This window comes from Sciurus carolinensis, chromosome 5 (genome assembly GCF_902686445.1).
Source record: "Sciurus carolinensis chromosome 5, mSciCar1.2, whole genome shotgun sequence".
NCBI classification, from domain to species: Eukaryota; Metazoa; Chordata; class Mammalia; order Rodentia; family Sciuridae; genus Sciurus; species Sciurus carolinensis.
In genome coordinates, this window is record NC_062217.1 from 74,744,535 (window position 1) to 74,888,713 (window position 144,179).

General features: G+C 34.6%; 1 pseudogene; it reads left to right on the top strand.

The window, feature by feature from the left end:
• Nucleotides 1-7,245: 7,245 nt before the first annotated feature.
• LOC124985615 (dehydrogenase/reductase SDR family member 1-like) lies at nt 7,246-71,046 on the top strand (annotated as a pseudogene).
• Nucleotides 71,047-144,179: the final 73,133 nt, after the last annotated feature.

A 144,179-nucleotide genomic window follows, 5' to 3' on the forward strand; every position in this document is an offset into this window, starting at 1 on the left:
AGGAACCCAGGAAGCCAGATTGAGGGAGTACAGGGATACCCAGGAAAACTATAGAAATAACTATCATCCAGTCATTGTGCTGTTATACATAAATTCAAGAAAAGAATTGTTGTGTGAGCTCCAAAAATAACTTTTGAACCGTGAATTGACTCACATAGTAGTAAAGTTCAGTTCACTTGTTCCTGATATCTCTTCCCATCAGGTTACAGAAAATTCTGTATTTTACTTTTCTCTGTAGTCAACATGAGCACCTTACACCGTTTCTTTCAGTGTTTTAAATGGCAATTGACCACAACAGTAAGACGTATCCCATGTCTCATATCTAGCACCTACCTTTGTTGTCTTTGTATTAGATGATGATAGTTGTGTTTAAAGTTTCCTTTTCTTTCAATTGAACTGCCAGAACCTATACCCTAGATTTACAATGAAGGGGGAAAAAAGTATCCAAGCTTTATGCAAACTGCAATGCACTGTTTAGAACTCATGGTTCATGATGACAATACTGATGAAGTTGATGATGATGATGATGATGAAGTTATTGATGAAGATGATGACACTGATTATAGCAATGATAGTGATGTTAATGATTATGATATCTATGATGATGATAGCAATGATGATAATGATGATGATGATGATGATGATTTAGAGTGATATCCTCTTTAATTGAGTAAAATCTCCCATGAATAGTATCCTTGGGACCAAATGTATAGCACCTCTATAGACCTCTGTTTTCCTTATGAGGTTGTCTGAACACATAATTACATGTAATGCAAAATTTTTCATGAACATTTGACAAGCAACATTTCTAATTCTCAAGTGACAAAGGAGTCATTCCCTCTAATATAATTCTGCTCTATCAGAGAAATTTTTCAAGCATGGCATCTGCCATGCTCTTGCAGCAGCATTAGTTAGAATACTCTAAAGATACATTTAGTTTATGTGTGTATTAATTGTGATTGATTTTAAAAGTTAATCATTATGCTATATTTAGGATAATTTTACATATGTTCAAATATATCCATTGAAATAATTTATCAGTAAAGTCAATGTAACTATTCCTACATTTCTCCATGAATAATATCAGTGACTTTGTTTATACCTTAGAATGTACACTAAAGATTTTCATGGTAACTGTGGTTTTCTTTTTAATTAGCAAGTTTATGAGGATATAATGGTTCATTTTTCTTTACTGATTTGTTTGACATTTTCTCTGACTTTAAAAAATATAACTTTGAAAATTGATGAATATAATAGGCAGGGATTCCAAACAGAATATGGAAGAGAACTGTTAGTTAACAAACTGAATATTTATTCCTGGGTTTAAAAATCAGTGAATATATGTATCTGACTTTAATGTTATTTCTTTAATGTAAATAAGCAAAAAACAATCTCCTCCTCCTACAACATGTTAACTTTTAGGACATCCTTTCTAAAGAAGTATACCCATTCCTTCAGTAAAAAAATACTAGCTACTTACAATTAAGTACATATTTACAGAAAGAACATTCTTATTTTAATAGACTTGTGTAACTGTCCTGTGATATTTCTGAGTATTTTCCAAAATAAGGCAAGTGACTTTGTTCTTTTCTAATGCATTATCTTTATTGAATATTTGATGTTAAAACATCATCTCACTTTACTGCTAAAAATATAAAATTATCTACTTTATTCTCTAATGGAGGTTCCCAATTCTAAATCATATCAGGAAAATTTATCATCATCTGTCTGGAAAGATCGGTAATATAATGCATATAATAACAGATATTACCATGCACTTTAATTTCTAAATGCATCAGATAATTTATTTAGTTGCATAGTAGTTGAATTGATTTGGAGGTAGTCTAATGTATTTTTCACTTATTTTCATACTGTTACCTTTGTTCTTTTGAGCCATATAATGTTTTAAATTAGTAACTTGAGGTCATTTCATTAAATGATTTTGCATATGTAGAATATTCAGCAAGGCATGGTTACTGCCTCCAAATTCATTCTTATTGCACTAATGGAAATTTTAATCTAAAGAAAATCACCTTCATGTAATTGCATCTAATTTTAAAGTACCTTTTCAAAAGCTCCTATCTATAAATTTGTGTACAGCTAACTCTCATTAAAATGCCCAAGGGATGAAATTTTGAATAAAGGCAGCAAAATAATTGAGCAATACTTCAGGTTAATCTTTCTTTTTCTGAGATATTCTTAATAGACCTTACATTTATACCTATTCAGACTGTCCACAATAATAATTGTGAACCTTGTTAAGAGGATATAAACAAAAGTGTATTAAGTTTGGCTTCTATTTTATATTCTATAAATTAGAAAGTGTTTTCTAAGAATAAAGCTGTCCCCAAATTAACTTTCTATTTACAAAACAACTCTAGGGATGTCAAATTCAATTACTAATGTTAGAAATAATGTTCTAAATTACCTTGAAAAGAACAAGTGGGAAATACACAAAATTACTGATTCAGAGAATCACAACAAAAATACACTATTTAAAAATGCATAGAAGTATAAAGTCCCAACTATTTTGTACCAATTTCTACTCAATATAAAATGTTTGCTGCCAACAACAACAAAAAAAAATGTAAAATGCTTTTCTGAAAGAAATAGAATATAATCCAAGTTGTGGTTATTCCCTTTCTGTAGTTTGAACACCAAAATAATTATCCATATCAATATAAAGTCAATAAAATATTGATTATCTACTATGTATGTGGTCCATATAAAATATCAAAGCTGAAAGAAAATTGATGGCAAGTTTCGACTAAGGATATATAACAAATAATTCAGTAGAATAAGCACATGGAAAAATCTTTAAGTCTCCAGTGTTAAGGTAAATGATTATTCAGCACTATTCTATAATTAAACCTAGATTGATCAACTAGAAATTCCTATTTTGAAAATAAAATATGTTTTATTTTACAATAATGTTAAATGTTAAAAATGTACAAAATGTTAAAAATTATCAGGTAAGATATTGTAAAACTGTGGAATACCTTAAAAATTCTTGTCTATAAAAGTAATAAGTGCTATTGGTGCTAAAATTAGGACAGGATAGAAGTAGCAAATATCATACTTACTACTCCACTTGACAACTTTTCAGACTTTTCATCTACTTAGATTATTCAAATTTACCCTTGCCTAATATCTGGGAGACTTGTTTCTATGTCTGAAATAAGAGTTAACATCTGTTAAGTTACAAGATCATAGGTATGTAGATTAGATTATACCCATCAACGTTTGGTGCAACTGTATATAAGTATAATTTAGAGGGGAAGCTTAACACTGAAATTTTTATTTACTTATTTTTCCTTTTTTTTGCCTCATCCAGATAAGTGTTAAATTTATTAAATCTACATACAGCTTTCTTAAATATTCACCTCACTTTTACCTTGGTAACTTATTCAAGGTTAATGATAAAAGAAACGAATTATTCATTACCGTACAATTTCTGGAAATGACCTTGAGAAATGTCAAAGAGGATCTATCCAGAAGTGTAGAAGTAAAGAAATTACCAAATTCCATAATTTCAGTAACTATATATTTCAGATTTACCTTCAATGAAAGTGACAACATGTAAAGCTACTATCCATGCCACTTTAGAAAATATGTCCTTCAGAGTAATTTTTAGAATAGTTTTGATTGTTGGTATCAAGTTGCAATTGATCCTAGATTTTAGAAGTAGTGGATTATTTCATCCAAAAGGGAATAGCAATTTTAAGTTCATGTATCATGTTTTGAAAAATACTGTCTAGTACTAGTTCCTCTTCAGATTACTCTGCTGTAAAACAGTTCAATGAGCTCTTTATTTCCCATAGGATCCTGCTCTATACAGATGCAAACTATTCTTTCATTATAGGCTTTGTCAAAGGGAAGGAAAATTTTATTCAGCAGATCATTTTACCAAAAAACAAGTGCTCTAAAGTTCAATGTGACTGTGTTAAGGAAGTTGTCATATGATTCACATTGAGCCAGACTGAGAAATATTTTTATTGCTATGCCAAAATATTGAAATATAATGGAAATATAATACAGTTTTTACCAGTCAGGAAAGTCAAGTCCAGAGAGAGAAAAGGGTGCATTTCTAGATTAAATTCAGGAGACATAGTTTGCTCTTCTGTTTTTCACTGTAACAACCAGATGAATTGCTAGATTTAATATGGAATATTCCTTATTATTTTCACAGAAGAATGCAGCTTACTGCATATAAAAAGTTACAACAGAACTTCCCAACTGAGTTTATATCCCTCCTTCTAGTTTTCCTTTAAGTTCTAAAAGATGGAAACTGAAAAGCATGTATGACCATCTTTTTTTTGACATAAATTAATAGAAAGGACAGCATAATAAATTTGAAGTAACCCCCACCCAGTAGAAAATGACTTTGTTCTCATGATCATCAGCAGCAGCAGCAATAACATCATAGCATGTTTTGCATCATACCTCAAGTCCTTCAATTAAGTAGTTCAATCTTAATTACCAAAGGAGAGAGTGCTGTGGTTGCTCACTTATCCACAGCCTCTCATATTATGTATGTTTTGTAAAATTTGTAACATTAAGTGGGCTGGGGATATAGCTCAGTTGGTAGAGTGCTTGCCTTGCAAGCACAAGGCCCTGGGTTCAATCCCCAGCACTACAAAAAAAAAAAAAAAAAAAAAAAAAAAAAAAATTTGTAACATTAAATGTTCATTCTTAAAAGTAGATAAGAGAATTACAAAAGAAATGTAATTATATTTTAACATTTTGAACTTTATGAGAATTTGCTATTATTTTTCTGCTGGTATGTGAGAAGCTGAGGTTGAGAACTTGTCAATTATCATACAAGAAGTAAGTTGGGGAACCAGAGTTCAAACTCCAGGAAGTTTGGCCTCCAACTCAATATGAATTGAGAAAAAATAACCTGTGATTGGTGAACAGTAAAAGATTATTACCCATTGGGTACCTATTTTTATCTAGATGAAGTTAATGTGTTACAAATTTTATTTGATATGTTCTTTATCCACACCGTTTCATGTGCAGTAACTAGTATTGTACAAGGTACAGAGATTCAGAGTAGGTGTTTCTGCTCCACAAATCTTCATGGGTCCTCAGACTAAATCTGTGGGGAAGTAATAGGAAGATATATATACAGCTGAAGTTAGTCATGTAGCAAAACTGCTGAAAAATTTTTGTTCCTTACTCCATTTCATGCTTAATTCAGTGATACAGCTCCTCCCTCCTTATTTGAAGGAATGCATACTTATTAACTTTATTTCTCTCTGCTTCCTATATCAACAACTTAGCATATTGAGAACTAGAAGGGATAAGGAGAAATGTAATTAATTACATGCTTGGTCCTGGTACTCACACTTCTTCATATCCAGGAACTTGTCTTCAGTGTGAGAAATGAGCTGGCAAAAGTATTCAATTTTGGAAATCACACATACAAACAAATAATAAGTCAGAAAAAAATAACGTGACTGGAGAAGTAGATATCATTATAAATAAGATATAAGAAGCTTATGTCTGAGTCTAAGTTTAGGATTGATATCTAGGGTTTGGGGCCTGAAATTGATGGAGCTGCATTTGAAAAATGCCATTCCATTAAAACTAAGCCAAAAGTGTAGGTTCACTATAGCAATCGAACTGTACAGGGACTAGAAGTCAACTGAGCCCAAGTCATGGCAGCTTTGGACTGCCTCTGCAACATTAAAAGATCATTAAAGGATCATTTATCAGAATATGTGGTGCAGGCTGAATGATTTTCACACAAAGAAACATTTTTGTTTTTTTGGGGAGAGGTTGTTTTGTTCTTTTATTAACATTTTTTATTTGTTCTTTTTAATTATACATGACAGCAGAGACATTTTAAAAGAGTATTTTAAGGTATCCTATTACCTCATCAGAAGATTTCTTAATATGGCAAGTCAAAAATTCTCGTCACACGTCCAGTGTGGGTGAAGGAAAGGGTTTCAGTTGGAGGGATGGGCTGGCCATAAATTAATTAAGAAACTTATTTAATAGAAAAAAACACAGGAGACAATTATCTCTTTAGAATCAGGGGACATGAAGGATTGAGCCATGCTAAGAAATGGCTCTAACAAAAATGGAAGAGCCCACCTTTGCTTTATTTATAGCTGTACAGGTGAAAGGGGTGCCAGGACCAGATTCTTCTGTGAGAAACAGGAAGGACTGAAGGAAGTCATTTTGCTCTAGCAGGTCATGTGACACATATAGAACATGCAAATTCCTGTGGTGAACCACTCTACATGGAAACCATACTTCAGGCCTTCTTAGACTGCCAGTTCCTGAAAGTCAGATTTCTGTGTCTAATGGTTTGCCAAACTTGGTTTTAATTACTGCTCATGGATGGTTTCCTGCAAGAAATTGTCATTAACTTTTATAAATTAATTATTTTGTTGTTCTTTCTTTCCTCTTCTTCTTTCTTTCTTTTTTCTTTTTTTTCCTAATTGGTTCTTTTTCATTATACATGGTCTATGGATATGATTCTTCCTTCAGGTACAAGAGATCCTGAGTTCAAATTCCAAATGAATGCAACACAAATGCTCTACTATTAACCCTTTCTATGAGTATTTTCTTTCTCAGAAAATAAGAAAATATGTTGTTACATACCATCTTCCCAGCACATGAGTGCATTCACTAACCTGGAAGTGCTATGGAATCCATCATGTAGGATTTTTTTATATAGGTTTCATCATATATGGATGACAAATGAAGCCAATTTTCAGCCCATCTCCTCTCCACATCCTGAAGCTCTCTCAGTTGCCAGTTACCACATTGGAACAAAAGATATTCCTATCACCTTTAACATGCAGGAAATTGCAAGAGTTTTAGTACTTTTGTATTAGAAATTTTGTAGAGGGGAGATGGGCTAGAAATTGGTTTAATTTGTCATCCATGTTTGATGAAACCTATATAAAAACCCCTACATAATGGATTCCAGAACAACTCCACAAAGACAGAAACTCTTGTGCTGAAGACCCAATGTGTGCTTATTCTGGCTATTTATTTCTATCTTTATAATATCCTTTATAATAAACTAATAGGATACATAAAGGTTGTTTCTGAGATCCAGGAGGCATTATAAAAAGTCACTGGACAGGGACTGCCCACCTGCCACGTGGTGGAACCACCGAGTTGCAACTCCTCATCTACCAATGTGTGGCTCCCCTGGCCTGTCTCCATCTTGGGAGACTGCAGCCACTGCCATAGCCCCCTCCACATAGTAGCCTCCACCTTGTGACAATGGATCGGGCCTGGAGGCAACTGCCTCCCACACCACCACCCACCAGCGCTGCATCTCTGAACAGGTCACCCAACTCCAACCCACAGCCTGCCCTCACAGCCCCATCTCTGAAAGGTCACCTCCATCTTGAGACACCTCTGCCACTGTCTTGGGTTACCCCACTGCCACTGAAGCCAGTATTGGGGACAGGCAGTTAGTGTAGGAATAGGGGATCAGGTCAGATGGAGGAAATGGGGGCCATGAAAGCCATCTGCCTCTGGAAATTGGAGACCACCCTGGGAGAATGGAATGTCAAGGACCTGCAGAGCCCATTGATAACCAAATTTACTTGCCCTTGTCAGGACAACAGGCAAGGAGATGCTAATTAATGCCCCCTGGGCCCTTACCTGGGGAATCACCTTAGCCCTCCCCCTGCCTATTGCTTCTCACTTTATGCAAAACTGGGCCTAATCACATAGGCAGGAAGGAAAAGAGATAAGGGTGAAAGAATGGGAGAATAAAACCTATGAAAAGGACAAGATTTGCTCAATCTGATGGAGTCCACCTTTGGGGCACCTTTTTCCACCAGGGAGAAGTCTGCCTTTACTTTTCTTTAATAAAGCTTACTTTCTACTCTACGATTGCCTCTGCGTGCTTCTCTGGCATTATACTTCAACACCTGAGGAAGCAGGACTCATCACCGGTAAACGGCGATATTGATACCGCCGTTTACCGGTGATGAGTTCTGCTTCTTCTAATGTTGAAGATTAAGCACTAGAGAAGCACACCAAGGCAAGCATATTAAGCAGGTTTATTTAAAGGGAATAATACAGACTTCTCCCGGCAGGGAGAAGGGGGCCATGGCTGATGTTCTAAAGTCCCCAGAAGTGAGCGCACCCTACATCTTTTATAGGTTAAAGTCTCTTTTGTTCTCCAGTTCCCCCCTTATCTCTCTCCTTCCTGCCTACGTGACTAGGCCTGGTTTTGCATTACTGAGAAACCATGGGCAGGGGGAGGGCCAAGGTGATTCAGGCAGATAAGGGCCCAGGGGGCATTAATTAGCAGCTCCTTGCTTGCAGTCCTTGATAAAGGCAGGTAAATTTGGTCATCAATGGGCTCCGGAGATCTTTGACATTCCATTCTTCCAGGGGCAGTCTCCAACTTCCAAAGGCAGATGGCTTCATGGCTTCATTTCCTCGAATTGACCCGATTCCCTATTTCTACACTAACTACCTGTCCTTAATTCTGGCTTCAATATCACCACCACTGCCATCGTTAGTTGGGGCAGCTTTTATCTTGGGACATCTGCTGGGACCTGGAAGTCCAACATCAAGGTACCTACAGGATTGATGCTGCCATCACCAACAGCTAGGGACATGACCACTTCCATCTAGGGACAACGGCCAGGACCTGGAAGAATATCACCAAGGTTGCTGCAGGCTTGGTGACATGTGAGGTATCCTTGCTAGGTGTGCTAATAGCCACCATATTGTTGTAGAAACAGAAGAGAGCCTGCACAGGATCAGTAGGTAGGAAGAGATTTTGAGGGCATCTTGATCCTGGCTCCACCAGAGAACCAGCCCAGCACCCTCAGGAATCCTAGGACTAACTCAGGTGGCACTAGTGGGACCTGACACCAACCTGGTCCCGGACTCCCTCCCAAATATAACATCTACCATCCACCTGGTCCCACTGGTTTGACAATCAACAGGATCCTCTGGCTTCTCAATCCCCAGTCTTCCAACCCACCCCGCTAGCCACCACCTAGACAAACACTTGCAGCTCTGTGGCTGACCCGCAGGTCTCAACACCTGGTCCTGATCAGCCCCTTATAGAATAGCATTTCATGACAGGGGCACAGATCCTGGCACTCAGTCCCCAGGACCTCCAGAGAGAGGTTCCTGATGGGTAAGTTGAAAAGGTGGGGGCAGGAGAGATACAATTTAGAGGTTAAATTAAAGTTCGGGAATTATGGTGTTCACAGCATTATGAGGGACTAAGACCAGGTTTTTGCATCACACAAGTGAACCCCAAAGGTGATTCCTGGGGTGTAGTATTCCAGGGGGACTGGTAATTGCTATACTCCACATCCAGGTGTCCCGCCTCCAAATCTAACCCACCCACCCTAGTAATCTTCACCATCCTGAGCTTGGAGTTACCAGCAAACTCCAGACAACCCCACTGTAATGGTTAATTAGAACTGTTATCTTGATTGGATTAAGAGGCTTCTAGGTGTGTCAATGAGGGTATGTCTAGGAATGATTGGAATGTGGGATAGGAACTGAAGTGGAGATCCTCCCTAAGTAGGGGCAGCACCCCCCAGTAGGATGGAATAAAGCTGGAAGAACAAGAAAGAAGATATAGGATACAATCTCAGCTCTTCATGAACAGGCAATTGATTGCTGCTTCTATCTCTTAGGAAATCAGACTCTCATCTTCACTCTTCCAAAGCAGACTCTTCCAGTGATTCTCTAGGTAGCTTCCAGAGCCTTGATCTTGGACTAGGGTAGCACTGTTAATCTTTCTTGTTCTGGGGCATTTGTCTCGTGGACTGTACAGTTGCTGATTCTTCTAGCTCTCCAGCTGAAGACAGCCATTTTGGACTATTCAACCTCTGGTCGTGTAAGCCAATCTAATAAATCCCCTTTTTATGATCATACTTTCTGTTGGTTCTGTTCTTCTAGAGAACCTTGACTAAAACACCCACCTATTGAATGAGAAGGAGAGAAGATATTGAACTCCAAGAGAAACAATTGTCCAATTTTTCTCTGAGATTTTTTTTCCTTTTTCTTTTCCCTGTCACATACCCAACATTATTGAAATCATGTACTTCTGATGCATCAGGCTATGAGGAATGGGATTTTTGAATAGTATATTACAGTTCTGTTGTATATTATTTTATTTTTACACTTTTCTTTTTTTGACTCTCTCTATTATCCCCTCACTTATCTGTTTCCCCAGAGTCTCTTTCTCTCTTGTCTCCTGCTCACAGTCAACTTCTTTTGAATCTTCTTCACTCATCCTATGAACTAATACCTCTATATTCTCACCTCCTATCTCATAAACATCACATCTCACACACCCCCAATCTTTCCCTGTCCACCATTAAAAACTGTAGACTATTGCAAACATATTTTTTATATTGTAGAAAATAATTGAACACATCATTTCTGTTTATTGTGACAAAACTGTAATAGGGGCTATTTGGTTTAAAGTTGCATATTATTTACATTGGGTTTTGTTATTATCGATCTACCCCTTAAAGGCAAGGTATTGGAAACCAGCAGGGATACTATAAACCTATAGGGTAGAAACTGTAATACATCAAATACACACTGATAGAAGGGAAGACACACAAACATGAAAAAAAAAAGGGGGGGGGAGAAAGAGCCCCAAACAAATGAAGATATTACAATAATAGAATCCATTGATAGCACAGTAGACGTAATGTCAGAGAAGGAGTTCAGAATGTACATAGTTAAAATGATCTGTGAAGTAAAGGATGATATAAGAAAATAAATCCAGGCAACAAAAGATCACCTCAATAAAGAGATAAGAGAGCAAATGCAGATAGCAAAAGATTATTTCAATGAAGAGATAGAGATTCTGAAAAAGAAACAAACAGAAATTCTTGAAATGAAGGAAACAAACCAAATTAAAAACTCAATAGAAAATATCACCAACAGACTAGATCACTTGGATGACAGAACCCCAGGCAATGTAGACAAAATATATAATCTTGAAAACAAAGATGACCACACAGTGAAGATGGTAAGAAACTATGAACAGAAGCCCCAATAATTGTGGGATAACTTGAAAAGACCAAATTTAAGAATTATCAGGATAGAGGAAGGCACAGAAATACAAACCAAAGAAATGCACAATCTTTTAAATGACATAACATCATAAAATTTCCCAAACCTGAAGAATGAAACAGAAAATCAAATATGAGAGGCTTAAATGACACCAAATGTACACAATTAAAACAGATACACACCAAGGCACATTTTAATGAAAATACCTGGCATAAAAAATAAGAGAATTTTAAAGCGCACAAGAGAAAGTATCAGATTACATATAGGGGAAAGTCAATTCATATCTCAGTAGATTTCTCAACCTGGACCCTCAAAGATAGGAGTTGCTAGAACAACATATAATAAGCTCTGAAAGAAAATGGATGCCAACCAAGAATCTTATATCCAGGAAAAATAAGCTTCAGATTTGATGATGAAAAAAATTGACTAAACAGCCTGCACTATAGAATATTCTCAGCAAAATATTTCATGAGGAGTAAATGAAAAATAATAAAAATCAACAAAGGGAGCAACTACACTAAAGAAAAAGTCAATTAAAGGATAAATCAAGTCAAGTGAAAAACCAAAAATAAACCAAAATTACCAGGAATACAAATCATACCTGAATAATAACCATGAATGCTAATGCCCTAAATTCATTAATCAAAAGACATAGACTGGCATATTGGATAAAAAAAAAGACCCAACAATATGCTGCCTTCAAGAGATCCATCTCATAGGAATACATCCACAGACTGAAAGTGAAATGATGGTAAAAAACATGTTACTCCCATGAACTACTAAAAAAAAATCCTGGGTTTCCATCCTCATATTAGATAAAGTGGACTTCAAGCCAAAGTTATTCAGAAGGGATAAAGAAGGATATTTCATACTGCTTAAGGGAATCATACATCAACAAGACCATCGTAAATATTTATCCCCCAAACAATGGAGCATCTGCATACATCAAACAAACCCTTCTCAACTTCAGGATCAAATAGACCATAACACAATAATACTGGGTGACTTTAAAACACCTTTCTTACCACTGGTTAGATCTTTTGGAAAAAGAAAAAAAAATAAATAAATAAATAAACAAAAGAACTATAGAACTCAATAATACAATCGATATATTCCATTCATCAATGAGTGAATACACTTTTTGTCTCAGCAGCACATGGATTCTTCTCTAAGATAGACCATACATAATGCCACAAAGTCACTCTTAGCAAATACAAAAAAAATGGAGATACTACCCTGCCTTCTATCAGATAGTACTGGAAAGAAATTAAAAATCAATGATAAAATAAAAAATAGAAGCTATTCCAACATCTGGACACTAAATAATATGCTATCGAATGATATATTAATAGCAGAAAACATCAGGGAGGAAATAAAAATTCTTAGAGGTAAATGAGAATACTGATACAACATACCAATTCTGGAATACTATGGAGGCAGTGCTAAGAGAAAAGTTCATTTCATTGAGCTCATTCACTAAAAGAATAAAAAGTAAACAAATAAATGACCTAACATTAAATATCAAAGCCCTAGAAAAAGAAGAATAAATCAACAACAAAATTAGTACAAGACAAGAAATAATTAAAATCAGAGCTGAAATCAATTCAATTGAAACAAAAGAAACAAATGAAAAAAAAAATGACCAAAAACCAGTAAATAAAAATAGATAAAATAGATAAAATTGATAAACCCTTAGCCACGCTAATGAAGAGTAGGAGAGAGAAAACTCAAATTACTAAAATTTATGATGAAAAGGAAATATCACAATTGAAACTATTGAAATGCAGAAGATAATTAGAAACTACTTTGCAAATTTATACTCCAATAAAATAGAAAATCTCAAAAACATCAACAAATTTCTATAGACACATGGTCTACCCAAACTGAATCAGGAGAACATACAAAACTTAAACAGATCAATATCAAGCAATGAAATGTAAGATGCTTTCAAAAGTCTACCAACCAAGAAAAATCTAGGACCAGACAGATTCTCAACAGAATTCTACCAGACCTTAAAAGAAGAACTAATACCAATACTCCTCAAAGTATTACATGAAATAGAAAAGGAGGGAACACTTCTAAACTCATTCTATGAAGCTAATATCACTGTAATGCCAAAACCAGCCAAAGACACATCAAGGGATAAAAAAACTTCAGACCAATATCCCTGATGAACATAAATGCAAAACTTCTTAATAAAATCCTGGCAAAACCAATACAAAAACATATTAAAAGACAGTGCATGATGATCAACTGGGCTTCATCCCAGGGGTGTAAGGTTGGTTCAACATCCAGAAATCAATAAATGTAATTCATCACATCAGTAGACTTAAAGATACGAATTATAAGATCATCTTAATAGATGCAGAAAAAGCATTTGACAAAATACAGGACCCTTCATGTTCAAAACACTAAAAAAATTGGGATAGTAGAAACATACCTCAACATTGTAAAAGTTATCTCTTATAAGGCAAGGCCAACATCATTCTAAATGGAGAAAAACTGAAAGCCATTCACTCTAAAAACTGGAACATGACAGGGATGCCCACTCTCGATACTTCTAATCGACATAGTCCTTGAAACTTTAGTCAGAGTAATTAGACAGACAAAAGAAATTAGAGGGATATGAATAGGTAAAGGAAAACTCAAACTATCACTATTTGCTGATGACATTATTCTATATTTAGAGGATCCAAAAAAATTCCACCAGAAAATTTCTAGAACTAATGAATGAGTCCACCAAAGTAGCAGGATATAAAATTAATACCAATAAATCTAATGCATCTCTGAACATCAGTAATGATTCCTCTGAAAGAGAAATTAGGAAAACTACCCCATTCACAATAGCCTCAAAAAAATAAAATACTTGGGAATCAATCTCACAAAAGAGGTGAAAGACCTCTGTAATGAAAACTACAGAACACTAGAGAAAGAAATTAAAGAAAACCTTAGAAGATGGAAAGATCTCCCATGTTCTGGATAAGCAGAATTAATATTGTCAAAATGGCCATACTACCATAAGCGTTATAAAGATTCAATGCAATTTTAATTAAAATTCCAATGATGTACCTCATAGAAATAGAGAAAGCAATTATGAAATTCATTTGGAAGAATAAGAGATCCAGAATAGCCAAAGCAATCCTTAGCAAGAAGAGTGAAGTAGGAGGTATCACAATACCAGAACTTAAACTATGCTACAGAACTATAGTAATAAAATTGGCATGGTATTGGCAACAAAATGGACAGGAAGACCAATGGTACAGAATTGAAGACACAGAAACAAACACACATAAAAACAGTTATCTCATATTAGACAAAGGTGCCAAAAACATACATTGGAGAAAAGATAACCTATTCAACAAATGGTGCTGGGGAAACTGGAAATCCATATGCAGTAAAAGGAAATTAATCCCCTATCTATCACCTTGCACAAAACTCAATTCAAAGTGGATACCCTGCCCCTAACAGAAGATAAAGTAGACCTAAATCTTCATCATTTTGGCTTAGGACCTGACTTCCTTTTACAAGACTTCTAAAGCACAAGAAACAAAATAAAGAATCAATAAATGCAATGGATTCAAACTAAAGTTTCTTCTCAGCAAAGAAAACAATCAATAACATGAAGAGAGAGCCTACAGAATGGGAAAAAATATTTATCACACACACATCAGATGGAGCACTAATCTCCAGGATATATAAAGAACTCAAAAAATTTAAAACCAAAAAAAACAAATAACCCAATCAATAAATGGGCTAAGGAACTGACTAGACACTTCACAGAAGATATATGATGAATTAAAAAAATATGATCAATTAAAAATATATGAAAATATGTTCAACATGTCTAGTTACATGCAAACCAAACTACTCTAAGATTTCATCTCACTCCAATCAGAATTAACAAGAATACAAGCAATAATAAACAGTGAGGATGCGGGGGAAAAGGTACACTCCTGTACTGCTGGTGGGACTGTAAATTGGTGCAAGCATTATGGAAAGCAGTATGCAGATTCCTCAGAAAACGTGTAACGGAATTGACATTTCACCCAGCTATCCCACTCCTCAGTCATAGTAATCATATCTCTCTCTGCAAATATTTATCATTTCTTTGTGTAAAGACATTAAAAATCATATTGTTAGACTTTATCAAAATAAATAGTACATTATCTATCTGTAAATTAGCACAACAGAACTTATTTCTCCTACCTCACTTTAACTTAATCCCCATTGACCAACATTTACCTATTGCTTTCTCCTCTCTACACTCCCCATTCTCTGGTAAGCACTATTCTCAACCTCCATGAGATCAACATCTTTGTGTTTCCAATATGAGTAAGAACTTGTGGTGTTGACCTATCTGTGCCTGGCTCATTTTACTTAACATAATGATCTCTTTGTTGTTGCAAAGGACAGGATTTCATCTTTGTATGACTAAACAGTATTTCATTTTGTAGATATTCCACAAATGCAGAAGTGATTTTTGATTTTGATTATTAATTTTTAAATACTTTGGGGGTGTGCTTTAAAGCATATTTTGCATTATGTGGATTAATATTAATTATTTTTCATGTTCTGATTGAGGTTACAATTTTCCTCAAAAATTCTGATTTGTGTCTTATGAGAGATTAGAATTTAGGAAATCTTTTCAACAAAGGAAAGTGGAAAATTCAATCAAACATAAAAAAAAATAGTAACATGGATACTTACAGCATAGAAGTTTGAACATGTGTAAGACTCCAATGTTTATCATAGCCATTAGTTCAGTGTGGTTTGGGTACTTAAAAGGAGATCAGAGCAGGGCCCTTGGTTCAAGTTGGCTTGTGTCCTTATAAGGCAAGGAAGGCATGGTCCTTGTTTTAGTGTGTATTGTGTCCTTGTAAGGACACAAGGACACAAGAGGGTAGATCCTAGCTCAGAGTGCCTTTTGTCCTTATAAAAAGAAAAGTGCAATCTTTGATTCAATATGACTTACCTTGTTATATGATTATCTTCCCTCCTATTTAGTTGGTGATTGTAGTGAAACATTTCAATTCCCTTACCTCTCATTTTGGGTATGTTCTGCAAGTATTTCTTTGTGGTTCCCAGGGTGGTTCCATCTAACATGAGAGTTAGACGCTACTCTGATGTTAATCTATAGTAACATGACATCAGTTGCATACAGATGTGGCTGTTGAACCTCTCCAGTCCCTCCCCAACCCTTCCCCTCAGTTACTAATGTTACAGTGTTACACATGGTATTTATCCAATACCACAGAATAAAACACTGGTGGATTGATACATTATTCTCTTATATCTTGTAGGGAAAAAAAGTAGCACTAGTTTTTATAATTGTCATGAATTTGCTTTACCAGGGATCTTCCTGTCCTCATCAAGATATGAGTTCCTATCTACTGACCTCTGGGGCAACCTGAAGGACTCCCTTCACACAGGGCACATCTAGTGGGGACCAACTCCCGGGGCTCTTGTTTATGACATGCTATGGTTTGAAGGTCTGTCTCCTTCCCAAATCCCATTGACAGTTCATCCTCAAGGTAACAGTATTGAGAGCTGGTCAGACCAGGAATCTCCAATCCTTCAGATGGGAGGTGCATATTAAGAGAGCTTTTCCAGCATGTGCAAGGACCTGGTTCAGTTCCCAATACCACGTGCACACACTCACACACACAAATACATATGTATACTTGTCATGATGGACACAATGATGTGTGACTGTGTTTTAATTAGCTTTTTGTCTCTGTGACCAAAACACCCAACAGGAACAACTTGGAGGAGGAAAAGCTTCTCTGGGACTAGCAGTTCCAGAGGTCTCAGTTCCTAGATGGTTGACTCCATTGTTCTGTCCATGACATGAGACAGTCAGTCCATCAAGGGGCATTGGCCCAGCGGAGGAAAGCTGCTCAGTTCAGGGCAGCAAATAGCGGATGACTTGATTGTAGATATAACGAGGTCTTTCAGAGCCACAAAGTTGAACTCACCCAGGAAATGGGATACGAGGGCCCCTGGCAGACGTCTGGAGCCTGGGCATCATTCTCTACTTCATGCTCACAAGGAGATGTCCATTCAGGGTAGCCAGCTGGAAGCAGTTGAAGAAGCTTATCACAGAGGGAATATATAACATTCCCTGCCATGTGTCTGAGGGAGCACAGAGCCTCATCCATGAGATCCTGCGAGGGTGGACCCCATGCTGAGGCCCACCATAGAGTAGGTAATGGGGCACCTATGGCTGAACCGGGACAAGGAAGTTGCTTTGCCCAGTCCTCCTAGTGAGGCACTCTCCAAACTCCTGGATCCCACAATCATGAAAATCATGATCAAAATGGGATACCACCCCTTTAATACCTGGATGTCTGTGGTCAGTAGAAGATTTTTTTTTTTTTATTGTATACAAATGGGATACGTTGTTTCTCTATTTGTACATGGAGTCAAGGCATACCATTTGTGTAATCATAAATTTACATAGGGCAATGATGTTTGATTCATTATTTTTTCCCTTCTGTCCCAACCCTCCCACCCCTTTTACCGCTGTACAGTCCTTCTTTCCTCCATTCTTACCACCCTCCTTATCCCTAACCCTAAACCTAACCCTAACCCTAACACTAACCCCTCCCACCCCCCATTATATGTCCTCATCCGCTTATCAGCGAGATCATTCGACCTTTAGTTTTTTGAGATTGGCTTATCTCACTTAGCATGATATTCTCCAATTTCGACCATTTACCTACAAATGCCATAATTTTAATATTCTTCATTGCGGAGTAATATTCCATTCTATATATATGCCAGAGTTCCTTTATCCATTCATCAACTGAAGGGCATCTAGGTTGGTTCCACAATCTGGCTATGGTGAATTGAGCAGCAATGAACATTGATGTGGCTGTATCTCTGTAGTATGCTGATTTTAAGTCCTTTGGGTATAGGCCAAGGAGTGGGATAGCTGGGTCAAATGGTGGTTCCATTCCAAGCTTTCTGAGGAATCTTCACACTGCTTTCCAGAGTGGCTGCACTAATTTGCAGCCCCACCAGCCATGTATGAGTGTACCTTTTTCCCCACATCCTCGCCAACACCTATTGTTGCTTGTGTTCTTGATAATCGCCATTCTAATTGGGGTGAGATGGAATCTTAGGGTGGTTTTGATTTGCATTTCTCTTATTACTAGAGATGTTGAACATTTTTTCATATATCTGTTGATTGCTTGTACATCTTCTTCTGTGAAGTGTCTGTTCATTTCCTTAGCCCATTTGTTGATTGGATTATTTATATTCTTGGTGTAGACTTTTTTGAGTTCTTTATAGATTCTGGAAATTAGCGCTCTATCTGAGGTATGGTTGGCAAAGATATTCTCCCACTCTTAGGCTCTCTCTTCACAATACTGAGAGTTTCCTTTGCTGAGAGAAAGCTTTTTAGTTTGAATCTATCCCAGTTGTTGATTCTTGCTTTTATTTCTTGTGCTATGGGAGTCCTCTTAAGGAAGTCTGATCCTAAGCCAACAAGTTGAAGATTTGGACCTACTTTTTCTTCTATAAGATGCAGGGTCTCTGTTCTGATTCCAAGGTCCTTGATCCATTTTGAGTTGAGTTTTGTGCAGGGTGAGAGATAGGGGTTTAATTTCATTCGGTTGCATATGGTTTTCCAGTTTTCCCAGCACCATTTGTTGAAGAGGCTATCTTTTCTCCATTGCATATTTTTGGAACCTTTGTCTAGTATGAGAAAATTGTATTTATTTGTGTTTGTGTCCATGTCCTCTATGCTGCACCATTGATCTACCTATTTTGGTACCAATACCATGCCGTTTTTGTTACTATTGCTTTGTAGAAGAGTTGAAGATCTGGTATTGCGATATCCCCGGTTTCGCTCTTTCTACTGAGGATTGCTTTAGCTATTCTGGGTTTTTTATTCTTCCAGATGAATTTCATAATTGCTTGCTCTATTTCTGCAAGGTACATCATTGGGATTTTAATTGGAATTGCATTGAATCTGTACAGCACTTTAGGTATTATGGCCATTTTGACAATATTAATTCTTCCTATCCAAGAACATGGGAGATCTTTCCATCTTCTAAGGTTTTCTTGAATTTCTTTCTTTAGTGTTCTGTAGTTCTCATTGTACAGGACTTTCACCTCTTTTGTGAGATTGATTCCCAAGTATTTTATTTTTTTCGAGGCTATTGTGAATGGGGTAGTTTTCCTAGTTTCTCTTTCTGAAGATTAATCACTTATGTATAAAAATGCATTGGATTTATGAGCATTGATCTTGTAACCTGCTACTTTACTGAATTCACTTGTGAGTTCTAAAAGTTTTCTAGTGGAATTTCCAGGTTCCTCTAAATATATAACCATGTCATCAGCGAACAGGGATAGTTTGAGTTCTTCTTTTCCTATTCGTATCCCTTTAATTTCTTTGGTTTGTCTGATTGCTCTGGCTAGAGTCTCAAGGACGATGTTGAATAGAAGTGGGGAAAGAGGGCATCCCTGCCTTGTTCCAGTTTTTAGGGGGAACGCTTTCAGTTTTTCACCATTTAGAATGATATTGGCCATGGGCATAGTGTAGATGGCCTTTATAATGTTAAGGAATGTTCCCACTACCCCAATTTTTTCTAGTGTTTTGATCATGAAGGGATGCTGTATTTTATCAAATGCTCTTTCTGCATCTATTGAAATAATCATGTGATTCTCAACTTTAAGTCTGTTGATATGGTGAATGACATTTATTGATTTCCGGATGTTGAACCAACCTTGCATCCCTGGGAAAAAACCCACTTGATCGTGGTGCACTATCTTTTTAATATATTTTTGTAGGCGATTTGCTAAAATTTTGTTGAGAATTTTTGCATTGATGTTCATTAAGGATATTGGTCTGAAATTTTCTTTCCTCGATGTGTCTCTGTCTGGTTTAGATATCAGGGTGATATTGGCTTCATAGAATGAGGTTGGGAGGGTTCCCTCCTCTTCTATTTCATGGAATACTTTGAGGAGTATTGGAATGAGCTCTTCTTTAAAGGTTTCGTAGAACTCGGCTGAGAACACATTTGGTCCTGGACTTTTCTTTGTTGGTAGGCTTTTGATGACCTCTTCTATTTCATTGCTTGAAATTGATTTATTTAACTTGTGTATGTCCTCCTCGTTCAGTTTAGGTAATTCATATGTCTCTAGAAACTTGTTGATGTCTTCGAGGTTTTCTGTTTTGTTGGAGTATAGATTTTCAAACTAGTTTCTAATTATGTTTTGTATTTCATTCGTGTCTGTTGTGATATTTCCTTGTTCATTCTGAATTTTAGTAATTTGAGTTTCTCCCTATTTCTGTTTGTTTGTGTGGCTAAGGGTTTATCAATTTTGTTTATTTTTTCAAAGAACCAACTATTTATTTTGTTAATTTTTCCGATTGTTTCTTTTGTTTCAGTTTTTTGATTTCGGCTCTGATATAACTATTTTCTGTCTTCTACTACTTTTGGTAGTTTGTCTGCTCTTCTTTTTCTAGGGCTCTGAGCTGTAGTGTTAAGTCGTTCATTTGTTGACTGCTACTTCTTTTGTTGAATGCGCCCCATGAAATAAATCTTCCTCTAAGTAATGCTCATAGTGTCCCAGAGATTTTGATATGACGTGTCTTTGTTCTCGTTTATTTCTAAGAATTTTTTTATTTCCCTCCTGATGTCTTCTGTTATCCATTCATCTTATAATAGTGTATTATTTAATCTCCAGGTATTGGAGAAGTTTCTGTTTTTTATTCTGTCATTTATTTCTAATTTCAATCCATTATGATCTGATAGAGTACAAGGTAGTATCTCTATCTTCTTGTATTTGCTAACATTAGCTTTGTGGCATAAAATATGATCTATTTTAGAGAAGGATCCATGTGCTGCTGAGAAGAAAGTGTATTTGTTCTTTGTTAGATGGTATATTCTATATATGTCTGTTAAGTCTAAATTGTTGATTGTGTTATTGAGATCTATGTTTTCTTTATTCAATTTTTGTTTGGAAGATCTATCCAGTGGTGAGAGAGGTGTGTTAAAATCGTCTAGTATTATTGTGTTGTGGTCTATTTGATTTCTGGAATTGAGAAGGATTTGTTTGACGTACGTGGATGAGCCAATGTTCGGGGCATAGATATTTATGATTGTTATGTCTTGCTGATTTATGCTTCCCTTAAGCAGTATGTAATGTCCTTCTTTATCCCTTCTGACTAGTTTTGGCTTGAAGTCCACATTATCTGAAATGAGGATGGATACTCCAGCTTTTTTGCTGTGTCCGTGTGCATGGTATGTTTTTCCCATCCTTTCACCTTTAGTCTATGGGTATCTCTTTCTATGAGATGAGTCTCTTGCAGGCAGGATATTGTTGGATTTCTCTTTTTAATCCAATCTGCCAGTCTATGTCTTTTGATTGATGAGTTCAGGCCATTAACATTCAGGGTTATTATTGTGATATGATTTGTATTTCCAGTCATTTGACTCATTTTTGTTTTTTAACATGATTTGGTTTCTCCTTTATTTGGCTATTCCTTTAGGCTAGTTCCTCCCGTTGCTGATTTGCATCGTTGTTTTTCATCTCTTCCTCATGGAATATTTTGCTGAGAATGTTCTGTAATGCTGGCTTTCTTTTTGTAAATTCCTTTAGCTTTTGTTTATCATGGAAGGATCTTATTTCGTCGTCAAATCTGAAAGTAAGTTTTGCTGGGTATAAGATTCTTGGTTGGCATCTGTTTTCTTTCAGGGCTTGGTAAATGTTGTTCCAGGCCCTTCTAGCTTTTAGGGTCTGGATTAAAAAATCTGCTGATATTCTTATTGGTTTCCCCCTGAATGTAATTTGATTCTTTTCTCTCGCAGCCTTTAAATTTTGTCTTTATTTTGTATTTTAGGTATTTTCATCATAATGTGCCTTGGTGTGGGTCTGTTGTAATTTTGTATATTTGGAGTCCTATAAGCCTCTTGTACTTGGTTTTCCATTTCTTTCTTCAGATTTGGGAAATTTTCTGATATTATTTCATTGAATATATTGTTCATTCCTTTGGTTTGTTTCTCTAAGCCTTCCTCAATCCCAATAATGCTTAAATTTGGCCTTTTCATGATATCCCATAGTGTTTGTAGATTCTGTTCATGATTTCTTACCATCTTCTCTGTTTGGCCAACTTTGTTTTCAAGATTAAATATTTTGTCTTCAATGTCTGGGGTTCTGTCTTCCACGTGTTCTATCCTATTGGTTATGCTTTCTATGGAGTTTTTAACTTGGTTTATTGTTTCCTTCATTTCAAGGATTTCTGTTTTTTTTTTTTTTTTTTTTTCAGTATCTCTACCTCTTTATTTTAATGATCTCTTATTTCCCGTATTTGGTCTTTTAACTGTTGATTGGTGTGATCATTTAATGCCTGCATTTGCTCTTTCATCTCCTCCTTCAATGCTTGCATTTGCTCTTTCATCTCCTCGTTTGCTTCCCTGATTGTTTTAATTATGTACATTCTGAACTCCCTTTCTGACATTTCTTCTGCTGTGCTGTCATTGGCTTTTATTGATATAGTATCTAGGTTTGTTTGGGACATTTTCTTCCCTTGTTTTCTCATAGTGGTCAGATGTCAGTGGGACTCTGAGATATTGCAGATTTCCTCTATTAGCTTATAGTGTCCCGGTAGACTTCCAGTGTATCACCTCCCAGCCTTCAGTAGCCTGAAGTCTTGGAGGGACTTGATAATGCAGTGCTTCCGAAGAAAGCTGCCCCTACCCCCCTCCTGGTTCCAGGGCTTGGAGCTGGCTCTGTGCGGAAAGGCTCTCATTGGGGGGCCTGCATTGCACAGCTGGCCGTGTGGGAGGAGCCCACCGCCGGAGCGTGCAAGGCTACCTGGGGAAGACTCTAGCTGCCCTGCCCTGCTCTGATAAGCCGCCCTTATCCGTGCCTGCCACCCAGGCCAAGCTTCACCCGGTGGGGGCGACTCACCCTGTGGCTCTATTTTAGTCCGAGTCTCTCAAAGCCTCCCCTTCTTGAGTCCTGGGTTCTGGAGTGACTGGAGATGCAGTCACCCTCTAGTCCACCATATGGATCACCCCGTGGAAAGAGCCTGCAGTCCCAAGTGGCTGGGCCGCCTGGAGAAGTCTCTGGCTGCCCTGCCCTGATCCCAGAGGCTGCCTGGGGGTCGGAGCTCTCCATTGGCTTGGGGACTTGTGGCTGGCTCTGTGTAGAAAAGCTCTCACTGGACGGTCTTCTCCGAGAAGCTAGCCTTGAAAGGCGCCTCCCACCGCAGGGGGCCGGGCTGCTTGGGGAAGTCTCTGGCTGTCCTGTCCTGGTCTCTGAAGCTGCTTGCGGGCCAGAGCACGCCGCCCTGGCTCTGGGACTTGGAGCTGGTTCTGATCAGAAAGGCTCTCACTGGGGGGCCTGCTCCAAGAACCTGGAGAAGATGACGTTGTGGGAGGGGCCCACCGCCAGAGTGCGCAGGGCTTCCTGGGGAAGACTCTAGCTGCCCTGTCCTGCTCCGATAAGCCACCTCTATCCGGGCCTGTCGCCCAGGCCGAGCTTTACCCGGTGGGTGAAACTCACCTGTGGCTCTATTTTAGTCCGAGTCTCTCAATGCGTCCCCTTCTTGAATCCTGGGTGCTGGAGCGACTGGAGATGCAGTCACCCTCTAGTCTGCCATCTTGGATCGCCCTGTGGAAAAAGCCTGTGGTCGGAGGGGCCAGTAGAAGATTTGATGACTCGATGGCCACCTACCGCATCCTGAAGCACCAATGAACCCAGGGGGCGGGCCCTGTGAATGCTCCCAGGGTTTGCCCCAAGAGGGGCCTTAGTGAACCTGCTGTTCCCTTGCCCTGTGAGCAATAGCAGCCTGGAGAGGCCAAGCAGTCCCAGCAGAAGGGTGTTGGAAGTGCCAGCATGCCTGCCATCCCTCTCCTTTCCTCCACGTGGACACCCCCTTGCAGCCTAGCCTCCCAGCCTGACCATCAGCCCAGCAGCTCATCCTCCCCAGATACCTCCGCAGAGCAATCCCACCACAGCAGCAGGGGTTGGAAGAGGGTGAGGAGGAGGATCGCCAAATGCATGCGACAGCTCTTCTGAATACCCTGGCGTCCACAAGCAGAGTGGTTCCAGGGGAAATGCCGAACCCAGAGAGAACAGACAGGCAGCCAGTAGACCCTGAGCTCTGGGGATGCTGACATCTTGGTGTGGGAGTCGGGTGTGCCACTGGCTCAGGCTTCTCTCCATGAATTCCAGGCAGCAGTGCATCTGCATCCATCAGGAGTCTCCTCTGCCCCCACCTGCGAAGAATCACATCATTCAGACTTTTCCCTGGAACAGTTTCCCCTGACCTGCTCTTTGTCCTTTCTCCCATGCTTTGGGAGAAATTTATTTATTTATTTATTTATTTATTTATTTATTTCACACATTGTATAATAAAATTGATGTTGCAAAGCTTTTGAAAAAATAGGGATTTTAAAAATTTTATTTTATTTTTTGTTTTGTATGTTTTATGTTTCTTGAGAGAGGCCTCAGGGCGAGTGCCAGAGCACAGCAGCCACCCTCTCCAAGGCCTTGACCACTGTGCCTCCCTCTCCTGCTTACTATATATATTTGCTCCCCTTGAGCCAGTGTAGATGGGGACTCACTGGGTTTAAGCCAATGTAGATGGGGACTTATTCCCCTTGACCTTGATGTAGTATAGTTGGAAAGTCTTCCTTTGAGTCAGGGTAGAGTGGATTCACTTTGAGCTGGTTGTTTTGGCCAGAAGGAATCCTTTTCCTGGTCTTCAGACCCCTCCCTGAAGTGTGTGGGGAGGGAGGGCTGCAGGTGTTGGAGAAGACAATTTGGCAAGGCATTGGAGGGTTCTACGGCTTCATCTCAATCATCCCATGTGCAGGGAAGCAAGATCTGGGTGAGTGGGCAGGGCCAGACTTCCCTACAGCAGTGGCTGGGAGCTTCTCCATGTGCCATGCAGCCTCCCCACACTACAGCTCCTCCTGGTCACAGCTAAAGGTCATGGAGGGTGAACCCATGCGATTTGGGGAGCAGAGATATGAAATATCATAGATATTATTTACATAAATGTATAGTTCACCTGTGTGGAGTTGCTGCTATCTTTGTGTTCTGTTGACAATGAATTTTGTAAAGACAAGTGCACACAAAAATTAAGAGACACTCAGGTTAGGACAGGAGGCTTTGTGTACCCTCTAGCCCCTGCATGTCAGAAGATCTGGGTCTTCCACACTGCTCTGGGCAGCTTCTTTCTGCCCTTCTTTTTAGAGGCCAGATATTACTACCTTTAAAAACAAATGATGTGCCATATATCATTTTAAAAGTTTGCCCATTTTCACCTTGAGGCAAGAAAAAAGTTTTAAATTAAAAATGCTCTATCGTGCTGTTTTCACCATGTGTATTATCTGTATTTTTTGCAATTAAATTTATCCAGAAAATTGCTCTCAGTGTGTAAATTATAGTTACAAGAATTTTAGTTTTTTTAGCATTTTGTTAATTATTTGGGATAGAAGCATCTTAAATAACTCCAAGTTATTTAGTTCAATTTTTTAAAACTTTAGTTTTATAATACCATGGCTCCATTAACAAATTTTTGTCCATAACAAATGTTTCCAGGGCTCTCCTAAAGAGTTGGTAAGAAGACAGCCCTGTCATGGGCCATGTGCTATTTCAGCTGAAAATACTGTGTGCTTATCAAGTCCATCGTCATAGAAGTGGCAATTACACTCTGAAAATGGCAAAATGGTTTGTTTGTTGAGAATTCCTTCTCAACACTGAAGACTCTGTAAACTAGACTATTGGAGATTCCTCAGAAAATTTGAATTGAAATAACCATTTGACCCAGCTATCCCACTCCTTGGTTTATACCCAAAGGACTTAAAATCAGCATACTATAGTGAAGCAGTCACATCAATGTTTATAGCAGCTGAATTCACAATGACTAAATTATTAGAAGCAAACTAAATACCCTACAACAGATGAATAGATATAGGAAATGTGGAATATACACAGAATGGAAACTTATTCAGCCTTAAAGAAGAATGAAATCATGATATTTGCAGGCAAATGGATGGAACTGGAGAATATCATTCTAAGTGAAGTAAGTCAATCCCCAAAAACCAAAAGCCAAATGTTTTCTCTGATAAGTGCATGTTGATCCATAATGCAGTGGGGACACAAGAGAAGAATGGAGGAAATTTGGCAGAGGGGAGTGAAGGCAGAGAAGGGAGTCTGGGGTGTGAAAGATGGAATGAGATGGACATCAGTACTCCAAGTACATGTAAGATTTCAGGAATGGTATGACTCTACATCATGTACAATCAGAGAAATGAAAATTATGCTCAGTTTGTGTACAATGAATTGAAACCCATTATGATGTCATGTATAACTAATTAGAACAAATAAAAATTTTAAAAAAAGAAAGAAAAAGTCATTCTACCTGAAGAGAAGTTCTTGGGTATTCCTGATTTACAGCTATTCAGTGAGCATTTTGCATCTGAAGTGAGATGTGGAACAGGGCAGTTTTGTAGGACTAAACTCTTAACCTTTGGGTTTGCACTCACTCAAGGTATTAGCATCAGAATTTAACTGCATATTAGAATACCCAGTCAGTATCTGGAGAATCAGAGAATTAGATTTTGGTGTTAGAAAACACAACAGACCTTTCAATAAACAGATAAAAATGAATGTCAAATAAGACTGTACTATGCTGTTTGAGTGGACATGGTAGGGCAAGGTATGCAGTATCTTTGGAATTATTGGAAAAGCTATCACCAAGAGGATAATTCAGAGATCATCTTTTCTCAGAGCCATCTTTGAGAAAGAACTGTGAACTGTACTTAGATCATCTCACTGAAATGATCCAGTGTGACCGCCAATCAAAAATCCAGATAAAGAAATGACATATTATTAAGCAGTTTCGAGGAACCAAATAGAAGATTGATATGCATTAATCTCCTAGGATTAGAATTCTGGAAAGAAAGATCTAAGTTTGGGAAATATTTACCCCCAACTCCACCCTGCACTTTAGTAAAAGCCTGCCACCTACTGTGTTAAGACATGTCACAGTTTTGCTATGCCAACTTATAGGTAGCAAGTTTTCAAGAATTATTCAACAAAATGCATCCATTTTTTTTTTTCTTTAATTATGGCATATGTTAGCTTCTGTCTGTGGACAAAACAATAGTACCTGTGTGAATCAGGATAGTGAAGCCAGAATTGGGGACAGGCAGTTAGTGTAGAAATAGGAAATCGGGTCAGATCGAGAAAATAGAGGCCATCAAGCCATCCGCCTCTGGAAGTTGGAGACTGCCATGGGAGAATGGAATATCAAGGACATGCAGAACCCATTGATAACCAGATTTACCTGCCCTTGCCAGAGACTGCAGGCAAGAAGGTGCTAATCAATGCCCCCTGGGCCCTTGCCTGTCTGAGACACCTTGACCCTCCCTCTGCCCCATCCGCTTTTCGCTTTTTACATTTCAAAACCAGGCCTAATCCGGTGGGCAGGAAGGGAGGAGATAAGGGGGAAAAGAGATGGGAGAATGAAACCCATAAAAAGGACAAGATTTGCTCATCCCATGGATTCCGCCTTTGGGTCCCCTTCTTCCACCCGGGAGAAGTCTGCTTTTCCTTTTCTTTAATAAAGCTGCATTTTCCACTCTACATTTGCCTCGGCGTGCTTCTCCGGCGTTATACTTCAACACCTGAGGAAGCAGGACTCGTCACCGGTAAACAGCGGTATCAATAGGATTAGTTTATGCCACAGTAACAACACTGATCACCACAAACACAAAAGTTTGTGTTCAGTGCCTTGAGAAGTTTGGAGGTGTATTTCATGCTTCTCTTACATATCCACAGGGGTTGATTGGCCACTCTGTTCCAGCTAGTTATCTTCATTGTGAGACCTGAGAGGAAGGAAAAGGATGCTATTGTGGCAAAGGAAAAAGATAACTCTATAGGTATGTTCATTAACAATTAAATGCTCAAATCTAGAAATGATGTATGTGATTGGACTTATGGTTAATTGAACAATATTGGTTCATAGCTCCCATAAACCATAAAGGATCAATAAGTGGAATTTCATTATATGTCAGAAGGAAGAATTCAACTTTTGTCAAATAACACAAATGACTTTAAGGTAATATTTTCTGCCTTCTGCTTATTCCTGTTTTTTAGTCACCCCTCCTAGCAGTCTTGCAATTTCTCCTCAACTGCAATATAAAGTATGTGGTTAGAAGCCTGTGGGAAAGAAAACATAATTTTTCTTAACCATTGGAAGTTTCATTGGGCGAGATTTCCCAAACAAAAGAAAATAGCAAGAAAAAAGTCATATAAACTTATTTAATGGGTTTTATGTAGCATGGGAGACTTCAAAAAAGACCCCAAAACACTGAGAAAGATGTAGTTTAGATTTTAGTTTAGGTTTGATGAAGAGTTGACAGTCATGTGGACATTTGATTGGATGAAGTGGGTATGCTTAAATGATAACAAACAGGAGAACTTAGTAAGACCTATTTGTTCAGATTCTTGGTGTCTCCATCTTCCTTTCTCTTTTCTGAGTACAGGGAAGATTGATCTGGAATAAGGATATTTAGATGTAGACAAAAAAGTTCAGGTCCTGCTTTATAAGACAAATCAGGGTAAATACAAGAGTAACTCTCCTTCTCCTAAAGTTTTCTCAGTTTCCTTTAGTTTAAAATATGCACAATGACAAGGTGCAATATTTTGGGATAACACATCCTGAACCATATCAAGGCCCTTCCTGAGCTAGAACACATATACCGTCTTGTATCTGGTTGGTTCATAACACACTATGCTACAGCCATACTGATTGGCCACAATTCTTATATTGCTTAGTGGAATTTTATATACAATTCATCTATGTTATTTATAACTTCTTATAATATTTTATTTGCAATTTCTCCTTTCTTCTCATCATCTACTTGTCAAGGGTCTGTTCATCCCCTTAGACCCTGGGTAGGCATCAATTTTCTTCACTTGAGACATTTTCCGATTTCTGGTCTGCAACATGTTGCATATCTCCATCAAAGCACTGAACACCTTATGCTATAATTAATATTCATAAAGCCATCTTCCTTACTCAACTTTAAATTTGTATATGAAACTTTTTTGTGTATACACATAGTCCAGAAGCTGATATGGAAAATATTCCATATCTGCTTACTACATTAATAAAGTAATAATTAAATTAAATAATATAACAAATTATTTTTAACATCAGCTTCCTTCTTTACAAGTGAATTAAAGCCAATATTAGGCTTCACTTCTTTCTTTCCCTTCAGGATTTGAAATTGGACTTGACAATTGTATTCTCAAGAATTGTTTTCAAATGAGTGAATGAATCAATAAAAGTTCTTAGTTAATGATAAGCATCTTTATGATTACTTATTTGGATTTAAAATTAGTATAAATATAAACCTTTAATTATAACCAATACAGAATGGAAAGAGCTCTTAGGTCAAATCTGGTAAAGTTGTGGGTTTTTTTTTTAGGAAGGAAAAGTTGAATCACTAACAACAAAAGCCTTAGAAAGTAAAATCCATTTGTGAGAACAATCTTAGCAATTGACTGGCTGTCAAGCACCCTAACCAAGGTTGATTAGGTTTTCCATTAATGCTCCAATTTTTGTCTATAGTTTTTGAAAAAATGATGACAAAGCAATGATTCATTTATACTCCTAGCTGACACTAGCTGACACAGGTAACACTGAAATTTGTCAGGGTTTGAACTACCTAGGGGAGGTTGAAAGGCTCTATATTTACAAATGTGTTTCCTAAGAGGAATTAAGAAATACATTATTTTCATTGTTGAGTTTTTTTTTTTTTTAACCATTTGTGTATTCTGTATATTAATCCTTTTTCAGGAAAATAACTGACAAAACTCCATTTCTGTAGGGACTCTCTTTACAGTGTTGTGTAGAAGCTTCTTATTTTGATAGCATCCCACTTTTTGATTCTCTATATTTTCTTCCAGAAGTTGCAAATTTCCTGATCTTATTCTTAGGACTTTAATCCATCTTGAGTAGACTTTCATGCAGGGTGAGAGAAAGGGATCTAGTTTGATTCTTCTACCTAAAACATATGACCCCTACAGTAAATGGGCAAATGAACTGAACAAGCATTTCTCAAAAGAAGAATAGATGACCAATAACAACATGAAAAAATGTTCAACAACTTTACACATCAGGGAAATGCAAATTAAACTACACTGAGATTCCACCTATCCACACACAGACAATAAATGCTGGTGAAGATGTGGAGGGAAAGGAACACTAATACACTGTTGGTGGGAATGTAAATTAGTGTAACTACTATGGAAATCAGTGTGAATTTTCCTCAAAAATCCTAAAAATGAAGCTACCATAGGATCCAACTAAACCATTCATCAGTTTTTATCCAAAAGAATTAAAGACAGAATTCTCCCATGTTTATAGCAGCATAGTTTACAATGGGCAAGGTATGGAATTAGACTAGATGTCTGTCAACAGATAAATGGATAAAGAAAATGTGGTATATATGCACAGTGGAGTTTTATTCAGTCAAAGAAGAACAAAATTATGTAATTTTCAGGAAAATAGTTGGAATAGGAGAACATCATCCTAAAGGAGATTAGCCAGACTCAGAATGTCAAGGGTCATATATTTTATCACTTATGTGGAAAATAGAGGGGAATAATTGAAAAAAAGTGTCCTCATGAAAATAGAAGGGAGACCATTAGGGTACAGGAAGGAGATCAGGGGATGGAGGTGGGAGAAGCGGGGCACTGGGGAGTAAAGTTGATCATACTATGCTATATGCATATACAAATATGCCACAGTATGTATAATTAGTAAGGATCAATAAAAAGTTTTAAAATTTTTTACTCGACTTTTAAAATTAAATACACACACACACACACACACTTAATTGTTCCCTAGAGCTTTAAAGATTGTCATCATCAAGTGTTACTGGCTTATAACACTGTTCAGCCTTCACTATTCACTCCAAGTCATGAGATATATGGATATGGAAATATTTCTTATAATAAAATATTCAGTCTCCATAAGATGTCAAATCTCAGATATACTCTCAGATTTTATTGTGATTTAAATATAATATTACAAATAAATCCATGATATATGAGAGTCAATTCACTGCATTTTAAATTATTTTAATAAATATGCAAATTTCCAAAGGTGAAACAAAACTTGTACCAAAAAAATGGGAAAATGAGCAATGATAGAATTCTATAGTATACTTGAATTTCACAAGAAACTAAAATTCTTGTCATTTCCTGTTTCCTAGCATTGGTGCCAAATGATGTTTTTAGACTTCCATGCTCTATTTTAAATCTCATTTCTTTGCCATGTATTTTTTGTTGTTTTTGTCACTGGAAAATAATATAGAATTCTTTCTTTTTTCTACAAGGAAATAACAACTGTTTGAGACTGAGGACCTTGTTTTAAATTTCAGTTGCAAAGATCTAAAGCCTTCAAAAAGCATGTCTGTAATGGAAATTCCTGTCAAAATGTTAAAAATGGGAGGACACTGAAAGTCTAAATATTACATTATTGAAGCCTCTGTTTTCTTCTTTGATTACTAGTCTTTAAAGGCAAAAATTGTTCAAAAAGTAAGGATTTATTTTACTCTAGAGGTGCACACAATCTATCTTGGGCACTAAACCCTTTTGGAAAGCAAGCTATGTCCCTCTCATTCACAGGACTTTAATGTAGATCTGGTAATTTAAAAAGTGGTATTATCTAATGATACCTCTACCAGCATTTTTCTCTATCATAAAAATTACTATATTGCCAGAATACTTGCATGTGTATTACATCAGTCTGGTAGTTTACTTAGTTTTATGCTACATTTGATCTTGTTGTAACTTGGAGCTTTGAATGAGGTATCCACCCAAGAAATTATTAAATTATAAGGTGAAATGGATTAAGCATGTTATCAACTAAATGTTTAATTGTTGTGCTATAATTCAATGAAGACAACAATGAAATACATTTGTACTTGATTATTTATCATAAAAATCCTAATATTAGTTTTAAAATAGAATCATAATAAAAATCTAAATTTACTCATAAGCAAAGGTCAATTATCTGAGTCAAGAATTAGATTAAATGTGGTACAATTAATGTTGTATTAACCTTATATTAATTTAATATAAGGTATGCCTGATTTAGGATGTTGAATTATGGCAGAGGAGAAATGTTAAATATAAGGAAGTCTTTAATAAAATGTAAACTGGAATTCAGAGCTAAAATGTGAATGACAAGAGCTTTGATTTTTAGATATAAAAGTGAATAAAGTTGGTGTATATGTGCAATGGAAACTAAAGGAAGGATAAATACTGAGCCACATCAAAGTTTTTGACAATGAACTAACCCAATTTTTTTATCTCACTTATAAAAGATTATTGAGAAAAATATATGAGATTGTGAAACCATTTACAAATCAACTTAAGTCCTAAAGAAAAGAAATTATGACATGTTTTGTTGATGTTATTAGCATTTTTAATAACATAAATTTCAGATACTGAAATTTAATAAGGCATATATGTCAGATACTAGTCCAGTTCTGAGTATATGGTTAAGAAACCATACTTCTGAAATGAGATAGTGTTAATATGCTCCTTCCTTATTGCTCACTGCTATTAATTCATTCTTCTTTTGACTTGTTTGCTATTTATTTATGTGTCAATGCATAGAAACATATAATTGTACATATTTATGTGGTTATAAATGATATTTCAGTATTTGTAGATATTGTATAATGTTTAAAATAGGTTAAACATATCTATCTCCTCAATGTTTGCAGTGAAACCATTCAAAGTCTTTCTTCTAACATTCTGAGATGTATAGTCCACAACATTTACTTTTACTCTCCCTGATGTACAATAGTACACAAGAACTTGGGGTTCATCATCTAATTGTAATTTCATAATGATTGATCAACCCTCTCCCATCTCTCCCTGCCCTTATTCTCCTGGTCTCTGGAAATCAACCTACTGCAACTTTTGTAGATTGCACACATGAATGAGATCAAGCGCTATTTTTCTTTCTGCACCTGGCTTATGTCAATTCACATAATGACCTACAGTTCCATCATTTGACCATGTGGTGTCAACTGACAGGATTTTGCTCTTTTAAATTGTAGAGTTGTATTCCATTGTGTGTCCACATAGCGTTTGCTTCTCTTACTTTTTAACTGGTAAATAAAAACATAAAAATTGTACATATTAATAGGATATCATGTAAATTTTTGATACATGTATATGTTTTATAATGTTTAAACCAGTTTAAACATATCTCTTCAAACACTTATTATTTTCCTCCAGTGAAAACCTTCAAAATCCTTTCTTCTCAATTTTTGAAGTATACATTGTATTTTTTTTTTTTGGATATCAAATTTATTATTTAAGTAAATAATTAAGCACTTAATGGAATAGTGTACTTTTCCACAACTATACATAAGAGCATACAAAATAGAATTTTTGCCTTTTAACTTTATAGATCTCAAAGTTTTCACAAGAATTGGAACAGTTAAATCACTTTACTGTAGGGGGAAACTGCAACTGCTAATTTAATTATAAGTGATAATGCCTATAAAAATCTGGTGTTGAAAGTACCAATTTTGGAAGTAGAGATGAAAAGCCCAGAGGAAGAGAAAAAGGAACTCTGGTAAATTAAGAAAATCCCATATCACATTAATTATTGGAGATGGGTATTTGGTTTGATCATTATAAGAATTTGACATTCATTTTCAAGTGATCTGATAGGAAAAACTGGTTTTAAGCATTCTCCAGAAAGTTGGTCTTTGACATATGTTTACATTTTAAAGCTTTTCCTCTTGCTTTTTAAGATTAAGTAAATGGTTTTTAGTGAAAATTTAGAAAACATGGAGAAGTATAAAGATATTTTAGAAACCCATAATTCTCACCATTGATAGAGTCTCATTTTCTTTCTTTTTTCTTGTTATCTAAAGTCACTGTACTGTGCTATAAAACACCAGAACCATTTGCTCCTATCTAACTATAGACTCATCAATCAACCTTTCCCAAAACCTGCCCACCCCCCATTATTCTCCCTGTTCTCTGGTTCCCACCACCCTACTCTCAACCTTTATGAGATCAACATTTTTAGATTCCACATATAACTGAGATTGTGTAGTATTTATCTTTCTGTTCCTGACTAATTTCACATAATGTTCTCCAGTTCCATCCATGTTGTTGCAATTGAAAGTATTTTATTTTTTTATGACCAAATATTATTCCATTGTGTATATGTATCACATTTTCTTTATCCATTCATCACTTGATGGACACTTAGGTTGCTTCTCTTTCATGGCTGCTATAAATAGTGCTACAATAAACATGGGAGTGTAGTTACCTCTTCAATATGATGACTTCATTTCCTTTGGACATAGACAAGGAGTAGGAATACTACATCACATGTTAGTTCTATTTTTTTATGTTTTGAGGATATTCTACAGTATTTTCCACAGTACTTGTACTAGTTTGCATTCTCATCAATAACATGCAAGAATTCCATTTTCCTACATCCTTGCCATCACTTGTTATCTTTTGTCTTTGGGATAAGAGCCATCCCAATTGGAGTGAAGTTATATTTCATCATGGTCTTGATTTGTATTCCCTCATATTTGTGATCTTGAGCATTTTTTTCATGTATGTATTGGCCATTTGTACATCTTCTTTTGAGTGTGTCTATAGCCCATTTTTTAAATTATTTTTTTACTTGTTCTAATTAGCTATACATGACAGAATGCATTTATGCATTTTGATAAATCATACATAAATGGAGTAGAATTTCTCATTTTTCTGATTGTACATGTGGTAGGATCGCATTGGTCATGTAGTCATATATTTACATGAGGTAATAATGTCTGTTTCACTCTACTATGTAGACCATTTTTTAAACTGGTTTCTTGTGTTTTTACTGTTGAGTATTTTAGTTTCTTGTATACATAATATTAATATTAAACCATTGTTAGACATGTAGATTGCAACTATTTTCTCCCATTATGTAAGTTTTCTTATCACTCTGATGATTATTTTCCTTTACTGTCCAGCTCTTTTGTTTGATCTCATCCCATTTGTCTATTTCTGCTTTTGTTTCCTCTGCTTTGTGGATTCTGTTAAAAAAAAAATGTTTGCCTTTTTCATTGTCCTGAAGGATTTCTCCTATATTTTTTATAGTATTTTCATAGTTTCAGGTCTTACATTTAATTATTTAGTGCATCTTGAGTTAAATTTTACAACTGGTGAAAGAAGGCCCATTTTTTAATTGAGTATTTTTCTTATTGTTGAGTTTTAAAAATTCTTTGTATCTTTTATACAACAGCTTTTTTATCAGATATGTTCTTTGCAAACTTTAACTTTTAAATATATTTTGTTTCTGTAAAGTAAAATTTTAATAATCTCTACATCTTTAAATACACCTTACAGTGTCATTAAACTCTTGATGTGTCATTCAAGATTTATGCAGATTTCTTAAGTTTCTTATTTCTCAATCATTGCATTTGTATTCTCCTAGCTCCTGTCAAATTAACATATTAATAATTGATTCTCCATATCTTTATTGAAGATAGTTATCATTTAAGTCATAAATCATTATTCATTTTTTAATTTTATGATTTAATTTTGCCAAAATTTTAGAGATCGTCTTCTAAAATCAGTTATCATGCTATACCTAAGTATTTCATAGCAGCTTTTCTAAATGAAGATACATATGTTGAACCATATGAAATTGTTCACCTTGAGTATATATATTCTAGCTGTTAATGAGCCTTAATGAAGTTATTAAAAATTAATGACCAGTATATTTAAAACAGGTGAATATTACTACGATTAAATTATAACTCAATAAAGTTTAATAAAGATGTTGAGAAAAATAAGTTCCCTAGTTTTTTTCTATAATTGATTCCACATCATTTCAGGTTTATGTCATGACGATCAAGTATGCTAAAAATGTGTGGTTTCAAATTTGAAGAGTGATAGTCTGTTCTGTGCAGATATTAAGTATAATTATGAATTCACATTTATCTGTTCAATTCAAGTGCTGTGTGTATGTGTTAAAAAAAGTCTAACGTGAATGACACCACATGTCATGATCAGGTCAACATAAATTAGAGTTTTTAATAATTACAAGATTGTATCTAAATTTCTATGTTATGAATTTTTTATTTCAAATATCAACTTAACTTCTATTAAGTTTAAAGACTCTTTCCTTTAAGGTAAATTGTTTCCACTAGAAGTAAACCATTGGTAAAAACAATTGTTTTCTAATGTTTTCTTCTTAAACAATTTTTATATATGTGCCCTTATACACACTTTTACATATAAGTAAATTTATATGTATAAATATATATGCATATATATGATTGTCTTTATCTATATCCATATATGTTTACAGTTGCACCTACACATGTATATCAGACAAATACTCTGTGTGTGTGTGTGTGTGTGTGTGTGTGCTCATACAAGTGCAAATTATTTTAATTTAGACATGTTGTCTTAAGGTAGGTAGTGTATGTGTCTACTTTCCTGATCCATTTAAAAAATATTTTCCAATTTTGGTAGCAATACATTGAATAAAATGTATGAAGTTTCAGTATTCAAAACTAAATATATGTACTTCAAATAAATTTTGTGTAGAAATCAGTGGTGAAATCTTAATAAATATCTATAGTCATAACACTAATCTAATAGTATTAGGAAAAAAACAGTAGTGACATAAGTGAAAGGAGTGTTAATTACTCATTTGTATTGGTGATGAGACATACGGTGATCACGTACGTTCGTAGTAATGTAATGTCCACAATTTCTACAAGTTTCCTTATTGGAAATTAGCTGAATCTCACTGCAAATTGTTTCAGGGCAAAGTGAGTTTCCAGTCTCATGATAACAGTGAAATGTTTTTCCCCAGTTTTTCCCCCAGTAGTCTTCATTCCATAGTCTTAGGCATAGAATGGCTAGTCAATGAATGAGATTAGAAACATAATTAACACTGCAGGGGTACTGCTTTAGCAAGGAAACTGATGGTCATGGAAGAACTGCACTTAATCTTATGCACAATTAAGCACAGCACCCAGCCACTAAGTACCCAGGGTTGGTCTTCATGTTTCACAATTTATTTAGAGTCTGAGAAATTAGTCATGGTAGTCAACTCCTATGAAATATGTATATTTTCTGTCTTTGTCATAGATAATAAAGCACACCTTTAAAAATTGGGGGCCAGTGCTTTTGTATAACTTCTGTTTCATTCTTTTCAATTGCTCAGAAAATCAAAGTAGGTATTTAAAAGCACTTGAGTGTTTTATGAAGTAAATTGCTATACTCCAGAAAAGAATATTGATAAAATTAATAATGTATTCATTTGAAAATATTTTAATCATTCAATTCTCATTTTATTGCTATATTGATTTTCATAATACAAAAACTGATATCAAAACAAGTCATTAAATAAAATTTATATTTATAAACTGTACTCACTTACTTTTGAGAAAACATATAAAGAACATGATTAATTGAACCATCTTTATCAAACAGTGTGCATAAGTAGTTGGGAGTGAAATTCAGGTAGGTAACATAAGATCGAAAATTTTCCATGAAAGTTCTTTATGTAATTTTGCAATCAAAATTTCTTACAGAAATATTGCACTTGATAAAATCATTGAAAAAAATTGGGGAAGTCTCTAAATTTTCTTACCAAGTTTCCAGGAAAATAATTCTGAGAATGCTAGAAAGAAAATTTTTAACACAGGAAAAAAAAATCCTACATACCATGTTCCTTATGTATTTTACCTCTCTGGTCATCTTGAAAATTGAGCATACAATTAAAAATATGTCACTGAAATTAATACTTAAATTATTAGAACTTGTGGTGTATTGCCTTAAGTTTTACAATCCTATGATTAATCTCATAGTCACTTCACTCTGACCTTCTGTTTTAGTCAGCCTTTTATTTTTGTGACCCAACTACCCCAATAAGAACAACTGAGAGGAGGAAAAGTTTATCTGGGCTCACAGCATCAGAGTTTCAGTCCGTGGCAGGCCAAGTCCATTGCTTTGGGCCCAAAGTGAGGCAGGAAATCATGGCAGAAGGGCCCAGTGGAGGAAAACTCTCAGCTCATTGTGGGGTCAGGAGGTAGAGAGGAGGGCAAAAGGGTCACAGGAAAGATGCACTCCTAGTGACCCACCTCCTCCAGCCATGCTCCGCCTGCCTACACTTCCTAGTCCATCCACTCAAACTAGGATGGGCTGAATACACAGCTCTCAAAATTTAAGCTTATCACCTCTGAATATTCCTGCAGAAACACAGAAGCTTTGCTTCTGAAAGAGGACACTTCATATCAAAATCATAACACCTTCTAAAATCTCTCAGAAATATATAGCAAGCATTAAGTTTTACTTAATCTAAAACTCATGCTTGAGTAATCTTTCCTCACATCAGTCTCACAATAATCTTATCTTCTACACATACTCTCTGGCGTGATATCACGTGACTTAAAAATATCCGTACACCTATGACCCAGAGATATTTATCACCTGTCCCTAACCTTTTCTATGAACTCTAAATTAAAATAATCTACTGATGACATAACATTATCACAAAGGTACTTAGTATTTACAACTCCACATATTCCAAGCCAAACTTTTGATTTACCCTCCCAAACTTGCTCCTTAACTTGACTTCTCTGTATCAATTCACAAATCTCTCAGCCCCTTTGATTTATCTTCACACACCAAGAATCTATCCCATCAGCAAGTCTTCTGGTTCTATCTTGAATTTGTATTCACTCTTCAACCCCTTAGCTCCACCTCCTTAGTTTTAGCCACTATTATCTCTCTTTTAAGACTTGCAATGGTTTATTACCTTGCCTCTAATTAGTGTCTCTTACATTCTATTTTCCAAATAGCTATCAGAATAATCTTCTTAAAATATAAGTTGGAAGATAATCTTGCATAATGATTAAAATTTCCCTCTACTTTCCATTCAACTCAGAACATTATACTTCATACCTACAAAACACTAAATGATTTGACCTATTAAGATTTTAATATCATCTTCCAAATCCTCTCCCACAATCATTTCTGTCAAGCAAATGGCATCTGTTTTCATCTCTCTTGAAGGTGTCTTATTGTGTGGTCCCAGTATGTCAATCCACTGCATGAATTGCAGGTAACAGAGGTGCTAACAAAGGCTCTAATTACCCAGGCATAGGATGGACTTTCTCTCACATGAAAGACAAAACAAAATCAGTTTTAATGGTGAGCCTTGTTCTTCTGCTGGCCAGTGGGTGTTTCCCATAATCCTCTTGTGTTGTAGGTCAAGGACTCCTTTTCTTTCCCATCAGAAACCGATAAAACAGTAGAGTTGGCCAGGTGCCAAATAATGCACAAACTTCGGCTAAGCAAATGTATGCATCAATTCTAGAAGAGGAAAAGATAGTCCCAAAAAAGTAATGTACCCAGCAGGGGCAGTGGGAGCTCTTTGCCTCTATGTAGAAAAGCCTTTCTCCGACTGAGGCACACTGTTAGGCAACTATGCAAGAACCAACTGCTGTGCATGACTTTCCTTTCCAGCAGTTCAATTATGACCCTTGCTTAACTGCTGAATAGCAGATAAAGCAGATCAAATCTGATAGGGTCAATCCTGCTCCCAAATTTGAAGAAAGAATTGTGTCTGATAGGGTCCCTGAACAAACTTTCCAAAGATGAAGTTTGCTCACAGACCCTTTGTAAATTTGAAAGAGCACTTTATCAGGGTCATTAGGAGAACCAGACAAAAGAGGGCCATGAGTCCTCCCTTGAAGATGGTTCTTAACCAGAACTCTCAGTGCCTGGATTAAGCCAATTTAAAAAGTCAAAAAATGAGTCTAGCAGGCACTAGGGGTATACAGCTCATGACTGTTCAGCCTGACATGGATCTTCTCTGGCTCAGTTTCTACTTTCCATAACTAAGGGCACTGGTAACAACTATGGAAAGAAAAATTAGGTGAGGACCTTTCGAGCCTGAAGTGCCATGGGAGTCCTTTCCTGTGATTTCATAACTAATATTAAATAGGAAAGTTGAGAAAATGTCTGCTTACAGTTTAGTAGCAAAATATTTACCCAATATTATGAACCAGTGATATCATGTAGGTCTGAATTCTTTCCCTGACAGGGTATGAAAAGGGAGGGACCTTAGTCTGGGGTGAGAAATCTGGCAATGTTTGAGTTTATTTCCTCTAATCATAGCTATGCTGATTTTTAGCAAGGAAGGACATAGGCTTCTGTAGGAATAAGAAGGAAGACTGATATTCCCAACCCTTTCCTGAACACAGAGATGCTTCAGTACAATGACTGGGATAATGATTGCCTGGGTATAGTTATTCAGACTGTTTGTCCCAATCCTGACACTACAACTGCTGTGGAGACCTACTGTCCCTGTTGTTTGACCCAGATTATGTCCCAGTCTTTCACCCCAGGAGGGAAGATTATAATCTCAACAAATTGGACATATCCTAGAATATTGCCCACCCATATAGAAGGGCTGGGAATCCTGGACACTATCAGAATTCTAGTACCTCAGCATTTGGTCACCTCCTCCCTCTTTTCTATGGGTGTCATGCAGTCAGTGTCCAAGGTAGTACTGTCACCAGATTTGAATATGGATACCCTAATTACATGGGTGGTCACTGTAGCTGCATTAGTCAGTTTTTTATCACTGTGATCAAAATACCAGAAAAGAAGAAAAGTTTATTCTGGTTCTTGGTTTTTATGGTCGAATAGTTCTGGGCCCCAAGGTGCGGCAGACCATCATGGTAGAAGGGCATGGTGGAGGAAAATTGTTCTGCTCATGTGCTCATGGTAGCTGGGAAGGAGAAAGAGAGAGAGAGAGAGAGAGAGAGAGAGAGAGAGAGAGAGAGAGAGAGAGAGAGAGAGAAAGGGAGAGAGAGCACGCGCACAGGGATGCAAGGACACAGAGACAAAATACAGTCCGAAGGCATGCCATGCCTCCAGTGACCTACTTCCTTCCTCCAGCCACACCATACTTGCCTACATGTACTACCCAGGATAGCAGTCCTTTCAAATTCTTAATCCATCAAATAGATTAATCCACTGATGAGGTTATAACTCTCATAGTCTAATCATTTCACCTCTACATAAACATTCCTTCATTTTCTGATATGAAGTTTGGGGGAATACTTCATATCCAACCATGACAGTGACCTAGACCAAAATCCACATGGGACAGAGTATCACAATGAGTGGAAAAAGAAAAGAATACAAATGTTTTAGCCTGCTAAGATTGGGATTTTTGCAGGTGCAGCTTAATCAGGCAAGTGTCTGGTCCTCTGCCTTCCCAATTCAGCACCTTTGAACATGAGTTATAAAGTCATGTGGTTTTATTTGGTTTCGGTTTATTTTTGTTTGGAATATGTATTCATGGCAATGACATATTATCAGAATCCATAAATGACAACAAAGAGTCTGATATAATTTTCTGTACTCATGTGGGGCAGTATCTTGGTTCATGTGACCCTCTTTTCCATGTCACATGTCTTACTCTCACCAGCAGGAATCACACAGCTCTGCTGTGTTTTTGACTTTGGTTTTTCTTTAGGGTGAGTGCTTGCCTTCTTGTCCATTCTTGGGCAGCTCAGGTTTTAATGCTGCCTATAGACTGTGATAGTTAGGTGCTCTGTTTTCATTAGGTGTCAACAGTGGTCTGGAAGTTCCTGCTTGAAGGGAGATGTATGTGGTGGATGCCTTGGGTAACTTACATATGCAAAATTTGAGGGATCATTGTACTCCAGTAACAGCCTCTTGTCACAGGGCCCACTCTGCCCAGGTATTTATCACCTGTTGTTCCCTAAGAGCTGTTAGGCTCTATTGATGGGAGTAGGACTTAGGTATCTGCATATTACAAACATCTAAAACCTATTGTTGTGGTTCCTATGTAAAGGTAGTCCCTTTGCATACAATTCTGACTAAAGAGGCTATCAGAGAATCCAGATGTGGTGCATGTTGTCTCCAATAGCCAAACAAACCTGCAAGGTATTGAGCTTATTTCTTATTCATGGTGGCAGCCAAGAACACAACTTTTTGTCTGAGTTATTAAAAATACATTATCCTAATATTTTTCTCTATCTCTGATTATTGTCTAAGGTGATTTCCAAGAACTGCATTGGTTGAGTACGACCCTAGATTTTATTAGAGTTGATGGCCCAGTCCATGTATGTCATAGTGTCTATGACCACATAGATGGTCCGCTTGATGCAGATCTAGCCCTATCCACTGGTGGCATATTGTAAAGAAAGTGGGGTAGCCCTGGGGAGGTAATTGAAAGTATGCTGCTGGCTGTTGCACATGGTCTTGATTTTGCAAGGGGATAAAGAAGATAAGATGTCAGCCAAATCTATTAGCAGTGCACCAGTTTCCTATGTGGGCCACAACTGCTTTGGTGATGACAATCATAGCAGGTACTAGAGGGACCAGTGTTGGCATCCTGCTTTTTAATATCTTGTAATTGATTTACAGGCTCCTTAAGCATTTTCTACAGGACATACTATTTAACTGCAGCAGGGTGATACGTAATGTTCCTATATGCAGCAAGTTCTTTATCAACAGAACAATATCCTTTCTTCTGCTTGGTACTGCTTTTGTTGAATAACCCTTCAGGTGTGGGGTTACCTAAATAGTCAGAGTAGACATTGCATTCTATTACAACTTGAAAACTTTGTGTTGATGGGACATATTCCCTGATACAGCAGTGATTTTGGGGGGACACAAGTAGTCAAAATGTCAATATTTGTGATGCATTCAGTAGTGGGAACCTCTACCCATAAATGCATGTGAACCTTTGTGTGAGCCATATGAACCATGGATCACCACATCTGTCCCTAGTCTTGCTAATTTGTTTTAGTTTAGTCCTACCACTGAAGGAAGCCTGGAAGCCTGGGATTATTATAACTTGATCACCAGTGTCCAGGAGTTCCATAAAAGTTTGAATCCACCTTTTTTTTTTTTTTTTTTTTTCCTGTTACCTTGTTAAAGGCATTGGTCCACTGGGATCCTATAGGAATCTGGAACTGTTGGCCATATGCCTAATCAATGTTTTTGAAGGGATTAAGTAAATACACAAGGAACCATCCTCTTTGTCTTACTCATTGTGCTAAGATATGGAAGCACATTTTTTTTTTTTTTTTTTTTTTTTTTTTTGTGGATTGGTTGGGGTGCAGGGAAACCTTAGCAACCCATGAGAGCTCTGTCCTTCAAATGTGTGCAGGGCCTCAGAAGGCAGCTATATGGGATTCTAAGTTTTCCATTCTTAGAATCCCTCTTTTTTTTTCTTTATTGCTTTCATGATGAACTCAGGCTTCAATTTAGAGATGCTTCTATCCCACAGCACTAATAGAGGTTCTTTGAAGAAGTCCCATTAATTTTTATTTTGTCTATTTGGTGACCAGAGAGTGGACGAACCACTTTGTTATGACTTGAATCCTTTATCATGAGATGACATATCCTTTGAAGCAGCAGTGATATTTGGTGCCACAAACAGAATGTATCTCTCAATTCTGTGGGCCAGCCCTGTTTTTCCTCAAAAACTCTTGGACATTTTTCTTCCTGATTTTTGGAATAGAGTCACACTATTGGGTTTCCTCCACCCAAGCTTGAGTCATTAGAAATCACTGAAACCATTTTGTGATTTTCATGGCAAAATGGAATATTTCATTGGAGTTTCTCCCTCAGTTTTCCCATGGGCATCCTTGGGGCCACAGTAGGGACAATGGAATCTTCCAAAGACAAAGTCCTGCCACATGAAGCCTAGCAGTATGGTCCAGGCAGGACCATGCTGTTCACATCTGTCGGTTCAGGGTGATATAGTCAAGTATTCATAGAGTTTAACCCAGGAGTCGTTATAGAGTTATGGATACTATTTTAAAAAGGGTCTTATTAATGTGGAATTTCCCTGTAGTTGGGAATATTGCTTTTCTGTTTCTCTTGTCACAGAGAAAGAGTGGCATAAGTTTTTATGGCAACTGTGTTGCAAATTACTCTGTTTGATGCTGACAAAAATATGCTGAGAGTGAGTGTTGGCTTTCTTACACTGGGTCACTGGGTTAAGACAACTGGATTGGCAGTCCCCCTGAACAACCAGGGTCATGAATTCATGAGCTCCCTTGGCTTTTGTCCATATATGTTCTTTAATACTTATACTGTACTTTAATGAATATACTTCATCAGAAGTCTTTGGCAATTTCCTTTTCCTGTCTTGTGGGACAAAATTGGTAACATATCTATAATGCTTTTTAGTTAGAATTTGGGACCCTGGAACACTGTCTTGCTAGGGGAATGTACTCACATTCAGAAAAACAAGTCTATCCCTAGAGATGGAGTAGGTTTAAGCTCTTGGGTGCTGAGAGGTTACATGTGAGATAGGTGATTAGCAAAGTACACTTGAGTTACTTTTAGAATAATAAAAAAAAACAAGTTCTTTTTTGTGGGGGAACTACTGTTATATACCCATTAGAAAAAAAATTTAAATAATGAATGAACCCAAGTCTTGTAAACCTAGAATTAAGAAGAGATCATTTCCCTTGAAATATTATACTTTTATTAAAGTCAATTAAAACTTTCACATTCATTTTACATTTTACTTTTAGAAAATTGTCTCTCTACATATGATAAATTAGGTTGGGGGAGAAGTAACATTGCAAATACAAATTTTTTATTATAGCTACAACTCTTCGTGTTGCACTGAATAAATATCAAGTGAGTAATTGAATGAACTTTGTACTTCATGAATTCTCATTTTACCTTCCAATTTACTGGGTAATTCTTTCAGTTCTGTGACCTACAAAGAGTTGAAGGGCTTACCCCTTTGTCATCATTCAGAGTTCTTATATAACAATAAAATTATAGAAAGACAATACAGAGCATTGCACCCCGATGCTTTGTCTCAATCTATCATGGCATCTATTCATTAATCAACATTTTTTAGGGATAATTGTTCAACTAGCCAAAATAATTATGGTGCATTATTATAAGGGGCAAAGTCACCTTTTCTTGTAATAAATATTTACTAAGATCTCTGTGTTCAGATCAACTGTACTAGAACTCTGAGATACAAAAATGAGAGTACTTCAGCTTTATTGGGAAACCCAAAACTGAATGTCAAATGCATTTAATAATAAATAAATAAATGCTAAAATTCAATAGGATTAATATTTTAGAAATTATATTAATAGATTGACTAGTATAGACTAATAATACAAATCTGGAGATCAGAGAAACAAAAGGATGTTAAAGACAAACATTCATCTGACATCACAGAAGAGAAGAATGCAAGAAAAAGTCTATAAAACACAGTTATCAAAGAGATGGAATATTGATGAAAATTCTAAAATATCACTTTGACCTCAGCATAAATAACCTAGCAGGAATGGAAGAAAGATGTAAAGGAAGATTTTGAGCATAGGAAAGTATTCAACTATGAATTAGAAAGTTCAGGAGAAAAGAAAGTTTAACACTTCAGAGCTACATAATAGGAAGAAAAAATTGCCAAAGCCTTCCAGTAAAGAATATTCATTAAAATTAAATGAGCTCCTCAAGAAGATTGTTTTATCAGATATTGTTCTGCAAATAAGTAAGGCATGTACTAGCTAATGAACACTGTTATTAGCTTGAGAATAAAGCTGACACACAGATAATGTCAGAGTTGAGAATTTCAAGCTTATTCAAATAAATAAATCTGGGGTTCTTACAGGGCCATTCATGATCTTACAAGAAATAGGTAGCTATACAGACCAACAAAGTCCATGAATTTAAGCTAGAGATGGACCTAATAGACTCAAAACTATTTGACTTGTTTCAATGTTAATATAGAAAAAAAAATGTTAATATAGCAGCTTTAAACATTTACAAAACTATATAAAATTAAACAGCTTTAACTTTAGAAAAAATATTTAAAAACTATGAAACAAATCTGTTGCATAGAAATATAACAAATAAGTAGAAACCATGCTGCAAAACAAACATACTCAATGATTCCATTATTATGAACAAAATAACCATTAAATATAGAAAGATTTAAATATGTTTTAGGGGCTGGGGTTGTGGTTCAGTGGTAGAGTGCTTGCTTAGCACATATGAAGCACTGGGTTTGATCCTCAGCACTACATATAAATAAATAAATAAATAAATATTATTAAAAATTATGTTTTAAAGTTTCCAAATTACAAAATAAAATGGGTAAGAATGCTTACTACAGAAGGAGGAACTACACCAGGTTTTGATATGTTTAAAAAATGATTCAATACTTGTATTTATAAAGTACACATGCAGTTAAAATATTTTCAGAGGGACAAATACAAATAATCAGGTATTTTGATGACCTCTAGTAAGACAGAACTTGATAATAGAGGTTGTGATTATAGTACTTCCAGTTGGTATTACAAAGAGAAATTAGCTAAAGAGCCTAATATACTGACTAAATTTAAAAAAAAAATCAATGCAGAGAAAGATAGCCCAAGTTCAAAAAGCACAAATATTTAAAAAAGTAATCCTAACATAACAACACAAATTCATAATATTCTGCTACTCAGATTTGCTTGTGGAGGAATTATGAAGTCAGAATGAATATAGACAAAACTAAGTATTTTACCCAGTTGGAGATACTGTTTCAATGAATGAAAAATTGTGAATGACTCAAGAAGTGATATAGTTGAATTCTATTAGGTAACTAATATTGTAGAATAGTCAATTATTATGAATACCTCACATTATCTTAAACTTAATTTCATACTGTATATATATATATATATATATATATATATTTTACCTAAGCAGATATAAAAATTTGAATTATTTTAAGTAACCTATTTCTATATTATACAACAGATTTTAGTAGACAATTTAGAGTAGAAACCTGATTTGCCTAATATGAAGAATTGAACATTTCTCAAATGCTTATGATTTTTCATAAACAATCTTAAATGTTCTATATGTAGTAGCCCATTTTATTTCATGCACTTCCACTATCCCTCTGTGCACATGTTTGTTTGTTTGTTTTTGTTTGGATGAGCAAGCAAAGGCACAGGCTACACTTCACAGCTAGTTACAAAGAAAAAAGATCAAGAGGGAAAATCACCTATTAGCTTCTCCAGCATCTACAGACTGAATGGGAGAAAAGAGCCCAGGTGGGAAAGTTGATAGGGATACCCAGGGAATGAACAGTAAAGGACTTTTCAGCATGAGGAATAATGGAATTAATTCCACTGGCATACAGGAATAGCTGGAGACTATCAATAAACTTGAAGGAATTGGTTTTGCTGATGTGCAAGTAGTGTTGAGAGATAAAAATCTGATAGCATTAGGTGGAGATAGTGAGCAAGTGTCTTCTGAGCTAAAATTTGAAGGGCAGCAAATACAAAGTGGGAAAATAATTGCAGAGACTATGCTGTTATTGCATAGACTTTATCACTATTGTTATCATCACCTCCACCATCACCATCATTTCCTACTCTGAAGGTCTGAACGTTCTTTTGTTTGTTCATTGATATATAACCATTTGTTAGATTTGTTCTCCTATAATGAAGGTTCTTAATGAATATTTCTTTGGAGTGGTAGCCCCAGAGCAGACACCTACCTCACCTAGTGCAGGTGGGAATACTCCTTTGCATCAAGCTTTTCCCAGTCTGCTTGTGAGTTCAATGACAGTTCTTTGGAACTTACTCTGACCATTCTCTTCTCCCTGATGAGAGATCTAGAAATAAGCTGATCACATATAGGCTATTACTTAATGGAAAGAGGTTTTTTTCAGGAAGTAATCATATTTTGGGTCCAGCAAAAAAAATTCATATAGCAGCAGCAGCAGTTCTACTTTATTTTTAAGAGGAGGGAGAGCTGAGTAGATTAGGGTGAAAAATGGATCCCTGATACTAAAAATTGGTGAGAGAGAACACATAAAGAACAAATTATTTTTTACAAGAAACCCTTGAATGGAAAATTGTCCTAACAAATGGGTATTCAGTATGCACTTTATCACTGCAGAAGATCAACACGTAGGACATAGGCTATTTAAAAACAGGTTTGTTCAAAGTACAATCATGTGTTGTCAAGTACTTTTTAATGCAAGATAAAAGGTGAAACTGTGAGCAGCACATTAATTTCAATAGGAAAAAAAAACTTTGTCTTACCAAGGTCAAATGAAACCTAAAATATATTATAACAAGTGATAATTTTCCAGTGACACCTCAGCTATAATGCATGTAATACAAGTTGATAGCATGGGATTGTTGGCTATGTTCTTTGATTAAATAGCCAGGGCTTCATTTCTTTTTGAAAAATGCAGAACAATGTGGTTCTTGTCAGCCACAGAACATGATGTTCTGGGACATTTTGTGTGATTTATGCAATTTATATGAGGCAGAACTCTTATAGCATCAAGCCCCTGCCACCAGAGTGTAAAACTAAAGTATTATTTCAGTGGGGCTAGGAGAGAACACTTTAAAGGATTCATTAATGTGACAATCCAAATAACATTCATGGCTTGCCATATTCCATATTAATCTAATTCAGAATGTTGCTGTTAAATTAACAGTGAATTTTTATGACATTGAGACCACTTGTAATAGACAACTAAACACTAAACTAATCCTTAATGTGCAAAGCACACATGCTATTTCCTCAAAATAGACATTGTTATGCTTTTGCTGACAAGAGCACATATTGCAAGTCACAAATAAGAATATTGCTCTCAGTGGTATAATATAATCTTTAGTTTTCATCAATTTATTTTGAAAATAGCATTACTGAATTATTTCACATTATCATGTCACAGCAAGTTGGAAAATATGAGCAAAAAATGTTTAAATTTATGTTGGTGATTAAATGTAGAGAAACAATCCACCATACGGATATACCAAAATTTCATTTGTGTATTATGGAGAGGAATCTAGCAAACAGGAATAATGTATGATTATAAATATTTGGATAATAAATCACTGGACTGTGGTTGGTGACTCCCTAAGTTGTTTTTTCATTGGAATCATAGCGATTATCTGAACTAAACAATGAATATGATAACCACTTGCCTGTTGCTAATAATTAACTCAGTCTTCTGCTTTTATAGGAATCTAATCTTTGACAAGAGGGGGGATATGAAAAATGGAGTAATGAGACAGACATCATTACCCTTTGTACATGTATGATTAAATGAATGGTATGAACCTATATCGTGTACAACCATAGAAACGAAATGATGTACCCCCTTTATGTACAATGAATCAAAATGCAGTCTGTAAAAAATAAAATAATTAAAAAAAAGAATACCTAACATATAATGACTGGAATTATTCTCAGTTATCTATTTCTATTATGTTAGTCAACTTTTGGTCTTTGTCTCAAAATACCTGAAAAAAATTCAACTTGAAATAAGAAAGATTTATTTTGACTCAAGTTTGCAGAGTTCTCAGTTCTTGGCCACTTGGCCTCAATACCTTTGGACCCTTGGGGAGGCAGAATCAGGGTTAGGGAGCACATAGTAGAACAGAGCTGGTCAATTCATAGTGCCTAGGAGGCAGAGAGAGAGAGAGTGAGGACGGAGCTGGGGACAAGATACACCCTTCTAAGGCATGCCTTCAGTGACTCACTTCCGCATACTATGCCCCACTTCCTACAGTTTTCACTCCCCTAATAATTCATTCAATTATGAATCCATGTATGGATTCATTGATGAAATCAGCCCTCATCATCCAATCACTTCCCCAAATCCCTAGCTCTATAAACACTGCTACATTGAGGACCAAAGCTTTCAAAACAGGAACCTTTGGAGGACGTTCAGCTTACAAATTTTGACAGCTATTGTAACATATTTTCACAAATTCAGTTATTTAAAACTATTCTATCATCTTAAGGTTCTAGAGGTCAGAAGTCCAAAATGGACCTTACAGGGCCAAAATTAAGGTCTCAGTAGACTTGCATTTATTTTGTGTTTCTTCTAGGGGAAACAGAATTCATTTTGATTTTCTTCTATCTATTTTCATAGAGACCATATTTCTTGAGTAGTAACTCTCTCCTGGAAATTATGTCACTCAAAAATGTTATGCAATATATAATATATGTATTATAAAGTTTGTGTAATATTTCAATAAAAGAACATCACTACATGCAGGAACTGTTGTAAGAATCATATTTTCCAGTACATTGCTAATTTCCACTTACATTTTAAATCTGAACATTTAGGAGGATGTAGTATCATCTAAGCACAAGTTAATATGCAAGAGACCTACAGAATATATTTTTTCTCTGAGAAATCATGCTACATGGAATTATAAGAACATGGTCTACATTAATTGAACACCTTGGCTAGCTCCAAAAAATTATTTCCAATGTGAAAAATATCTGTTAAATAATAATACAAATATATATGATCAGAGATACAGGTCTTTCTAAAATTATAAAATTTTAAAACTGATAATACTACTATTTAAAAAGTATTGAGTCCATTTTTACAATTACTACTTTGCTAATAATTTCAATGGGATGTTTTTAACTTAGCACTTAAGGTTTTACTAGCTTTTATTTAATAGAAAATATACCAAACATACTGGTAAAAAATAACATATTCAATACACAAATGAATTGTTAAATTTATCATTATTGGTATACTCAAATATAACTAAATTCAGATAATTTAATAAAAATAGATAAAAATATTTACCAACATGCCCATAAAATTTAATTAAATATTTCCTTTTCTCTTCATATCTCAGATATCTTCCCCAATCACATTTTGATGCTCAATAAAGGTGACCCTTCTTACCACACTCTTTCAACTTCCTTCTAGGTTTTAAGAAACAAAATTGGTGCTACTTCCTATATTCATTGATATACTTTATTAGACACCTTGGTTCATAAATTATCTATGTATGTATATTTATATTAGCAGCTTAGGAGTTCTCCATAGAGAGATTTTTACTTGTTCATTTTGCTTCATCGGTGCCTATTCTGAAGTTTGGAAGACATGTAATGGATATTCTGTTGTAACTGATGAGAAATTGATGGTATTGATAATAAAGGAGTGAATGAGGCTAAAATTTGGCATTCAATGATGATTTAAATTCATTGTTTTTCACCATAAACCATGTTAGTGTTTTAGATTGTGAATTCCAATAAAATAGGTGCATGCCCAAATCCCTGGCACCTGTGACCTTCCTTGAAAAAACTTATTTGGAAAAACAGTGTTTGCAAGTATAATTAGTTCTCTCAAGATGAGAATATCCTAGATTATCTGTTGAGCCCTAAATCTAAGGACAAATATCCCTATGAAACACAGAAGAGGAAAAGAAATGCACACATTGTGCACATACATGCACAGAAGAAAATGTGATATGAAGATAGAGACAGAGATTGGAGTCCTGTGGCTACAAGCTGAGGAAGCCAACACATATTCTCTGCCCAAGGAAGCTAGAAGAGGAAGGAATGAATGCTCTACTGATCCTCCAGAGGAAATGTTTCCCTGCTAAAACCTTGATTTTGAGTTTGATATCCAGAACTCCAGTAGAATACATTTCTGTCATTTGATATCATCAAGTTTGCAGTAATGTGTTACAGCAAAACTGGGAGATATACACAAGAATCATGGAGAAATATCAAATAGAAACTTCATTTTTACTAGACAAGCCTATATAAGGTGACTCATTTCCAAATATACACAAAAGTGCACAAACACAAACTAAGAATCTACCTTATCAAAAGTTGAAAATTAATATACTTGTACATAGTTTGTGTTTAATTAGTTCAGTGAATTTCAAACTTTTACATTTATACCAAATTATTCAACTTAGTTTGAATATAGATGAAACTTCCATGGTAACAATATTTGATTCAAATATTTCATTATCACTTCTATTGGTGAAAGTGGGTATGTTTTTTGTGGGGTACTTAACCAGGGATTGAACTCAGGGGCACTCAACCACTGAGCCACATCCCAGCCCTATTTTGTATTTTATTTAGAGACAGAATTTCACTGAGTTGCTTAGCACTGTGCTTTTGCTGAGTCTGGCCTTGAACTCCTGGTTCTCCTGCCTCCATCTCCCGAGCTGGGATTACAGGCATGCACCACCACGCCTGGCTGCCAGTGAATATTTTTAATAGTTTATCAGTAGTGTTACTTCACAATTTTGAATAGACAGTTAAGTGATTTTCCCTAGGCCTTCTGGCTATTTGGAATTTTTTGATTACACATTTTTTAAGTTGGGTGTTTGTCATATTGGGCGTAGCTTACCAAGAAAGAAGTCATGAACTCATTGTTCCAAATATTAGTATGTACACCTTCACTGAGGAGTCAAGCATGAAGGATGGAGATAGTTGAAAATTCTGGTATGAGTCAAGGGGGTTTTTGTTTCTGAGAACTTTGTGAAAAAGGTTCACACTGCAGACTATAGCATTTATGCCAACTTCTTGAGAAAACAGGGGCCTTGATTGGCCGTTTCCGACTTGTATTCAGCATTGCTCTTTGCAGTGACTTTCCTTTTAAACCACTAACATCGCTTATCTTTTTTACAGAATTGACTAGCTCAAATTAGAGATTTGGAAAGGATGAATGAAGAAAAGACATGGACATGAAATATGTTAGATTTGACAGGAGTTGAGTGCAAAAGAGTAAGTGCTGGTTTAGCCTTTTATATAATATTTGAAATATAAAAACAATTTCTTCCCACACCCTATCCCCTATGTTCAATTGGATTATCCAATCACATTATCACTCCTTTTTAATTGTGTGTCCCTCATTCCTATTCATCTTCCTCTAACTTATTGTTTGCAAGTTTCCCCATTGGTTTCTTAGCACCCAAGCTCATCTTTATTCTTTATATAGAAAAAAATAAATCTTTCTAAATAACCATTTCAGGGTATTGTTTGTATTATTGAGTACATTTCTCTAGTGCAAACAAATAAGTAAATGAACAAGAGAGTGAATGTGTCATATTGTCATGTGCCGTGGATCTTAATTGGTTCAATATGTATTTTAGCAAAATAATGATTTTTTCCATTTTCAACGTATTTCCACTTTATTTTTTTCTTTTTTAAAATTTTGATTCATTGTACACAAATGGGGTACAACTATTGTTTCTCTGGTTGTACACAAAGCAGAGTCATACCATTTGTGTAATCATACATGTACACAGGATAATGATGTTTGTCTCATTCTATTATTTTTCCTTCTCCCACCTCTTCCTCACCCCTCACCTATACAATCCATTCTTCCTCCATTATTGCCTTTCTCCCACCCCCCATTATGTATCATCATCTACTTATTAGAGAAATCATTTGGTCTTTGGTTTTTTGGAATTGGCTTATTTCACTTAGCATGATATTCTCCAACTTCAAACATTTGCCTGCAAATGCCATAATTTCATTCTTCTTTATGGCTGAACAATATTCCATTGTGTATATATTCCACAGTTTATTTATCCATTCATCTATTTAAGGGCATCTAAGTTGGTTCCACAATCTAGGTACTATGAATTGAGCTGCTATAAACATTGATGTAGCTCCGTCACTGTAGTATGCTGATTTTAAGTCCTTTGGGTATAGGCCAAGGAGTGGGATAGCTGGATCAAATGGTGGTTCCATTTCAAGTTTTCTAAGGAAAACTTGCTTTCACCAGCAATGTATGAGTGTACCTTTTTCCCCACATTCTCACCAACACCTATTGTTGCTTGTATTCTTGATAATAGACATACTAATTGGAGTGAGATGAAAGCTTAGAGTAGTTTTGATTTGCTTTTCTCTTATTACTACAGATGAACATTTTTTCATATATCTGTTGATTACTTGTAGATCTTCTTCTGAGAAGTGTCTGCTCATTTCCTTAGCCCATTTATTGATTGGGTTATTTGTTTTCTTGGTATAAAGTTTTTTGAGTTCTTTATAGATTCTGGAGATTAATGCTCTATGTGAAGTGTGTTTGGGAAAGATTTTATCTCACTCTGTAGGCTCTCTCTTCACATTGTTGATTGTTTCCTTTGCTGAGAAAAAGCTTTTTAGTTTGAATTTATCCCAATTATTCATTCCTGCTTTTATTTCTTGTGCTTTTGGAGTCATATTAAGGAAGACTGGTCCTAAGTCAACATGATGAAGATTTAGACATGATGAAGCCAACATGATGAAGATTTTTTTATTAGGTGATGGGTCTCTGGTGTAATTCTTAGGTCCTTGATCCATTTTAAGTTCAGTTTTGTGCAAGGGTGAGAGATAGGGGTTTAGTTCCATTTTGCTGCACAAGGATTTCCAGTTTTCCCAGTACCATTTTTTAAAGAAGCTATCTTTTCTCCATTGCATATTTTTGGCACCTTTGTCTAATATAAGATAACTGTATTTATGTGGGTTTGTCTCTGTGTCCTCTATTCTGTACCATTGGTCTACCTGTTCATTTTGGTTCCAATATCATGCTGTTTTTGTTACTATAGCTCTGTAGTATAGTTGAAGTTCTGGGATTGTGATACTGCCTACTTCGCTCTTCCTGCTAAGGATTGCTTTAGTCATTCTGGGTCTCTTATTCTTCCAAATGAATTTTATGATTGCTTTCTCTGTTTCTATGAGGTACATCACTGGGATTTTAATTGGAATTGTATTCAATTTGTATAGCACTTTTGGTAATATGGCCATTTTGACAATATTAATTCTGTCTATCCAAGAACATATGAGATCTTTCCATCTTCTAAGATTTTCCTTAATTTCTGTCTTTAGTGTTTTGTAGTTCTCATTGTAGAGGTCTTTCACCTCTTTTGTTAGATTGATTCCCAAGTATTTTAATTTTTTGAAGCTATTGTGAATGGGGTAGTTTTCCTAATTTCTCTTTCAGAGGATTCATCACTTATCAATAAAAATGCATTAGATTTATGCATATTGATTTTATATCCTGCTACTTTACTGAATTCATTTATGAGTTCTAGAAATTTTCTGGTGGAAGTTTTTGACTCCTCTAAATATAGAATCATGTCATCAGCAAATAGTGATAGTTTGAGTTCTTCTTTTCCTATTCATATCCCTTTAATTTCTTTGGTCTGTCTAAATGCTCTGGCTGGAGTTTCAAGGACGATATTGAAAAGAAGTGGTGAAAGAGGGCATCCGTGCCTTGTTCCAGTTTTTAGGGGGAATGCTTTCAGTTTTTCACCATTTAGAATGATATTAGCCATGGACTTAGCGTAGATGGCCTTTACAATGTTAAGGAATGTTCCCACTATCTCTATTTTTTTCTAGTGTTTTGAGCTTGAAGGGATGCTGTATATTATCAAATGCTTTTTCTGCATCTATTGAAATAATCTTATGATTCTTAACTTTAAACCTGTTGATGTGGTTAATTACATTTAATGATTTCTGAATGTTGAACCAACCTTGCATCCCTGGGATGAAAGCCACTTGATCATGGTGCACTATCTTTTTAATATGTTTTTGTATGAGACTTGCTAAAAATTTTTAAAGAATTTTTGCATCTATGTTCATTAGGGATATTTGTCTGAAGTTTTCTTTCCTTGATGTGTCTTTGTCTGGTTTTGGTATCAGGGTGATATTAGCTTCATAGAATGAGTTTGGGAGGGTTCCCTCCTCTTCTATTTCATGGAACACTTTGAGAAGTATTGAAATGAGTTCTTCTTTGAAGGTCTTGTAGAACTCGGCTGAGAATCCATCTGTTCCTGGACTTTTCTTGGTTAATAGGCTTTTGATGACTTCTTCTATTTCATTGCTTAAAACTTATCTATTTAAATTGTGTATGTCCTTTGGAGTCAGTTTTGGTGGATCATATGTCTCTAGAAATCTGTTGATGTCTTTGAGATTTTCTATTTTGTTGGAGTATAGATTTTCAAAATAGCTTCTAATTATCTTTTGTGTTCAATAGTGTCTGTCATGGTATTTCCTTTTTCATCACAAATTTTAGTAATTTGAGTTTTCTCTCTCTCCTCTTCATTAGTGTGGCTAAGAGTTTATCAATTTTATTTTTTCAAAGAACCAACTTTTTGTTTTGCCAATTTTTTAAATTGTTTCTTTTGTTTCAATTTCATTGATTTTGGCCCTGATTTTAATTATTTCCTATCTTCTACTGCCTTTGGTGCTGATCTGTTCTTTTTCTAGGACTTTGAGCAGTAATGTTAGTTTATTTATTTGTTGCATTTTTCTTATTTTATTGAATGTGTTCCATGAAATGAATTTTCCTCTTAGTATTGTTCTCATAGTGTCCAGAGATTTGGATATATTGTATAATTATTCTTATTTGTCTCTAAGAATTTTTTTAATCTCCCCTGGATGTCTTCTGTTATCCATACACCATTCAATAGCCTATTATTTAATCTCCAGGTGTTAGAATAGTTTGTTTTTTATTGTATCATTGGTTTCTAATTTCATTCCATTATGGTCTGATAGAACACAAGATAGTATCTCTATTTTTTTTCTATTTACTAAGAGTAGCTTTGTGACATAACATATGGTCTGTTTTAGAGAAAGATCCATGTGCGGCTGAGCAGAAAGTGTATTTGCTTGTTGATGGGTGGAATATTCTATATATGTCTGTTAAGTCTAAATTATTGATTGTGTTATTGAGTTCTATGGTTTCTTTGTTCAATTTTTGTTTAGAAGATCTGTCCAATGGTGAGAGAGGTATGTTAAAGTCACCTAGTATTTTTGTGTTGTGGTATATTTGGTTCCTGGAATTGAGAAGGATTTGTTTAACATATATGCCTTTATTTTACTTTTATGGGGCACTGAGGATTGAACCTAGGACCTTACACATGCTAGGTGAGCACTCTACCACTGATCCACAAACCCAGACCTGTTTAACATATATAGATGTGCCATTGTTTGGGGCATACATATTTATTATTGTTATGTCTTGCTGATTTGTGCTTCCTTTGAGCAGTATGAAATGTCCTTCTTTATCCCTTCTGACTAACTTTGGCTTGAAGTCTACTCTATCTAATATGAGGATGGAAACCCCTGCTTTTTCACTGAGTCCATGTGTCTGGTAGGATTTTTCCCATCCTTTCACCTTTAGTCTGTGGGTATCTCTTTCTATGAGATGAGTCTCTTGAAGGCAGCATATTGGTGGCTCTTTCCTTTTAATCCAAACTGCCAGTTTATGTCTTTTGATTGATGAGTTTAGGCCCTTAACATTCAGGGTTATTAATGAGATATGACTTTTGTTCTTAGTCATTTTGACTTACTTCCAGTTTTAAACTTGACTTGGTTTCTCCTTTAATTGGCTATTCCTTTAGGGTAGTTCCTCCCTTTACTGACTGACATTGTTGTTTCTCATTTCTTCCTCACAGAATATTTTCCTGAGAATGTTCTGTAGTGCAGACTTCTATTTGTAAATTCTTTTAGCTTTTCTTCATCATAGAAGGATTTTATTTCATCTTCAAATCTGAAGGTTAGTTTTTCTGGGTGTAAGATTCTTGGTTGGCATCCATTTTCTTTTATAGCTTGAAATATGTTGTTTCAGGCCCTTCTAGCTTTTAGGGTCTGGGCTGAGAAATCTGCTGATATCCATATTGGTTTCCCCCATATGTAATCTGATGCTTTTCTCTCACAGTCTTTAAAATTCTATCTTCATTTTATATGTTAGGTATTTTCATTATAATGTGCATTGGTGTGGATCTGTTGTTATTTTGTACATTTTGTGTCCTGTAAGTCTCTTGTATTTGATTTTCCATTTCATTCTTCAGATTTGGGAAATTTTCTGATATTATTTCATTGAATAGATTATTCATTCCTTTGGTTTGTATCTCTGTGCTTTCTTCAATCTCAATAATTCTTAAATTTGGTCTTTTCATGATATTCCATAGTTCTTGGAGGTTCTGTTAGTGATTTCTTACCATCTTCTCTGTTTGGTCAACTTTGTTTACAAGATTAAATATTTTGTCTTCATTGTCTGAGGTTCTGTCTTCCAAGTGATCTAGCCTGTTGGTTATGCTTTCTATGAAGTTTTTAATTTGGTTCATTTCCTTCATTTTAAGGATTTCTGGTTTTTTTTTTTTTCTTTTTTTCAGAATCTCTAATCTCTTTATTAAAATTATCTTTGCTTTTGGCATCTGCTCTTTTTACTGTTTATTGGAGCAATCTTTCACTGCCTGCATTTGCTCTCTTATCTCGTCATTTAAATTATGTACATTCTGCATTTTTGCTTCTTGGATCATTTTAATTATGTACTTTCTGAACTCCCTTTCTGACATTTCTTCTGCCATGCTGTCTTTGGATTTTATTGATGCAGCACCTAGGTTTGTCTGGGACACTTTCTTCCCTTGTTTTCTCATATTGTTTGTGTATCTTCCCCTCTAGCAGGGGGAATCCAAGGTATTGCAGTTTCCCCCTATAGACTTATAGTGTCCCTGTAGGTGTTCCAATATCTCATCTTGAAGTGAGAGATAATATTAGGAGCACACAATACAAACAATATGCATCCTTAATCCAAATAGACTCTATTAAGATATTAACCATATTGTCTTAAAAAGAGAAATGATGAGTTCGATTATTATCTACAGCACAGAAATTGTGGACCATTTCTAACAGTGGACAAAGAGGATGGGACGGGTGTAGGATATAACATTAATGAGAAAAGAAGTGAGTCTATAGAGGTTCTATTTTGTAGTGAAAGTGGAATTAAATGAAATTGGTTGTTAGCATGAGAAAAAGGAGAAAGAGTCTCCAAGGAAACAGATAGATAAGAGGAAACTAAAGAGTGAGAAAAATATTAATAAAAGAAAAGTAGGAATAATAGTAGGTATAATAGTAATAATCGTAATAATGCTAATAAAAAATTCTACAATAAAACTATACTGTACTATTAAAACTTCCTAGTCTTCAGTAGCCTAATGCCTCAAAAGAGTGCTGTCCCACTAGGGATGGTGGCCTCCAGGTCAGGAATAATCCATGCTAGCAGGCAAAGGTGACCCCACATGTTGATTGATGTTCAGCTGCCTCACTAGAGCGCATGAGGCACTGGCTGGGCAGGGTCTCAGCACTGGAGACAGTAGGTGCTGACTGGACTGAGTCTCTGAATTGATTATGTTTGATATAAAATATCAATTTTCTATCAGTCACAATGTTCATTCCCAGGAATGACATATCATCTCATTATATTTTTGAATGATCACCATGTTTTATCTTTTTTTTTTTTTGGGTGCTGGGGATTGAACCCAGGGCCTTGTGCTTACAAGGCAAGCACTCTACCGACTGAGCTATCTCCCCAGCCCCACCATGTTTTATCTTTGTATTTTATATATACAGCAAAAAATAATAATGTTTTCTACTAACAAAACCTGGTTTTGTTGTTTTAGTATAAATAATTTTATCCTTAAAACATTTGTATTCCATTATCTTTGTATATACAGTTAATTTTGTAGTAAAATGTATATTCAAAAATATTATCTGCTAAAAGAACTATAATTTTTATCTAATGTATTTGAATGAGAAAGCAATAAACTGTACTTTTGATGTTACTAATATAAATTGTTTGACTTTAAAATGAATCTAAATGAGAAATAAAATTACAAAATGCTTAAAAGTATAACTATTTTTGATGAAAGAAAGGTTTTTTGTTTCAGTAATAATGATATTCCCCACGTTAGTGTAATAGGTAAAGCAGGCTTATATAAAAGCTCAGAAAGAACTGCCCAAGATAAAAAGTTTAAATTCCTGAACAAAGCATTTCTAAAGGTTCTATATTACGCAGTTATCTTACTATGTTTAGGTTTTCTTCTCTGTGTCATGATCCCTGTGCACCTACTGAAAACAGCATTTCATGAACCTTTTTGAAAGTAACTTTTATGTTAACTTAGGCACTAATTTTCTTTGTATTACAACAAGAGCAAATAAAATAACCTATATTAAGTGGTCTTTGAATATTGGCACCGCATAAAAATGCTTTTAATTTTTACTAATTCTTTCATTCACTTTATATACATCACATACAATGTTTAACTTTCATCAATAGGTATAAAGAAACATGTTTTTCAAAGAACTGTATATGATGAACTTCAGGAAAGCCAATACTAGATATAAAACTTACTTGATTTCAATGAAAAGAAATTTATCAATGGTTAAAAGTAAAGAAAACTTTATTAAATCAATTCTATAGCAAGTTTTTATATTTATTTTCTTATTTAACTTAAAAAACTTTATGGAATCAATATCAATATCCCTACAGCGATAAAAACTAATAACTATCATTTTAAAGATACCGCTTTAAAATAACACCAAGAGGAAAGTTAGGATTCTAATTCTAATCCCATGCTCCCTCTGCTAAAACTTATAGTTTTTAGACTGAAAATAATCTTTGATACAAAATAAATTATTCAAATGTTACTCTCTAAAGTTTCTCAGTGGTTAAATACACAAATTTTAAGGGACAAACCCCACAAACCTATTATTTTTTTTTCACTTCCTGGTTCTCTATGTCAGAGGCTTAATTTCTTTTTTCAGTCTGGAAATTTAAAATTTCTTATGTAGAAGGGAAAAACAATCCACAACACAAAATGTCTCTTGTTTGGTTTCCACAGATATATAGTAGGTTTTAATCTTATTATTTAAAATCAGAATTAAAAATTCTGCACGGGATTTAAGTTATTCAGTACTTTAAAACAAATGCGTTTAACAAATATTTGCTTAAGTTTGATTAAAGGAATTAGTGATTTTCTAGTATTCGTACATGTTTCCTATCATATATACATGTGTAGATATTTATTAAAATCCAGATATCATTTATCACCAAACTGTTGAAAATGAATTTTTTTCTTGGTTTGTGTACATAACAGGCACAACAATTCTATTTTTTTTAGAGCATTTGGATTTGTACTTTATTAAATATGTAAAAGTGACTGGTTGGAGAACCAAACAATTCAAAAATTTATTCAAAATTTTATGTATAAAATTTGGGAAAACTAGAAATTATTTTTTGGATAATAAAATCAAAGTGATGACAAATGAGAACTTGATAAATTAACTAATTTACCTCTTTTTCCTCCCTTTGAAAAACAACTAGACAGTGCTCAGGCCAGAAATGAACTGGGAAATTAGTCCTGTTTTTGTGTATTTGCACTCTCAAAGGTACTCCAACTTAAATTAGGCAGACTTAACCAGTTTACAATGAGAGACAGAAATAGGAGAAGAAAATAGAATTTAACAATCTATAAATGTCCTGTTAGCCTTTAATCTCCTGCCTTCTTCACATCTCTGTCAGTATGACCTCACATTGAAGGAACCCCCATACTCAGAGGTTTTGGTGGTCCTAGTTAATCAGGTTCCTCAGGGATGACTTCTCTCCTTTGGTTTGATTGATAAAAAGATAAGTCTTCGAACACCATCTGGTCCTCAATCTATTTATTCTGGCAGTGTTCTTATTGAATACATTGCAGGAACAGTCTGGTAGCATGGACCAGTTACAAAGGATCAGAGAATGGACTGAGAGACTTTCCATCTGGACACAATTCTCAAGGTTTGAAGGACCATTCTTTCTTTCTTACGCATGTGTTCGGATTGTATTAATTAGTATATATCATATATTTACACATATATACATAGAGAGAGAGACTTTGTTTAAGCTCTCTGTATTACTCAGGGTTCTTCAAAGAGAAGAAACAAACAGGAGATAGATAGATGTAGATAGATGATAGAGATAGGGAGAGGTATGTGAGGGGCAATTTATTAGATGAGTTTGCTCACATGACTACAGATGCTAAGTCCTATAACAGGCTATCTGAAGCCATCAGAGAAGCACAGGTCAGTCCAAGGTGAAAGGCTAAAGAACCAAAGAACCAAGGTAACTCTCAGTCCAATGTTGAAGGCCCAAGAATTCTGAAAATCTGATAAGACAAGTCTCAGAGTCCAAAAGTTGAAGAAGAATTCTGATCTATAATGGCAGGAAAAGAGCATCCCATCCCAGCAGGTAGAAGGGTTGGAGACTTCACCCTTCTTTTACCTTTTGGTTCCACTCAGACTTTTAGCTGATTGGATGTTGCCTACTCACATTGAGGATGGATCGTCCTCATTCAAGTATACTGGCTCACAGGCAATCTACTCCAAAAAGACTTTTAGAGTCACACTTGGAAACAACGCTTCACCAGGCATGCTTTAAGCTAATCAAATTGACATCTAAAATTAACCTTCATGCTATCCTGGTAAGAGTCTACTTTCATTTAGGGTTTATAAGTGTGACATCTGAGTAGAGGTGGACTTGTTTCCTGGAAATCCCCATGCTAAGTAGCATCATGCTGCAGAGTAATACACAGCATTAGCCAGGCAAAACACTTGGATGGACCTTATGGTTCTCATTAATCTGACAGTCATGGAGCATCTCATAGTGTACTACACTCCATGCCCTGATCCCTTCAGGTCAACTTACCCTGACCCAAGCTTAAAGTATACTCTATGGTAAGTCAGTGCTCAAACAAAGTTCAAGAAACAGGATCTTCTGCAGGAGGATAAGGAAGAGTTAACAACATCATAAATGCCAACAGAAATAATAAAGACTATGGCAATATAGTGTAAAATGCCCTGGAGGCTATGTGAGTCCAATCAGAAGAACAGATCAAAATAAGATAGAGGGATTTCTTGGATATGAATGATGATCCCAATGATCTCAATGATCTCAATGATACTGTTCTGGGTTTTCTTAAGTTCACAGATAATATGAGTTATCTGTTAAATGTCATCTACCTGTAAACAGCAGGAGGTATCCTCCCTTGGAAGATAAATGATAGTTAAGGAATAGACAGATAAAGAGCAAGTACTTCAGACAAGTTACTCTGGTTTCAGCTTTGGTGCTGCTTTACTGAACTAAGTGCACAAGATTTTGAGTCTTAATAAATTTTAAAAGCAGAAGGAAACTTATGCATTTTACTGATACAAATTGTTTACATAAGCTCATGTATGTCAAGGGGAATGCTCAGTGCCTCGCAGCTAGTCGAACCAGCCTCCATTAACTCAGTAAGTCAAGTATGCTGATTGCACCAGATGCTTTTATAAATATTTTACTTATTACTCTCATTTCTGTTTTAAAATTTTTACCAATACACATTATCAGTAAATATTAGCCTCTCAATGTGAGTAGAGTTGTTGACTAAACTCCTAAAGATTAAATACATATTTGCATTTGTATATCCCTGTGGCATCCTTCCATTAAAAAAGAATATGGAGAGATAATGCTGCCTTGAATGTAAGATAAAGACATCCCTAGGTGGGGGTTACAAATAAATGCTAATAATTGCTAACATTTTAAAGTGAAAGAATATGCATGTTTTGATGTTGAGTCATTTTATGGGTCCAAATATCAAATTTCACAACTGTTAGGGTTTCAATATGAGGTATCACACAAAAGCTCAATTTTCAGAGGTGAAATGATTAGATCATGAGATTTGTGAGCGAATCGATGGATTAATCCTCTGATATGGATTAACTGGGGGGTAACTGTAGGCAGGTAGGATATGGCTGGAGGAAGTAGGTCACTAGGAGTATGATTTTGGTGTGTACCTTTTGTTCCACATGATTGGACCTCACTCTGTGCTTCTAGGTTGCCAAGTCTTGAGTCTTTCCTCTACTACTCCCATCCACCATGATGGTCTGCCTCACCTGAGGCCAGAGCTAAGGAATAATCCAACTGTGGACTGAATCTCTGAAACCATGAGCCAAAATAAACTTTTCTTCCTCTGTTGTCCTTGTTAGGTCATTCTTCACAGCAATGAATAAAACTGACTAAAACAATTGTCACCTTCCCCTGCAAAAATGCATGTTCCCTGCAGTATATGATACCTGTTTTCCCCTTGTTCTCAAAATACTATTAAAAGGTTAACTTCTCACAGAGCCATGGTGGTAGGTGTATAAGGTGTTTAGAGTCTGCAACAAATCATTTGAAGCAGCCACAACAAATTCTCTGACAGAACTGGATCAACTGTACCTCCCATTTTACTTTCTGCAGACTATAAAATCTCTATTCTGACAGCTCAAAATTAAAATATCCCTTGATTTTCACCCTTCATTCTTTATATAGGCCTAAAAGGGTGACAAGAGTTCAGTGTAATCTGTCAGAATTAATTTCATCTTCTAAATTCAGGGAACATATAGGTCACAAAAATTTTATCTAAAAGGAATTGAAACTTAGGAATTTAGTTATTAGAGAAGAAATATGGAGACAGAGAAACATTATATTATCACCAATTCAATAAACTCAGAAAGAGACATAAGGAAACTGCATTTATAAAAGAAATACAAAAATCAATAACAGAAAAAACTGAGATTGGAAGTTTTTGACCTTTAAAACATAATCACTGAATTTTAGAAATACCACAGAACCATAGGGCAAACAATTTAATTCAAAATCTGAAGAGTTAATTAGGAAATGTCAAGAATATTACAAAAGTCAGTACAAATGTGCATAGCTATATGACCTCTAAAATGATAGAGACATGTAATATTAATCGAGGATAAAATATATATATGATTTAGCAATTAGTACAGTGAAAGTATCTATGAAGATAAAAACCAGGGCTTCTTGAAATTAAATACCAATAAAACAAACAAACAAAAGCTATGTATATAGAAATATAACTTACTGAGAAGAAAAAAAATGTGTATAATGGAAAGTAAAAATTCAGAAGTGTATTGAAGATTTTGCCATGTGCCAGGAAGTATTTTAATCAAAATTTTATACCTATCTATATGTATATATGCATGTGTGTGCATGTGTGCATGTGTGTGTGTGTGTGTGTGTGTGTGTGTGTGTGCATGTTCATGTGCATGTGTTTGCAGATGTGTTTGCAGTACTAGGGATTGAACCCAATGTTTTAACTAATCTACATCCCCAGTTCTTTTTGTTTTTTGTTTTGAAACAGGGTCTCCATAGATTGCCAAGGCTGGCCTCAAACTTGTGGTCCTACTCCCCAGACTCTCAAGTAACTGGGATTATAAGCCTGAGACATGGTTCCTGGGCTTACATTCTTTAATATTTAAAAATGTCCTATGAAAAATAAAATAAAATTTGGGTTGAGACCAAGGAAGGACTCTGAGTCAGATTGTTTAGATTCAAATTCTGCCTCTGAAACTAACTGGTTGTGCAATCTTACATAAGTTACCAAGACTTTCTACATCTGTTTCCTCTTCTGCATTTCTTATAAGATTATTATAAATAATAAATAAATTAGCATGTAATAATTGCCTTGAACTGGAAATAACATATGGTAAGCTCTACGAAAATGCTAATTTGTGATTATAATTACTAGTATTCTCTCCATTTTGCAGATGAAGAGACTAAATCACAAGGTATACAAGTTAAGGAATTACCCATGTTTACACAGCTAGCAAACAGTGAGTACAATGAATTTACAGTTTTAGATTCTGAAGGAAAAATGTATAGAAAAGGACAGAAAATCACATACCCTTTCTAAATGTAAGCATTTGTAACAGAGAGGGCTGGAAATGAAAAGGGGATAATAAGAGCATATAAAAAGGAGTAGCTTTGTCCCTTGGTAACAGCAACAGAGTTTTGTGTTTCTAGTGCACAGGCTAGAGGAATAAGGTAGAAGTGACTCCAAACATATTGGGGCAGTGTTCTGGTGTTCCATTTTGTTGTGTGTTTTTCCTCTAATTGATGTTCAGCACATGGTTGTTGGAGCCCTTACTTTGCTCTCACGGATATGGGAAACAGTGAAACCTTACTTCAATACAATTGGTGTAAATCTCTCACTTGAAAAACTTGCAGTGATGTCATCTACGGTGATGTGGCCTGCAAATATTGGTAACGTTGCCTGTGTTCTAACCAAACCAATATCATGGTGACTGGAATCAAGTTTGACCACAAAGCATGAATGAAACAACAAATGTACCTTCAGTTTATAATCTGTAAACTGAAAGAAGGTTGTTTTTTGGCTCATATGTTGCCGCCATAATTGCAGGCAATAATATCTGAAATGTCTTTACCGGAAGATGTTTAAGAATCATGGACACTTTGCTTTTCTTTTAGGATGAACAACATTTTTTGATTTCTAAATTTTATATGTGATTGTCTTTAATTATTTGAACCATAAGTTATTTTAAACTGTTTTATAAAGGAAGCAAAAATATCTGCATTATCATTGCTATAATATTACTCAAAATATCAGAATTAAGTATACTTATTTTTAAAAATTCTACCATATATGACAATCAAACAAGCAGTTTGGTTATTCTTGACATTTGCTGACAATTACTCTCATTAAGAATAGTTTCGGGTTGGGGATATAGCTCAGTTGGTAGAGTGCTTGCCTTGCAAGCACAAAGCCCTGGGTTCAATCCCCAGTACCGCAAAAAAAAAAAAAAAAAAATTGTTTCAAGTATAGAATTGTAATATTCTGTCACATTTGGATTTTTCAGAAGTTTAATAAAAAAGAAGCATTTCAAAACATCTACTAGGTTTCTGTTGTCACTATCTAGTTTAAAAAGCATCCTTTACAAATATTTTTGAATTAGTGGGAAATACTTTATGCTAACATCATTCCTTTATACTAACCTTATTCTGAGTATAATAACTTGTTTCTCCTTTCAATGCTGTATAATCGAAGGAGATATAGATGTTTCCTAAATCAAGAAAATATTCTCATTTTTCCTTCAAGAAATCTTACTATAGCTAAGTCAATGACATTGTACAAGCTATAATCTATCATCATGTGCTAACAATGTATACAAAAATAAGGTGATGGTGACAATGAAAAAGAAAAAAATAATATTTCTGAGTAGGAAAATTAAACAAGATTTCAAGATTGTGTACATTTAATTTTGAATATTTCCTCTGAGCTTTAGTTCTAATTAAATTCAACGCTTCATATTGCTAGCTATATACCTCTTGCGGCTCACAGTGTCCCCTTGTTCTTTTTGCACGGGATGACTTTTGAAGCTGCATCTCTGTGTATGTTTGCATCTTGAAATGGCCACAGGAGAATGTTTACAACTGAAGGGAGTGAGTAACAATTAGCTCTTATACTTCAGTGATAAAGAGAAAGGAAACAATTTGTTTAGGACTGACCATAAGAACTTTTTTTTGGGGGGGCATCACACATCCATTTTTGAATTTCCATTCTTTATTGACAGAAAAATAAATTGAAATCAGAGTAATGAATCAATAGAATTTTCTCATTTATAGTCTCCTAGTCTCCTTCATTGCTCAGGGTTATCAGTTACATATAAACACACACAAATATTTATATACATATATATATATTTACACACACACATAGTTTAAATATGTATAAACTTAATTTCCCAATTCATCAAGTAAGCTTTATGTTTTATTTCAATATATAAAGTAAGCTTTTCAATCAAAGTATTATGCCCATATCATTTTAAGATCACATAAATGCCTGGTAAGTGAGCCAGGCATTGGAGAGGTTTTTAACTAATAGAATGACTTACCTTTAATATAAATATTGACATAAAAATAGTAACACATATACAGTCCAAAATTTTTCATATTCATAAAGTGGATTCATGTCTTCATTACTTGGAGTAGGAAAGCACAGCTTTTTTTAGGAGAAGCCTGACCTACAGCATCAAACACTAATGAGAAATGAAGTTAGGCTATAAACCACAAGTTAAAATGGACTTTTTTATTTAGAACACCAGTCATTTATTAGAACCATTAAAACTCTTCAGTGGAGATATTTTGATTCTGGAGAATAATTTTAAAGAAGTAGCGTTAATGTGGTACAAAATTGTGAGAATAAGATCAGGATAATAAAATAGACCTGACCTTTTGGGTCTGAAATAGGTCTAGCTTTAATTCCTATATTCACTACTAATGTATATATTTTGGGAATCTGCTCAAGCTCTCAAACCTTAGTTTGCTAATCTAATAAAAGGTAACTATTAACCATACAGAGTTGTTTAAATAATACCAAATAAGACTTGGGCAGAAAAATCTCAGCTTTTCTCTACTCACTGGAAACAGAATAGACAAGGCACCTATCTATCTGATTTGGAAATGGGCAGAAAAAAAAGTAATAATACACAGGGGTCTTGTTTCTTAATCTAGTACTCTTCTCACAAGATAACCTATCATTTCCGTAGGGCTTTGAGTCACCTGAATCTGAGTATTACTTTATATACCAACATGTAGGGTAATAACATCCATCTGAAGATGTTGTAAACATTAAATTTGTACAGTTCGTATGCTTACAAGTCTTTAAACTGTTAATGCCACATAGTAGACACTCTATTGATAATGATTATGAGACTAAAATAATGATTATAATATTATTGCAATGTTGGCATGAGAGCGAAATATTTTTGTTGAAGTGTATATTTTATTTTTCTCTTCTGTGTCAAACAAGCTTCCTTAATTTTATGGAGAATCTTAAATAAATGATGCAAAATGGAATAAGAAACTCTGAGAATATCACAGCTTTGTTCATTACAATGAAATATTAATATTTACATTCCTTAAAAGTCTTGCTTTAATTTTCCCATTGACCTTTAGCTAGAACTTTAAGTAAACATATATAATTTTGTAATCTAAATTTAATCAATTGTGACCTTAACAGTTAGTTAAACAGAAAAAGAAATTAAATTATTTCAGAAATTGGATTTATTATACTCAAACAACATATCATCTTTGGGAAGAAAGAAGGTTAGAAGTTGGAGAGGAAATCTATTTTAATATGTGCAGGAAATAATCTATATTTACTGACATCAAGAATATATGGAATGACAGTCATGTATAATATAACACATAAGCAGTGCTTGAGTTTAGAATTTCTGGAGTTTTGTTTTAATAATATACACTAACAGAAACACTTCAATTAAATTTGAAATTCAATACTTTAATCTTCATTTAAATTAATATTTATTTTTATTTTTAAGTACTTACATATATGTAATTAGCTATGTTCACTCCTTTTACTCTTATCAATATTCATTTGTTAAAAGGTGTCACATCCTCCAGGCATGGTGACACACACCTGTAATCCCAGTGGTTTGAGGCTGAGGCAGGAAGATCATGAGTTCAAACCAAACTCAGCAACTTGTGAGACCCTAAGCAACTCAGTGGAGACCCTGTCTCCAAATAAATATAAAAAAGAACTGGGGATGTGGCTCAGTGTTTAAGCACCCCTGGGTTCAATCCCCAGTACCAAAAAAAAAAAAAAAAAAAAAAAGAAAAGAAAAAATAGATATCACATTCTTTTCTATCCCATGATATCAGGATTCTCAGACTATATGTAAATTGTGTCCCTTCATTTATAGAAGAAAAATGGGCCTCAATTTCCAATGGAGAAATTCAGTGCCCCTATAGTGTTACTTTCCTGTTTTAGATTTTCACTTCTATAGCTTTAGCAAAATACAAGTGAACTGAGGACAATATTTCAGATCATTACAGCTTCCTTTCAAATTGAAATGTTGCCCTAGTTTCCTCCTGATCAGATCACTACTAGTTTATGTATCCAGTTAAAAGCTGAACAGCAGTACAAGAATATACTGCATATTCTCTCTGTCTTCACCCTTGCAAGAAAACTATAATTTGCACAAGTTATACTATAAATTCTAACATCTAATCTCATTGAGTAGCTGAATGTATCAAGTGAAAATTTATTGCAACTATTTTCCAAGGGAATTCAATCTCAATATTGGAGAGCATTTCTGAAGCCAGACAATTGCAATATATTTAGTCTTTCAAGTTCATGGAACATAAGGAAGTTTTTGATGAATGATTTTATTCTTTGGATTTTTTTGCCTACCAAAGTATCATGCAGTACCTTATAAAATGTGCACTAATTGTTGCAAATGTAATGGATTTAAAATGTAAGTAAGTGCCCCAAGTCACCAGCTCTTCACTGGTGGGCCCTAACTCCCTCAAAGGAGCGACCCTTGAACCGCTGCTCCGGGGCTGCCCAACTCCAATCAGCACCAGGACTTCACCCTGCTCCCTCATTCTGACCCGGAAGAAGTAACCTTGTTCAGAATCAACCTTGCCCTGTGTTCAGAATCAACGTTCTAGAACTATATACATGAAAGGTCTGGAGAACTGGACTGAGCGAGGATCCCAGAGGCAACACCAGCTGCAGATATCCCCCTTTGCCTGTGAGTTCTGGTAACGCCCATGAAGAGCCAAGTGTGTGTGGTGACTGGTGCCTCCCGGGGTATTGGCCGCGGCATTGCCTTGCAGCTCTGCCAAGCAGGTGGCACGGTTTACATTACTGGCCGGCATACAGACACCCTTCGGGCCACTGCTTAGGAGGCACAATCCCTTGGAGGCTGGTGTGTGACTGTGGTGTGTGATTCAAGTCAAGAGAGTGAAGTGCAAAGCCTGTTTAAGCAAATAGACCAGGAGCAGCACGGACTCCTGGATGTGCCGGTCAACAATGCCTATGCTGGATTCCAGACGATCCTGACTACCAACCAAGCATTCTGGGAAGCCCCAGCCTCCATTTGGGATGATGTGAACAATGTCGGTCTCAGAGGCCACTACTTGTGCTCAGTATATGGGGCAAAGCTGATGGTACCAGCTGGCCGGGGGCTCATCGTGGTTTACTCCTCTCCTGGAGGTCTGCAGTATATGTTCAATGACCCCTACGGTGTGGGCAAAGCTGCGTGTGACAGACTGGCTGCGACTGTGCCCAGGAGTTGCGGCACCATGGGGTCAGTTATGTATCTCTGTGGTCAGGGTTGGTACAGACGGAACTACTAAAGGATCGTATGGCAAAGGAAGGGCGCCCTGAAGATTCCCTCTTTAAGCAGTTCAGACCAGTTTTCTCGTCAGCAGAAAGCACAGAAATGAGTGGCAAATGTGTGGTGGCTTTGGCAACAGACCCCAATATCCTGAGTCTTGAGTGGGAAGTTGCTACCATCCTGTGACCTTGCTCCAGGCTATGGCCTTCAAGATGTGGATAGTCGCCCCATCCAGGACTATTTTTCTTTGAGCTCTATTCTCTCACATGTCTCCAGACTGGGCTGGCTGGCCTCCTACTTGCCCAGCTTCCTCTGCATGCCCAAGTGGATTATCACCCTCTACACCAGCAGGTTCTAACTCTCCTGTCCTGATGTCACAGATTTGCTTCTCTTCCCTTTTGGGCTCAGGTGATTGGGTCTAACTCAGTGGAATAATTGGCTTTTCTTGCTTACCATGCCCTTGATATGAAGAGAAGGCCTCTCCTTGGCATCCATGGACAATTCTGAGTGCCCTGATACGTCCTTCTTTGTGCCTTTGTTTCCTTGTTCTTAAATTTTACTTTTTGTGTCAATATTGGAAAATGCTCTGGGAACCAATAAAAGTTCCATTTCCCCACCAAAACAATAAATAAATAAATAAATAAAAATAAAATATAAGTATTCATTAATAGTCACTGATATTTGACATTTAATGAAATTCAAATATTTAATTAAATATGTTTTTACCTCAGTGTATTTAAGAAATAAAGTGATTCCTTTTTAAACCTAACATCAGGATTTCCCACTTTTTAAATAAAACAATTAATTTTAGTTTTCTAATGTTAGGAATATGATAATTCAAAAAGTATATCCCTTATAAAATAAATATGGAATGAAGACTATTATCATGAGAAATAATACATTATAAATGTAAGGATTTCAAAAATTTATCATAATTTTCATAAGTATTCATAATTTATCATAAGTAGACATTAAAAAAATCAAAATCCTAACATTAGAAAAAGGGTAGGATACCATATAAGATATTCCTTGACAGTATTCTCAAATAGAAATTTAGAACGTGTTAAAAGAAGAATTCCTTTATTCCTTGGTAATAGTAAATTTAACTCACTATTTATGATTTTTTCCTTTCTCTTTTCCTCCCTCCCTCCCTCCTTTACTTTCTTCTTCCATTCTTAGTATTTCTTTCTTCTCTCCCTCTGGCCTTCCTTTTTTCTCTATTTGTCTTTCTTCTTTTTTCTTCTGTCTTCCTGTCTTCCTCTCTTCATTCCTTTCTTTTTGCTTTCACAAGTGCCATGAATTCTATCTTGTTATAACAATATTTATTTATTTTTATTAACACCTTCTCTACATATAATGAGACTAACATTTGCAAATTGCTCAATATGTGCAAAAATTGAAAAGTATTAAACGAGAAATCTTTTAAAAGAAACCATAGAAAAATTTCTCTACAAGGTAGGATATATTAAAGAGAGAAAAATTTTGAATGTTAATGAGAATGTGCTGCAAGTACTGGTGAAAATTAATGTGGGTTAAAATCATTGTGAACTCCTTTTTATTTTGTATCTGATGGAACTAACTATATGAATAGCTATTAACCCACTAATTTCACTAAGAAATATGTTCTTATCAAAATGCAAACCTGTTCTCTGAAAGGCATGGGCAAGTATGTGTATAACAATACTACTCATAATAGTCAAAGTCAAAAATCAATCAAAACTCATCAACAGCAAAGGTGAAAAAATTACAGTGTATTCACAGAGTGAAATATTCATCAACAATGAGAAAGAACAAACTATCACTCAAGCAAAAGCATGGTATAACTTCACAAATACAATGTCAAGCAAAACAAGCCTGGCATAGGAAAGCATTTACTATATGATAATGATTTTTACATAGTATACATACAACCAAAACAGATATCTAATATTAGAAGTCACATAGTGGAAATGGTGTCTGGCATTTTCCCATTCCCAAGGGAAAATTCTGGGATGCTATTAATTCTCCTAACTTAGTTTTCCTCTCAACTTTTCTTCCAGTTTAAGTATCACAAATAATTACATAAATGTATATTAGATATATATTAGATAAATGTATAATATTAATTACATTGTACACTGGAGTTAATGAAAGCTGGATAGGCAGTTTTGCAAAGGTTATTTGATAAGATTAGTAAGCAATTTAAACTACAAATATGCTAATTTCATGAGAGAGTATTAAACGATATAAAGAGTAATAAATGTTATAAAATGGTACTTCTTCCATAGATCAAACCATATATACATTATTTTTTCTTTTTTACCACTTTCAGATATTTGGAACTCACTTTTGACCTGAAGACTAGCACATCTTCATTATGCTTACAAATTTTCTACACTGATTTAAAACATTTTTGAGAAAGAAAATTTTATATTTTGTTTGGCATAAGAAAGTCTAAGACTGAGTAATAGTCCATTGTGTGTGTGTGTGTGTGTGTGTATCTATATGATATTATATATATATATATATAAAATTTTTTTTTATCCATTCTTCTGCTGAAGGGTACCTAGGTTGGTTGCAGAGTTTAGCTATTTTGAGTTGAACTTCTATATACATCAATGTGGCTGCATCACTGTAATATTACTCAGCCTTAAAGAAGAATGAAATTATGGCATTTGCTAGTAAATGGATGGAACTGGAGAATATCATGCTAAGTGAAATAAGCCAATCCCAAAAAACCAAAGACTGAATGTTTTCTCTGATATGTGGAAGTTAATTCACAATAAGGGGAGAATGGGGAGCTAGAGAAGAATAGAGTTACTTTAGGTAGAGGGGAGTGAAGGGAGGGGAGAAGGTATAAGGGTACAAAGGACAGTAGAATGAATCAGACATTATTATCCTATGTACATGTATCAAAGTGCTTTCTACTGTCATGTGTAATTAATTAGAACAAATAAAAAATTTTAAAAAATTATAACTGAAACAAAAAAAAGAGAAAGCTTAAAAGTCTCATATTTAATCTTTTCATTTATTATTCTAGCTGCGTAAATAAAATAGAACGTGTTTCTTTTTAATATCAGGATCACTTCTTTCCCTCTGAACTATCTGATTTAATTAAATTCCACATTTAAAGAAATATTCTATCTAGGTGCAACATTATTTCCTTTGCTCTTTTTAATAACTCACAAATTAAAGAGTATTTTTTTAAACAATTGGCTATTTGCCACTTGGGTTTAAAAGATATCATTACTACTAAGCCATGAACTTCTCAGGTGACAGGCACATTTTGAATATTAGGGAATACTATTAAGACATATATGAAGTTTCTTTAAAGGAATTCTCAAATTTTAACATATTTTCATCTTTAAAATAAGTTCACCAGTGAGATTTGTTCTTTATGTAGAATTAATTACTGACATACATGCAATCATACTTTCTGAAACTCCTTTAATGTATTAGTATTGCAATTGGTTTCGTACATAATTCTTTCCTAGAAAAATAATTAAATAGTATTATACCCCAAAGCAAAGTTTTATTTTCATAACAGTTGAAAATTAGCATTTCTTAAGCATTTTCAAAGGTGGGTATAAATACATTTTTAAAAACTATTTTTGAAATTGCATAGGAAAAGAAAATGCAATTTCGGAAGAAACTTTTCACAATTCTCCTCATTGCAGTGACAACAAATATCTTGTGCTTAATATAGTTCTCCAAGTGAATTTTTCCTCAGGCACAGAGAAATGTGCTTTTAGAAAAGAATACTTACAAAGTGACAGCATTATTTCGTGCAAATGCATGCTATCACACAGTGTAGACTGTTAGAACTGAAGTTATACTCTTAAAAGTCAAGGAATAGATAAATATGTTCAATCAACACAAAATGAATCACTTTATCAATATGAAGTTAGAATCAAAAGTTTAAAATGTGAATCAATGTTAAGGGAGAGAAATATAAGTGTATTAATCTAAAACTCATATTTGCACCTATACCTATAGAGCATACAAACCTAGTTCTATTAAGTAATATAAATTGTTTAAGTGATTTATAACAAGCTCAGGTACAGCTTGATGGATTTATCATTCAAAAATACACTTTTATATATCTTAAGTGGAACTTGAAAGTTCACTACCAAACCAATCTTGCAGTGGCTTAAAAAAATATTAGTAAACCAAGAGTAATCTCCCCACAGAACTAACCAAGATAAAGAGAAATTTTTTTTGTACCTGGTAGTTATTTGTATGTCTTCTCTTGATAAATGTCTACTGAAAACTTTTGTTCATTTTTAACAGGAAAATTTCTTTTCTGAGTTTATGAGTTTTTTATATATTTTGAAAACTAATCTTGATTAGACAGGAGTCAGTCATGCTGCTCACATAGCCAATTGTTTTATAAGATTTAAAGATTCTTTTGATTGTAAAAAACAACACTCTCTCACTTGGGCAGGTACTTAAAGATCCAATGAAAAACAAGGTCACAGAGGAATTATACCAGGGGACAAACTGGATCTTAAGGGACAGTATATGTATGACAAGGGGGTGGGATTAACCAGGTTTCCCAGGCTCCCCGTGGATGGGCTAATTTGAATACTTTTTAGGGTCCAGGTTATAGAGGCTACTCCTAGTTATCTAGTACCTTTTTCTGGGGTTAATTAGGACTGGCTGTTTTTTAATAGAGACTTGAAATTTGAGAAACAGATGAAGGAACTGACTGGAGTTTGGACTCAAGTGCTTAAAAAGGGAACTGAAAAAGAAAATAAACCAAAACATAGGAACAAAAACAAAAACAGAAACAAAAAAAAGGAAGAAAACTGACGGGTCACTTCTAGGACCTCAAATCTGGGTCAAGACAACATTTAAAAAAGAAAACTGTATTATACACTAGGTTTAGTTGTAATTCCTGAATGGAATTTAAAGAAAAGTTACTGGTAGATATATCAATTAGGTATAAATAAAATTAAACTAAGAGGCATCAATTATGATTCATGAATTATGAGATTGCCCCATAGCACATTCCATATTAAGCAAAGCAAAACGAAAAAACGTGATTTGTTAATAGAAATAAAGTTTGAACAAAAATCTTTTTAAAGACTATTTGACTCTGTCAATTTTATTTTCATTGCAGTTAAAATTTTCTCCAGTAAAACTTCTTTGATTTCTCCATTTAAATTAAATTTTTCCACTTTTTTATCTCATAATACTGTACTTCCTCTGTTAGCAATCAAGATTTTTACTGATTGATTTCTGTACCCCAAGTACTTAGAATAGTTTCTGGCATGTTAGTCTCATACATTGACTGCGTGCATTTTTTTTAACTTACATATGGTATTTTACTTTAAAAACCCACTAGTATAAATACTATGGTATACATGTGTGTTTAGTTATTTCGTGGATGTGACTAAAGGGAGATGACTGGACAATTATAGAGGAGGGAAAGTTTATTTTCGAGCTCATGGTTTCAGAGGTCTTAGTCCATAGAAGGCTGACTCCATTCCTCAGGGCTCATGGTGAAGCTAAACATCATGACTGAGGGAAGTGGCTTATGTCATGATCAAAAAGCAGAGAGACAGAGTCCATTTGCCAGATACAAATATATGCGGAAAACCGTGCCCCAATTCCCATCTACAGCCACACCCTATCACTTAAGGTACCACTCTACTTCAGTTACTCTTATCAGGGGATTAACTCACTAATTGAGTTAAGACTCTCACAACCCAATCATTTCTCCTCTGAACCGTCTTGCAGTGTTTGACACGTGAACTTTTGGGGGACACCTCACATCCAAACCATAACAATGTATTTGAAATCATCTTTAATTTACTCCCTAGGAGAGATTAGTTAACACTGGGAATATTCTAATAAATAATTAACAATCCTAAGAAAGTTATTTTACATTTCAAATGTAGCTATTGGAATTTAACCCTGAGCAATTTTAATTAGCATGAAGGTGTTTTTCCATTGGTTTACTGAGTGAAACTCAAGATATGTAAGTGGTTACAAAAACTATATAGCACACAGGATGGACCAATAATTTTACTTTAGTTCTAAAATCTATAGCCTTTGTTCTTCTGCTTTAAGGGAAAAAATCTATCAACTGCCTATCTGCCAAGAAACATGGCTGGTCCCGCCTACAGAATATTTTCACATCTATTTCAGAGTTAACCTTTCCTACTAGCTAGTGCTAAAGGGCAGGGTGAAATTTACCCTGAACTGTAGAAAGGATCTGTTTAGTTGTTTTTCCTTGCCTAGTTTCTAATATCTATTTGTGCAGTTAGTATAATTTTAAGATTTGCCTTCTTTGGAGGTTTATATGAAAGAAAATTAATAATTCTTGGACATGTGCCTAAATTAAAAAAAAATACCCTTTCAATTGTTTAAAAAGTAAGTTGACTTTGGATACTCTGAAATGCCTAGCAGCAATTATCATTGTAATAATTACCTAATTATAATAAACCTAAAGCACAGAACATATTTGTGTTCTAAAATCAAATGATTTAGTAATAGCATATTCTTATTTTCTTATTTAAGTTGCTTTATTTTATAAAAGGTGGGGAGGAGGAGTAAGAAGAGGATCTCAGGTCTATTTTTAAAAAGATCCAAGATACTCTATGGCAGAAAAGGTAAAAGATCATTACGGAACTAAACATTAACCTAATAAAGAATGGGGGTTGATTTTTTGACATTTTATTAGCTTGAATTTTAAAAAGGAAGAAATTATAACCAAGATGGTCATATATAATCCTATATTAATTTGATAAATAATGTAGTTTCAAATATAATTAGTGGTCAATATAGTTCTGAAAATGTACTTCATCAACTACCCGGGGATGTGACAAAGACACCTTCCCTGGATAGAACTGGTCCCTGAGAAAACTGAATATTCTAAGAAACAAAATTCAAAATATGAAATAAAGCAAGATAGTACAAACTTCCCAGGCTAGAAGTAACAATCTCTAGAAAAGAAAAGAAATAAGATGTGGATTTCATTTACAGAGTAGTTATTAGAATAGTTCATTTCAAAAACAAGTAAATTTTTGTAAAGAATTGAGAGACAGAATGAGAAGTAGACTAGAATATTTAAATGTCTTACATAGACTAAGGGGACCACATGTTCCAGTGTATGTAACTTGATATATCTGAGCTCTGATTTCATGTTACATAAAATAAGAATTATATTCGTCACTGTTTAAAAGTTTTATTGTGATGATTCAACCTATTATATTTGCCTGGAACATAGTGCTTAATAAACTTTTTGCTAGTATATTAAAAAAATAAGTTAAAAAATCAGGAGTTTATACTGGAATAATTGAAATATATTAAAATGAGTCACAGGGCTGGGGAGATAGCTCAGCTGGTAGAGTTCTTGCCTCGCAAGCACAAGGCCCTGAATTCGATCCCCAGTACCTCAAAATAAATAAATAAATAAATAAATAAATAAATAAAATGAGTCACAGAAGGATAAGCTCACCTCTAATTTGTCCTTGAGATAGGTATTTGTAGTCCATATAAAGTGTTTATCTATATCTGATAGCAACAGCAAAAGAGAAAGAATAGAAAAAAATATTTAAATAACAAGGATATTTTTGGCAAAGGAGTTGAAATTAATGGAGATTCCAAGAAGCATATAACCTTAGAACTAAGAGTATGTGGAAATATAACCAATACAGCCAGCCACACAGCAATGAAGAGCATCCTCTCATCAAGGAAACTTATAGGATGGGATAATATATTATCTATAGTATACTAAAGTACATATAGCACATAGGAGTAAAAACTTCTGATATGCCCTTGCTCAGTAGGATGACTATAGATAACAATATATATATTTCCAAAAGCTAGAAAAGAAGATTTTAAAGAAAGAATTTGAATGTTTCATCAGAAAAAAATTGATAAATGTTTGACGAGAGAGATATGCTTAAGGTAGTTTAAACATTAAACAATCTATACATGTATTAAAACATTACATGATACCACATCGATATGTATAATTTTTATGTATTTAATTATTAAATTCTACCTATGGATATGTTATATTTACATTATGTGTTGAAATATCATGCATCCATTTACTTAATCTGTTTGCTAATAAGTAAAAATGCCAGGTTTTAAAAATAAGATTAATAAAGAGGACATGACTTTAGTCTGTTGAAAGAAATAAAACAATTTGGAGTAATATATTTAAACCATTTTTCAAAGATTCTTTTTGTTACATTTTGTCATTGTTTTAGCCACCTTTTTTGTTGCTGCGACTAAAGACCCAACCAGCAGAAGAAAAGGTTTATTTGAGGGCTCACGGTTTCAGAGGTCTTAGTCCATAGAAGACCAGCTATATTCCTTGGGGCTAGAGGCGAGACTGAACATCATGGCAGGAGAGTGTGGCAGAGGGAAGCAGCTCACATGTTGATTGGGAAGCAAAGAGAGAGGCCTCCACTTGCCTGATATAAATATATACCCCAAAGCCATGCCCCTCATGAACCACTTCCTCTAGCCATACCCCACCTGCCTCTAACTACCACTCAATTAATCTCATCAGGGATTAATTCCCTCATCAGGTTAAGACTAACCCAATCATTTCTCCTCCAAGCCTTCTTGTATTGTCTCACATGTGAGCTTTTGGGAGAGAACCTCATATCCAAAACATAACATTCTACCCCTCGTCTCCTAAAGCTTACACTCATCTGACAATGCAAAATACATTTAGTCCATTCCCCAGAGTCTCATCAGGTCCAAGAGTTCTCAAAGTTCAAGTTCAAAGTCTTCTCTGAGGCTCAATGCAATTTCATGTTGAGTTCCTGTAAAATTAAAAGCAATTTACAAAAATTCGATTTATAATTTATTTTCTTCTCCCATCTTTACTCTCTTTCAATGCCAGTTTGTGGGTCTTTCTTGATCTGTATTCAAAGTTCAGTAATACAATTTTTGGCCATGCAAATTCTACTATTGAATCTGTTTAAGGTATTTTTTTTTTACTGTTAATTTAAAAATAAATTTATAACTATTTTTTTTTTGTTTACTCATTATAGTTTCTAACTCCCTGCTTATAATCCATCATCATCTATGTTGTCTACCACTTTTTTTATTAGGGCCCAAATCAATCATAGTTGTTTTAATTCCCTGATTGAAAATTCCAACATGAATACAGTCTTGCTCGGATGACTGCTTAGTATCTTCCAGTTATATATTATTTTTCCTTCTGTCATTTAAAAAAAAAAAAATTTGTTGTCTTTCCTTTAAAACTACTTTTAGGAAGGAGTTTGTGGCTTTCAACTCTTCCAGCTGAAATTTATTCTTAACTGGAGCTGCTTTACATGATGTTATGGTGTGTGTGTGTGTGAGGGGGTGTTCTATAGTCACCCAATTATAATCATTCAGTCCTCCAATCTTCCCTAAATTCTAGCAGTCCAATGTCTTGGGGCTGTGACCTTAAGAAGTGTTTCTGACCAACCCCCTCATGTATAGCATTTTTCTTCATGCTTCATATTCTGTTTCCTGACTCTTCAAACTTTAGTTTTCTCAGTTCATTTTTAAAAAAAATACATGTCTACTTTTCATTAAATGAAAAGTAGACATGTATTTTTTTTTTTACTAGGGACTAACCCCCCTTTTTTTGTTACTGAGGACTAACCACTGAGCAACACCCCCAGGCATTTTTTAATATTTTATTTAGAGATGGGGCCTCACTAAGTTATTGAGGCTGGCTTTGAACTGCCAATCCTCCTGCCTCAGCCTCCTGAGCTGCAGAATTACAGGCATATGCCACAGTGCCCAGCTAGGTTTTTTGTTCTTTTAAGCTAGACAGGAAAGCTGGAAGGGAGATTGTGTTAGAAGGAATTCCTATACCCTTGCTAGAATAAATTTTTGGAGTTGTGCTATGGAAAAATTCTTTCTCTCTGGAGAGCAGGTGTTTGCTATAGAGAAATTTCTGGGTAATTTCACCATGGTTACTTTTTCCCTTTCAGAGCCAAAGCAATGAGGGGGATCTTTCCTGAACTCTTGTTGTGAGAAGCTGGCAAATCCTAGGAGGGAAAGTCCATGAAAATATGGTGTGGTCCCCTGGAACTTCTATTCTTATTCTAATATACCCTCAGCCTCCAGCAATTAATTCCTGTAAGCAGTTGCTGTGTATCTTTGGAAGCACTTTTTTGGGACACAGGTTTGCCCTGAGGTCTAGTTTCCCTCATGAACCCTCCACCCCCATCCCAAATTGCTGTTTTCAGTTTGTCCAGGCATTTCTTCCTGTTAGAACAGGGAAATTTCTAAGGTCTTTCTGGTATTAGAACTGATAACAGAAGTGCCTCCTCAATCTCTGAACTTCCATTCAGTATAGGGTTGATTCTTTACCTTTCTTATCTTTCCTGTTCACATTTCCTGGATAATGCTATATTTGCCATCATTATAATTTTTTTTGCGGGGGGGTTACTGAGGATTGAACCCAGGAGTATTTAACCACAGAGTCACATTCCCAACCCTTTTTTACATTTTACTTAGAAACAGCATCTTACTGAGTTGCTTAGGGCCTTGCTAAATAAATGAGGCTGACTTTGAACCCAGAATCCTCCTGTCTCAGTCTCCCAGGCCTCTGGGATTACCGGCATGTGCTGCAGCACCTAGTTCATCATTATAATCTCTATACAAATTCTAGAATTCCCCAAATTTCTAACCCATCATGATTTATCTCCTGAGATAAGAACTCGTAGGCAAAACTGTCAAATTAATTTCTATACTGATGTGTTATAAAGCCATCTCAAATTCAAAATGAGTAATTTAGATGAAGTTCAAGAGTCATCTCCTTTTAGAAAAGTTTCCTGACACCTCTTGCCCCCAAACTGAGGGTTTTCCTTTCCTATATTGCCTTAAAATCATACTCAAAATATCAAAGGGGGGAAACTCAAACAGTTACATAATCTTCTCTAGCAGGACTTTGAAGCTCTAACTCAAAAGAAATGATGCTAAGAAGGGGCTAAGTGATTATTTTAGTCAATTGTTAGAAAGATCTAAATAGTTCAGAGTACTTTAGTTACCATCTATTTCTCAGCCTTTTCCTTTTCAGGGAATGGCACTGTTGAGAGCAGAGTGGTATCTGTGCTGCTAACTGTCTCAAGGACAAACAGGACTGCTGGGCCCCTGTGCTTACCAAGGTTGTTAAGAGATATTTGTCCGAGGAATGTGCGGTTGCCTGGAGACCTTATCCGTCAAGGACTGGAGCGGGGCTTAGCCCCGACTCATCTCCTGCATACTTCACCCCTTCCCTCCTCCCTTCTTCCACTAGGACTGTTCAGTTCTGGCAGGACCCAATGAGAATCAAATAGATTGACCGGACCCAACCAGAGGAGGACTAATGTTTAGCTGTTCAAATGTTAACCAATTAAAAGAACACTGTAAAACTGCTTGCCTTTCATTATAAAAACCCTGCTAACGAGGGCTGGGGGCCTCTCTTAGCGTCACCGGTTAAGGATGCAGAGGACCAGGCTCGAGCTTGCTAATAAATGACTCTTTGTTGCTTGCATTGATCGTGGTCTCTGGTGGTCTTTGTGGGGTCTCGAGCCTTTGGGCACAACAGCACAACCACCCACAACCTAGAATAAGTAAAACACCTGTAAACCACCTTCCATTCCTCTTTTTTCTCATTATCTTTGCCCCATAATATGTGTCACAATTTGGAACAGATGATGAGACAGGATTTAGCATCCAGGCTGTTCATTAGGGAATGCTTTAATATCAGAGTCTGAAGAGGCCTATGGATAGAGGGACTGAACAAAGAGAAGTTAAATAGAGTGCAGGCCTGGCAGCCTGGCAGGCTCCGCCTAACCAAAGTTTTCAGGTGTTGGGTTGAAATGGCTGAGCATTTTTATACCTGTAACTCAGTCATTCATCAAATGTGGGTCACTACTGGAAGAGTGGAGCCTTGAAGTAGCCTTTTTACCTGAGGCAATGTCATACTTACACTTTCTATGATTTTAGTGTTTGTTTGTATACTTAAGCAACTAAACCCTTTCATGATTTTTACATGCACACACACACACACACACACACACACACACACAGGACTGCCTTTTACCATTAGACACGAAATTTATCTCTTGTTTTTCTTGCCTATTGTTTCCCTCAAAAGTGTCATTAACTCGCCTCTATATCTAATAATTTTCATGGGAGGTGTTCACCTAATATCTAAAATGACTTCTAATTGACTTTCTGCACTAGAGAAACAGATTAATTGTACACACAATCTAGAAAGTGATTTCAATACAGATTGTGATATTGGATTGTTCTATGTTCCTTAACCCAAAAAGAAAGCATGACTGTGAAGCCACATGACATCAATTGAAAGAATCATGCTTGCATTCCAATGAAATTCTTCCCATTTTCCAAGAGATATTTTAAATGGGGGAAGAGTGAAGCTCTTACTACTCTTTGACATCTTACAGAAGTATGAGTCAGCATGTTTTGAACTTGATAACTACTTTTGTTGTCTTCTTGATCACAAAATAGCCATTATTTTCACTTTGGGTTTCCTTGTTTTTCCAGCTGGTAGCTGATGAATGCCTAATAAGCAAGGTATTAGATTAAGTTTTTTCCTTTGCAATATGTCTTTAAGTATAATTAATAGTAGAGTAAGCATTATTATTCTCAACTATAAATCACAAAATTGAGAATAAAAGTAGCTCAGTTACTTGCCAAAAGTCACAGAACTAGTATAGGACCTAATCAGGTTTAAGACACAGACCACTTTAATTCAAGTTCATTCCCATAAATATTATGCCAAAATGAAATAATGTGAAGAACATAATTAAAATGTTTTAGTGCTCTTTCACATCAATACTTTATGAATAATAATATGCATTGTGAAAGGAGTTAAATACATTTTAAAACATGTTTTGAATGTCTTTGTGAACCTGTGTCAGCCCTGATATATTCTCTTTTCAAATTCTTTAAACTCTAGTAATAAAGGAAAAATAAAGAACCTGGATAATTAGCTCATCTGCTAGTTCACATATTTTATGAAGAATAAATCACTATAGATGATCTGCTTCAGGGTGAAGTTTTATTTTTTCTTTGTGAGTTAATATTTCTAACTCTTTAACCTGGATAGCCTTTATATATTTAGGATAATTCCCATCTTGTAAGGGTCTCTCCTCAGAAGAGAAACTGTGCATACCCTGCGTAAGGCATGTGACCTATTTTCATGTAATCACAAACCCACACTAGAGATTTTAGTTTCGAAAGGAGGTGGAGGTGTCATGTATGATATACATGCAGGGACGGAGGGGAGCTCAGACAGGCAGCAAATTACAGAGGCAGAGAAATCAGAGACATCACGTGTATCCTTATGTGCACATAGCTCCTGGATGTGTATCTGCAAACCTGACTCCCTATGTTCCCAACAACCCTCCTCTTAAGTATTAAGGAATACATTATTTTCTGCTTAAGTAAGCTAGAACAGTTTTTCTTTCTTTAAGTAATAATTCTGACTGTTACTCTTGGGCAAAAGATGTTATAGTAACCTTTTGTGCATGAACTAAAAAAGATGACTATAAATAAAAGAAATTAAGAGGGAAAATAGCATTTTCTTTAGTAGGTCTTCAATAAATATAAAATGTTCTTATATTGCTTTCTGTTAATAAAATCTTTAAATTTGCCCCAATTTTAACTTGTCAACTGATAATTCTGTCTGTAATTGAACTCTATGAAATGTAATAGTTAATATGTATAAAGGAGTAATCACTTCTAATTGTTAGTTTATTAAAATGGAAAAGGTCTCAAGTATAAGGAGACATGTAAGCTATAACGTTTTATTAGAAAATTGCAAAATGATATCTTTTTTCATAGAATTAAAAAATATACTTTTTAAAATAGTTATTAATTTCTTATCTTCACAAGAAAAGATAGATTGCCCTTAGTTTGTGTTCAGTCTCTGTTTCTACTTGGTATCAAATAATTAAGAGAGAACCAAAATTAACTAACCTTCCTACCCAATCAACATGCCTATTTCATCTTTCTGGTTTTCTCTATAAAAATAAAAGGGAATATTTTAATTATTCTGTGCACATTTTCACTGTACATGGACTTAATGAAATTCTGAGAGTCTGAACTCTGATTTGAACTCTTGGAATCATTTGGTGAAGTTCCTTGAATCTCTTTAAATTAGAACTAATTTGCAGAAATTTCAATTTTGCTTTTGATTTCAGCAACAGATCATCAAAATACTTTGCTACTTCTTTTATCTTAACAGGTATAGAACTAACAGAACAAATCAGAAGATTATTTTTGTCAGTAACTTTTCCATAAATGTTAGCATAAATTCTAAGTTAACAATAAATCTTCTCAGGAGACAGTTTAAATGAATACCATTATGTAAAGTAACACTATAAACTTAATTCTCTAAATAAATTTATTAAAGAAATAAATATGTATACTATTGTTATATACATATATATCTATGTGTATACATACACACAGGTATGTTTGTGTGTAGAAGAATGTCTTTGAAATTAATAAAATCAAGTCAAATTTAAAATGTCATCTATTTGAAATAATAATTGCATAATTATACTTTAAAAATAAATAAAAATTATTTCCTTGAATGTCAGTGTACAATAAAATATGGATTTCCCACTAAAATTTATGAGGTGTGAGTAAACATTATGATGCTATGCTTACAATGATGACAAAATAGCATATTTCAAAAACAAATATATTTAGTTATCTAGTTTGTTTAAAGTGAATATATCTAGCAACCTAGTTAGCTAAAAGCAAATAAGCTACCTAGTTTGATTACTGATACCTATTATTATTTTTACTGGTTCTTTTTAGTTATACATGACAGTAGGATTCATTTTGGTATAATTATACAAGCATGGAATATATATTATTCTAGTTATGACACCATTCTTATGATGGTGGGATGCACTGTAGTATATTCATATAAGTACATAGGAAAATTATTTGGGATTCATTTCATTGTCCTTCCTTTTTCTATCCCCCTCCTTTCTTTTTGTTCCCTTTTGTCTAATCTACTGAATATCTAATCTTCCCCTCTCTGTCCTTATTTTGGGTTAGTTTCCACATATCAGCAAAAACATTCCACTTTGGTATTTTGGGACTGTCTTATTTCACTTAGCAAGATAATCTCCAGGTCCATCTATTTACTTGCAGAATTCAAAAAGTCCTTCTTCTTTATGGCTGAGTAATACTTCACTGTGTATATATACCACAATTTATTTATCCATTCCTCTGTTGAAGGGTATCTAGGTTGGTTTTGGTTCTATAGCTTGGCTACTATGTGTATTGAGCTACTATAAACATTGATGTGGCCGCATCACTGGACTATGCCAATTTTAACTCCTTTGGATATATACAGAGGAGTGGTAAGACTGCATCAAATGGTGGTTCCATTCCTAAGTTATTGAGGAAACTGCATACTGCTTTCCAGAGTAGTTGCATCAATTTTCAGTCCTGCCAAAATGTATGGGTGTACCTTCCCCCAACACAATCTTGCCAATATTTGTTACTTGTATTCTTGTTAACTGCCATTCTGACGAGACTGAGATTAAATCTTAGTGTAGTTTTAATTTGCATTTCTAAAATTCCTAGAGATGTTAAACATTTTTTCATATATTTGTTGTTCGTTTGAGAAGTGTCTGTTCAGTTCCTTTGCTCATTTATTGATTGGGTTATTTATTTTTATGATTTTTTTTTTTTTGGTTTGGAGTTTTTGTATTTTTTTGAGTTCTTAGAAGACCAATGAAACAGAATAGAAGACACAGAGATAAACCTACAAAAATACAGTTACTACATACTTGAAAGATGCCAAAAAAACATATATTGGTAAAAAGATAGTCTCTTTAACACATGGTGCTGGGAAAACTGGAAATTCATATAGTAGAATGAAATTTAACTCCTACCTTTCACCCTGCACAAAACCCAACTCAAAGTGTATCAAAGACCTAGGAATCGGAACAGAAACCCTGAACTTGCTAGAAGAAAATGTAAGCCCAACATTCCAACATATTAGTTCAGAACTTACTTCCTTAACAATACTCCTAAAATGCAAGAAGTAAAATCAACGAACAGTAAATGGAATGGTATCAAATGCAAAAGTTTCCTTCACAGCAAAGAAACAATCAAGAATGTGAAGATAAACAGAATGAAAGAAAATCTTTGCCACCTGCATCACAGAAAGATTATTTTCAAAATCTATACCTAGTATTCTTTAAAATATATTTCTCAGTAATAATTCAATAGAATTATGTTCAGCATTGTGTTTAAAAGTAAATATTTCCCCCAACATCTGAAATTCAGTCATTCATGACATATATTTTAAAATGAAAAACTAGTTTTAGAATATTATTTTCATGGAGGCCAAGTAGATAAGAGAAATATATTTAGCATAACCATGTAATAAATAACTCCATTGGAAAATATTCACCTAAAATTGAATTTTTGTTTGGATTTGGAAATTCCTATCTATATTCATGTTGTCATTATCAAAACCAATACTGTAATATTCTTGTTCCTCTAAATCCTTTTATATGCACAATTTATATCATTTTATATAAAATCTCAAATATTAAGCTTCCCTAATCCTCTCCTCTACACCGTGTTCTCCATGAAACTTACCACAATCTCACTCTTACTAGCTTATGTTAGCATGTTTTCTCTGAGAGAATAGCATATTCCTCTGTAGACACTAGCAATGCTTATATTTTTGTAATTAGAAGAAGCAGCATACCATCTAATTCAGTACATAAATAGATAAGACCTATGGGTGTCTATGATGGCACTCCAGGGACAATATTTAACAAAGTTAGTCTTTAGACCATATACTTTTTCAATATTATTGAAGTGTTAATTTCACATCTACTTTTCTAAAAGTCATATTTACAAAGGTTATAAAACTTAACTGTAAACAATTTAAAGGGAATACTTATTCAAAGTTTGGACACTGAAGATTTTCTTAACCATGACAATTCAGAAGTCAGAAAAAGCAGTAGAATGTTTTATTATACACATACACACACATATCTGTATAAAATAAGAAATTTTGTGTCTCTCTATATGGCATGTGTTTGTGTGTGTGTATATATATTTATATATATATAGTTTTGTAAAGCAGCAGATCATATAAAAATCAATTAGGGAATAATTTAGTTATAATACCAGTGACAGGTGAATGATTAGTATCTAAACTACACCAAAAAGTTTTAAATTTTGACTGAAAAAAAAACTACTAAAAACGAATTCAATATATAGAAATTAATGAACATCAAATTCAAATATTAAGCAGCATAAAAGAATTTTAAAGTCAAAGATAAAAATAAAATGATAATGAGATTATCAATCATATCCATAGATTTAAAGACTTAAGATATGTAACTTAATGATTGTGGAAATGAAGAAACATGAACATTCTTATCTGTTTTGGAGGGCACTTAATTATTATACTTTGCAAAAATTATCTGACAATATCTATTAAAATACACATACATTTATATATAACAAATCCATCAATGGAAATGTATTCCTAGAAATCAAAACCAGGGTACAAGTAAAAATGATTAATGATATTTAATATGTTTTTGAATATGGTAAAATGTTCATGAAAATGCGCATTAATATAAAATACACATACATTTATATATAACAAATCCATCAATGGAATTGTATTCCTAGAAATCAAAACCAGGGTACAAGTAAAAATGATTAATGATATTTAATATGTTTTTGAATATGGTAAAATGTTCATGAAAATGCACATTAATATAGGAATAGAAGACTTTTCTGTATTATAGAATAATCTCTCTGTATACCATAACTCTTAAACTAAAGCTCTAATGATTGATTTGTTGGATTGTTGTGGGGTATGGATGAGTAAAAAGCACAGCTGAAGAGAAAGGTCTATAATCTATCCTCATATCCATAATATTTTATAAAGCTATCAATGATAAAATCTATATGTTGGTGGATATGTGTACATGTAAATAAAAGCATGTTACTTGGTGGATTCTAAATATGAAATGCTTATAATATAGATAGTAAAACATTTATACCACCACAGAAACATCTATTAGCACCACGAACCCAGATTATCAAGTTGATGTTCCACAAAAGCTCAGGAGAAGCAGTAGGCATTTTATGTTTTTCCACAGGTCTTTCTATAGCTGCCAAAAATAATGTCACTTGATTCACTTCAGTCTTCCAAATATTATGCAAAGACTTCACATTGGGAGTTTCTTTTCACAAACCCATACAATAAATGTAGATACTAGATTTTCTTTTGGAAAAGAAAATATAAATAAAAATATAAAATATAAAGTAGTTATTTGTATAGAAATAGCATGGAAAGATTAATACCTATTGGGTTAATGTGGGTAGGAACATTAAATAAAGGGTGATTCAAGAATAAGGGAAAAGCAGACTATTAATATTGGACAGAAGATATTTGCTCTAAAACATCCTATACCTAGTTGCGTACTATAAACTTATTTACCTAAGATTATTTATATACACACACGAACACAAGTACATGTAGTATATACTTGAATTTATTTATGCCTGCACGTGTTTATCTAATACAATTCTTGATAAATTTCTTTTTTTGATCAATAGAGAAATCAACTTTCAACTGAATCAAGTAAATATTTTTGGGTGAAGGAAATGAATTTCAGAATAATATCTAGATTATGATTACCTATTGCAATAAAAGTTCATATTGCGAAAAATAAAATGTGTTAGTGTGTTTCAATTATTTGTAGTCATAAGTATACATATATGTAATAGAGAATTGAAATAAGAGATTAATTGAGGCATAAATCTTATAAAAATTACCAGTAAAAAATAACAATTTTAGGGTACAATCTTAATTTGAGCCTTCTCCCCCTTCAAAATACAAAAATATTGTGCTTTACCTTTAGATTTTACATATATCTCCATAATACATAACATACATCAGTCAATAATATTATCATTAAATGTCAAAAGAAACCACATTTTACAATTTACAAGCACATATAAATAATACAAAGGCTGTGGCTATATGAATTGCTTTCCTAAATTAAGTTCTTATTAAATGCTAGGCACCATGACTTTGGAATACGTAAATTAATTTGTATTAAGTCAAATTCTGTACATAGATTCTTTTAACATTTTATGCAAAATGAGTAACTAGGACGACTGGGAATAGATGAAAAGAGACAAATTTTGCCAATAGCTGTGCTTGATTTATTTAGATTTGAAAACCATGATGGAACACCCAGTTAAGCAGTCAACACCCAGTTAAGCAGTAAAGCAGCTGAGCCAGTTATCTTTAAACACCAGAACTGCATGCTGAAAGGAAATTCAGATGAGCCCAGAAATGAAGGACCATTGGCAGTGATAGCCATTCAGAGACAAAGTAATATAAAGGAAGCATTCTCAACTAAACCACTTCTGCTATCACTTTCTTGAATATGTTTTTATCCACGTGAAAATGAAAAGAACTTCATTGACTAAAGCAGAGGATGTGTTGGATACAGAATTGCCTCACAACCTATTTTTATATACTCCACATACTTATAATTGTACATATTCAGGTACATGTATTTAAAAGATACATGCTGACAAGTTGCTTTTACAGGAAATTTCTTGTTCCATTTTAACAATTATCAATGTCACATCAGAACAGTCATTGCATATATGTGGGGTATGTGTATATTTCTTTTGTTGCATATGTGTTTCTGTGTATGACTTCAATTCATTTATGTTATTTTATTAATAAAATTTATAAAATAACAAAGAAATAATATTTTTACAGTACTGGCAATTAACAAATAATTGGTACTGTATAAAGTGGGAATATATATATTCTCCAATTACAATTTGTATCTAAATTACTGAGTAATATACTAAAGCCTGAAATTTTTATTTTTCATGTGTGTGCTACAATATCTTAAAAATTTTGACTGAAATAGAAAAGAAATAATTGAAGTTATTATATTTAATTATAAATACATTAAATTTAGAAATTTAAGACATGTAATTTTGAGAAGAAAATTAAAATTTAAAAAACTCAATCTTTTTATACATCTATGAAAAAGAAATAGCAAAGAAACCAGGACCACAACTGAAAACAAAGCAAGAGAAGTGATCACATTTTTGTTGTTAAGATTATGATAAATTCTATAAAGGTGCAAATGCTTTATATGAAATGAAGATTAAGTTAACATATCTAGATAAGGTACTTTCATGCATGACTGTTAAAATAATGCTTGTCTTAATATTTTTATGCTAATTCGAGTTCAGACAGAGTTCAAAAGAAAGTGATTTATGATCATGAAGGAATATTTGCCTCAGAAAAATTTTAAATAAGTTTGCCAGTCCAGAGAACTGCTGTTTATTAGATTAATGGTGAGTTTTGTGATACTGAGTAAACAAGCAAGGTAGATGTTGACTTTTCTGCTTGACATTTAAAAAAATTGATAGTCCCTTGTGAAAATATCGAAAAAGGACTATTGAAACCAATGTGCAAACCATCTATATTCTTTTGTGTGATTCCTCTAATTACAGTCACTTGTTCTCTTTTTGTCTGTTTCCCTGTATCTCAAACTATTATCAATGTTTGATTTATTAATAAATATGTAATCTTTAAAATTAATTCAGTCACTCATGTACATCCTTAAATTTTTATACAGCAATCAATATTTCAAACTTGCCTTAACCTTCTGAAGTGATCTGAGATAGAAGTATTGAGGATGGGGACAGCCACACAGAAATCCTTCTTAGGAACAGAAGGCACTTAGATATTCTTGCCCACTTCAAAATGAAAGGAGGGAGTTAAACAAAACAGAAAGCGACAGAAATAAAATAATTCTCCTTACTAACACAATAAGCAAAATCAAAGCATTGGTCAAGGAAATAGACTTGGAAAATGGTTAAGCATTAGCAATCGATTCTTCATTCCTCTTCTTATTGTTGCCATTTTCAATGGAGGCAAATTAGAATGTTTTCTAGAAAACATCCCTAAGTCACATGAAGGAATTGCTCCACACGGAAATAATACATGGTAAATATGTCTTCATAAAAACCACTTACATACTGAATTTGATAAAATTCACTTCTTAAAAGATATATAGTGTATGTATGTATATCTTTTAGAAAAGACCTGACAAAATTTTTATTCTTATCAAAAAAGCTGAATACTAAAACTGGCAACATTTTTCAATAAATTTTCCATTATCTTTTTCTACTCTATCACTGTCAGAACTTCTGAGTCTTTTTCAATGATAAACAGCGTTTTACAGGAGATTTCTTCACATGGTTCAATCCCAATGTCTCTCTAGATTCTGACTTGTTTTTCTCTCCAATAAATTATAATAAAAAACAAGGCACATCAAATGAGATAAGACCAGTGGAGAATTAGTTCTCAGTGATCTTATATGCAATCCAAATAGCAGAACTGAGCAATTCTCTCATATCCTCCAATAGTATCACTCATACTTTCATAAATGACATAAAATTCAAATCTACTAAATTGGCCTCACTGAATGCTAATGGGGGAAAGAGAGTATTATGGTTTGGATATGAGGTGTCCCCCAAAAGAGCATGTATGAGACAATGCAACAAGGTTTAGAGGAGAAATGATTGGATTGTGAGAACCTTAAATCCCCTGATAGGGATTAACTGAGTGGTAACTGAAGGGAGATAGGGTGTGGCTGGAGAAAGAGGGTCATTGGGTGCATGACTTTTCGGGTATATATTAAGTATCTGGAAAGTGGAGTCTCTGTCTTTGCTTCCGGATCACAGTTTGAGGGCTTCCCTCCACCACACTCTTCCTCCATGATGTTCTGCCTCACCTAGCATCCTGAGGAATGAAGCCAGATGTCTATGAACTAAGATCTCTGAAATTATAAGCCCCCAAATAAACTTGTCCTCCCCTAAGATTGTTCTGGTCAGATCTTTTAGTCACAGTAGTGTAAAAACTGACTAACATGGAGAAAGGGAGAAATCTAGGAAATAAGGAAGTTAATTACCTGATATTTTGGCTATAGATTTGGAACTCATATATCAATATAGAAACACAGTTGAATTTTCATGGTAATATGTAAGTGTTTTCTCTACAAACATGGATAATGAAAAACTAATGGACAACATAAATTCTGCTACAATATGTCTTCCTCCTATTTTAGCAAAAAATATTCAGTGCTTAGCTAACTTTATAGAATTAAAGAACATAAGTACAGTATTTTATAAATGTTCCTTTTTTTTGCATCCCAAAATGAATTCTGATAATGCTTCTCAAGGGCTACCTTTTCTTAACTTGATTTCATTAAATGTTATCATTATCATTTCTAGTAAAACTGAATGATATTAATGGGAGTGGTTCCAGGGTCAACAATTCAGGTCTTACCTTTATAAAAGGTAAATGATTAGGGAAAAATACTATGAGAAAAAGAATATATACATATACTTGAAAAAGTATAAAGCTCTGCTTTATTACTTACATTTAAAATAGACCCAGATGGATCAAAACTTTCACACAACTAATCAAAAAATTACTAAAAGAATTATGGCTACTGAAAATAATAATCTGGGAGGGGAGAGTCTTTCTAAATTGTGGCTTATGAATAATAACCATAAGCTATTAAACAAAAAAGGATAAATTTGACTATATTACATATTTATACATAGAAAAATCATAAACAAAATCAGATGTGAAAGATAAACTAAAAAATGGATTCACGGTACATGTGATGAGTGAAAGCAATTTTCTTCATATATAAAGAAGTTTTGCAAATCAATAAGAAAAAGAGAAATATAAGAAAATAATGAATAAGTGGCTATAGATCTGGTTAAATGTAAACTGAAGAAAAAGACTAAATTTACTAATAATGAATAAAAATGTCTTATTTGATATGTATTTATATATGTGATCAAAGTAGATACAATTCACTTTTATGTATTTAAATGTTAATCATTTTCTCATATTATGCCAATATTTATGCTACTGCTAATTCAGTCTTTGATGTGTTCATTTATTCACTTAACAAACATTGATGGAATGTCAGGTGCAGCACACGCTGTTCTGTCTATTGAATATAAAACAGTAAACAAATCACAATTCCTGCTATCAGTGCCTGTATTTTAATAGGGGAAAAAGAAGCAATACCAAGACTGAAGCAAATATACCACAGAATGCTATAATGTGATAAATGTTTCATAGCACACATCACTATTAACATTTAAAGATAAAATAATTAAGTAAAATAAAAATGATAGAAATGTTTAAATATAATAGAGATAGGAGGAATTTCTTAGGAGTTTACTTTAGGAAGACTTGAAAAGTGTGAAGAATTTTATCATAAAATGTCTGAGGAAACTACATGCAATTCTTGGGAAATAGCGAACAGAACATTTGTAACCTGGTTGCTCATTTGATTCATTATCTTTAATGATAACACATAGAAGCTAGACTGAAATAAGGAGAATAAAGAAAATAGGGTAGAAAATGACATAGGATAGAGGAGGAGGAAAATTCTATAAAAGCATCAGGGATTATTTTTAGTTTGTCAATGCAATGTGTGTGTGTGTGTGTGTGTGTGTGAGAGAGAGAGAGAGAGAGAGAGAGAGAGAGAGAAAGGAAACCACTCCATGTTCTGGGAATTGGAAACCCTGGTGTGAACTGTGGATTCTAGTACTTACTGAGATCAACAACAATGAGGAAGGGGTCTGTGAATGATAATCAAAAGTTTGTGGACTAATTGATTATTAATTATTGGTGTTAAGTGAGCAGCAGATAAATGCAAGATTTGGTGACAACCAATGGCTAAAGATACAAAAGAGGCAGTCATTAACAAATTGAGAGTATTTAGAGTATGAAATGTCAGAACAAAGAGAATAACAAAGTCCTGAGAACAGGGTCAGTAGCAGTGGAAAACAAACAAACAAACAAAACAAACAAACCAAAACAAAGCAAGACAAGTTGAGAAGGTCTCTCTAGAGAGGGAAGTCTAAACCAGAACTACATCAGGGCCTAATCACCTGAGAACTGGTGTCTTTTATGGCATAATTTTTTGAAATTCATACTTCTTATATCAGATTAATAAAAATAACAAGCTCATGTTCTTTCTTCCTAATGCCCTTCAGATAACATCTGATGCAGATGTTTCAATTTAATCTCTTGAGGAAACATGATTTATCCAGAATTTGCTTCTAGTAAAGCTGGAAAAATTTCTGCCAGTTGTGATTTTTTTTCATTTTGTGCACTTCAGTGAATTTTAAACATATGTCTTCAGTTTACCCGGTTCCCAAAATGTTTTTCACAACAATAAAACTTAATAGATTTAATCTGTTTCTAGTTATCTTCATTAAAATCCATGTAAAATTTAAAAGAAGGATAATTTGCAAAATTTTTTTCATGTACATCACTTTATTATACAGCAAAATGTAGAAGTTCCCATTCCTCGGATAGTTCCGTAGCCAGCTTTCTAATATCCTTCTATATTTTTACATTGTATACTTGTTATTAACTTGATACTTTTGCATTTGAAAACTATATTTTCATCACTGCTATTTTTGTTATAATACTGAATAATTCATTATATTTATGGACTGAATAATTTACCATTACTCCAAATATAAAGTGATGAAAAACTATTTGATGGTTAAAAAAAATTAATAACAGGAAGAATAAAATCACACTGTCAGATGCTCACCTTCAAGTTTGATGCGTTCAAGTTCGTGAGGTATGATGACTAATATACTTTCAAAGTGCTATTGAAACCTTGCATCCTAGAGTGACTCTTGACATATTGTAGCAATTAATATTTTGGAAACACTTTTGATTAAAGCCACTACAGAAAAATATTTTCTCATAACTTCATATCTGTCTCACTTTCTTGAACTAAAATATTTTATATGATATTGTTACCAGAGTCCTTGGCCAGAAACCTGGCTCTGGGTTATCCCAAGAAATCAGTCCTGGCCACTCATCCCAAAAAACAAAAGAAAAAGTAATGGTGAAAAGCAGGAAGGAAACTACTCATACAGCCATACTGGGAAAGCAAATGACATCAAGTGTCTCAACCCTGCCTTGGGGAGCACTGACATGAGCTTTAGGTTTAAATAAAGGAAGAACGGGGGTCGGGAAAAAGAGGTGTACGTAATTAAGTAGGCTTGGTCAAACATGGCCTGGTTGATTGTATACCAGTTCTGCTTCTGTGAGGTAGTCCCAGAGACATGCATATCTTTTGAGGGGCAGTCTACATTTTCTTCCTGGGATGTTTGTCTATCAGAACTGTGACCCTGAAGGCAGGGCAGTTGGTTCCAGTGAGACAGCTGATCCTGTTTAGGGTGGCAGTTCATCATGAGGTGATCTACCTGCACAGTCTCCATGTTCCTGGAAAGTGTAGGAAATCACTGGGGACTTCTAGGCACCTGTCTAGGAGAACTGGAACAGGAAGTTGCAAAATCTAGGTGTTGGATGTCCCTAAAAATTTTGAAAAAAATCCTTAGATACTCTTACATTGATGTCTTCAGTCTTGAAGTAGCAAATTATCAGCTTTGGGCAAACCCTTCTTAAATGATTAACATGACTATGTGCAGAACTGAGCAGGTATCTGACCCAGAGTTTAAAGTAATGAAGGAGACAATGAATGAAGGCAGAGATGCCATGTTTTGTCCCACTTTTAGTTACCTGCTGGGCATTTGTAAGCTCAAGTGAAGACTCAGGGCTTTTTAGCAAAGGCAGCCGCTCTAAGCTTCTGTAATAATATCACTTATTTGAATTATTGATGAACATATTTTATTTTAAACTTAGCAATAAATTTAACATGTGTATGAAGAAAATGGAGATAACTATTTTCCTTTTAATACTAAAATATGTCAAGTTAAGGCACTCTAAATTGCTTTCAAATGCAAAGAACTTGGAAAAAGGACATTTTTTTTTTCAAAATAATTTGGCACATTGAGTATATAAATATCTCCAGAAAAATCATGGGTTTTGAAATTGGGTGCAAATATTATCAGGTATTATTAATTTTTTTCTACTAAAGAAACTAGGTTTTGTCCTTTTCTCATAAAAAGGGATCCAAGAAGATTTCTCTTGGAAGTCTGTATTGCCCCATTCAATAATTCAAAATCATCACATAGGTAATGTGTTGTTAAAGAGTGAATAAATACAAATAAGCCAACTTGTAACAGGGGCCACCTTGAAATTATTGTTTGACTCCACCTCTTCTTTCACCTTTCCACCCCTCTTTAATACTTTGGTTGAAGAATGGCCCCACCTAGATGGTTCTATGGGAAATAGTATTATTGCACCACTGATCAACATAAAGCACATGAATTAACTTGCAGGAAAATAATGTGTCTAAAACAAAAATGCAGGAGTTGGACCCAGAGGATTGAGTCCATTGCTGTGTCCTAGAGAAGACACAAGTTCTAGCTAATAAAGGACTGGCCCAGCCTGCAGCTTCACTGCCTCATTTCCCTCCCCATAAAAGCCATTTGCAAGACTGAACCCTCAAATAGAGCTTTGAGAGGCCAACCCCTCTATCTTCTTTATGAACAGCTTTGAATAAACCTGATTCATTCCCATCAACTATTGTATTTTGGTCACTTTAAGTGGTGGGAAACCTGGACATTTAAATCCAGTAACAAGTTTAGTTGATTTTTTGCTTCTGAATCCCACCTCTGCTGTTACAGAGTGGCCCCACAAAGTCACTGGCACATGAAGGAACATGCTATTTCTGAATGTATTTCAGACTTATCAGTGTCTTTAAAACCTGAAGAACCACACTTAGTTTTCAACGTAACAATGACAACCTACTTGGATTCCCAAAACAGCTAATTCTATGGTCTACAACTCCATTTCTTTGAATAACATCCAATGAGGCATTATCAAGCTCAACAGTGACTAAGGACTTGGCAGTACACTGAGTTAGCCTAAACTTTACACAGATTTCTTTTTGACTTGAAGTTCCTGACCTCCCTTCTCTTAGGACATTTACTTTAAAAAACTTGCAATTGAATTTTTTGAATTATCCTTTGATATGTAAATGTTCTCCCAGCATCTAATCAGTTTTACAAACCAAAAGTGTCTTTATCTCAAGGACTTGGGAGCCATCTCTTTGAAATATAATCATTAAGAAAGAGAGTACTTTTCTGAGTCTCTGTGGATGGATGGCAGTCTAACTTCAATGAGAGACAATCAGTAAACACAGATGGCCAAAAATCACACTACAGAATTTCCACCGGAATATCCTACTCCCTGAAAAGGGAAGTCTTGAATGCTGTTGTAAGAATGTAAAAGCGTTCAGTCATTATGAAAAAGAGAATAGAGATTCTTCAAAAATTTAAAAATAGAACTGCCACATGTCTGGCAATCCTGACTCTGGGTATATTTCCAAAGAAAGTTAAATCACTATGTCTAAGAGATATGTGCTACCCCATGTTCACTGCAGGATGAACCAAGTTAATGGAGTCAGCCTGAGGGTCCATTAATGAATGAATGGAGAAGAAATATGGAATGTCTGCACAATGAAACACTATTCAGCCTTAAAAAAAGAAGGAAACTCCATCATTTGTGACAACCCAGAGCACTTTATATTTAGTGAAATAAACCAGTAAAAAAAGAAAAATACTTCATGATCTTGTCATCAGAGCGAGTCTGAAGAGATCCCAGAGAAGAAACCCTCAACACAGAACCACAGGGTCCTTGAGTGTGTGATGGAAAGGATTTTTTAAATTATTTATTTATTTTTTAATTTTTTACAGACTACATTTTGATTCATTGTACACAAACGTGGTATCATTTTGTTTCTATGGTTGCATATGATGTACATTATACCATTTGTGTAATCAGACATGTACATAGGGTAATGATGTCTGTCTCATTCCACGATTTTTTATACCCCCTCCCTCTCATTTCCTTCTACATAATCTAAAGTTCCTCCATTCTTCTCTCACTCCCCACCAACCCCACCCCCATTTATATCATCATCCACTTATCAGGGAAAACATTTGGCCTTTGTTTTTTTGGGATTGTCTTATTTCACTTAGAATGATATTCTCCAATTCCATCCATTTACTCACAAATACCATAATATTATTCTTCTTTATAGCTGAATAATATTCCATTGTGTATACATACTACAATTTCTTTATCCATTCATCTGTTGAAGGGCATCTAGGTTGGTTCCACAGTCTAACTATTGTGAATTGAGCTGCTATAAACATTGATGTGACTGTGTTACTGTAGTATGCTGATTTTAAGTCCTTTGGGTATAAACCAAGGAGTGGGATAGCTGGGTCAATAGGCGGGTCCATTCCAAGTTTTCTGAGGAATCTCCATACTGCTTTTCAGAGTGGCTGCACCAATTTGCAACTCCACCAGCAATGTAAAAGTGTGACTTTTGGAAAGGAATATTAGCATGCATCAGATACTGAGGCACAACAATTTACTTTAAGAAGGTAAGAGTACATATTCAAACAAGAGTGTGGGCTATCTAGAGACGGAGAAATACTTTGGGGGTTGGGACTCTTATTTTAAAGGAAACTTGGTGAGAGAAGGATATGGGAAGGTATATAGGAATGATTATCAGTCTGGTGATCACAAAAAGATTTGAGGTGATCTGTCAATTCTCAGCATCCATAGGTTGATGTCTTCTCCATTATATGATCAATAGAAAATATAGGTAAAGGACCCCATATTACAGGTATAGATTTTGTGTCTTCCTTTGCTCAATCTATTCTAAAAATTGATGTATTAGTGGACTAATTAAAAGTGCACAGGGGAATTGTCATAAATGGGTGAATTTCCAGTAAGTGTAAGATGGGAATTGAAAATTTGTAGTATTTCCAGAAATTCGGGGTGCTTGGTTCGGGAGTGAGAACTTGCTTGGTTGGGAAGGAACACTAGGAGTAACAGTAAGAGGACAAGGCTTTCAGATTAAAGTCATAGTTTCTCTTTCCTTCCTTTTGTCTCCTTGTTACCTATTTTATTTTTTATTTCTTCTATCCCCCAATCTCACTTAAATGTGATATTTTTAAAAAGTCAAACCAATAGAAACAGAGAGTAAAATTGTGATTTACAGAGGTTGATAGTGAGGGGATAAAGCAGATGTTGATCAAAGGACACAAAATTTCAATTAGTAGGAGAAAGTTCAGTAGTTTCATTGCATGTCATAGTAACTATAGTTATTAATAATACATTATATACTCAAAAATTGTAGATTTTAAGTGTACTCACCTCAAAAAATAGTATGCAAGGTAAAGCATATGTTAAATAGTTTGATTTAGTCATTCCACAATTCACTGTTAAATAAAATGCATAGGATTTCATTGATTTGGACTGAGCTCCCACAGTGGACCCAACAGATCAAGCTGAACTGGAGTTACGCCTAAGGTCCAGGCCACACCAATCTGAAACTAAGATGCTTATCTGAAACTAAGTTGATTTCTTTCAAGAAATCAGAAGAGAACAAGATAACAACCAAATCCCCAAATAAGCCAGTTTTAACTGATAGGATAAGGAAGTCAGTCGTTTCTGCTTTAACATTTGTATTAGAAGGTAATTCTGAAATTACCAATCTGAAATTTGTTCTTTGTGTCTGTTTTCTTCAGTCCTTTCCAGCCTATTAAGCCATGTTACTTTACAGAATGATGTATTACCCAATTCTAGAATCACATGAGTCAATTATATTTTTTTACTTTATTTGTTGTGTAATTTTGTTCTTGGTGTGTGTGTGTGTGTGTATACATACATACACATATATATTTATATATTTTTTCTAATATATAAAATTTATATAAAAATACATATGTACATATATACTCAAAATATAGAATCTCAAAGGATCATGATCTATACCATAAATATTTATAAGTTTAAAATTTATTCTTTTTAAATATACATGGCAGTAGAATGTATTTTGTCATATGCATACATTGAGCAGCAACGGGTAGCGAAGGACTTTCCCAAACAGCCAGGCTCCCCCTTCCGCGCACAGCCAGGCTCACTCCAGCAGGCCTGGACAGCAGGCAGCTTCTTGGAGCAGGACCAGGCAGCGAGAGGCTTCTGCACACAACTAGGCTCCCCTGGCCTGGGCGCCAGGCCGACACAGGCCCAGACCAACCATGCCCCAGCCAGCAGTCTAGTTCCCCGTTGGCAGACCATCGGTCAACAAGTGGAGGCGTTTCTGCCCGCTAGCAGGGAATATAACCCACTTGAAGGCCATCACCCCTAGAGGGGCAACTTTCTTGTGGAGCAATGCAATATCAAGTTCCTCCAAGACTTCAGGCTACTGAAAGCTAGGAGGTGATATACTGGAAATCTACAGGGAGACTATAAGCCAACAGAGGAAATTTGCAATATCTGAGTTCCACTGATACCTGACCAATATGAGAAAACAAGGGAAGAAAATGTCCCAAACAAACCTAGATGCTATATCAATAAAACCCAATGACAGCATGGCAGAAGAAATGTCAGAAAGAGAGTTCAGAATGTACATGATTAAAACAATCAGGGAAGCAAACGAGGAGATGAAAGAGCAAATGCAGGCATTGAAGGATGAGATGAAAGAGCAATGCAGCCATTGAATGATCGCACCAATTGACAGTTACAAGAGCAAATACAGGAAGCAAAAGATCATTTCAATAAAGAGTTAGAGATACTGAAAAAACAAACAAACAGAAATCCTTGAAATGAAGGAAACAATAAACCAAATTAAAAACTCCATAGAAAGCATAAACAATAGGATAGAACACCTAGAAGACAGAACCTCAGACATTGAAGAAAAAATATTTAATCTTGAAAACAAAGTTGACCAAACAGAGAAGATGGTAAGAAATCATGAACAGAATCTACAAGAATTATGAGATATCATGAAAAGGCCAAATTTAAGAATGGTTGGGGGCTATCAGAGAATGCGGACTAGAGGGTGACTGCATCTCCTGTTGCTCCAGAACCCAGGATTCAAGAAGGGGAGGCATTGACAGACTCGGGACTAAAATAGAGCCACAGGGTGAGTCTCCCCCACTGGGTGAAGCTCGGCCTGGGCAGCAGGCCTGGATAGGGGCAGCTTATCAGAGCAGGGCAGGGCAGCTAGAGTCTTCCCCAGGTAGCTCTGCTTACTCCGGCGGTGGGCTCCTCCCACACAGCCAGCTCCTCCAGCTTCTTGGAGCAGGCCCCCCAGTGAGAGCCTTTCTGCACAGAACCAGCTCCAAGACCTGGAGCCAGTGGCGAGCACCGGCCCCGCAGGCAGCTTCAGGGACCAGGACAGGGCAGCCAGGGACTTCTCCAAGCAGCCCTGATCCCTCCAGCGGCAGGCTCCTTTCACGGCCGGCTTCTTAGAGCAGACCACCCAGTGAGAACCTTTGCACATAGAGCCAGCTCCAAGCCCTGAACCAGTAGCGGATGAGGGCAGCTTTCTTTGGAAGCACTGCATTATAAAATTCCCCCAAGACTTCAGGCTACTGAAGGCTGGGAGGTGATACACTGGAAATCTATAGGGACACTATAAGCCAATAGAGGAAATCTGCAATATCTCACACTCCCACTGACATCTGACTAATATGAGAAAACATGGGAAGAAAATGACCCAAACAAACCTAGATACTATATCAATAAAACCCAATGACAGCACAGCAGAAGAAATGTCAGAAAGGGAGTTCAGAATGTACATAATTAAAACAATCAGGGAAGCAAACGAGGGGATGAAAGAGCAAATGCAAGCATTGAAGGAGGAGATGAAAGAGCAAATGCAGGCATTAAATGATCATACCAATCAACAGTTAAAAGACCAAATACGGGAAACAAGAGATCATTAAAATAAAGAGGTAGAGATACTGAAAGAAAAACAAACAGAAAACCTTGAAATGAAGGAAACAATAAAACAAGTTAAAAACTCCATAGAAAGCATAACCAATAGGATAGAACACCTGGAAGACAGAACCTCAGACATTGAAGAAAAAATATTTAATCTTGAAAACAAAGTTGACCTAACAGAGAAGATGGTAAGAAATCATGAACAGAATCTCCAATAACTATGGGATACCATGAAAAGGCCAAATTTAAGAATTATTGGGATTGAGGAAGGCTTAGAGAAACAAACCAAAGGAATGAACAATCTATTCAATGAAATAATATCAGAAAATTTCCCAAATCTGAAGAATGAAATGGAAAACCAAGTACAAGAGGCTTATAGGACTCCAAACATACAAAATTACAACAGACCCACACCAAGGCACATTATTATGAAAATACCTAACATACAAAATAAAGACAGAATTTTAAAGGCCGCGAGAGAAAAGAATCAAATTACATTCAGGGGGAAACCAATAAGAATATCAGCAGATTTTTTAATCCAGACCCTAAAAGCTAGAAGGGCCTGGAACAACATTTACCAAGACCTGAAAGAAAACGGATGCCAACCAAGAATCTTATACCCAGCAAAACTTACTTTCAGATTTGATGATGAAATAAGATCCTTCCATGATAAACAAAAGCTAAAGAAATTTACAAAAAGAATGCCAGCATTACAGAACATTCTCAGCAAAATATTCCATGAGGAAGAGATGAAAAACAATGGTGCAAATCAGCAATGGGAGGAACTAGCCTAAAGGATTAGCCAAATAAAAGAGAAACCAAATCATGTCAAAAAACAAAAATGAGTCAAATGACTGGGAATACAAATCATATCACAATAATAACCCTGAATGTTAATGGCCTGAACTCATCAATCAAAAGACATAGACTGGCAGATTGAATTGAAAAGAAAAATCCTACAATATGCTGCCTGCAAGAGACTCATCTTATAGAAAGAGATACCCATAGACTAAAGATGAAAGGATGGGAAAAAAACATACCATGCACACGGACACAGCAAAAAAATTGGGGTATCCATCCTCATTTCAGATAATGTGCACTTCAAGCCAAAACTAGTCAGAAGGGATAAAGAAGGACATTACATACTGCTTAAGGGAAGCATAAATCAGCAAGACATAACAATCATAAATATCTATGCCCCGAACATTGGCTCATCCACGTACGTCAAACAAATCCTTCTCAATTCCAGAAATCAAATAGACCACAACACAATAATACTAGGCAATTTTAACACACCTCTCTCACCACTGGGTAGATCTTCCAAACAAAAATTCAATAAAGAAACCATAGATCTCAATAACACAATCAATAATTTAGACTTAACCAACATATATAGAATATACCATCCAACAAGAACAAATACACTTTCTTCTCAGCAGCACATGGATCCTTCTCTAAAATAGACCATATTTTATTCCACAAAGCTGCTGTTAGCAAATACAAGAAGATAGAGATACTACCTTGTACTCTATCAGATCATAATGAATTGAAATTAGAAATAAATGACAAAATAAAAAACAGAAACTTCTCCAATACCTGGAGATTAAATAATACACTATTATATGAAGAATGGATAACAGAAGACATCAGGAGAGAAATAAAAAAATTCTTAGAAATAATCGAGAACAAAGACACATCATATCAAAATCTCTGGGACACTATGAAAGCAGTACTTAGAGGAAGATTTATTTCATGGGGCGCATTCAACAAAAGAAGTAGAAATCAACAAATAAAGGACTTAACTCTACAGCTCAAAGCGCTAGAAAAAGAAGAGCAGACCAACACCAAAAGTAGTAGAGGACAGGAAATTGTTAAAATCAGAGCCGAAATCAACGAAATTGAAACAAAAGAAACAATTGGAAAAATTAAAAAAATAAATAGGTAGTTCTTTGAAATAATAAACAAAATTGGTAAACCCTTAGCCACAGTAACAAAGAGAAAGAGGGAGAAAACTCAAATTACTAAAATTCAGAATGAACAAGGAAATATCACAACAGACACGAGTGAAATACAAAACATAATTAGAAGCTATTTTGAAAATCTATACTCCAACAAAACAGAAAACCTCGAATACACCAACAAGTTTCTAGAGACATATGAATTACCTAAACTGAACCAGGAGGACATACACAACTTAAATAAATCAATTTCAAGCAATGAAATAGAAGAAGTCATAAAAAGTCTACCAACAAAGAAAAGTCCGGGACCAGATGGGTTCTCAGCCGAGTTCTACAAAACCTTGAAAGAAGAACTCATTCCAATACTCCTCACAGAATTCCATGAAATAGAAGAGGAGGGAACCCTCCCAAATTCATTCTATGAAGCCAATATCACCCTGATACCTAAACCAGACAGAGACACAATGAGGAAAGAAAATTTCAGACCAATATCCTTAATGAACATCAATGCAAATATTCTCAACAAAATTTTAGCAAATCGCATACAAAAATATATTAAAAAGATAGTGCACCACGATCAAGTGGGTTTTATCCCAGGGATGCAAGGTTGGTTCAACATCTGGAAATCATTAAATGTCATTCACCATATCAACAGACTTAAAGTTAAGAATCACATGATTATTTCAATAGATGCAGAAAAAGCATTCAATAAAATACAGCATCCCTTCATGCTCAAAACAGTAGAAAAAATTGGGGTAGTGGGAACATTCCTTAACATTGTAAAGGCCATCTACGCTAAGCCCATGGCCAATATCATTCTAAATGATGAAAAACTGAAAGCATTCCCTCTAAAAACTGGAACAAGGCAGGGATGCCCTCTTTCACCACTTCTATTCAACATCATCCTTGAGACTCTAGCCAGAGCAATTAGAAAAACCAAAGAAATTAAAGGTATACGAATAGGAAAAGAAGAACTCAAACTATCCCTGTTCACTGATGACATGATTATATATTTAGAGGAACCTGGAAATTCCACCAGAAAACTTGGAGAACTCATAAGTGAATTCAGTAAAGTAGCAGGTTACAAGATCAATGCTCATAAATCCAATGCATTTTTATGCATAAGTGATGAATCTTCAGAAAGAGAAATTAGGAAATCTACCCCATTCACAACAGCCTCGAAAAAATAAAATACTTGGGTTCAATCTCACAAAAGAGGTGAAAGACATGTACAATAAGAACCACAGAACACTAAAGAAAGGAATTAAAGAAAACCTTAGAAGATGGAAAGATCTCCCATGTTCTTGGATAGGCAGAATTAATATTGTCAAAATGGCCATACTACCAAAAGTTCTATACAGATTCAATGCAATTCCAATTAAAATCCCAATGATGTACCTTACAGAAATAGAGCAAGCAATTATGAAATTCATCTGGAAGAATTAAAAACCCAGAATAGCTAAAGCAAACCTCAGTAGAAAGAGTGAAGCAGGGGATATCGCAATACCAGATCTTCAACTCTATTACAAAGCAATAGTAACAAAAACGGCATGGTATTGGTACCAAAATAGACAGGTTGATCAATGGTACAGAATAGAGGACATGGACACAAACCCAAATAAATACAATTTTCTCATACTAGACAAAGGTTCCAAAAATATGCAATGGAGAAAAGATAGCCTCTTCAACAAATGGTGCTGGGAAACCTGGAAAACCATATTCAATAGAATGGAATTAAACCCCTATCTCTCACCCTGCACAGAACTCAACTCAAAATGGATCAAGGACCTTGATATCAGACCAGAGACCCTTCATCTTATAGAAGAAAAAGTAGGTCCAAATCTTCAATTTGTTGGTTTAGGATCAGACTTCCTTAACAGGACTCCTATAGCACAAGAAATAAAAGCAAGAATCAACAACTCGGTAGATTCAAACTAAAAAGCTTTCTCTCAGCAAAGGAAACTATCAGTAATGTGAAGAGAGAGCCTACAGAGTGGGAGAATATCTTTGCCAACCATACTTCAGATAGAGCGCTAATTTCCAGAATCTATAAAGAACTCAAAAAACTCTACACCTAGAATACAAATAATGAATCAACAAATGGGCTAAGAAAATGAACAGACACTTCACAGAAGAAGATGTACAAGCAATCAACAGATATATGAAAAAATGTTCAACATCTCTCGTAATAAGAGAAATGCAAATCAAAACTACCCCTAAGATTCCATCTCACCCCAATTGGAATGGCGATTATCAAGAACACAAGCAACAATAGGTGTTGGTGAGGATGTGGGGAAAAAGGTACACTCATACATTGCTGGTGGGGTTGCAAATTAGTGCAGCCACACTGGAAAGCAGTATGGAGATTCCTCAGAAAGCTTGGAATGGAAACACCATTTGACCCAGCTATCCCATTCCTTGGCCTATACCCAAAGGACTTAAAATCAGCATACTACAGAGATACAGCCACATCAATGTTCATTGCTGCTCAATTCACCATAGCCAGATTGTGGAACCAACCTAGATGCCCTTCAGTTGATGAATGGATAAAGAAACTGTGGCATATATATAGAATGGAATATTACTCCTCAATGAAGAATGATAAAATTATGGCATTTACAGGCAAATGGATGAAATTGGAGAATATCATGCTAAGTGAGATAAGCCAATCTCAATAAACTAAAGGACGAATGATCTCACAGATAAGCAGATGAGGACATATAATGGGGGGTGGGAGTGTTTAGCGTTAGGGTTAGGGTTTGGTTTAGGGTTAGGGATAAGGAGGGTGGTAAGAATGGAGGAAGTAAGGACTGTATAGAGGGAAAAGCGGGATTAGAGGGGTGGGTGGGAAGAGAAAAAAAATAACAGAATGAATCAAACAACATTACCCTATGTAAATTTATGATTACACAAATGGTATGCCTTGACTCCATGTACAAACAGAGAAACAACATGTATCCCATTTGTTTACAATAAAAAAAAAAGAATTATTGGGATTAAGGAAGGCACAGAGAAAGAAGCCAAAGGAAACAAGAAAGTTACATCTGATTCATTCTACTGCCTTTCCTATTCCTATCCCTTTTTAACATGTAAATTAAAGCAGCAACTCTCCTCCATTTTTCTTCTTTTTTTTTTATTATTGTATACAAATGGGATACATGTTGTTTCTCTATTTGTACATAGAGTCAAGGTATACCATTTGTGTAATCATACGTTTACATAGGGCAATGATGTTTGATTATTTTTTTTTTCCTTCCCCCCACCCCTCACACCCCTCTTTCCCCTCTATACAGTCCTTCTTTCCGTCATTCTTACTGCTCTCCTTATCCCTAACCCTAAATCTAACCCTAAACCTAATGCTAAACACTCCCACCCCCCATTATATGTCCTCAACCGCTTATCAGGGAGATCATTCGTCCTTTAGTTTTTTGAGATTGGCTTATCTCACTTAGCATGATATTCTCCATTTTCATCCATTTGCCTGTAAATGCCATAATTTTATCATTCTTCATTGTGGAGTAATATTCCATTCTATATATATGCCACAGTTTCTTTATCCATTCATCAACTGAAAGGCATCTAGGTTGGTTCCACACTCTGGCTATGGTGAATTGAGCAGCAATGAACATTGATGTGGCTGTATCTCTGTAGTATGCTGATTTTAAGTCCTTTGGTTATAGGCCAAGGAGTGGGATAGCTGGGTCAAATGGTGTTTCCATTCCAAGCTTTCTGAGGAATCTCCATACTGCTTTCCAGTGTGGCTGCACTAATTTGCAACCCCACCAGCAATGTATGAGTGTTCCTTTTCACCACATCCTCGCCAACACCTATTGTTGCTTGTGTTCTTGATAATCGCCATTCTAATTGGGGTGAGATGGAATCTTAGGGTAGTTTTGATTTGATTTCCCTTATTACTAGGGATGTTGAACATTTTTTCATATATCTGTTGATTGCTTGTACATCTTCTGTGAAGTGTCTGTTCATTTCCTTAGCCCATTTGTTGATTGGATTATTTGTATTCTTTGTGTAGAATTTTTTGAGTTCTTTATAGATTCTGGAAATTAGCACTCTATCTGAAGTATGGTTGGCAAAGATGTTCTCCCACTCTGTAGGCTCTCTCTTCACATTACTGATAGTTTCCTTTGCTGAGAGAAAGCTTTTTAGTTGAATCTATCCCAGTTGTTGATTCTTGCTTTTATTTCTTGTGCTATGGGAGTCCTGTTAAGGAAGTTTGATCCTAAGCCAACAAGTTGAAGATTTGGACCTACTTTTTCTTCTATAAGATGCAGGGTCTCTGGTCTGATATCAAGGTCCTTGATCCATTTTGAGTTGAGTTTTGTGTAGGGTGAGAGATCGGGTTTAATTTCATTCTATTGCATATGGTTTTCCAGTTTTTCCAGCACCATTTGTTGAAGAGGCTATCTTTTCTCCATTGCATATTTTTGGAACCTTTGTCTAGTATGAGAAAATTGTATTTATTTGTGTTTGTGTCCATGTCCTCTATTCTGTACCATTGATCTACCTGTCTATTTTGGTACCAATACCATGCCGTTTTTGTTACTATTGCTTTGTAGTAGAGTTGAAGATCTGGTATTGCAATACCCCCTGCTTCGCTCTTGCTACTGAGGATTGCTTTAGCTATTCTAGGTTTTTTATTCTTCCAGATGAATTTCATAATTGCTTGTTCTATTTCTGCAAGGTACATCATTGGGATTTTAATTGGAATTGCATTGAATCTGTATAGCACTTTAGGTAGTATGGCCATTTTGACAATATTAATTCTGCCTATCCAGGAACATGGGAGATCTTTCCATCTTCTAAGGTTTTCTTGAATTTCTTTCTTTAGTGTTCTGTAGTTCTCATTGTAGAGGTCTTTCACCTCTTTTGTGAGACTGATTCCCAAGTATTTTATTTTTTTCGAGGCTATTGTGAATGTGGTAGGTTTCCTAACTTCTCTTTCTGAAGATTCATCACTTATGTATAAAAATGCTTTGGATTTATGAGCATTGATCTTGTAACCTGCTACTTTACTGAATTCACTTATGAGTTCTCCAAGTTTTCTGGTGGAATTTCCAGGTTCCTCTAAATATATAATCATGTCATCAGTGAATAGGGATAGTTTGAGTTCTTCTTTTCCTATTTGTATCCCTTTAATTTCTTTGGTTTGTCTGATTGCTCTGGCTAGAGTCTCAAGGACGATGTTGAATAGAAGTGGTGAAAGAGGGCATCCCTGCCTTGTTCCAGTTTTTAGGGGGAACGCTTTCAGTTTTTCACCATTTAGAATATTAGCCATGGGCTTAGCGTAGATGGCCTTTATAATGTTAAGGAATGTTCCCACTACCCCAATTTTTTCTAGTGTTTTGAGCATGAAGGGATGCTGTATTTTATCGAATGCTTTTTCTTTTAAAGTTGAGTTCCATCTTTGTCCCATATTACCATTATCATAATGGCCAATGCAATAGTCTTGAATAAAGTTTTCTTGAAGCATTTGACTTCATTAGTGCACTTCTCTTTGACAACACACAAATTATTCAAATTCTCCTCTGAATCTCCTTTTTCTCCTTTTATCTTCCTGGTTTCTATTCAACCAGAGTTTTTCTCTTTTATTCTCAAGTTACAGAACATCTCAAATCTTCTTTCATGGAACATGAACAGCAACTTTCCTGCACTACCACACTCACCTATTTGCAAGCACACACATGCTTGCCTCCCTTCATAAACAGGACCAGCATAATCATTTTCCACCAAGTCAGAGAATCTAAAGATGCTTCATCAGTGGATGAAGTGTAGTGATTTCATAAACTATATCTGTCCTGCAGCAACCAGTTTTAGAATGTGGCCTTTCCAGGAAGCAAACACACAATAACAACAAGGACTATAATTCATACATTCAATGAATGAAAATAATGTGCATTCTTCATTTTCATTGGTAGCTTGTGATCATTTTCTTAATAAATCTACAACAGTATTATTATTAGTGGTTAGCTTATCACCATGTGATTAATTGCTCACAAGATAGCTTATGAAAAGTTATTTTTGCAAAATGCATTAAACATCTTAAGTTCCTATTTGGAAATGATTTCCCAGGAAAAACATTAAGTGCTTCCTTTATTTGAAAATGAAGTGCCCGTCACATGATAACTTTGGGAGCATTAAGCATTTGTCACTTACAAATATCTGGAGTCTATTTTTGGAACTATGAATAATGAACTAGATATACCAAAAACCTCCTGCAACATAATGACAAGAAATGCTTGCTCAAATATGTAGCTGAATTTTGGAAAATATCCTCAAGAAATTGAAGAGAAAACTGAAAACAAGAATAAAAAAGACAATAAGAGTGTAGCCAGAGCTGAGCACAGTGGTGCATTCCTGAAATCCCAGTGGTCTGGGAGGCTGAGGCAGGAGGATCACATGAGTTCATAGTCAGCCTCAGCAAAATCGAGGTATTAAGCAAATCAGTGAGACCCTGTCTCTAAATAAAATACAAAATAGGGCTGGAGATGTGGTGCCGTGACTGACTGTGCCTGAGTTCAATTTCAGGAACCTGCTCCCCTCTCCAGGAAAAAGCATGTAGTTCAGTGGCGGAGTATTTACCTTACATGCAAAAAGTCCTGGGTTCAATTCCCAAAACTGAAAAAAAAAAAAAAGAGCAATGACCCTTACAATGCTGAGGGAATGAGGGCATCCTGTTTTCAGGACAATGGAGTTTTAATTTTACTGGGTTAGCAGGATGAGAAAAGACTGTGCAGGTCTTCATGCACAGAGTTGAGGAATAGACACATTCCACCATATTGCACAAATGAAACCAAAGCATAAAGTTATCTTTTCAAATAACTCAAATTACCTTTTAAAATAACTCAAGTACCAGAAAGAAATCTACCCATTGACAGAGGAGGGAATGAAAAGGTTCCTTTATCTTGGTTTAAGTTCTGGAGGTATAAGATTCTACCTAGGCAACTTATAAGCATACTCTCATCTGCAAAATAATAGAGTTTTATAATCAAACACAGAATTATTTGATGTCAAATCCTTTTAAAAGGTATTGCAAACAAAATATTTACCAGTTTGAGTGGAAGATTAAGCAGGAATATTTTCTAAATCTGGTTGTTTGCCCATCTGTACTTATCTACTTTAGTCTACTCATTATTTCATTATAAATGATTGTTAATTTTCTTCTCTTCCAGCAGTACATCCCCTCCTTCTATTTATCTTCTTTACTTTTTGGAAGGAAAAACCAAATACATTCATATTAATCTTGTGTTTAGCATTCTCTTTTTGAACTTCATTCTCCATAGAAAATATCCAAAATGACTTTATTATGCTATGATAACATTTTAGAGCCTTATAATATGTATAATATAAGTATGCTGAATGCGCAGTTAACTACAAGTTAAAGAATGCTAAGCATTTAGTATTAACAGAATATGGTAATGTTATGTAAATGTGGAACCAAAGTGAATTCTTAAAGTTTCTCATATTAAATAGACTTTTTAAGTTTAAAAATTATTTTAATCTATTTAAAATATGAATTAATGATTTTGCAATTATTTTTAAATACACAATATTAAATTTTATTTAGCGACCTCAAAATTAATCAACTTTTAATAAACATGTTTAATCCTTGTCATACTTTACAATGTTTCATTGAGTGCAACTTGATAAAGTTAAGTTCTTTAAATCTCAAATACATGAATTTAAAATAAGGATTTATGAATACTAGAATCAGGAAATTAAATTGAGAACCATTTTAGTGTTTAAGTAAAATAATATACATATAATTATCTAAAAACTTTCTAGTCTTCTTGATTCAGTCATTTTTCTGTGTAAGATAGGATTATACTTCCTGAGCAATCATTCTGATTTTTCCTTGTGAAAGTAATCATCTAACAAAAGGTATGCTGATAAACTTCAATTAATCTTATTCATGAAAATTCATGTAGTAATTACCTTAAATCATTTTGTTTCTCAAGAGTTCTTAAAATCAATTAAAGGGAATATATTTCACAAGAAAAGCTAGCTGTATATTTTTAGAGTAAACAGGATATATCTTGACATGATAGGTTTCTTTTATCTTCTTTCCTAAGGAACTGAACAGACACTAATGGTCTTGTCACAAGTTCCCTCTTAACACATCCATGTATCTTTAAAGATTTTTCTTTTTATTGTAAATTCTGTTTGAAAATTTGTGGAAGGATTTTGGCATGACCCAAAACTGAGTTACCTTTTAAAATAAGGATCTAGCAATTCATTTAAGACTTTAATAGGGCACACTTGTATAACAAAACAAATTTTATACAAAATATCTGCACACAAGAATTTGTTAAAAATAAGAATCGTTTGATCCACAATCAATTCTTATATATATTGTCTTTGCTTTTCAAAATAAGAAAGCACCTATTTAGGTTGATAAATTACCCAAACTTTAACTAGTGTAATTGCATCTTGCTAACTTAAACATGAGTGAAATCTTCAAAAAGGAAGTTTTAGAAAAAGAACTCAAGGGGTGGGGAATCAGGAAGGATACAGTGGCACCATTCTTAAGCCTGAGAGTTGGGTAGTGTAGGAAGACACTATTAATCTTGGTTGCCTTGAGGCAGAATCAGAATAAGAGAGAATGGTGGGTAGGTGCACCTTCCTCCTTAGGACCATACGTGTGACAAGCGAGAAGCATTGATGGTGTCTCTAGATAAATGGATTAATGTACAGTCTGAAAGACTCGTAAGTCTTCAATTTCAGGAAGCAAACATTCACACACACCAAAAATCTTGTGGCCTTAACATTATTGGGCCCCTAACTTGAAGAGCACTGATATTTGAACCCAAGGAGGTCTTAGAGGGGAAATTGTAAAATCAAGGCAGCTACAATGTCATTAGAAAAAGGGAGTGAGGATGTTTTCCAAAAGGTCAATGTCAGAGAGTCTCATGATAGTGAATAAAAGGAAGCTAGACCTCAATGTCAAGAAATAAAATGAATGATATACCTTAAGAAGAAAATTAATAGTAATTGAAATCATGAAATGAGATCAGTGTTGGAAAAAAACTCTAGAAAAGTAAGTTTATTCTCATCTTTTAATTTGGCCTTACAAAACTACTCTTAATTGAAGTAAGTTCTGATTCAGTCATATTATAAGTTGTTATTAGTTGGAAGTATAAGATCACATTTGAGTTTAAGAAATGTTAGATTTGTAATTGAGTACACACTACTAAACAAGGTATTATGCTTCTAAAAAGAGCAAGTGATCCCTTGAATCCTCGAATTTAAGGGTTCGAAGTAGTTGTTCTTCCACCTGTCTTTGCTCTATTATTTATTAGATAATGCTCATATCAGCCAATGTCAGGACATCATTGTGGTGGATCTTGTCTGGGATCAGCTTGACATTTGAGAAAACTGCAGAAGGAAGAAGTCACTCTGACCCTTTCTTCCCTGAAGCAAGAGTCATAAGTTCTCTGACCTACCATGCTTGAAAATGGTCCTTATTCCAGAATTTTGCCCTATATTCAAAAGATAAGAAATTGAATAGGTCTTGCTAAGTTCTTCCCAGTTTCTTACCAATAAGTCATGCCTCCTTTCTGTGGAATCACGGTTCACAGGAATGTCAATTCCTATTATAAGAATAAGGATTTGGGGCGGGGTGCTTTGGATCTGCATTTCTGAAGACTCCCACTTCATGTAAAATTTTGATTAAATGAATCTAGTATGCTTTTTCTCTTGCTGATTTATCCTATGTTAGTGTATCATCCCATAACAAAATTCCACAAGACCCTTGTGATGGGTGAGGGCAATAAATTACTTTATCCCTTCCAATGGTATGAGAAATATGTACCACCCATCTTCTTTAAAAAAGTCTTTTAACTTGATCTACAAAGTTGAAAATTCCTTACCTTTGATAAAATGATTAGGCATATCAATCTTTCAGTATCTGCAGAATTGGTTCCAGGAATCTCTAGTTGATAAGCCAATCTGGGAAAGCTTAAGTCCTTCATATAACATGCCTTAATATTTACATATAACCTATACACATCCTCTCATATACATTAAACTCTAGGTTACTTATCTACCTAACACAATGTAAATGCTTTGTAAACAGTTGTTATTCTGAATTGCTTAGGGAATGATGAGAAGAAAAATCCTGTAGGTATAGTTTTATTCTGAAAAATTTTTCCCCTGTGGCTGGTTGAATTTGTGGATACAGAACTTCCAGGTACAGAGGGAAACTATAGAAGAAACTTTTTAACTAATACAGAATTTAAAGGGAAAAATTTGGAAGTTAAAAGTGCTATATTCTATTTATTCACAAGACAGTTTTATACCCTTATCCACTTGGAGATGTTACCAGAAGGATTTACTACTAACTAGCCTTTATTTGCCATTTATTTGCCTTTCCAAGGGTTGCCAATCCCATGGCCTCAAAGTCCTGTGCCTTTATCTTATCATTCTCTAAAACTGTACTGTTCTTTGTTGAAGATGCTGTATAAATTCAAATTGGAAGACATCACTCAAGAAGTACTCATTTTGTGAGTGTCTCCCAGGTGTATTTGAAATATGCATATTAAGAAACGTGTTTGATTTTTCTCTAGTTCATTAGTCATTCGTAACAGGGATCTGTTTCAACTAAGAGACTTTAAGAAAAGTTTTTCTTCCTTTCATTTCATTATCTTGTAGACAGTGGTAATAATGCTGAGATTGTGATTCCCAGGTAGAGACCATGATTTCATAATTCTGTCTTAAACTGTTAAATTGTCTGAGTTTTCTAAATGTTGAATAAATCTTCTCTTGCTGTTTAAATTTTGTCCCATGGGGGGAAAAATAGCATGATTTGTATTTCTTTTACCCCAATGTTACCAGAGAGAAACCATAGAGAGGATAGAAAAAAAGAAGAAAGAGATATGAGACAAGCAATAAGTTACAGAAATAAAGACCAAAATCTTATAAATCAGAACAGCAAAGTAGAAAGAGTGGGGAGGAGAGGATGGAGAAAAGGGGGGTGGGAGAGGGAGAAAGAAAAATTATTTACAGATATATTTTCAGAGTGGATTTGGCAATAGAGTGCTAAATGTTCCAGGTATTTCAGGAAATTTAAGAAAATTTGATTATGAAGTATAAGGTATTGATAAAGTATAGGTACTTCTAAGGATATGTTCTGATAGCATAAACCATTGTAGAACTAAACTTCTGCAACAAAGAATTTCATATATAAATATCTCCATGAAACAAAAAGAGGCAGCAGCTTGTTTCTTAATATCCTGGTGGTCTTTCACATTTCAGAGCCACTAGCACACAGAGGTGCCTACAAAGATCAGAAGGACAGTGAAGAAAGACAACACCAAAACAATCCTGCTGTGAACTTGCTTGAGGACAGGGTCCAGAGCAGAGTCCGCCTAACTTCCTCAAGCTCCTCTGGTTCCTGAGAAATGTAGCTGTGAGCATTCTCTCCTTATTACTCAGACATAAACAAAACAAGAAGAAGAAAAACTCAAAACTGAATTTCTAATAATGCTCTGTTAAGAAAGAGACATATTCACATCCCATTGTGTTGTTATTCTGAAATGTATAGTCATTGATTTTCAAAGTTCATGCCAAATGGTGATGAATAATGGGAAATAAACAGAGATGCATGTCCTCTGAAGGTGGTGTAGTAAGTGAGAAAATTCAATTACACTATGTATATGATTGCAAAGGCTATTCTTTATTACCAAGAAAGATAAGAATAGGACCCAAACTAACAACAACAAAACATCTTGGGTCAGTCAACTCCCAGATAAAACAAGCACACAATTGCAGAAAACAAATACAACAGAACAGCAACAAACCCAGCGTGCCTTGGCATGCCTCCAATGAGACAATCACACACTCAAGAGGTTCAGTTACACTCCCCACCTGGATGTTTTATCCATGAACTTCTCATTATGATGTTTCATTTAGTAAACCATATAAAATAATGTTTTGATAAATGATACTGAAGGGGTTCTGAAGATATCACCCTCAAGTGTGTCACTATGTCTCACTGATAACTTGTAGCTATAAGAAATTAAAAATCTTCCAATACAGGAAAAACTTCACTTTCCCCTCAACTGTCTAAAAAAAGGCATAAAACTTCCCCTTCTCAAGAAAATTTAATTCTCAAATGGAAACTTTTTATTCATAAATGTTGGGACTAATGACATGTTAACTAACTCAGGCTGACTCCTTACTCCCTGGTGAGTGAGCAAGATCAAGTCCTCAAAGGCGGTTTCAAAAGTTAATGACGATAAATCAGACCACCGTCAGGGATTGGTTAACAACAGTTCCGCGAACGTGATCAGCTCGTGCTTGCCATATAGTCTTATGGGACTCTCACCTGCATGAACCCCCAGTGCCTTGCTGACCTTTAAGCTGGTTGGTTCCCACCTAGCCCCCACCCTACATAAAAGCTGTGCGATTTCCTCAATAAATGAGTTCCTGCTGTGACTGGTCTTCCTGACATTCTGATTGTCCTCTGCCCTGAGGGCTGGGTGCAGGCAGTCAGTCAGCCCTACCTTTCCCGGTCTGGCCTTGTTGGGGAGTGCTCCCTTCACTTGTCGCTGGTCTAGAAGAGCAAGGGGGCTAAAGACCCCAACACATAAAGATATTTGTATTAGGAAAAGAACTGCTTTCAAATTTTTTTACATGAGAGTCTTTCATCTACAGAACAAGGCCATCTTTATTTTTCCATACATCATCACATAATTTGTCTATACCATACCCCAGAAGACCTAAACACTATATCTTTCTGTAGCACAATATGCTAAACAACCTTCAATCATCTGATCCTTTGAGTCTTGTATTTTTGGGAGACTTCAGTGCATGAATATGTAATTGAAATGATTTTTATCCTGCTAATTGCCTTATGACAATTTAGTTCGTATTATAGCAAAAAAAAAAAAAAAAAAAAATCTAAGATGATGAATGAAACTAACTATTTTCCCTTCCCTGTAATACAGTCATCCTTTGGCATCTAGGTCAGGAGCAGGGGGAATTTGTTTCAGGACTTCTAAGGATTCCAAAATCTGTGCATGCTCAAGTCCCTTATATAAAAGAGCATAGAATTTTTATATAACCTTCACACACATCCTCTCATACACTTTAGATCACTTCCACATGTCTTATAATACCTAATAAAATGTACATATTATATTAATAGCTGTTATGCTGTATTGTTTATGTAACAATGACAAGAAAAAAGTCTATACATGTTTGATACAGATACATTTTTTTCTCCAAATATTTTCGTTTCAGGGTTAATTGGATCTATTAATATAGGACCCACGGATATAAAAGACTGATTGTACATTTATTTTCTTAAGATGAACATATTGTCAATTTGTTTCCTTATTTATAGAAATTAAGGAAGTATAAGAAATATTTTTAGTTATGAAATACTGTAAATGATAGTTTAGAAATTTAACGGAATGTTATGATATGTTCAGAATAACCTTTTGGTGCTTCTTTTTACTTTTGGATAATTTCTTACATACTTTAATAATCTCACAAAACATCTCTTTTATGTCTGGATGCACCTTAGGTCTTTACTGTACACATTTAGCAGCAACAGAAGAAGTGAAATCTCATTGTATATGATCCTATGGATTATTATCAATCCCAGTTAAGATGGTCCAGTTACAAAATTAGGAAGAAAATACAATTGTTGAAATTAAAAATAATGAAAAAATAATGTATTTTAAGAGAACACATATTTGTCCTCACAGTAAGATATTATAAATAAAATCTACACTGAAGTAAACATTTTATCCATTATGTGTGAAAAGAGAAGTCAATTGCTTGGTCTGTATTTTTAAAATAGTCATTGTAATATATAGTAAATGGCAGAATATCTAAAGATGGAAAGTTAGCAGCGCGACCAATTAACAAATGAGCAATACCACTACTACAACAATACCACTACTACTAGTAAAGAATTATATTATTTGCTCACTGCTATTTCACTGTAAATAATTAGTGCATCTGTATGCATCCATTAAATTGTTAGTTTTTTGTCCCCATTATACAGAACTTGTGAATAATGCTGAGGCAACACAAATTCGAGCTTGTGTCAATGTGTATAATAGATATTAAGCAGCTAAAATAAATGAGAAAGACTTCATTCATATTTTTATGTGACTATGTTAATTTTCAAAATACAAAGGAACGTGAGCTCATAAAAACTATCAATGCCCATATTTGCCGAATGAAGTATAGATTACTTCTGGAAGATGACGTTGTTAGATGTGAGAAATTTAGGGGGTAGATATTTTACAGTAAGCCTTTTATGTATGTTTGTATTTAGATTGATTTAGATATTAGTTATAGACTATATGTAAATGAAAATGATTATAGTTCTCTAATTTTTTTCCAAACAATTCCCTTGCTGTCCATCATGATTTTGTGACATACATAGAAATGCTTAAAGCATTAGTTTTAAATCTTTGATTTTTTTAAACAAAATTCACATTTTATTTAGATTGAAATAAACTACACAAAACTGATTTTCTTCACCCAAAATAACAGCAATATTTTCTGTATTATTTCTAGGCAAACCGCACAACATTTGTTTTGGAGGTTTTCCAGGTTTTGCTTATAAATCAAGATGAGGCAGTATAGTCATGGAAAAAGAAAACAGACAATTGCCCATATCAATGGCCTCTGATTCTGTCTTGACCATGAACCAGAAGTGTTCAACATGTATCTGCTAAAATGAAGGTGTAATTTTATGAAGATGTAGGCAAACTGAAGGAACACTTTGACACACCAAAGTTCAAGTAACTTGGCTTTGCTTAACATAAATTTTGATATAAAATATGCTCTGAATTTAATGGCAGACACATATATCAAACTATATACAACTAAGTCAGAACTTCCTACAGATAATTCAGAAACAGTTGAAAACACCTAAAAGACTTTTAAAATGGACTTTTTCTTATATTGGATATTTGGAAGAAAAGCCATAAGGTGTAGGTAGGTTACTTAATCACTGAATATCTTTGCCTACAGGCCTTTCATGAATACATCAACCATTGGTAATCTGCCTATGTACATGGCACCTCTTTGATGTTTTGAAATGATGTGGCAGAACTGCTCACTGCCCACTATTTTTGTGGCTAGCCCCTTTTTCTCATACACATCACTCCTTATTGAGAATACATAGATCATGGAGTTCATGCTTGAGATCCTTCCTAACAGTGGCCAGTGACTGTGGAACTAGTTTCTCTCCAGTGAAGTGTAACACATGCTGTACACTTGCTATAAAACAATCATTTGCTCCCAACTTATTCTCTTGTTTTTCCTACCTGAAAACAACGACATACAAAATTGCAGAGTGTGAAACTGGGTTGCATAATAATCTAGAAAGATAACCTCAAAGTGTGAGTCTAGTCTCCGAACTAGACATGAAAGAGAAAGAAATTTCTCTTCCATTTGAGTCACTGTAATTTAGAGTCTCTTATAAAGGAGCATAGTGTAGACCCTAACTAAGACCAGTAGCGTATTTCTGATACATTCCTCTGTTAGTTGCCTTTGGATTTTGTATAATTTTGTAAATGCATTCATGTCCATGCATGTGCCCATTTATTCATTTTTCCTGCTTCACAGCAATATTGTGTTATACATTAAAATATATAGAAATATATAGAAAACAGAAAGGAAAATCATGCTTTTTCAGTTAATTCATGAAGAAAGATCTGTAGTAAAAATTATAAGATATTTGTAATCGAAAATAGGAAAGCAAATCTCAAAACACTGTAAAAGTTATCTTTGGGGGACAACCTTAAAACTTTATATGAGCAATAAAAATTAAGAAGCTGTCATTTTGAGGTTTGCACAGCAAGATTTTGATTATAAAAGTGAAAGACAAACCCACAGGCAGTTGAATTATTTCCTTCACCACCTCCCACCTAGACAGATATACGTAAAGAAGCATTTTATTCTAAAATTAGCCCATCATATCAATATATTCTTAATTCATGATTTTTTAAAATTCATTTTTTCTTGCTTTTTTTTATAATGGTATGCATATTTGACTACTTCATGTTTGTATATTCTCAAATTATGATAGAACATAGTATAAGAGGGACAATTGTAATGTGGATGAAACTGCTTATTTAATGTAAAGGGGACAGAAACATAAAATTTAAGAGAGAAAACACATAGGATTTAGTCTACCGCCAAGCAATGCCATTTAAACATTTTGGGAGAACATAGGGAAGTTGTTTCCACTTCACCACAAAGTAAAATTCAATGTTAAACATTCTTCTTTCTCTTTGTTTTGCACCTTAATGTGCATAAATCAGTCTACTTCCACCAATAATTTGTATGAAAGGTAAAACAAAATTGCTTGCCAGTAGGATACTTATATTACCCACTGGAGAAAACTAATGGGAACTGAAAAAAATTAATTTAAATGTAATTATAGAATGTCCTTTTAAACAATCACGTTTCTGTCAAATCAGTGGATGAACTAGTTGATTACCATGACCAATAATATATTTTGTTTATTCATCAAGTATTGGAATTCTCTCTACTTAGAAGAGAAATTATTATAAAAGATTACATTTACCAACAAGCTACTCTTAGTTTTTTTTAAAATATATCCTTTATTTATAGCCAGAGGCTGAGAATGCATATATGCTTTTTAGTTCTGTGAAATTTTTGATGATGCGCACCTATTTATCTCTACACAAGCCCATGTGTATTTTGGGAGTAGACAGTCTGAAGCAATCTGCATATTTTCTGTGATCCAAAGTAGTTGGCTGTTTATGAAACCACTGCATTCACTAAAAAATGAAAATAAATAAAGGGAAATTTACATTAAGAAAATTGAAGAGTCACAGTGGGTTTTCTTTAATAGATCATTGGCATAAACATTCATTGTCATAAAAATTTTTTGGTATATTTTAACCATTAAAATATCTTCATGTTAATGTATCACTGTTTGCATCATGTTAATAAAAACTTAAAACTACTGGAATATCACATGTTTTTCTGATCCTTGGTAGCTATTTATCAAATACATAAAAGGTGTTCATTTCAAACAAGTCCAACAACACATATTCTTTCCTATTATCTTATGGAAAAGGAGTTAATAATATGAATGTCTTCAATCAGCACAGATTTATCAATGTTAGTATTGTTTTTCTTTGATGGATCAGCAAATCAACTAGAAACCTTGAAAATATCAATTCATTTCAGTAGAAAGCAGGAGGAAAGATAATTGAGCAGCATAAGAACAGACTTTGTGTACATATGACACACATACTCGATGCAATTGTTCTTCTAAGTCAAAACAAAGTCTTTTTTTAATTAAAATCATTTTTATTTTACAGACAGCATTCTGATTCATTGTACACAAATGGGATACAACTTTTCATTTCTATGGTTGTACACAATGTAGATTCACATCATTTATGTAATCATACATATACATAGGGTAATACTGTCTGTCTCATTGTACTATCTTTCTATCTCCCCTCCCCCTTCACCCCATTTTCCTCTACACCATTCAAAGTTCCTTCATTCTTCTCTTCCCCCCTCACCCCCACCTCGTTATATATTGTCATGCACTTATCAGAGAAAACATTCGACCTTTGGTTTTTGGGGCTTGGCCTATTTCACTTACCATGATATTTTCCAACTTCATCCATTTACCAGCAAATGGTCATAATTATATTCTTCTTTATGGATAAAGAAACTGTGGTATAAAAACAAAGTTTTTGTACTAAAGTGCAAAGCTATTTTTCTCCTTACTAGTACTGATAAAGAGAAGAAATTAGCATTTAACAACAGAACAGGTGAGAAAACAAAGGTATACTCATTGTCTTTTATGCTCTTTTGAATAAATTGCCTTTTTTTCTTCTTATTTTGAATTGTTGACAGAGAAAGACTGTTTATCTGAAAATTGATCAAACATGAAATTTGGTAAACACTATGGAATTACCTTGAAAAGGAAACACTTTCGGCCTAGATTATTTTCATCTTTCTGTCACTCCATTTGCATTTGGCATGGAAGGGGAAAGATATTATTTATGCAGATGACTGGAAAATATTAAGGAATCATTGATAAAAAGGAGTACTCAGAATAATCTTATTTGCAAACATAAAGGAATTTTTCTGCCTTGATTTGCAGGTTAAGAAAGTAAAGGAAGTAATTATATACAGCAAACAATTTTGTATCAATACTATTTTATTCTAACATTAAATGAATAATATAAAGCTAACTTATACTTACTTTTATAATACTCTTTTTTTCCTAATGCATCAAACTACTTTTTAAAAAAAAATTTTAAGTCGTCAATGAATCTTTATTTTGCTGAGAATCAAACCCAGTGCCTCACACATGCTAGATAAGTGCTCTATCACTGAGCTATAACCACAGCCCTCAAACTACTTTTTTGAAAATATTCAAAGAGATACACATTTTTTCTAATATCTAAGGATGTTTCTCCTATACTGAAAGTTGACTATGAGAGAATGAGGTCTGTGTATGCCACATGTGGTTTATTGAACACCAAGAAGTAAAAACCTGACGACTTTCCCCAACACATTACTGTATTAGGAAAAAATTTAATTTAGCAACAGTTGCAGCAATTCAAAATGACTACTGGTGATATTAGGGTTTTTCTTTTCTGCAATAATAATGTTACATTAAAATAAGCCAAATGGTGCAATGATTATTACGCAGAAAATGTATTCATAAAATTTGAAGTAGATATACAAATATGATTATAATATCCAGAGGCACTGAATGGTAATGCAAATTACACTTTTCAGCCTCAGACATAAACTTTAACACAAAGTTAACTAATTTTTTGCCAATTTAAACAAAATTATTTCTCATTTGGAAGAGCACTAATTTATAGCACTAAACCATTTGTTCTAAAACTTCATAGCAAGCTTTTAAATAACTTCTTTCTCCATTTAAGTGTTCTGTACAAGTATGCATTCTATAAATTTTGGAAAAGCATAAAACAAAAGTTTTGTTTTCTCTCTCAAAAAGATTAATAACTATATTGTTAATTATAGCAACAAACAAAGCAACAAATTCAAAAAATCACTTTCACTAAGGAATAGATGTAATGAAACTGGAATCAAATCTATTCAATGTGTTAGCATGGAACTCTTAAGTATTTGTGGTAGATTATGTTTGTTGGATGAAATTTAAGGACTCCATCTGTGGAACTTTATGTGCAAATTTTATTGCTCAAATTTTGAGTGTGGAGATGTTAAGTGAAATAGATATAACTGCATATCATAATATTGCAAGTAAAAACAGATTATATCATGATATTTTAAGTGTAAGATATTTTTTTTTCCTAACAGTGTACTCAAAATATCATGTTAAAATATTTTCCTGAGAGGTACTCTGACTCATTCACCATTGCAGACCATAATAGAGTGCAGAACATATAGAAGGGGCCAAATAGTTTTGATAATGTAAAAAAATACAGACGCATTTGCTCAACATCAATATTTCCAGAAAAGTTGTTGAAATAAAATAAGTAACTATCACAATAATGATTTGGCAATTTTCTCTCTCTCTAATTGAAAGGAAAAGGAATGTATATGTAAAACTGATTTTGTTCTTAATCTGGATAATCTGGTTCCATGTGTTTAGTACTCTTAAATAAGTGAAGTGGTTAACTTAAGTGACAATTAAAAAGATACCAACACATATCCTAACACTGTTCTAATAAATGCATGAAAAGCCTACACATTTATATTAGAACCTATTGCAATATTCTAAAACTTCTTTAGTAAGGGTTTTTGATCTTATTACTCCTATGGATCTGTACACTCTAATTGAGTCTTGCAGGTCGTTATTCATATGTTTCTTAATCCTTGAAACTACTTTAACAATACTTGTCTTTAAGTTCTGTGACAATGAGGACAATGTGTATACTACTCATCAGTGTCTGCTTTCATAATTACAATTATCTCTTGGTAATTACACTGTAGAGTCATGCAAATACAGATTAAACTCACTAATAGCATAGAATAAACATAGGAAGCTCAGAATGGGATTTGAGGGATTAAAGTCCCTTGTATACAATTACAGAATTGTTTAAATAAATATTTGAATGAGTAAAGACTCTGTGTGTTATTCTTGGCTTGTGACATGCTTGTTTTTGCTGCTGTTGGTGACTTCTGGATATGTTGCATCCTGTAATATAAGTGGAAGTATACAAACTTTTAGAGTGAGGATTTAAGCCAAGTTGGATAGGAGTGGGCTGTTCTAATGTTTGCTGAAGAGGCACCAGAGACTTCCAATTCCTCTACTTATTTTTGTTCCCACTATTGTCTTTGGGTTCCCTGTATACTGTTCCTCACCTTCTGCATCCATTTTTGCCTATAATCCACTATTCCTACACTAGACCTTTGTTGGTATGGTCGTAAGGTGTGAAAGGAGAGTGTTATAATTTCAGTTGCTGACAGCAGTTTTCCCAGTTTTTTTTTTTTTTTTTTCCCACTCCATTCCCATGTTGAATGCTTTTTCATCCTGTTGGGTGAGAAAGGTAGACTGGAGGGGGGTTAACTGGAGAGGAAACTCCTTTCCCTTGGTGAAAAGGAAGTTTTCTGACAAAGTCCCTTAGCCTGGAAGTGAGGCATTTGCTGTGGAGAGGTCCTTGACTAGTTTTCACAATGCTTGCCCTTCTTGCCAGAGCCATGAAGAGATCGCCCTTGGGTTCTAACAGTGTAGGTTCCAGGAGGGAAAGTCCCCAGTGGTGCTTAGTGTGGTTCTCACTCTCGTGGTTGTCCACACTGTCATAATTGTCCAGCAATCCTACCAGTTTGTAAGTCCAGAGGCTTCTCCTTCAGATAACTATGAATTGAATTTTCCCAATTTTCCAGATTTTGGGTGACAGTTTATGTTTCAACCTCAGTTCTCTTATGGATCTAAGAAAAGTCATTGATTTTCGGTTTGCCCAGACGTTGCTTGCTAAGGACAGAAATGATAATTTAAAACGTCTCTGAATGTCAGAGCTGAAATCAGAAGACTCTCAGTATATTTTAAATTGCTTTTTCATTTTTTTCTTAGAGAAAAACACATTTTTATAAAGTGATTGGATCTGCACTCTGAGTAACATTTTTAGTGGCCAAGGGAAGAATAGGATTCTACATTCTATTTTACTTCTATGTTCTTTGGTTTGCCAGATATGTACTTAAATTACAGCACAGGAACACCTTGTGGACAGCTATTCTGATGGTCAAAAAGGGATTCTGTTAGGTACTGTGACTTTTCCCAAGTCTCAGAGCAAATATAATAAGACTGTAAACAGCATAGAAAGTGATAAAAATATATCTCTATGCATATCCCAATTATCTGCTATCCTGCTGAGGATAATTGTATTTTGCATGTCATATGACTGTTATTTGGCTCAGGGGGACTAGTCTTGTACTGTGAAGATTGTCTAGGCTATAACATACTTAGGAAAAGAGGATAATGCAAGAATTTTTAATGTGTACTCCCTCCAAACTTTTATAATTAACATTTTTCTCTTTGGATAACCTGCCTCACTTATATATCCACTGGTCCATATTTTTCTGTCAAGTAGAAGTTTAGGAAAAAGTGCATGCATATGAATGAATCAATTTTGTAGATAACTTCTTTAAAATGAGGATATGTTCTCTGATACATCACCATGAATATAATTTACATATCCACTGTATTTTTCAGTGTCCTCTAATTAACTCAGGTTGTGAGCTCTGATATGGAGTGCACCCACACAATGACACTTCTAGAAATTTAAGCAGATTAAGAATTGCCATATTTTCCATTAGAGGTACTTAATTTATATTATTATATAATTATATTAATACTTGCATATAGAAAATAGTTGACTATAGAAAACATATAACAGACTTTTGAATTGCTATTATTATTATTATTACCTAATATTTATTGTTATTATTACATTGGAGTATATTAATAGTATATTTTTGCTACTCTTCTAGAGTAATATGACATAATTTGTATATCATGGCATGTCAATGTTGCCATTTATTTCTGACAAAGTGGATGACTTGCTGCTCCATCTCTGAATACGTTGTTTTCACACACTGGATTATTTAAACTCAACTCTCCTACAGTTATACAACTACTACTCATCATTTAGAAGTCAGTCCAAATGTTACATTTTTCAGGTTTCAGAGAAATATCTATCCAACTAATTATGCCATTCTACTGAAACTTAGTGATTGCATTATATATTCATATATATTTTAGCAATATGTTAAAAGGTCATAGGAAGAGAGAAAAGACTGTGAGGCTTATAGGGGAGTTCGTATTATGAAACAATATAGTCAAACTGGACATTAATGAGAAAGTGAAATCTGAACAAGATTTCTTAAAAACTGAGGGAATTAGCTATGAAAATGCTTGCAAAAGAAAATATTCTAGACAAAAGAAAGAAGACCTAAAGCAAATGCCCAGAAGTAGGCTTGTGCCTTGTGTGTTCCCGAAACAGCAAGGACATGACTGGTTGTAGTTAAATTATAGCAGAAAAGGAATGTTAGGGATTAGTCTCCTCCACATGATCTGTCGTGATAGCAAGCATTTTTAAATATTCTACGGTTTCACTAAAACATTTAGCTGATTGATAACCTTATACAACAGTGGACATGGTTGGTGGTATTGTGAGCTGTGAAGTTTTAGCAAACCAGCATGACATGAAATTAGCACTCATTTGCTTTCTAACATGAATCCCCTTTCTCTGGGTTATTTCATACATGAATCAGCTTATGAATAATTAATTTTCCAAAGTTTTTATTTTCACTCGACTTGTAGGTTGGATGTAGCCAACATATCAGAGCTCAGTGCTGCCATATCTCAAAATGGTGGATGAAAAATGAACCCTAAGTTTCCACAGGACAGTAGGAAGAATAATGGTGTTTTTGCCAGGGGACCAGGGAAGGTGAAATGTGGGAATTGTTTGTTGAGAGAGTTGTAGTCATGCAAATTGAAAAAGTTCTAGAGATTAGCTGAACAACATTGTGCTTATAGTTAGCAATACGGTACATTACACTTGATTTTTTTGTTAAGGTTAAATCTTGCCAGGTGCAGTATCACATGCCTGTAATCCCAGCAGTTTGGGAGGCTGAGGCAGGAGGATTGCAAGTTCAAAAGCCAGCTTTAGCAACTTAATGAGGTCCTAAACAACTTAGCAATACCATTTCAAAATAAAAAATAAAGAGGGCTGGGGATGTGGCTCAGTAGTTGAACGCCCCTGGGTTCAATCCCAGGTACCCAAACAAAGAAAGAGGAAGAGATTAAATCTTGTGTGAACTTGTGTGTATTGTTCAACCAAAATGAAGACAGTAACAAAAATTAGGAATTGATTTATGAGAAATTTCTTCATATTTAAGGGAAGACAACTTTGGGTAAAATTTCAGAAGGATTTCATCTTTCTATAAGAAAATAGATTTACTTATAAGACCAAAGCATAACTTTGTTTTTCTAAACAGGCAGATAATTTACTAAAAACTTATATTTATTAAATTTTTTTTGGTAGACTCTCTTCAAAATGCTTTACATGTATTAATTTATTACTTGCCTTATTAGCTGATAACATTGTCTCCAAGTTAACAACATGGAAACTCAAGCTCAGGAGGTGAATAAACTTGCTCAAGGTCAGAAATGTCAGCTGCGGGCAGAATCTAATTTCGGATACATGCTTTCAGGGAGCTCAGTATTCTGCCTTTTTAGTTCTCAAAATGTTTTATTTTTAAACCATTTATACTAGATGGGAAAAAAAAACACATCATAGTTTATTTGATCAAAATATGTCATGGGAGAGTACTGTCACACTTCACAGGAGTTGATGGAAATTAGATATTTTTAGAGTTCTGAAGATGACTCTCTAAAAATAATACCAAGCCCCTGGTACTCTAATACAAATGCAAAAATTAAAGAAACTAAGCTATGTGGTGTTTGTGCAAAAAACATATTTATAGTTTTTATCTGCATATTTCCCTTTCTCTTTTAAAAAAACCTTATTGAGATATGATCTACAATGTGTATGATTCACTCCTGTAAAAATGTTCAATTCAATGTTTTTGGTGTATTCACAGATATATTCAACTATCACCAGTTAATTTTATAACATTTTTATCACCTCAAAAAAAGAAACTTTAAAACATTAAGACATCAGTCCATTTTTCAAACCTCCCCAAGATTAGCTCTGTCACCATTAATCTATATTTTGTCTCTATAGATTTCCCTATTCCACCTACTCTAGACTTTTTTAATGAATAGAATCATAATACACAAACTTTTGTGACTGACTTATTTCTTTTATCATAATTTTAGGTTCACAAAATTCATAACATTTATCAATACATCATTCCTTTTCATTTTTTCTTTATTTAAAAAATGAGATAAATTGTATTTATCATGTACAACTTGGCATTTTGAAATATATATATTCTATCCTTCATGACAGTTATTGAGTCTTAATTCTTCAGTCTAAGAGCACATCACTTATGTTTACCTTTTAAAAAGGAGAATAGAGATACATACTATGCACGGGTCATTTAAAATATTATGTCCTTCATATTTTATAGTACTAGGGTTAAGAATTTTCATTTTGATAGGAATATCTCATCTTCTGTTATATCAGGCTATCTAGTCAAAGCATATTTACATAGCGAAATGTCCAAACAAGTAACTGTGTACCACTTTATTTAAAAATGATAATTCACACTGTGTTGTAAAGCTTAAAAAGAACTTAATTTTTTTAGCCCCAACAAAATAGTGTCCCCATTAGAGAGTAAAATGATTTCATCTACCTTGCAAAATGAGTCTGATGAAAAGACAACATCTGAGAACTCAGTATTTACCAGTGAATGTTGTAAGTAATTAAGATGTAGTAACTGAGGAAAGGACTGTTATTAATTTTGGGGGTGAGGAAATTGAGGCATAGTGCACTTGAAGGAGTCATTCAATGTCATATCCCTGTGGTGTATTCTAGCCCAAGCTGCTGTCTAACTGACTAGTTTACCTCCATATCCATTATATTATTTCACTCAATTATCAAATTATCATAAAAGGAGATGCTAGAGCATAATATTCTCATTTTAATAATTCTATCTGTGGATATAACTATGAATCAAAAGACAGATGAAAAATGAAAAATTGATGGTAAACATGAGGCAATATGATAGATTATTTTCATACACTATCGATATTAGTCTTTAAAATAATTGCAATAATAACCTAATACCTTGTATTCATGGGGTATCTGATTATGGCAGGCACTTGGAAAATAATTCTATTATACAAAATTTATTCAATCTCTTTGTTATTCTATATAAATAGTAATATATTGGTGAGTACAACCTGGACTTTCCCAATACCCAAGGCTTCTCAGTTTGTATGAAATAGAATTTCTAGATAATTAGAAGTCATTAGATAATTAATGACAGTCATTAATAGATACAAGGATAAAGGACACACAAATAGCAAACCATAATTTTGGGAATTATGGTTTGTTTGCATGTCCTTTCCTTATGGAATTCCACTTGTAACTTATTATATTCATATTTCAAAAGCCTCCACAAGAAAATAGCAAACAACTACAGTAATGCATTTATCTCAACTGGTAAACACATTAAATTCCAATCAATTTTAGTTTTTATTGCACAATTCTTATTTCTAGTTATATATCTTAGTCTTCATGTGAGTTTTAAAGCTTTATAAGCTCACATAAACTAACTTAATAATGGTTATGTAACTGGTAATTTCTATTTCTTGTTGCTATCCACACTATCCCAAGTAAATTATGTAACAAATGTTTACAATGCCCCAGAGTTATAATACCAATTTGTTGTTCTGATATTTTGGTTTAATTGACAAAACTTTTCAACATATAGTGATAATTAAGAAACCTCATATTAGACTCATTTATTTGTATACATACATCAATCATGATCATTACAATTCATGGAGTTTTATATCCAAATGTAACCATTTTAAACAAACCCATACTTTCCCACTTGAAATGAAAAGAAATCTATCCGTGCAAAATCCCCTACATTTAAGAAAAGTATATTGTCTTATTCAAGTGAATTAAGATTATACTTTGGGGTTTGAAACAATCCTCTGTACTTGACTGAATGCTTACATCTTTGCAGAATTCAGATGGTGAAATCTAAGGCCAAGTGTGATGGTATTAGTTTTTGTGACCTTTGTACGGAGATTAGATCATGAGGGTAGAGTCCTAATTAGTTGAGAGTAATTTTCCTATAAAAAAGACTCCAGAGAGTCAACTATTCCCTTTTTACATTTGAGGACACAGCCTGACAGGTCTGTGTATGAACTAGAGTAGAACCTCACTAGATACCTTTTTTACTGCCATCTGACTTTCCAAATTATAAAATTGTGATGGATAATCTTCTGTTGTTTTTTCTGCTATATGGTATTTTGTTATAGCAACCTGAATGGACAAAGACAGTTCCAAATAACCAGAAAAATGCTCATAAAATAGTAACATTTTTTCTTAAATGGATCCTCATGTATTAAGATTGTACTAACATTAAGAATAATAACATTGTAATTATCTCTATGGAATTCTATTTGTTTTAGTGAGATTATCCTACAGGCGAAATAACTGTAAAATTATTTTGTTGAGGATATATGTAATTTGTATTCAATACAAACACTATCAGCTTTTGATATATTCCTTACAGTTGTAGTAGAAAAATTTGTCTTTGAGTTAGAGAACCACACATTAAGTTATGTATACATGGTAATTAGGTGGCAGTGGTTGGAAGAGGAACTTTCTTCTTTTATCTTTTACTCATTTATTCACATAGGTTTATTTCCCTTTCAGTGTGTTTTCTAAAGCACACAGTGATTTTTAATGATATAGTTAGTGTTGAGTTTTAATTTTGATTAGAGTATCTAGAGGCAAGCTATGAAGAAAAAAATCACCCAGATTAATGAAAGCTAACAACCTTAGAGAGTATGAGAATTCCTACTCTTGAAATGCCTCTTGAATAATATTTGAATTCCATTCCTTATGATCTTTCCTCCTTCCTTGTCATATTATTTAATAGGTATAAATATAAATAATGGGCTATTGGATTGTAGCATTTTAAATCACTTAATTGTTACAGTTTAGAAATATTGTCAAAACATTTCAAACATTCAGTATTTTCCCTCTTTGAAACAAAGAAATGAAGTTATTTTTCTATATTTATTCTAAATAAAATTACCATAGAAATGTTTTAATGTGAAATATGCTTAATTCCCAATTTAAAAATGTATTTTCTAGCAATTAAAACATAACACATTTTGTGCAATGCTATGATTTAGATCTAAAATCTCCCTCTTCCCAAAATCTCATTATTTAAAGGCTTGTCCCTGTGCCAATGATGGTTAGAGGTGCAACCTCGGAAGGAGACTGGATCACGAGAACTCTCACCTTATCAATGGATCAGTTCACTGATGAGTTTGTGACTTATTGGACGATAAGCAGGTGGTAGAAACTTAGGAGTTGGGACCGACTGGAGGATGCAGGTCCTTGGTGATGTGCCCTAGAAGTGTATTTTTTCTCCATCAGCTCCTTTCCTTTCTCTCTTTTTCTTGGCTGTCATGAAGTGAGTAACTTTCCTCCACCACACACTTTCTGACATGATATTTTGCCTCACCACAGGCCCACAACAACAGGGCCAAGCAACAAGAGATTGAAATCTTTCAAACTATGAGCCGAAATAAATCTTTCCTTCATTAAGTTATTTTTCTCAGGTGTTCTGTCACAGTAATGGAAAGTTGACTGACAGATGAGATCTAAATGGAGATCATATTTACTAATACTGTTTTCTTTATTATGTTAGCCCTTTTAAAATTCAAGTTTAAAAAGATGATTCCTTTTCAAACATTTCTTAGAAAATGTAAATTACTAAGTTCACTGTGAGAAAATACTTTCTACAGTTAGAAATGTATTTGTCCAGTCCCGTATATTAATCAAAATGCTGAACTTGATTTAGTTAAAACTCCCCAGGTCAGAGGGCAGGGTAAGTCTGAATTAGGTATAAAGTACTATGATGGGCTTTTCCTTTCCTTCCTTCCCTTTCAGAGGTTTTCTTCTTCTTTTTCGTGGGCTTGCTAGCCAGTATGGAAGGTTGGAGACAGAGACCAGTTAAGGAGTTAAGAGTGCTTACTTTCTTGGTATTTGTGTAAGACAGACACCTGAACTGAGGATATGGTTATGTTTAAAGCTGATTCTTCCCTTGTTTGGACTTAGTAGCTCTCTAGACCTCTTCTCCTTATACACATTATGAGGAATTTCTCACACACAGTTGCCTTAAAATGTTTAGATATTTTTAGTGATGTGCTGGAGTTGGTATTTGCTAGACCATGAGAGACAATTGTTAGATTTTCAGAAATTTTTTGGTAACCATTACTGTTATTAAAAATTAAATTACATTAATGTAACATTTTAAATTCTTTTGAAAAATTAATATATTTCCCAAACTCATTACTTCCTGCTTATTTTAAAATTTTAGTATTATGCTATCATGATTTTAGGTTATTCATTGCTATTGTGTTGGTACTATGAACATATTATGCAGTGGTATGTTTTAGCACGTTTTCACAAATCAGCAAGCATTTAATGATGTCATGTTGGCAACCATAAATCAAATGTAATAGAAGTATTTACACCAAAGAAACCAGAAAACATTATAAATCAGGGATTATTTATATTTTTTCACTGTCTAGATTCAATACTGTAAAGGATAAAGTAATAATAGTGTAAATTAAAGTTATGTAGAGTCTACAGCAAATTATTTTTGAATAATGAAAACTGAGGAAATATTTTTTCCAATATCCAACAAGTATAAGCTGCAGCCATATGTCATTCATGTGTTTGTGGAACAACTGAAGTTCTAACATTTATCTTCCATGTTTCACTTTCAACTTACTTATGAGTGAAAATGAAAACAGCAAACTCGTTTCAGGTTTAAAGTACACTATTTCATCCATTACAATCATGTTTTGGTTATAGATACAAGAGTTAAGCAAAATCAATAAAAGCACTTTATGAGAACTGATGAGATATATGGAATTTATAAAAAACAGTATTATATATTTATGACTTTTAAAATTGGTGCTATGTATCCTGTATATGATAAAGTTTATAATAAATTTATGTGCATATATACAGGCTAATTTATTTTTTCCAGACAACTGGTGGTTAACATTACTAGCACATCACTAGATATATCACTAGATATATCTATATATGAAATTGACTGATTATTTATTCCTCCGAAATCTCTAAGGAATTCAGTTTCTCACTATTAATACCTAAGACAGAACAAATAGTTTAGAAATGCCAATTCTCTGTGAACATTATCAATTATCTGATTCGCTCGAAATATGTGAATCCTTCACATCAAAAATTTCTGAGTGTAGGTGGATGATTATACTCTAGGATCTTCACCCTTACTGATGTTATTAAAACTATTAAGCACTATGTGTCTTAAGCATTAGATTTTATGAGGTTGGAGTCAGACATTCATTTCTGTCCCTAACAGAAAATAAGTCACGAATTGAAAATTCCAACCAATATCCAGAAATTCCCTCTAGCTAAACTTGAGTCCAATATGAACCATCAATCTTATATATTTCAAATAATTCATTTGAAACAGCAGTGAATTTTAGTCATTCTCTCAGTAGAATGACTTCCTGATGACATAAATAGTGACATATTGGTTTCTCAGAGGAAAAATTAAACTACATGATCCAGGTATTCATTTAATAGCATTAATTTCTACAGATTTTTGGAGTATTAAAAAGTCATTTATACAGACACATTATCATACTTCATAATTTATTTATTATTTATTTTTATTTGTTCTTTTCAGTTATATGATACAGGAGAATCTATTTTAATATATTTATATAAGCATGGGATATATCTTAGTATGTACACAATGTTGAGATTTACTGTGATGTATTCTTATATGTACACAGGAAAGTTGTGTCAGATTCATTCCACTGTCTTTTCTATTCCAATTACCTGTCCCTTCCCTTCATTTGTCTTTTTCTAACCCACTGAACTTCAATTCTTCCCCTCCCCTACCTTATTACTGGTTAGCATCCACATATCAGAGAGAACATTCAACTTTTGTACTTTGGGGACTGGCTTGTTTCATTTAGCATGAGTCTCCAGATTCGTTCTTTTATGGGTGAATGTCACAAAGCCATTCTTCTTTATGGCTGAGTAATATTCCATTGTGTTTGTGTGTCATAATTTCTTTATCCATTCATCTGTTGATACACTCTAGGTTGGTTCCATAGCTTAGTTATTGTGAATTATGCTGCTATAAACATTGATATAGCTGTGTCACTGTAGTATGCTGATTTTAAGTCCTTTAGATATAACCAATGAGTGGCATGCTTTATAATTTTTAATGTAACTACAATCTCCATTTGGTACATTTGCTGAACATTTACCACTTCCCACATAATATACCACTACTCATACCACTAACTACACATATTGCCCTAACACCACTGCACTAATGAACTTTTATCAACTCCATAACCAAAGAATAAATATTATTTTCATATACATATGACAATACATAAAAGTACAAATACATATACTTGCAAATATCAAATATATGCAATGTTTCCAGATCACATGGCAAGAATATAATCCAGGATTTGAGTCCAGTTTTGCCTAAACTGCAAAATACCAAAGTAAAAATAACTGTTTAAATTTAAAAATGAAATATATATAAATATTTAAAGATGAAACAGAAAGGTGAATCTTTGAAATAGAGTATTTCATGAAAATAACTCAAAATTTCATCTCTATTAAATTTTTCATTCAGAAGGGTATATATATATAGATATACACACTAACACACACAGAGACACATAATAAACTGAACATAGTTTCTGAAAAGCTAAAAGCAGATTGTGAAGAGCTAAAACTAACTGGAGTTTCTTAAATTCATCTTTCTCACGTTACAGATTATAAAGTGAAGCACAGTCAGAATTTGGATTTAGCTCTAAATAGCAGAATCAGAACTCTAGTTTTTAGGGAATTTATAATATGACATTAGTGTCATACTTCTTATGTCAAGTCAATATAATTTTTAGTTATATCATGGAAGAAGAATTGTGATATGATAACTATACATTTTCTTGAAGAATGTTTATATTTATTTCATTTTAAGTATGGCATCTGGTCTTTTTTCAAAGGAACATAATGAAATGCAAAATCTCTTCTGAAAAATGCATTTTTATCATCTGTGTAAAACTATAAGACTATAAACTGTGGTATTTCATTTAAAATTCTTGTCTTCAAAGGGTGTTAGAGGACAAATTTACAGATTATAGCAATTCCTTTGTATCCAAACCCAGGCTAATGACTAGAATTCAGATAGTAAAAAAGTTGAATTACACATTTGAGCTAGAAATGGCCTCTTAGGCTTTTAGCCTGTCTCCCTGAAAGCAGGAGAACCAATTTAATCAAACAGTGTGAAGAGAGTGACAGATGAAAAGCGCATCAATCCCAGTAGGTCTGGCATGACTTGAAAGACAAAATCTATCACAATGAATTAAAAGCCCAATGTAAAAGAGAAATAGACAGAAAGACTTGATTTACATGCCCTCTCTATCAGAGCAAGGATAAAGATTGCAGAAGCCCAGGGCTAGAAGCATGCTCTAGCTTTAGAGGAGGAGTGTCAGGCCAGGACTACCCACAAATGACAAAGCAATAGACACTCTACATCTAACTTTTAGCCATTAGCTGGAACATTTAGAATTTAGAACAACTTGCAAAGCATTTAACATCAATGAACGTTTAGAAACTCCACTTTTAAAGATGTTGAGATATTTGTGGGTAACTTTTTAAAATTTCATTAGAAGAGTCTTAAAAATTACATCAGTGAAGTGGAAAAATTAGAGAAAGGACTCTTATTTTAAATAATTCATGTGTCTGAGTTTAGATCGCCTTAGATAACACTTTGTATCTTTGTAATATTAGTAAAGGACCATTCATCACTGAACATAACTTCTTAATTTTTATAATCTTTAGACAACAAAAGTCCCAGAAAATAGTATAGGTCAGATCTACACTACAAAGTCATCTCTACCTCCATTATGGAATGTCTCCATTCCTGTTCTGTGCTTCCTCCTACTGAGTCTTCTCATTGTCTTTTTCCTCTCCTCCCCTCCCCTCCATATATCTTATTACGCCTCCTGAATTACATAGCATCAGAATTGGTCATCTTAATGTGATCTCCATCGATTTTCTTCATGTCCTGTGCTGAAGACAGAAAGAAAGAAAACGAATCCCAGTGGAGCTTCAGACCAAAACATCTGATATGAAAACAAATTGTTCTCTTGATAATACTCCAGCTAATTAATCTGCAATTAATTTTTCTAATCATAAAAACACCTGTTCCTTTTATGTATGTATATAATTCTTAAGGCTCTTTTGAATTATCCTAAATTAGTAGGGTAAAGAACTTCCACACAGGTGATTTTCTTCAGATATCGATGGGACTGTTGGGATGAGGAACTTTCTGCTCTACCAATAATGTGATATATCTTAGTTTGGAAGATATTCTCAAATATGTGTTTTGAGAATTTCCTGAATAATTACAAACAAATATTTGAATATATAGATGTAGATATTATACAAAAGTAGTGGGATTATCTTTTGTAAAATATACATGATCAGTCTGATTTTTGTTCTTCTTTTCCATTTTATTATCCTAAGTAAAGGGATATGTTAAAGAATTGGAATACATATAATTTATGTGAACATATATGTAATTTATAAAGTAATAAATTAACAAAAATTCTAGGTTTTCAAAGGATTTCCAATAGTTATTTCCTATAAAGCAAACAATATAGCACTGATTTTTGCTTAGAACAAGGTAAGAAATCAGAATGCAATACTTCACTATTGAAAAAAAAATCCAGCTGAGATCAAATTCAGTTTAAAAACCAAACCTTACTTTTGAAAAACAGATCATGGAACTGTTTAGTGTAGGCTCTTTGACTTCAGAGGGAGAAAATATAAAAGATAAATTGTTAGGAGATAATACTTTAAAATAGTTGTCAGGGAAAAAATTCTCTGAAAATATTTAGATATAGCTAAAAAATGAAACCCTTAAAAGAAACATCTTTAGTAAATGCTTCCCATTTTATAACTTCTGAATGTTTGGCACATTTCATCTTTGAATTTTTACTTCAATAAAAAAGCATTACCCCTCAACCTTATATATTAAGATTTTAGGAAAAATTCATATATCATATTCATTTTTAGTCTCTAAATATTGTGTAGAAAGAAATTATGATGAATGAAGGGATCCAATTTTCAAAAATTAAAAATACAAGAAAAAATTTATATCTACTGAAAACATTCAGTACATCCTCTAGACTATGTATTTAAAAATACCATATCAGTTTCTAATAACAAACATATTATTTTTATTTCTCCATAATTGATGTAGATTGCAAAAAGATCAGTTGCGTTGAATCTAAAAATAATTGTTTTAGCCTACATTTTTGCTGCTGTGACTGAAAGACTTGACAAGAACAAGAGAGGAGGAACATTTTAGTTTATTGATTGCTCATGGTTTCAGAGGTCTCGGTTTTTACATGGTGGACTTCATCGCTCTGGGACCCAGATGAGGCAGAATAATATGGTGGAAAGGAGGCGCGGCATAGAAAAGCAACTTGGAAAATGGCACCAGTAAGCAGAGAGAGAGAGAGAGAGAGAGACAGACAGACTCTCTCTTACCAGGAACAGAATATAAGCCCCAAGAGCACACTTCTGCCACCTTCCCCTTCCAGTCACACCCTACCTACTTAGAGTTAAGACCTAGTTAATCCCGATCAGTTGATTAATGCACTCATAACCCAATAATTTCACTTCTGAATGTTTTGCCTGTCTTGCACAGAGCTTTTGGGGATACTGCATATCTACACCATAAAAATAATTTAATTGGTTCATTTTGTTGCTGTTAAATGGTATCATGTGTCAGTGTAAATCTCTAGAAAAATTATATTTTGTGACATTCTTGAGCATTGAAATGTTCTCCATGTAGACAGACACACACACAGAAGAATTTTTTTAAGATAAAAATTCTTAGGAAAAAACTACATGAATGAAAATATCTATCTAAAGTAAGTTAATGCTTTACCTACTATTTCAAAACTATCTTTTTCAAAGGATGTAAGAAAATGGGGTTAGAAACAATATTAGTACCTATAGGTATTGTTGGATTATGAAAATGTATATTCTCAACTACTGTTTATATAAATATAAAAATTTTATATTTGGCAGGAGTCAAGACTGCAATACCAACAGTAGCTAAAGTTGTGACTTTAAACCGTGTATATGAGACACTGCCAGTAAAACTGAAACTAAGATTCGATGACTAAATATAAACGCTCTAATTAAATATTAAATATTTAAATGTTGTTAAAAAAAAGTTTTCCAGGAATCACTTGTTTGAAGAAATTGTATAGAAGTTTCCCATGATACCCCTAAGATGAATCCCAAATATATGAAAAGAGTAACTGTGGTTTTTGAAAGTTATTTTTTTTTTTAATCATCAAGATAGTGATCCTAACTAACAACAAAGTCACCAAGACATCAACTTATTTAGAATTTAATTTCTTTTCTTTTTATTATATGTGATTCTTATTAAAATTATCATATTTGTCCATTGAAGCATTTCTTGCTATCCTCAGCTTCTATCAATTTCCTATTGTATTTTCAATAGCCTTGTTAAAATTTTCACAGTGAAGTCAAACCCGTTTTCACATATATATTATCCCATAGAGTATTTGTTGAATGAAACAATTACTTAGAATTTTTTAACTTAGAATTTATAGCATTCAAAGGATTTTTTTAAAAATATTTTTTAGATGTTGATAGACCTTTATTTTATTCATTTATTTATATGCGGTACTGAGAATTGAATCCAATGCTTCACACATGCTAGGCAAGTGCTCTACCACGGAGCCGGAGCCACAGCCCCAGCCCAGGATTTATTTTTATATAGTATGTATAGTACATTTTTATCTGAGTAGTAGTGAAGGATTAAGAAAATCACTTGACTCCGTTGAGCTACTAGGAAACTGAGAACAGTATGTGGATAAACTAAAGTTTTAAAACCATTTGTAAGAACGGTGGTCACCTTTCCTCTGTTAAGAATGAAAATGCCGGGAAATAAAAATCTGCTTAGAGATCAGAGATTTATTTTCTAGAAACATTCTTCACATGAGACAAAGGAATCTGGGATGCAATAGTAAAGTCCAGAGTTAGAAGTAAAGCCAAAAATAATGGGATTAGAAAGCCAGGTGTAGTGGTGCAGCATATGATCCCAGTGATTCAGAAGACTGAAATAGGAGGCTTGCAAGTTCAAGGCTAGCCTGGGCAATTTAGGGAGGCCCTGCTTTGAAATAAAACATAAGAAGCACTGGGGACTAGCTTAGTGGTAAAGGCCCTGGATTTAAGCCCCAGCACAAAAGAAGGAAGGAAGGAAAATATAGGGTGGGTTGAAAGTCTGCATGTGGGACAGCTAGACTGCTGATCTTATTTTCTTATCCAATGTACAGACTGAAAACAGAGTCCTTAACATCCAGAGAAAAAGTTAGTGGAGCATTTCAGTTTTATCTGTGGGAAAATTGAAAGGTCTCAGGAAAAAGGTTATTATAATCACAGCGACATGATATTAAAAACTGAATTCTCTTGTGTAATGAAGTAAGTGAACATTTCTCTTAATGGAGAACTGTTAAAAGTAGATTATGACAGCATGAACCGTTCCCTGGGAATCTGATTCTGATATGAAGATTGACAGGAACCAACTTTATTGAGAAGTTTATCCCAGGATCAATACTGGGGGGTGAAGAAGAAAGCAGGATTGAGTAGAGAGAAATGTCAAGCTGAAGTTCAGTTTCAACAAAGGCCTTAGCTAATTCTCCAGGGATTCTGGATTTTAGACCATCATACTTGTACTTTATGCCCAATCGTTAATCAGTGTTTAGTTGGAGATTATTCCAAGAAAAGTTGGTGACTCTTCTTGAGGTGACTTTTTTTTAGCTGGGGTAAATAATAGGGTTCTTTATTATCTCATTTATAACAGTGATTAGATGCTAATATAACCAGTAACTGAGAAACTGGGGAATTGAGTTCTGCAAAGAAAATATGGACAACATATGATAGTTCACCACAACCCACCTTTATTTTGTACAAGTTTAGAAGTCTCAGTAGCAGTAACTGAAGCTTTATTGTGATTGTGTCACAATCTAATTCTCCCTCTGCTGAAACTTACTTTCTTGGATTTTATGCAGTCATTGATGCCAAGAGCACTTTCCAATAAATTTCATGCATGCAGATCTCCAACTGAGTCTACTTCCTGTGAAACATAACCTGTAATATGCACACTCAGTGATCTGCTGAATTCATACTTTCAAAAACCTACAATTTGGGCTCTATAGACTTAAGAGTTTTTGGTTCCTAGAGGGGAAATTCTTTTTCCAGTCTCCATAGCAAGAGTCCTAGTAATCCTCAGAGTAAGACCGTCCAATTCATTTCAAGCTCCTTGCATTAAAAGATTAGTAGGGGAGAAGTCACAACCAGTCAGGAAGAATTAATTCTGATTATCTGGATACAATAGTCTTGCTGCCACACGTAGAATAAGAAATTTACATATGGCGTTGAGATGATCAACTTAATGTGCCTTTCACTCTCCATTCCATTTTCATGATTAATTGATAAATGTAGTATGAAGGCCTGAGATTGGCATGATGCACATGGGTAAAAATCACTCAGTTGTGGAGAGCTGGGTCACTCCACAGACTAACCATCTATATGCAGAGGTGCTAACTGAGGGTAAAGTATATATCCACAATAGATGGTAGAGGGTGAATTTGGCTATTATCAATTGTCTTGAGAACAGAAGGGTGAAATAAAACTATCATTGTTTTTCTTCTAATAATTATTGTAAGTTTTCCTTTGCAAAGAAAATTTTAAAAAATAGTTTTAAAAAGCTAGTTAATTGATTATGATGTAAGATATACTGCAACCACCATATAAGTGGAATATCAATAAAGGGAAAACAATAGATCTTTGAATAAAAAAAGAGAAATAAAAGAATTCAATAGTAATTATGTCAAATAAACTGGAGAAATTCATTATGAGGTCACTCAAGTCACTCAAAGCAGCAGGAAATGACACCAATGAAATAATGTGCTCCAGAACATAGAGAAAAAGATCTTAAAATAAGAACTCTGTGACCCAGAAAGTATCTCAGAAAACAAATATATAAGATCTTGTGGTAAGACTTACATCTTGACAAATGATACATTATATAGTATTGCTAATTCTCTCTTCAGATCCTAATCTACATGATGTTCATATGATACCATAAAACTAAAAAGAATTAATTAATAGATCTGATGTGCATGTAAAAAGCTTCGGGAAAAGACATGGAGCAGAAGGAAACCATTAGGAAAATGCTAGCCTACATGAGAAGGAAGAAATGCATGGAAATTTGAATGGAGATAATATGTTAGGTTTGCTCTTTTCTTGGTTGATGGCCTTCTACATCAGTATTTCAAAGAAGAAAATATTATTATTTGAGAATTTGACTGAATTACAGCAGGATGGCTGCAGCATCCTGAAAGGAAAGGACAAGTGTAACCGCCTGATGAGGAAATTAATGAGTCTGTTTCTTCATGTCTTTTTCTGTACTCTTTATCCAGAGAATCCAATTCTCAGAGTTGAAAAGGATAATTATAAATCAAAGATTGTAGCATCAAATTATATTTCCTTAGGAGTCTCTCTTCATATCATCTAAACCATTAATTATGATGCACAGTGAAGTCTACCTATCCCTTCTAAATAGAATTCGGAATTCAAGATGACCAATACCTACATTTCCAGAGAAACATTGGGACCATGGAGAAATACAATGGGACCTGAGGAATTCAATCATAATTAAAAGCAACATCAGATTTCTGGCTTCCAGTACAACATGTAAACGTCATGGAAGTTGCTACTCCTATCCTCATAGCAACAAAAAGTCTGATCAGACTGTAAAGTCAACAAGTCTTTGTAAATCTATCAAAGAATTGAGGTCAATCATCAAACTGCTACGCCAAAAACTGGAAAAAGGCAACTAGAGAATCATTGCTCCCTGGAAAATGAATATGCTGCATCTGGGGTCAGAAAGTGACTTTTTGCTGGGAGTTGAGCATTGGCTACATTGAGAAATTAAAAACTCCTTGAATCCCAATCTTATGAGAATTCCCCAAAACCTACTCTAGAAGCCCTCCCACATTTTCATAATGACAATTGAAGAGTATCCTCTCCTGATTCTGGCTGTGGGAGGGGAAAATAATCACTTTAAATATAGGCCTAGAGCGTGTTCTTCTCCTTAGCGAAGAACGTCCCAAACTGACCTATGGTTACGGAAATAAATAACTCCAGTCCTTTCTAGCCTTTCTTTTACATACGAAAGGAGAGGCAGTAAAGTTGAGAAGCACTCATGATGGTCTCAGTTTATAAACACAAACACCCTAAAAGAACTAAAATTAATTATGGCTCTGCCTCCTCCCACACCATTTTACCACATCAGTCAGGACGTTATGTAATAATAGGGATTACAACTGATAAAACTAAATGGCTCAGAAACTACTGAAGATGGAGTCTCTAGGGAAACATATGGTAACAGAGGAGAAAAAAAAAAAAAAAGAATCCTAGATGAAATTTCAGCCTCTGGCACATACAGTCTCAGCAAAGTTGTTCACTCATTCCTAGCCTAACTCACTTTATTAGAAAAGTATTCACATGAAACCAAAAGCAAACAAATCTATTGCATTTTTCTTTCCTAAATTTTAAGTTTTAGTCTTTCTTTTATCTTTTTAACACACTGCCAACCTGTTCTTGTATGTTGAACATGTTTTATTTCACTAGAGAACTTGGCAAATTGGTCAGAGTTTCTTTAAATTCCAAGTCTGATATTCTCCGAATCCTCAACATATTTGTTAAGGTTCTGAAGTTGCTCTGTCTCTTTAAACTGTGGCTTTTGAATTTCAGTCTGCCTTGTGATTATTTTTGTTGAAAGACGGACATGGTTCCTTGGGCGTAAGAATCTAAGGGGTGTGAGAGTTTGGCGTGAGAGTTTGCTTTCCTCAGTGCTAGGTGTTAAAGGCCACATTTTTCTCTGGTGTTCCTGATTTGTTTGCCTATGCAGTTATCTTCAGATTTCTCTAGAGACTTCCTAAGGTCTACCACATGTTCTTTCAGCTTCATTCTCCCATTATTACATAGGAGTGCTACGGATCAATGACAAAGTCTGGAGCAAGAGGACATGCTGTACAGTCCTTTACTCATACCTCAGTCTTTTCATAAGCCTGTGTTCCGGGTTGTGACCATCATGTGTGTTGGTCATTTTTGTTGTTGATTTTTTGTTTTGTTTGATTGGTTGGTCGGATTTCTCCCCATTAGGTGTAATAAGGCTAGAAGTTTCTAACTGAGGTTAGGTATCTTCTCCTTCTATATGTGGAAGGATTTAGGGGTAATTTTGTATATTTCTCCTCCAGGTCTGTTAGACTCTACTAAAGTCCCAGTCTCCAAGTATTCCTCTTGAAGACAGGCCTTACTCAGCAGAACACAATGATCTCTGCATGTGTTTAAAATGATTACTTCCACCTCTTTTCCTCAGAAAAAAGAGGAAGCTTTTCTCCAATCCGCATACTTAGAATCTGA